Source organism: Sorex araneus, chromosome 5 (genome assembly GCF_027595985.1).
Source record: "Sorex araneus isolate mSorAra2 chromosome 5, mSorAra2.pri, whole genome shotgun sequence".
Taxonomy (NCBI): domain Eukaryota; kingdom Metazoa; phylum Chordata; class Mammalia; order Eulipotyphla; family Soricidae; genus Sorex; species Sorex araneus.
In genome coordinates, this window is record NC_073306.1 from 170,651,689 (window position 1) to 170,795,867 (window position 144,179).

At 48.5% G+C, this 144,179-nt stretch overlaps 2 protein-coding genes across 3 annotated transcripts; one reads left to right on the forward strand and one right to left on the reverse strand.

Moving 5' to 3' along the window:
• Positions 1 to 1,262: 1,262 nt before the first annotated feature.
• Positions 1,263 to 4,839, forward strand: C5H4orf19 (chromosome 5 C4orf19 homolog). Its single transcript, XM_004608070.2, has 2 exons — positions 1,263 to 1,320; positions 3,059 to 4,839. The coding sequence occupies exons 1-2, from the start codon at positions 1,289 to 1,291 to the stop codon at positions 3,819 to 3,821; spliced, it is 795 nt and encodes a 264-aa protein (XP_004608127.2). The 5' UTR covers positions 1,263 to 1,288; the 3' UTR covers positions 3,822 to 4,839.
• A 6,341-nt stretch (positions 4,840 to 11,180) lies between these two features.
• On the reverse strand, positions 11,181 to 75,819 carry RELL1 (RELT like 1). 2 transcript variants are annotated; one of them, XM_055138700.1, is made up of 7 exons: positions 75,610 to 75,819; positions 43,706 to 43,924; positions 39,979 to 40,050; positions 32,502 to 32,559; positions 29,142 to 29,378; positions 24,805 to 24,943; positions 11,181 to 13,308 (listed from the first exon to the last, which is right to left on the reverse strand). In XM_055138700.1, the coding sequence occupies exons 1-6, from the start codon at positions 75,695 to 75,697 to the stop codon at positions 24,808 to 24,810; spliced, it is 810 nt and encodes a 269-aa protein (XP_054994675.1). In that variant the 5' UTR covers positions 75,698 to 75,819; the 3' UTR covers positions 11,181 to 13,308; positions 24,805 to 24,807. The 2 variants fall into 2 exon arrangements, with proteins under 2 accessions (XP_054994675.1, XP_054994676.1); XM_055138701.1 differs by lacking the exon at positions 11,181 to 13,308 and adding an exon at positions 14,094 to 14,425.
• Between the last annotated feature and the right edge of the window lie 68,360 nt (positions 75,820 to 144,179).

A 144,179-nucleotide genomic window follows, 5' to 3' on the forward strand; every position in this document is an offset into this window, starting at 1 on the left:
TTTGATTCCAATGGCAGTTAGCAAGAAAAAAATGCAACCTAAGAAAGGATGGTCAATGCATAGGTGGGAAATGAGAGGGCAAGACACCCCCCACCCCCCCGTCCCCTCTGCCTGGCCACCGTCAACCTCTGGGAAGCCAGAAAACAGAAAAGGCACATCCTTGAATTTCAAAAGGGTGGAGTCCATGCTTGGTGGCCAGAGGACTTAGGGTAGAAAACAGGCAGTTTTAGTTCTGCTCAATCTTTTTTTTTTTTCAATTATTTTTTTAGAGTGTATTTTTTTTATTGAATCGCCATGAGATACATTTACAAAGCTTTCATGTTTGAGCTTCAGCCATACAATGATCGAACACCCATCCCTCCACCAGTGTATATTTTCCACCATTAATGTACCCAGTATCCCCTCCCATCCCAGTCCTCACCCTGCCTCTATGCAGACAATTTCCCCAATACAGTCTCTCTATTTGGGGGCATTATAGCTTGCTTGAGTTTTCCCACCAGCATTCAAGCCTGCCTGTCAGGGGCAGACGCTAGATCATTTATTTTCTATTGCTCACTTTGAATATGAGAGGTCACATAGCCACGTTTGTGGCTGCACGCTTCTCGAATTCTAAGATTGTAAATGGTTGGGGTGCAGAGACATCTCTGTAGGGCACTAATCCATTTTGAGATTCAATTGGGAATCCCTGGACCAGGGCCTGGACCAAGTCCTTGCTTGTGGAAGCTCATGGTCTCAGGGGCTTGATCTGGAGCCAGTGAAATTGGCTCAGCACGGGGCCCGGAGAGACCTCTGGTGATGTGGTGTCTCCCGGGACTCGCTGCTGTGTCTCTGGACCAGAGGTGTTGGTGCACTGAGGTGGTTCTGCTCAATCTTGTGTGACTCTGGCTGTAACCAACTTGGGTCTGGACCGAGGGATGCAATTTTTCACCAGTCCGTTCCCTGTTGTCCTTTAATTCTGGAGGCGATGAGGACTTCTCTAGGTTAACTCAGATGGACACTGCCTGGTGGCGATCCTTACCTGTGGGTGGCCCCGGGGAACAGAATCCAGCAGCTGCCTGAAAAACAAGGGGCTTTCCTCCAGCATGGGGGGGGGGATGGGTGTGGCAGCAGTGCGTCTTGTTTGAGAGCTGGGAATGGGTGGTTTCACAGATAGGACGGTGCTGCCACACCTACAGTTACCCTGTTCCTCAATACCACCGGGTGTCCAGGAAAGAGCCAGCAGGCGAGTCCGAGCATGGCGCTCACTCGGTGCTCCTTCTCTTCCAGATGCTAACACAAGATAAGCCAGATGGGGTGCAGGTGCTGTAAGATGATACAAAGGTAAGTCAATCTGGCAACGAAACCCACCTGAATTGGGAATGGGACGGGGTGCCAGTGACGAGGGGCTGGCAGGTTCAAAGTCCCTGTGTCCATCCGTATGGTTCTCTAGAACCTGAGGAGCATGTCCAAGAAACTCCGAGCCTGGAACGACTTTCACGAATCTTTTTTTTTTTTTTTTGCTCTTTGGGTCACACCCCGAGATGCACAGGGGTTACTCCTGGCTCTGCACTCAGGAATCACTCCTGGCGGTGCTCAGGGGACCACATGGGATGCTGGGAATCGAACCCAGGTCGGCCGCGTGCAGGGCAAACGCCCTCCCCACTGTGCTATTGCTCCAGCTCCTCAGGTATCTTTGAAGGCCACATCTGGCCGCCTACTCTCTCTCGAGCTTTTCTTTCTTCCGTTTTGCCCGCTCCCCAGAGCCTGTGGGAGAATGCTGTCTTTCGCCCAGAGTCTGCCTGGAGTTGGATGTTAAGCTTCTTTCTACAGAGAGCTTCAGAGAGGCAGGGGCTCGGCTGATGCCTGTGATGACGTCACAGAGACTAAATTGCCCCGTCATATCTGTGTCCTTTAAATTTTTTCCACATTTTATTTGATGACAATATTAAGACTCAGGAACAAAATTCAACATAAAATAGCCAGGGATGGGGTGGGGAGAGATTGCTCTAGTAAGATATCGCCCCCTTCCCAAATGCAGCTCAGCTGGGCTGGGCACAGGCGTTGCTGTGGGAGCTGAGGGTTGGCCCCCAGGAGAGCCTGATCCCCTGAGCGTCCCCTGGGAGGGGCCCTGGGCCAGGCGCAGCCCCCAAACAGCAGCAATTCAGCTCTGTTACTCTGGTTCCTTCCACAGAAGAGGAGTTTGATTCTGCCGTAATTCCACTGCCACCTGTTTAGGACGCATTGGTGGGAAGCATCTGTCACATTATTCCAGACTTCATAGCACTTTTTTTTTTTTTGCTTTTGGGTCACACCCAGCGATGCACAGGGGTTACTCCTGGCTCTGCACTCAGGAATAACTCCTGGGGATGCTCCGGGGACCATGTGGGATTCTGGGAATCAAACCCGGGTCGGCCGCATGCAAGGCAAACGCCCTACCCGCTGTGCTATCACTCCAGCCTCTTCATGGCACTTTAATGACGAGAGCAGTCCATGGAGGGGATGCACCATCCGTACTCAATCACTTATTTCTCTGCTTACGAAGCATTTCTTTTCCTTATTATTTTTTTTAAGTTCCATGAGACCACTTCCTCCACCCCACATGGTGCGGGGGGATCAAACCCAGGGCCCCCAGCACGCAAGGGAAGAGCTCTACTCCTGTGCCACCTCCCTAGTCCCTCGGTGAACCCCTTTTTTTTTTTTTTTTGCTTTTTTTGGGTCACACCCGGCGATGCACAGGGGTTACTCCTGGATCATGCACTCAGGAATTACTCCTGGCGGTGCTCAGGGGACCATATGGGATGCTGGGAATCGAACCCGGGTCGGCCGCGTGCAAGGCAAACGCCCTACCCGCTGTGCTATTGCTCCAGCCCCGGTGAACCGCTTTTTAAGAAAAACTATGCGTTCTTCTCTGCCCCCTTTTGCGGTTCTGTTGAAGCTCCTGTGGCAGAATGCCTTATACCCACCGTCTCTGTTTGTCAGAGACACCCAGAAAGTTATGTGACAGGGAGAGTAGATGGGAACAGAGCCGCAGCGAGCCCTGATGATAGGGGGGTCTGAATCTTCCGTCTTGCCCCCGCAGCTATCTCTTTGATCCGGTCCAAGTGCCCTCCCCTGGCTACGTCAACGAGGTCAACAGCTGCAAGTTAGAGGAAGACGAGAATGTCAAGTTCAAAGGCAGGACGAGCAGCCAAGCCTTGGTGCCGAAAACCGAGCATCCGAGTGAGGGCTTGAAGCGGACGGCCAGCAGAGGGGCCGCTGCGCCCGCTCGGGGGGACCCGGGCGAGGGACACGGCGGCGCAGACAAGACCTGGGGCTCCTCCAACGGTGTGGGCCCCACCCCGGCGCTGCCGCCCGCGGGGGACGTGGGGGGCCCCCAGGATGATCGGGGCTCCTGTGCCAGTGCGGAGAACGGGGTGCACCCGTCCCAACCCTTCCTCGAAGGACAGGATGTCGGGGGGCAGGACGCGGGCCCCGAGGCCTGGGAGGCGAGCCCCGACACCCTGAACGGAGACTGCCCCGCGCTGCCCGCCCCGGACTACCCCGCGGCCGGAGAGAAGGACCGTCTCTGCCCGGGCGAGGAGCCCGGGGGACACCCGGCCGAGGCCCCGCGGGCACGCCGGGACTCCTCCCCCGAGGCCTTGAGCACTGCCGGCCTGAGTCTCTGCTGGAAGGACGGGGACCCCGCCCCTCCCGCGGCGCCCCTGGTGGACTTGGGGGGCGCGTGGGCACAGGCGCGCGGGGACCCGAGCGCGCCCGAGGCCGACGAGGACGCGGCCGTGGCCGAAGCGCTGGCGGCCCTGGAAGCGGCCACGGCGGGGGAAGAGGTGGACGAGGCCGAGTAGGGGCGGAGGGTGCGCGCGCGCAGAGACTCTGGGGGTCCCGCTGCCCACCCCTGGGGTTGGGGAGGACGCATCCGCGCACAGACACTCTGGGGTCGCGTTGCCCACCCCGGGGGGTAGGAAGGACGCGAGCGCACAGTGACTCTGGATGTCCCGCTGCCCACCCCTTGGGGTGGGGGGGACGCGTCCGCGCAGACTCTGGGGGTCCCGCTGTCGCCCTGGGGCGGCTTCCGCACAGAGAGATCCTGGGGCTCCAGCTGCCAGCCCTGGTGGTGTAGGGGGTCGCGTGTGCGCGCAGAGACTCTGGGGGTCCTTGCTGCCGCCCCGGGGTGGGGGACGCGTGCGCGCGTGCTGGACACAGAACCCAGCGGGCTAACTTTGCAGGCTGGGTGACCTCTTCCTTGGGTGCCTGGACCGGATGGCATCCGAGAGCATCCCTGAGCAGGGGGCCGGGGGTCGGAAGAGCTGTGGTTCACAATTCTGGAACCGGAGGGGGACTTCCCGCAGCCCGCGTGCCAGCCCCCACCTCCCGCAAAAGGTCTGAGGCGGGTCTTCTAGAACCTGCTCCTAGATCCCAGGGCTGGGTCCCCAAGGGTTCTGACTCTTCCCTCCAGCTGTCCATCCTATCTCTTGCACCTGAGACCAAATGCTGTATCCAGGGCAGAAGGTGACACCATCCATTTGAAGTGCCTAATGCGCCCCTCAGGTCCCCACCCGCACCAAAACATGGCTTCACCTTCAGGGACAAACCACCCAGGAAACTAATAAGACGTGACCACTTGTCTGGCCTCCAGTGGCCAGCAGAGTAGCCGGCCAGCAGTGGTCAGCCACTGTACTGTGATATTAAGACACCTTGACCTTAACTTTTCTTTTCTTTTTTTTTTTTTTACATTCTTACTTTTTCAACTCCTTTTGGGATCGGAGAGGTTGGTTCAAATAATTCTTCAAATCGATTGCATCGACTTTGGGATTTCAAGCTGCCGAGATTCAGAACGGCACACTAGCTATCCGTGGGTGTTCATTAAACGCTGGACTGTGATTCACCCTTCACGGCCGTGTCTGTCTTCACTCCAGGGGGGGTGTCCTCTCCCCAGGCTGGCGTTTCCTGCCATGAAAGGGTTCATGGTCAGCGCCAACAGAGGGCAGTGCGTGGCCTCTGGGCTCTTTCCAGGAGGGGCAGGCCCAGCAGGGCCCCGGGCGGCTGAGGGACGGCAGGCGGGGGGACCCTCTGGGGAAGCGGCGGTGGTGCCTGATGCAGGCTCGAAATCTGACCAGTCGGGGTCTGGTTTCCAGCTTTACCGTGTGACCTTGGGTGAGTCGTTCATTCTTCTCTTTTCACATCTCTTCGGAGAGAATTGTGATGGCGCAGGCACAGCAGGTCACCGAGGGTCCATGTAAGAGTTGCACGTGCCCCGGGACACAGAGGGGAGGACGTCTGCACCACGCCTTCCTGTCTTTGTCCCCTCCCTCTGAAAACTGGAGTACGGTGAAGCCATCAAGCGCATGTTGTGATGATTTCATATGAATAAGGGTTTCTGTTCTTTATTTTTCTTTTTGGGTCACACCCGGCGATGCACAGGGGTCACCCCTGGCTCTGCACTCAAAAATTACCCCTGCCAGTGCTCTGGGGACCATATGGGATGCTGGGAATAGAACCTGGGTCAGCCACATGCAAGGCAAACACCCTACCCGCTGTGCTATCACTCCAGCCCTGGCTTCTGTTCTTTTTTAAGGGCCAGCACACCCCGTAGTGCTCAGAGGTTACTCCTGCTCTGAACTCAGGCAGGACCATTGAATTCGGAGGACAGTGCAGTGCTGGGGACAGAAGCAGGGTCAGCTGCCTGCAAGGCCGCACCTTGCATACTATCTCCCTGACCCTAAAACATGATTTCCCCCTCCCCCACCCTTACATCTGTCAGATGTACTCTTTCTTGGGCCAGAGAGAGAGAGTACAATAGGTAAAAAAAAAAAAAAAAAAAAAACCGCTTACCTTGCACGTGGCAGACTCGGGTTCAAACCCAGACCCCACATGTGGTTCCCCAAGCATTATCAACAGTGATCCCTGAGCACAGAACCAGGAGTAAGCCCAGAGCACTGCCAGGTGTAGTCTAAATACCAAAAAAGAATGGAGGGACCAGAGCGATAATATAGCGGACAGGGCTCTTGCCTTGCACAGGGCCAACATGTGTTCGATCCCCATCATCCCATATGGTCCCCGGAACATTGCCGATGTGGCCCAAAAACTTTTTAAAAGATGAATGAAAGAAGTGGCACTCTTCCTTACAGCGCCGAGGCCAGGCAGCGTCATATCCTCGGGCCCTTTCACTGGACCACTGGCCCAGTTGCCCGAGAATGGCCAGTAGGACCTGTGGATGTACTGAGCACCACCACCTGGGAGCACCACCACCACTGAGAAAAGAAATTACACCGAGGGACTAGGGAGGTGGCTTAAGTGGCAGAGCACCTGCTTTGCATGCTTGAGCCCCTGGGTCTCAGACACTGGTTGGACATAGCTGGGTGGCCTCCAAGTACCAACCACCCCGAGCCCAGCTGGGCATGGCGACAAGCAAGAGAACAATGAAAGGGCCAGGAAGACAGTGTGTGGGGCTAGAACCTGCTTGGAGTGTGGGCTCTGAGTTCGATGCCTGGGTGGCGTCTGGAAGGCCTGAACTTTCAGGCCTGCAACTCGGGTCAAAGGTCGAGGGAGGACCTGGGCCCAGCCCCTGAACTGTCTCCCCAGCCCCAGATGTGAAGACCAGATGCCCCATGTCACACACGGCTATTTATGACTAATGGTAGCATTTCATGGTAACCGCATCTTGCTCACTAAGATGTTCAGGCACCCTCGATCACTTCTAACAATCTCAAATGGTTTGCAAACAAAAGAATTCCTTTCCTTTCATTAGCAACCTCCAGGCAAGAACGCAGCCCTAGGGCACTTCACATTTAGTTTGTTTTCCTTCTCATTATTAGCATCGTGGATTCACCTCATCCCTCCTTCTCATAGTGCTGCCACTCCTAGGACAGGATTGGGGGGGGGGGGGGGGACTTTCTCCATCTTTCCAACAACTTTCAAACTAGCAAACTGTGGGCATAAGCGCCCAGGTAAGAATCTGGGAGTTTCTTATGAGAAAGACACCAACCTGGAATCTTTGTTTCCTTATCAAATTTGATCCTATCATTGTTATTACTTTGGTTTATGGGGGTCACACCAAGAGATGCTGTGTCAGGACTGGAGCGATAGCACAGCGGATAGGGTTTGCCTTGCACGCGGCCAACCGGGGTTCAATCCTCCTCATCCTATATGGTCGCCCGAGCACCGCCAGAAGTAGTTCCTGAGTGCACAAGCCAGGAGTAACCCCTGTGCAACGCCAGGTGTGACCCCCCAAAAAAAGCAAAAAAAAATAGATGTTGTGTGGGGAAGGGGTACACTCCAAGTGTATGCAAGTATATTTTTGCTTGATTGATTCATAAGAGCTTTCTGCTTGCGGAGTTTGGAAAGGTTCATTTCGGTCCCGTGACTGAGAAGCCGCGTCCTCTGCAGTTTACCCTTTGGGCCAGCAGAGGGGGCTGCTGTCCCGCTCCGCCCAAGGACACCAGCTAAACCCGGCGGACAGCGACCCCTGCTGGGATAACACAGTGCTGGCGCCAAGGAGAGCTCCGTGTTTTTCTGGTGGTCGGAGTTTTACAGGTCCAGAGCTGGCGGTGATTGGGGAGGAACGGTACTGGGGAGGATCAGAGACGCCAAGAACTAGCAGGCCCCACAAGTGCTAAACCCCCTCTGGCCACGGCCAGGCCCGTACTGACGGCCTTGACTTGCGGGGCCTCGCTGTCCGGCCCAGGCGGTCTGTGCTTCCCTCGCGGAGGCCTGGAGATGAGGGTGGGTGGGCTGCAGGAGGAAGGGCATGCCCCCACCCCCACGTCCCCTGGTCCCGGCCTGTGCAGGGGGCAGCTGAGCTCCGCCGCCGCTCTCGTGCCAGGCTGCAGAGTCGTCTCCACTGAGCGCGTTCCATGCCCCGTTGCTCATAGCTGGGTGCTCACCCTGCAGCAGCAGGACCGGCCTTACCCCTTCCGCAGGATGCCTGAGCCATGGGCAGCACCTGCCCACCACCCGGGTCTACCAGGAGGTGGGGGGTTGGGGGTATTGTCACCTCCCTGGTCTTTTGGTTTTCTTGAGCCGAAAATGACCAACTCAAGGTCTTCCCTACATTAGCATCCCCCCCATCCTGGTTTTGTTTTGTTTTGTTTTGTTTTTCTTTTTGGGTCACACCCGGCCATGCACAGGGGTTACTCCTGGCTCTGCACTCAGGAATTACTCCTGGCGGTGCTCGGGGACCATATGGGATGCTGGGAATCGAACCCAGGTCGACTGCTAGCAAGGTAAGTCCGTACCCGCTGTGCTATCCCTCCTGCCCCCCCCCACCCGCCATCCTGTTTTAAGGCAACAACAGATCAGGAGTTGTAGAGAAGGCAACAAGGGCTGGAGCTTTGCATATAGGAGCCCTGGGTTTAACCCTGGTACCACATGGTCCTCTGAGTGCTGCCAGATGTCCACCCCAACACCACACACACACACACACACACACACACACACACACACACACACACACCCCAAACAGAGCCCCACAAAAATCCAAATTCTAGTGAAGCACCACCGCAAAGCAAAGGTGGCTGCATATGCACTGTAAACACTGCAACCAGGACTGGAAGGAAACCCGGAATGCCGAGGGTGCCAAACGGTCCTGGAGAAAGGAGACTCCCTCGAGTCTTTGGCAAACAGCCTTCCCTGGAGCCTGAAGGCATCGTGGCAAACTGGCTTCTCGTGGGGGTGCGGCATCTGTAACAGTCAGGGCTTCTCGCCCCAGGAGACACCCGTCACAGTAAGGTAGGCGGGACATTTGGAAGAAGCCGATGGAGCGGGGCTGCAGGCAGGGGCTTCTGCTTTTGGATACACACATGGAAATGAACACGTGTCCACATATGTGAAGGGACGAGGGGCTGGGACACCCCAGGTCACTCCTAGGAGCCCTTGTTTGTATTATTATTTTGGTTCTGGGGGCCATACTCGGACAAGTGTGCTCGGGGGCTACTCCTGGCTCTGTGCTCAGGAGTGACCCCTGGTGGTGCCCGGGTGCAAGGTCCTTGTCTTTCCTCCTGGGGCTCTCTCCCCACGTGCCCAAATCCCGCTCTCCCATAGGGAGACTCCCAGGGAAACAAAGATGTGGGTTGAGCAGCTTGGGGGTCCACAAGAGGGAAAAGTGAAAGTGGGGGAGGGAAGATGGGAGAAAGGAGAGAGGAAGGGAGAGGCAGGGGGAGGTCAGAGGGGCGTGGCTATGGATGAGCCCCTAGCAAAACCTGCACCCCTCCCCCCCAAGCAGCTACTTAACAGTGAGGTGAGGTGAGGTGCCACCGGGATCTGTGTGTGTGGGGGGGACAGGCAGCAGGAAGTGGGGGCGTTTGGGCATTTAGACGAGGTTCCCCAAAATGTGCAGTTGAGTTCAGGCTTGGGGATGAACCCGATAACATACGTTCAAGCTAAGACAACCTCTTGCTGGACAGATCGGGGTGGGGTGGGGGTGGGGTGCAGAAACCCAGACACAGGTGTCCTTGCAAGAAGAGGAATGGACAGGAGCACACTCGGGGGCAGGGGAAAGCAGGCAGGGTGCAGACAAGCACAGGTGTGTGTGTGTGTGTGTGTGTGTGTGTGTGTGTGTGTGTGTGTGTGTGTCTGTCTGATGGGCAGGGTGGAGGGGAGGAGGGAACCCAGGCTCCCCAGCCCCCAGAGCTCGGGGAGTGCCACGGGGCCTGGTTGCACCAGCTGGGCGGTCACTCACTCCATCTCAGGCTCCCGCCTTCTGAACAGCACGAGACTCAATTCCTGTTTGTGGAGGGACCCCTAAGAAATGAAACTACTAGACGAGGGTTGGAGCAGAATTGGGTATATATCGAACGTCGGTTTCTCGCTGGAGGGGCTGGAGAGATAGTACGGCGGGCAGGGTGCTTGCCTTGCACACAGCTAACCAGGGGTCCATCCCCAGCATCCCATGTGGCTCCCCGAGTTAGTCGGAAGTGATTCCTGAGCACAGAGCCAAGAGTGAGCCCTGAGCACCACCAGGTGTGGTCCAAAACAAACAAAAAAAGTAAAAACCTTTCTCTTCTGAAATGCTTCTAGTAATGATTTTTTTTAAAAAGCAGAGGCTTTGGGGGTAGGGCGTTTGCCTTGCACACGGCCAACCTGGGCTCAATTCCCAGCATCCCATGTGGGGTCCCCTGAGCACCGCCAGGAGTAATTCCTGAGTGCATGAGCCAGGAGTAACACCTGTGCAATGCCGAGTGTGACCCAAAAAGAAAAAGAAAAAAAAGCAGAGGCTTTACTGGAGGGAGCCTTGAGGGCCACCGTTGGGAGCTGGACATCACTAGCTGTATCCATGGGTCCCACATTAACCTTCCTCCCACCCACTCTGCCACCCCACCCAGAAGACCCTGGGAAGGAGCAGACCATCTGCATGGACCCCCGCCGGGGGACCAGGGGAGACGGCCAGGCCCTCCCCAGGCCGAGCCCTTTCTAAAGGAAGAGGGGGATTTGGAGCCGGCGGCACGCAGGAATCATCTGACAAAGCTGCAAGTCCTGCAGCCGGGGTCCCCTCGGGGAGGACTCTGGTGTCACTGGCGTGCTGGTGGCCTGGCGCGCAGCCCGCGGTGAGAAGACAGATCAACGCTTCTATGACGGGGGAGGTAACGGCTGGCTCTGGTGCGTGGGGTTGCTCCCTGCAGTGCTCAGTGCTCACGGGGCCAAACCTGGGCCCTCCCACACTCAAGGAGATTGGGAATTCTTAAATCTTTCCGGTGATTCAAGTACGCACAAACCTGGGCTATAAAGTAACCGGCCGGTGTCTGATGAAGAGGGGGGGATGAGAGCGATGCGGGGAGGGGCCCAGCCCCGCCGGAGGACACCTAGGAGATGCCAGGACTGAGAAAAGGACATGCAAGGAGGACAGTCAGCAGACCCTCTGGGTTAGGGGGATTTGCCCATGCCGACTCGCTACCGGTCATCACTGTCTGCTGCTACGGACAGTCTGTGAAGGGAGATGGGGTGAAGGTATCCAGCATATTTGAGCATAATTACCAGGACTTGGTAGGTAATGCTACTCAAGGGGAGGCCAGGGCAAACCCAAGACAGCACATCAGTCTAATGATCTCAACAAGAAGGCAGACACAGAAATTAAATGAGGTTCTAATAAGATAATATCTTCCAAGAAGGTCTTATTACGGCCGGCCGGCTAGAGCATTCCAGTATGGATGCTCTCACCAGGATACCAGCCACTGCATCAATAATTTAAAAAAAAAAAAAAAAAAAGGTCAGACCATACTGAAACATTTTTATTTTTAACTCTGCTTTGGTAGTACAAAAGTCGGAAAAGTACAAACCAGACAGTTAAAAATACATTTGACACTGAAAAAATGCTGAAAAGGTTTCCTTTACAAATTTTTACATCGAGGTGGTAGCCAACTCATGTCTGCGTGTCCCGGGCCGGGGGGCGGTGGTTAGTGTCTTGCGTCGGGGTGAGCGTGTGTGGGCCCCACCAGCCCGGAGCATGTAAACATCAGCCGCCTTGGGAACACTTAAGGATTCTTAGTAGAGTATAAACCAGTACAAAGCTTATGTGTTGAAAATATTCGATGCTTAGCTTTTGGCATGTCGGAAGCCAGCCAGACAGAAACTACTCAAGTATTAGAAAATATTTAAAACGCACTCTCGGTATAAATACAATTTTAAATATCTTTGCGTATTCTTTTGCTTGTTGTATTGCTATTGAAACAAAGTGCTCTAACCTGAATAAAGTTCAAAAATAATTAAAGCTGTACAATAGCTTACAGTCCACCCCTCACCGTTTTGAGGGTGTATTTTCTAAGTCCCTACATCCCACCCCAGGCCAAAATGATGCTTTTTTTGTTTTCTCTTTTTACTAAAACTACCGGCTAGACTGCATATGTTATTTACACTAGTACACACTCCAAAAAATCTCTATATTGATACTTTTGGGACCTCAATCAAATTTATTTCCCCACTGATTTCCTCTAGTCTCCTATGTATGTGATGTACCCGTGTACACACACACACACACACACACACACACACCATACACGCACACGCACACACCCACGTCTTTCAATTCACTGTAAGAATTCACATGAGACCACACCTACCGCTTGTTTTAAAAGTTAGACATTTTTAACTGGACGGCAGACAGAATGGAATGAGTATATTTACCGTAAATACTCTGAAGGACATGTTTGTGAAAACTGTCTTTTGGAAGTCACATGAGAAAAGGTGCTTTTTGTCTGTGAGACAGAAATGCCCCGGGTCCAACACTGCTGCATCCTCATCTGGACCTCACTGGACCTCACTGGACTATTTCCTGGGGCTGGACCCCTTATGGACCCTGTGGCTTGGACCTACCATAAATGCATTACCATCTTGGCGTCCGAGTCTTTTTAGGTGTGTAAACTATGAAGCTTTAAAAAAAAAAAAAAAAAGCAACAAGTATTTTTTTTCTGGGCCCCCAGGAAAGAGACCGCCAAGGGTGGCAGGTGATGAGCGTTACTTCAGGAAAAGGAAAAGTAGCCCGCAGCTTCCCAGGAGAAATGTGGCAGAGACCACGCTGGCCGTGTTGCCCCAGCAGTGGACATGTGGGGTTCTGTTCTGGCCCGGGGTTGTGGAAACGTTTTACAAGTGGTTTTCACAATGAAAGCGTTCTCCACCCTTCTGATACCTGCCCGCAGCACTTGCCCCGCTGGCCTGCGGGCCGACACAACCAAGACAGCAGAAGGAAGCAGGGTGGAGAAGGAGGCTTGAAGCCACATCCCCCTTTACTCAAAGACTAAGCCGCTTAGCCTGAGCGTCGTAAGAATGACAACAGCATCCGGGTGGCCGGAGAACAGCGTGGCCGCAGCAGGCCTGGGAACCCAGAGTCTGGCGCCCGAGGCTTTCACCACCCGAGTCTAGTTTGTCCGTAACTGTGAAACTGTAACAGGATCCCTTAACTCAGGAGCAAAGTGGAATGTGAATATTGCACGCGCGAACACACACACACACACACACACACACACTCAGACTGTACACAAATCGCCCCGCTGTACAGAGTGAGAGTACTGGAAAGATTGCAGCGTGTAGCCAAGCCCCAGGAAGATGGGGGGGGGGGGGGGGCCAGGGAGGGACTGAGAAGGGCCGTGGCCGGGGGGTGATTGAGAAGATCAAAAAGGAGCTTTTCAGTCCCTGGAAAAATAACCCATTTTTCCTAGCAACTTCGCAAAAAACTGCTTCCGAGCGATTTTACACACAGCTTAGCCACGACATTCTCTTTCGTGTCGTCCACACGCCTGCCGCCTCTGAGAGAAACTGTACAAAAGGTAGCAAAAAAGTATTCCCTAGGCAACTTCCTCTCTCTCAAGTTTTCAGAGGCTGGGGAGTCTTCAGGTAAAACCACTCCTGCAAGAAAAAACAGAAGCAGGTAAGTGCGGGCCGGGTCCCACCCGACAATCCCCCTGAGGACTAAACACAGGAGTCAAGACGTCTTGGTGCCACCCGCCCACAGCTGTCCTTACCAAGGCTTTGCAAACCAAGGAGGAATCAAACCTGAGCACCAAGTGAACCTCGAGGGCTGGTTTGCTTTAACCCTGGTGATGTCAAAACAGGAAAATGGGAGAGCGTGCTTTGGTGCCTTCCCTGAGGCAGGCTCCCCCCAGCCACGCCGGAGAGGGTCAGTTCTGCATTTTCAGTCGGGGCTGGCATTTCCCTGGGCAAGTGAGAAGAGTGGAAAAACAGTCCCACTGAGCCCGTCCCCGGGCCCGCAGGGCTGAGTTTTGAGTCATTCCCTACAGCCCGCTCTCGCCCAAGGCTCCGTCTCCAAGACCCTTGTGTCGTGATGAGCCTGACCATTCCAGAGGTTTTGTTGCTTGGCAGTGGTCTCGATGACAGAGATGTGAATGCCTGAGTGCCTTTTTCTGTCCTATTTGGGAGACCGGGCGACCCCAGGAGAGAACTGGCTTTCTAGGGCTGTCCGGACAGGTCAGAGCAGGGAAACCAAAGAGGACAGCGCACTCGGGAACAAGACCCAGCCACGGCTCGCTCTCAAGCCTGTGTTCTGCCAACATGCATCCTCTTCCTTCTCTCCCCTCAATTTTAAGAAAATTTCATTCAGGGGCTGGAGCGATAGCACAGCGGGCAGGGCGTTTGCCTTGCACACGGCCGACCCTGATTCGATTCCCCGCATCCCATATGGTCCCCTGAGCCTGCCAGGAGTAATTCCTGAGTGCAGAGCCAGGATTAACCCCTGTGCATCACCGGGTGTGACCCAAAAGAAAAAAAAAATTTTTTTTTTGATCAATAAAAAATGATGTCGCCTCACTAAACAAACAAAAACCAGTTGTGTTGACTAGAATGGAGCTTGCTTCTACATGCCAACAGGACAGAAAGGAAACAGACTCGCAAGGACAGCAGGAGTCAAAACATAGTCAATGAACAGGTGGCAATTTGTTACTTGACCTTGATACACAGCTCAGACTTCAGGATGACAGTCTACAGGTACTCTCCAGCAAACCCTTCCCTGTTCGTTGTGGTTGAGAGAGAGAGAGAGAGAGAGAGAGAGAGAGAGAGAGAGAGAGAGAGGGCGAATACACCAAGTCAAAGGCCAGCATAAGGAACTTTATTCTCTTAGGCAAAAAAAGGAAATAAAACAGTGTACTAAAAAGGGAAATAGAGGGGCTGGAGCAATAGCACAATGGGTAGAGCATTTGCCTTGCACACACCCGACCCGGGTTCGATTCCCAGCATCCCATATGGTCCCCTGAGCACCGCCAGGAGTAATTCCTGAGTGCAGACCCAGGAGTAATCCCTGTGCATCGTCAGGTGTGACCCAAAAAGGAAAAAAAAAGGGGGGGGGGAATAGAAGAAAGCAGCAAGAGCCCAAGGCCTGGCCATATAGGGGATGATTCCCTGCTCAGCACGGCCAGAACCCGCGGGGCTTGAACGTGCACCTGCCTGTGCGGTGCTGCAAGGTGGAGCCAGAAAGACACGTGTGTGGGGAGTCGGGGCTCGACACACTCGCGGGCGCAGGAGGGAAGGCGGCGGCGATGCGGAGGGGCCCTGCGAGAGAAGAAGGCGCCAAGAGAAGCATCTCTCCCGGGAAGCCCTCCAGCACGGCCACGGGGAAAGCAGGCGCCCAGCTACTTTTCAGGTCTCCCTGCCTGTTGGCTGCCTTGATCCCAGAGAGTTCGGCAGCCGGGAAACAGGAAGGTCGGGGCGGGGAGCCTGAGCCTGAGCAGGCCGGGGGGGCCCCCCGCGGGAGGAGCTTGCATCTGACACGGCAGAGACGGCCCATTCAGAGCTGCCCAAGGGCCGCGGCCTGCCAGGCCTGTTCTCGGCCCCTGCCCGTCTCAAGCACTCTGCACCTAGGTGGGGCCCCGCTGTTGGCGCATTTCCACACTCGGCTTCCTGGTCACGGCTTACCCTGGGACTTCCCCCTACACGCTATCTGGATCCAAACCAGCACCACAGCTGCCCTCTGCACCTCACCGAGAGCGGTCCCGAGACACCGGGGAGGAAGTGAGACCCGAACCACACGGGTGTGCCAGGAAAGCCAGACACTGGGCACCGAAAGGGGAAAGCTTCCCGGCACTGCCCTGCTGTCCCCGCAGAGCCCCCTCCCCACACTCACACACACTCACACACACACACACACACACACTCATACACACAAACACACTCACACACACACACAAACACTCATACACACAAACACACTCACACACACTCGAACACACTCAAACACACTAACACACTCAGACACATACACACACTCTCAGACATATTCACACTCATACACATACATACTCACACATTCTAAAACATTCACATACACAATCACACCCACACACACACCCCTACACACACTCACACACATACTCACACACTCTCACAGACATTCACACACTCATACACATACACATACACACTTTCTCACACACTAAAACACTCCCATATGCAGTCTGTCTGTCTGTCTGTCTGTCTGTCTGTCTGTCTCTCTCTCTCTCACACACACACACACACACACACACACACACACACACTCACGTCAAGGTGGCGCTCATCCTGCACAGCTGCTCTCAATTTCACGACAATCACAGGGACAAAAAGAAGACACCCCACATGCCCTGACTGGTGAACTTCCAATGGGGACCTTCTTTCTGTCACCTCAACCCAGGGCGTTTCACCTGGATGAGTTTCCTCTCTGCTCTTTTTCTGGTCTCCAGTAGATTCATTTCAGAAAACAGGCCTTTAAAACATGGTTGTCCTTTTTCCTTCTGTTCTTGAGACAACACGTCTGAGGTGCTCAGGGGTTACTCTCGGCAGACGCAAAGAGGCTCATGCAGTCCCAGGGACTGAACCCGGGGTGCTCACATACGAAACAAGAGCCCCAGCCGGCTGAGCCGTCTCCCTGCTCAGGGTCAGCCCTGCCCGTGAGGCTACGGGGTCCCCACCAGCGGTGAGAAGCCACAGGGGGGCCGGCATGAAGACTGGAACAAAGGGCCAGGGCGCCAGTACTGCAACAAGGGTGCTTGCCCTGCACACGGCAGACCCAGGTTCGACCCCTGGCATCCCACATGGTCCCTCGAGTGAGCCCCACCAGGAGTGATCGCAAGCACAGAGCCACAAGCAAAATCCTAACGACTACAGAGTGTACCCCCAGCCTCCTCCCCACCAAAAAAAAATATAATAAAATAAAATAATAAAAAAGGATGTGGCTCCTTTAAGCAGCCAGACACACGCAGACCTCAAAGGGCAAACACGTTAGGGAAGGAAGCGGCTGGTGAGTAACAGGAGCTGACATTTATAGGGCACTGCCCGCCGAGCACTGCAGACGCAGAACACCCTCGTGCCAATGACTCGTGGCCCGACGAGACAGAAGCTGCCAGGATGGACAGAGCCGCACGGTCAGAGCGCCACCCGCCCCCGTCAGGCGCGCGCCGACGCTGCTCTCTCCCTCCTGGTCACCGCCCGCTTCCAGGACCCGGCGGGAGCCTTGAACCCCAGCACGCGAGCCGCCCTCAGCTGAGTCCTTGGCAGGGCGCAACGGATGCGCTGGAAGCCCGAGTCCCGGCTCTGGAACCAATCGCTGGCTGACCTGGAGCAACCTCAAGAACGTTCCAGGGGAACCAGACCCCTAAACAGGGACCCTGCTCCCTGCGGGGCAGGGACAGGGGCCTCCACGGGCTCTCGGCGGAGAGCTGGGCCTCCCTCCAACGTGCCCCCCACGTGCCCTCCCGGCGCTCGGGGGTCTCCAAGGCTCTGAAGACCCTCACCTGCGCCCACACAGGAGGGTCACACACCAGCTCCACAGCGCGGCCCATCAGCATCCCCTGGGGGACGAGGTGGGGGCCGGGGGCTGCCGGGCCAGACTCTGGCACCCGCCAGACCATCGCTGCTGATGGCCCGGCCCGTCCCAAGCAGGGAGCTCTGCCCTTGTCTGAGAAGCAGAGACGCCAACTCGACAGCTCTAAGGGGACCGTGAGGGCGGGCCAGAGCCCTGGCGCCCGGCGGGAGTAAGATCAAGTGCGGAAAGCAGCCCGGCTGCGGCACCTCCTCGCCCCACATCAGGATTCGGAGAGCTGGGGTCAGCAAACAGCTTCCCGAATGCCCGGCCCACCTCCAGCTGGAGCCAATGACAACGTCTAAAGCACGGGAGACCCGGGTTTCCGCCCCCGACACCTCATGACCCCCTGAGCCTGCCAGGAGTGATCCCAGAGCACAGAACCAGGAGTAAGCCCTGAGCACTATCAGGAATGGCCCCAAACAATCACAGGACAAAGAGAATCCCTAGAGGGTGGTGAGGTGGTACAGCAGGTAGGGCGCTTGCTTCACACCTCACCCCACCCGACCCCCGCCCGAGCCCTGCCAGGTGTGGTTCCTGAGCACGCAGCCAAGGGTAAGCCCTGAACACCCCTGGGTATGACCCCAAAGCCAAAAACAGTAAGAACAGTTTCAAAGGGCCAGGAAGATGGCTCAGTGGTCAGGGGGATACGTGCTGCGTGGGCAAGGACTGCACTGCTGAGCAGTTGTGGTGGCTCCTGAGCACCACTATGGTGGCCACGTGGTTGCCAGCACCCCGGGGCCTGAGTGACACTGCCCTCCTCAGCCAGCATTGAACTGCAGACTCGCTTGGCCAGGAACCCCCAGATGCTTCATCTGAGCACCCCCTGGGGGTCCTCACCTGCGCCACCACGTGACTGACCTCATTCATAAAAGAATTTAAGAATAAAATGATGCTACCACCAGTGTCCCCAGAAGGAAATGGACAGTGGTGAAGGGACAGGAGTTGGAAGACTCTGTGACTGAAACCCACTCATAAACAACCTGGTAACTGTGTGTCTCGCTGTGAACCCATTAAAAAATTTAATTGACTCTTTAAAAAGTGGAGAAAATAGATTGAATACATAATTTAATGAACACCCCCTCAAAAAAAAAAAAAAAGCATGCTCGGGCAGTAACACTGTTCGGCAGAATACCAGACCAGTGTTTTCCACACCACACTCTTTTTTTTTTTGAAGGAATTTTTTAAAAGCTCCAGAAACACGTGCCGTGAATGCCTGCTACGGAACCATTTCTGGAAACCCAAAGAGCAGTGATGGTGAAGACAAGGTGGCGGCATTCGGAGGCCAGCAGCAATGTGATTTGTTTAACTTTGAAGAACAAAAGCTTATTCTTCGAAGAAGAAATAAAAACACATTCCCTGTGAAAAGAAAAAAAAATAAAGAAGCCATTTTCATAGCACTGCCAAAATAAATCAGGCAGAAGGCAACAGACCTGACCGCCAAAAAGCACTCGAGCCAGGGAAGAAGGATGAAAAGACACGGGAAAGAAGACAGAAGCAATCAACAGGTTTTCCACTTCTGAAGGCCACACCCAGGGTTGTGTCCAGCCGGAGGGGCCCGTGTTCCCATTCAGGGTGTCTGTCACCTGACCACATCCCTGGTCCCTGGACGTTTTATTTGTGAGAGAGTGAGAAATTCTTCCACAGTCTTAATAACTTTCTATTTCAAAAACTTGAGTCCATGGGGCCGGAGCGATAGTACAGCGGGTAGGGCGTTCGCCTTGCAAGTGGCCGACCCGGGTTCGATCCCCGGCATCCCATACGGTCCCCCAAGCACTGCCAGGAATAATTCTTGAGTGCAGAGCCAGGAGTAACTCCTGAGCATCGCTGGGTGTGGCCCAAAAAGCAAAAAAATAAAAATAAAAAAACTTGAGTCCACGGGGCCGGAGCACGGTACAGAGAGCACTTGCCTTGCAAGAGGCCAGCCCAGGGTTGATCCCCATATGGTCCTCCAGGGCCACCAGCAGTGATCCCTGAGTGCAGAGCCATGAGTAAGCCCTGAGCACCGCTAAGTGTGTGGCCCCCAAAACAAAACAAAACTTAAGTCTACTTCCCAGTACCAACCGTCTAATTCAAAAAACAAAAAAAAACAACAAAAAAAGAGGAGATATACATTTGCTTTTGTATATTTGAATCTATTCAAGTAAGTAAAATAGGTCAAGTAAGAGCAAGCCCTGAGGGCTGGAGCGATAGGGCAGCGGGGAGGGCACTGCATGCATCTGACCCAGGTTCGAGTGCCAGCATCTCATATGGTCCCTCTCCAGCACTGCCAGGAGTAATTCCTGAGTGTAAAGCCAGGAGTAACTCCTGTGCATTGCTGGGTATGACCCAAAATGGAAAAAAAAAAAAAAAAAGCAAGCACTGAGTAACAATCCAAATTTAAAACAAAACACCTGTCGGGGAAGCAGGTGGGGACAACACGATGCTAAGGGAGAGCAGGAGACCAGGGAGTCTGACAGACTTCCTGCCTCCCCAGCTTCCCGCTAGGACAAATCCCCACATCAGTCCAGAACCAGAGGCCTGGGCCCCAGCTGGGGAAGGGCGGGGGGGGGGAAATCACAGGATTTCTTGAGTTGGAAACTCACATCTCAACCCTCATTCTCTTTTTGAGGACGAGCAGCACATGAAACGACCACACCAACCATCAGTACTCGGAAGAACGCTTCCAACGCCTGCAAAGGCCAGGGGTTTTCAGAGTCTGCTGCTTGTCAGGAGACGCGCACATCAGGGCCCGCCTGGTCCCCACCACAGACCCGCTTTCCTGCCTCCTTTCCAGGACAGACAGACCCACCGGGCTCCTGCTGGGAACCCAGTTGCTTCGATTCTCTGGGCCCGAGGCTCTGTTCTACACAGCGGGGTATCCGGGTTGATGGCTGTCACTCCAGAGTTAAAGACGAGGACATCGTCACCCCCCTCTCCCCCGTCACCTCCCCTCTCCCCCGCAGAGAAAAAAGTATATGTTGAAGTTCACACAGCAGGAAACAGGAACTGCTTCTTGAACCCGGGTCTCTAACAGCAAAGCCATCCAGCCCTTCCTCAGGCGCTCTGGGCAGGGAAACCAGCACCCAAGGAATGGGAACCGCCACGCCTAAGACCAAGAACCTCATGGTCAGACATGGCGGGCAGCAGCCAACCGTGGTTAATAACTGCAGATCGTCCAGACTCAAAGTCTACTCCTGACACTGCACTGGGCCCAGCGAGTGTGTTTGTAGCCCTAGAGAGCCGGCGGCTGCCACACTGGAGGGCACAGACGCAGGACACTTGCATCCTGGCAGAAATCCTCCAGCAGAGTAAAGGAAGGAATCCTGAGTGGGTTGGGGAACTCGGAGAGGCATTCGGCGACGCGAGTCTGGCGCTAAGGAAGGCCTGGGCCAGTCTGGCCGCAAAGCCAGCATGGGCGAGAGAAGCAGAGCTGATGGACCAGCAAAACACTTCGATGTATTCATTCATTTATTCTGAGTTTGGGAGCCACGTCCAGCTGTGCGCAGGGCTCTACTCCTGGCTCTGCACTCAGGGATCACTCCTAGGGACTCAGGCATCACAGGGGGATGGAACCCGGGTTGGCCACATGCAAGGTAAACACCCTACCCACTGTACCGGGCAGCCAAAGACCTCCGGAGCCTAGCCACAGCCATGCTTCAAGGCCCCTCTCCACACGTTCGGACGAGCCTCACGCATGAAGGTACCAGCAGAGGAACCCAGGTGTGTGGGACCCGGGGCTGAGACCTCCAAGGCTGCTCGGATCGGAACTGGGCCTCCTCCGCCCAGATTTCCCATTTTCCAGTAGCAAGGCAGTCACACCCAGGGACTGTCCCCCAGCGCTGTGTAATCCCATCCATGGCCAGCGTCCAGAGACTTAAAAGCAAGCTCCCGGAAGCATGAGGCCGAGATATCTTATAGCCTACTTCTCCCTCCAGAGACCCGGGCAAAGTACCGGGAGTTTCCTGCCCACATGGGAGAGCCTCTCAAGGTCCCCACGGTGCATTCTTATGCCAAAACCAAGCTGGGTCTCATTCCCCTGGCCCTGAAAGAGCCTCCAATGCGGCATTGTTGGGAAGGACGAGTAAGGAGAGGCTTCTAAAATCTCAGGGTTAGAACAAATGGAGACTCGAGAAATTCGATGATCAAAGGGATGATGATGATGATGATGGAAGGGAAGGGGGTTGGCAGACGAGTGTGACAGTGTAATGAGGTGAGAAAGCAGCATCTGGCGAGAGGCTGTTCGGGATCCTGACGCTGTGTCTGCAGAGGCCAAACCACACGCTTGAGCTTTACGTGATGTCCCAGACCAAGGATGCCACCAGGTAAACTGTACTACAGATTTAAAAAGGCGAGCACAGGCTGCTAGTCACAGGAGCCTGGCAGGGCGGGGGCACCAGTTCTGTGAGAATGGCGGAGGCCGTGGCCTTTGTCAGGAAGGGCGCTCGACTGGAGAGTGGCTGGCCGAGGCCGGACCCTGGCACCACAGAACATCCTGTGAGCATGGCCCAGACAGAGCCCTGAACACCGCAGGGTGTGGCTCAAATAAAAAAAAGAAAAGCAAAACAAATAAAAAAGAGGGTCAAAGGTCCTGTGTAGCAGGTAAGGCCTTGCTTGCACGGGGCAGCCCCTGGTGCCTTCCCTGGCACTGCATGTGGTCTGCTGGGAGAGACCACCGGGCCGAGTCGGAAGCACTGCTGGGTATGGCCCCAAACAAAAGCAAGTGCAGCCCACACGGCTTCCCACGGGCTGAGCATGCGCGCTGTGTGTGGGAGGTCCAGGTTCAATCCCTGGTACCCCAGCGGAGCCAAGAGCAAGCCCTGAGCACAGAGCTGGGACTGAGCACCATGGGGGCAGGGGGGAGGGAGGGGCAGAGAGGCCCCAAACCAAACAACCGAACAGACAAAAGCCTCACATCCCCCCCGCCCCCACTCAGCCAGAGACGGAGAATGAATCCACGTACAGTGACGAGTGTTTCTCACGCTCCAGCACCGGGCCCCAGAGCCGTTGAGGAAATGCCATTTGCCACGCAGGGAGCCAGGCATGGCAGAAACCCTTGCCAGGGCCCAGGGTGAGTGGGCGCGGGTACCACTCGCCGACGCCACCCTGCCCCGTTCCCCCCCAGTCCCGTGCCCTGCAGGCTCTGAGGCTGCACTGCAGCTCCCGGAGCCTGAGCACACCTGTGCCCCCCCAACCACAAGAGAGGGTGGGAGGAAGGGGGGAGATGCAGCTGAGCCAACAGCACGTGACTGTCGTGGCTCTGGGGGTCTTTTGTCCAAGAGCTACCTTCAAAATTAAAACTGCCCAGCATCCACTCCTGCTTTCACTCTTCTAATTTCTTTTTTTTTTTTTGCTTTTTGGGTCACACCTGGCAATGCTCAGGGGTGACTCCTGGCTCATGCACTCAGGAATTACTCCCAGCGGTGCTCAGGGGACCATATGGGATGCTGGGAATCGAACCCGGGTCGGCTGCGTGCAAGGCAAATGCCCTACCCGCTGTGCTATCACTCCAGCCCTGTTGTTGCTTTTTTTTTTGTATATAAAATTTTTTTTGTATATAAAATTCTATTATAAATGTTTTTAGACGATTTTTAAGTTGAATTAACTGTGATACACAGTTCCAAAGCTTTCATGACTGACTGTGTTTCAGTCATACAGTGTTTCAACACCCATCCTCCACTGTAGAATAACATAGCCTCAGGTAGTTTAGGTTTATTGGGTTTACTCCCATTATAGTGCTCCCATTCCTCTTTGTTTATTTGTAACTTCTTTTTTAGTGTTCTGTTGACTTGTAAACATTATTTTTCTCTTCTCCTTTAGTCCTTTGCATAGTTTATTCAGAGCAATGTCCTTTTTGTATGGGCACAGGAAGACTTAGCAAATGCTATGCTTTTGTAACCTTATGTCATTTGACTCTACATGATATTTTCTTCCTGGGCATCTGTTTTCTCAACCTAAGCCTCAGCTGCCCTTACTTCCTAGCACTCCCAAAAGCAGGGTCCCGACGAGGGACGAGAAGGACCCAGGGCAAGCGGTGAGTTGTGTGCTACCCTGGCATTGAGATGGGCCTGGCCAAGGTGCCTAATGCTTAACTATAAGTTAAGAGCTTGATCATGGACAAATGTTGTCATGATCCAAACAGTGATAGCTAGATTTGGACCCTGCTAGGGTGAGGAATGATTAATCTGGCCTGAGTGCTGTGGTCTGAGCCGGTGGCAAGATGTTGCCAGGAGAGCTGCCTCGCAAGCCTCAATGTATCTCTTGCTATGTTCATACAAAAATAACTAGTATTAAGATGTTAATAAGTGTTTGGACTAAGGAAAAGAAAAAAAGCCTTAAGAGTCAGGAAGGGCTTTGGAATGCCCTGCCCTCAGGAAGGGCTTTCTTATGTTGATTTTGCTACCTGGCTGGGTGTAGCCTAGAGGGCAAGGTGGGAGAGAGAAGTAGGAGGAGAAACGGAGAAACCAGGGAAGAGAGAGAGGCCAGATCCAGAGATCCAGAGTCCGGAGAGAAGCAGAGCGAGAGAATGAAATAAACTGATCGAGCAACCAGTTTGGCCTTCTTTCTTCCGTCGCCTGCCCTTGATCGACAGCACACACAGCGGTTCCAGAGCACCGAACGTGGGCGGTGAGACAGAGCCGCCCGGAGAGCCCGCGAGTGCACACGCCCCTCGGCGTGTGCTTTAGTTTTTTACACTCCACCAGTGTACCTTTCCCACCACCAATGTCCCCAGTTTCCCTCCTGCCACCCCCTCATCCCCCTACCCTACCCCGTACCCCCTGCCTGCCTCCATGGTGGCACGTTCCTTCTTACTCTCTCTACTTTGGGGCATTCTGGCTTGCAATACAGATACTGAGAGGCCATCGTGCCTGGTCCTTTGCCCACTTGCAGCACACATCCAGAGTGAGCCCTCCCACCATCACTGTCACTCACTCTCACTTTCAAATTGCTTTAAAATAGCTGTTGGAACCAGTATGCTTCCTCCATGGAAGAGGCTGATCTCAGAACCCTGGCACATAAAGGAAAAAAAAAAAAAGCAGACTTACGTGCATGAGAAACTCACAGTATCATAAAATCACAGAACCTCATTCTTTCTAAAAACAAACTGGCTTCCAGCTCAGTGGAGGAGAAAGCACTGGCCGTTGCTCCAGCCCTGGATAAGTCACCACAACAAGACAGCAGGGTCCAGAAATGCCCCAAGGTGACCTCGGGTGGGTCGGCACGACTGTCTGAAGGAAACCCACCAGCTGCCAACAATGCAAGGCTGGCGGTGCTCCGGCCTCGGGGCGTCCACGTCTGCCCGGGCTGCCAACAGCACAGCAGCACTGCTCGGCCCCCACCCGCCCTGGAGCAAGCCCACAGGTGTTTGACTCACTCCCCACCCTCCCACCCTCCCACCCGGCCCCAAAGTCATCCTGCCTCCCCGCTACCTGCAGCCTCAGCCTCCCGACAGACAGGGCACCCTGCCCAGTCCCCGGGTCCCGAGCTCAGGACAGCCTTCCACGTCCTTGGCCCGCGCCGCCCAGAGAGGCTGGAGGACCTCCGCGCCCGTGCCCGCGCCCCAGGGCGCCCCTCACCTGCTACTCGGTGCCACTGCGCTCTCTCTTCACGGGCGTCACGGGCACCTCCCCATTGATGCTCTCCACTCCGGCCACGGACATCAGACTTCTCCGCTCCTTCTGGCTGGCCTTGGGCTCCACCTTGGTGACACGGAACCTGGGGGGCGGGGGGAGAGAGGCCCTGAAGGTCACGCCGTGCCAGGACACGAGAACTCTAAGCGAATACGACACCCACCGTGCACCTAGGGGTTGCCAGAGAAACTCAGTCCCCAACTCAGCGGGCGAAGGGCTAGAGAAATAGTACAGCACTCGCCGTGCATGCGGCCGGGTTCAATCCCTGACACCCTGTATATCCCCCAAGCCCGCCAGGAGTGATCCCTGAGCGCAAAGAAAGGGGGAGCAAGCCTTAGAAGAGCCAGCTGCGGCCCCCAAACCAAAACCCAAAACCGAAACGTTCAGTGGGCATGAAAAACCACCCTCTCCGGCAGAGGGACAGGCCGCCCAGCCGCTGTCCTCTCCCGCGCCGTTCCCGGTCAAGCCCGCCCATCACAGGCTCTGCTGATGTCAGAGCATGAGAAAGGCCTTGGGGAGATGGGACACAGGAACTGACCAGCCTCAGACCTGTGGTTTGCAATAATGGGCTTGAACTTCGGTGGTTTGGACCACAGACGGCTGCTGACCACAGGCCCCGCACGGCCCGCACAGCCAGGGTAACCGCCACACATGGGGCAGCAGCAGTGAGCGACTGGGCTTTGCTGTTGTTTCAGGACCAGCGGGGCTCAGAGGCTGCACCCCGCTCCACACTCCGCCAGGGCGCGGGGGAGGGGAGGAGCATCTCCTGGCAACACCTGGGCTTGAACCCGGGGCTGCCGGCAAGCAAAGCATGGGTTTCAGAGCTGGAGACCGCCCAGGGCTTCGGGCACTTGCCTTCAATGCAGCAGATCCCCACACAGCCTACGACCCCCAGCGCGCCCCCACAGGACAGACCCCTGACCCCAGAGCAGGACTAAGCCCTGAGCACCACTCGGGGTGCAGCGTGCCCCCTTACCCCCCGCCCCGTAACAAAACAAGCAAACAAACCAACCCTCCAGTCTAGAGTTTTTGTATCTAGTTTCTAATCTGTCTCTGTTTCCTTTCCAAGCAAATTTAGGCGTTCGAGCAAAGATTTAAGGAAGTCAGAAAATATTTCCATTCACAGTTACCCAAGGGGAGTGCAGGGGCTGCTGCGGCCTGCCTTGCACGCATGTGGGCCTGAGTTCAAATCCCCAGGGACCCACGTGTGCTTAATGTGATCACGCAGCTCAACTGGCTGCCCAAACTGGTCTCAAACGCCCAGCACACGCGGCAACTAAGAGGCAGGAGGGTGTCCGTTCCAGGAAGCGTGAGCCCTGGTGTGCGCGCACAGGTGAAGCATCACACTGAAGGAGTGTGGCCCTCGGCAAGCTCCGCGGCCAGGGCTCCCGGGGAGGGTGAAGGGCGAGAAGGAGGCGAGGGGCCGAGTCACTGTTAAAGGTCAGGAGAGAAGTCACGGGCGCTCGGTTCATCCCCAGAACCCCAGGTGGTCCCCTGAGCCTGCCAGGACTGAATCCTGAGTGGAGGCAGGAGAAAGCCCTGAGCATCGCTGGGTGTGGCCCCCAAGACAAAACAAAAGATCAGGAGAGAAGTTAAAGACTTCTCTGTCTTCCCGCACACCTCAGGAGGTCCTGGATTCCGTCCTGGGATCAACTCTCCAGTTCTACTCTATAATTTCAACCTTTAAACTCTTAAATGCAAATTCACCCTCTTGGTCTCCACAAACAAGCCAACCCCAAGCTGAGATCTAAGGGCGCGCTAAGGGCGTGAGGGAAGGATGGGCAGAAGCTGAGGGCTCATCTGTCTCTCTTCGAAGGCTCTGGTACGTGACCAGACCCCCGCGGTCACACACCACGGAAGGCAGCCGCGTGGGGCCACGGGAGACCCGGGCTGGGCCTGAGTCGGGCATTTCAGCAATTTTTTTGAAGCGAACAAAACACCCTTTGTGCGAACAAGCGAGGGCTTCTCCTTGCATTCTGCATTCACAAATCCCCGTGACTCCGTTCTTAATAAGAAACAGCGTGGCCACGGCCGGGCCCTGCTCTGCCTGCATGGCCAGCACGGAGAGGCAGGCGGATGAAACTGCCCACGCTGCTTCTCGTCCTCCTTTGTTTGTTTGTTCTTTGTTTCGCAGTTCAGAGGATCCAACCCAGGGCCTCACACCTCCAAGGCACACGCCCTCCTGCGAGCTGCCCCGGGCCCCAGCCCACCAGGGGCCCCACCGTTCTGGAGTGGGGTCCGTGCCCCCAAACTGACCCACGCCCTTCGTGGAAGTTGCTCTCGGGAGGGTCTCCAGAGCAATAGAAGGTGAGAAAGTGCCTGTCCGCCCTGTTTCTAGAGGGGGAAGCAGGAACTGTGGCTTGTAAGCGCCAGTGGCGGGACACCTGCGAGGCCGGTGCCTCAGGTCTTCCGGAGTGGACAGGACAGTCCAGGGACAAGGCGAGGGGAAACATCCACTCTGAATGCTGGCTCTAGCACGCACGTGCTGACCCTTTACTCTCACCACCAGAAACCGGCCCGGACGTGAGTGTGGTGAGAGCACTGCCTACGTGAGTCAGAGGGAGTGGATGCTCAAGGCCATGTGGCGTTGGAGCCCAAGATTCAGCAGAGGGCGGGTCCACGGCAGGGGCTGGCCAGTGGGGTCCGGCCAGCGGCTGGATGGCATTACCAGCTCCCTAGCAGGCCCCCAGGGCAGCGGGGAGGCCAAATGATTGAGTCTGTTTGCAGCTTGGCCCCTTCTCCTTCCCCCTGAAGACTTAGAAGGACTCTCGGGGTTGGGAGAAGCTGAAGCAGACCGGCCCAGGGCTGGCGGTGTGAGTGTGACAACCTGTCCCCAGGAGAAGCCGCCTCCTGCATCTATTGGCTCTGATGGGGACAACTCGGACCCTTGAGAACAACTTCTGCTCTGAGGAGTCCAGGCCCGGCTGGACAGGGAAGGCCTCGGACACCGCGCAGGACAGCCCGTCTTGATCCAGCTTCCGCTCTCCTGACCAGATAAACACACACTCCCGGAGACATGTTTCCCCATGTTCTGTACATGGGTTATATGTTCAGTGTATGTTCCTCAACTGTGCACACACCTGTCTCCCGCATGAAAACATATGAGGTTCCTAGAAAACAACTAGATTATGTACATGGTGTCACTTATACCGAATCTAGTTGTATACCTCTCTCTACTGGGCTGGAGCGACAGCACAGCAGGTAGGGTATTTGCCTTGCACGCAGAACGGGCTCGATTCCTCCACCCCTCTCGGAGAGCCCCGCAAGCTACCGAGAGTATCTCGCCCGCACAGAAGAGCCTGGCAATTTGCCCATGGCGTATTCAATATGCCAAAAACAGTAACAATAAGTCTCACAATGAATGGAGACGTTACTGGTGCCCACTCGAGCAAATTGATGAGCAACGGGATGACAGTGACAGTGATACCTCACTCCCTCCTGGAAAACAAGTAAATTATGTATAAGGTGTCACTTACACATAATCTAGTTGTATTTTAATATTCAACTAGGCTCTCTCTCTCCCCCCCTCTCTCTTTTCCTTTTCCTCTCCCTCTCCCTCTCCCTCCCCACCTCTGCTGGGCATGAGCCCAGAGCCCCCTCACCCCCCACTGACTCCCTTTCTTCGAAGCTGCTGGACATCCTTCCCAACTGAAGTTGTTCCCATCTCCGGTTGTCCTCATGCCAGTCAAGCCCTCTTTTCTGCCCAGCCATTCCTGTGCTTTTTCTTTTTCCCCCTATTCTGGGGGGAACAGGGGATTAGGGCCGCACCGGCGATGCTCAGAGTTTTCTCCTGGCACTATGCTTAGGGATCACTCCCGGTGGTGCTCAGGGATCAAACCAGGGCTGGGCTGCAGGCAAGGCCTGAGCCTTAACCCCTGCAGCCCTTCTCCCTCTGTGACCCCAGGCGGTCCCCTCGCCTACGTGAGTACACCCACCGTCCAACCCTGCAACTGCGCCCCAGGACTCTCCTCCGAGGTGGGGCGTGGGGGGGTGGGCAAGGCAGGAGTCCGAGCGGGCGAGGAAGCCCAGTGGGACAGAGGCCGTGCTTCCCAGGGGCCCGGCTTCCACTCCCGGCACCGTCCGGCCCGGTTCCCTGAAGCTCCACCAGGAGCGACCTCGAGCAGGGAGCCAGGAACAGCCCCAGTGTAACCCCAAACCCAAGTCAAAGCTCAAGCATAAAGCCCAGAGAGCTACCCTGACCCTCGGTTTAGGGGGTCACGGCCTCTCTTTAACCGGGTGTGACTGCCCCCCGCCCTCCTCCCAGAGCCGAGCCCCGCACTCACCTGCCCACCGAGAGCACGGTGACCTCGCCCTGCCGCCGCGGGCGCGCCTCTCTGGACCTGGCCGCGGGCCTGATGAAGTGCCAGCGCTTGTGCCGACACCGGTTGCACACGTCCCTCTCCACCACGCCGCCCACCGTGTGCAGGTGGTGGCCGCAGACGTGCTTCCCCGGCGTGGCCCCCGGCGACAGGGGCCCGGGGCTCACGGGCGGGCTCCCGGGAGTGCTGGGCGTCACGGGGCTGCGGGAGAGGAGAAGAGGCAGGTGTGGTGACGTGGTGTGGTGACGTGGCGGTTGCCCGGGCACCCGCGCAGGGTCCCCGCAGCAGCACCGGCGGCACTGCACACGCACGCCCCCTGCAGGCGAGGCTGCCAGCCCTGCAAAGGTGCACCGTGCGCGCGGGAACTGAGCGGCGGGAAATACACCCGCTTCGACGGCGCCGTCTAAAGCAGGATGATTCTTTTCTTGTTTTAATTTTCCTGTTCTGGTTTCTGGGACACACCCGGCAGTGCTCTGAGCTCAGAGATGACTCCCGGCGGGTTTGGGAGACCACGTGGAGTGCTGGGGACCGAACCGGGCTGGAGGTGTGCGAGGCAAATGCCATCGAAATGACTGTTCTCCCTCCTCATGCGGGCAGGCGCTTCCCTCCCCCGCTGCTGAGTGCCCGCCTGGACCTCTAAGCAGAGAAATGCTGCATGAAAGCAGAGGAAACCTGAAACCCTGAGCAAGTGTCAGATGGCCTGGGCCTGGCTACTTAGGGCTGGGGGGGTCACCCAATGGACTGGGGTGCATGCTGTGCATAGCCACAGTGCTCTTCTCTCTGAGCACTGCGGATAGGGGTCCCCCAAACCAAAAACAAAAACTGCACCTACAAAGACGTCAATTCAGGGGCCAGGGGCTGTAGTTCACCGGCAAAGCACCTGCCTTGCAAACGTGGGGAACTAAACTCCATCCGAGGCCCCCACCGTACATGGGCCACGTGTCCTGGGCCATGTAAGTTACTTCCAGTAACCAAACGTGCAAGCCAGTTATCACAGCAGCAGATGTGCCAGTGACAGCCATCAAGGAAGTTTGTGTGTGGGGTGGGGGGAAGGTGGGGGAAGAGACTAAGCACACAACCTGGTAATGATCAGAGCAAATGAAGAAAGCTTTTAAGTCACGATATCAAAAGTGACATTCCCGGCTGGAGCAATAGCGCAATAGCGCAATAGCACAATAGCACAGCGGGGAGGGTGTTTGCCTTGCACACAGCCAACCCGGGTTTGATTCCCAGCATCCTATACAGTCCCCTGAGCACCGCCGGGAGTAATTCCTGAGTGCAGAGCCAGGACTAACCCCTATGCATCGCCAGGTGTGACTCAAAAAGCAAAAACAAACAACAAAAAAAGTGACATTCCAGAGAAATGCTTATGCTGATAAGGGTAGTCACAGGAGCAGCAAACAGCCTTCTAAGCCCCGCTTTCCCCTATCCATCCGCTTTCCCCTATCCATCCGTTGTCCGCACCTGGCGGTTACAAAGCCTCACAGCAGGGTATCCACTTCCTCCTACTGGGGCTCAGACAGTTTGGTCACTTGCCTGAGGTTACACAGCTAAGGGCACATGGATCAGCAATCTGGAAAGTTCTGAGGTCACTTTGATCACCGGAAAGGAAACAGTCCGGCGATCCAGGCTATAAAAAGCACAAATGAGTAGGGCCGGGCGGGCTATTCCAGACGCGCCGGAGAAGGCCCTGGTCCCCGGGAAAAGGACAAGGAGAAAAAGCATAGCTGGCCGGGCAGTGGCCCATTACGGACTGGAGACGGACTCCAAGTGACGGAGGGCCTGTCCCAGCCACACCAGCAGCCTCAAGGCACAGCGTCCTGAGGCCACAGCTGGTGAGGAGTGGCACAGCCGGTCCTCTGGTGCCCTTTAGGGATGCCCTTTAGAGGGCCGGAAACGCCCCGCAGAGGCCTTTGGAGGTAGAGGGGACCCCACGTCCAGCCGATGCGCCCTCTGGGGCTGAGTCAGTCAGCCACGGCCATTCATCACTCGGCAGAGACGGGCGTGACGGCCAGAGCCAGTGGCAGCATGGGGACTGGGCCACTATGGGGACAGAGGCCAAGTCACTCTGCTCCTGTGCCTGGGGATGGGGGACAGACAACAGCCCCCAGCAGGTCCCGGCGGACCCTCCAGTTTATCCGATGTGTGCTCAGGCCGAAGTGTTCGGGGTGTCCTTGCCAAGGCACTTGGTCTTTGGGGGCCTCATGGCCCTCCTTGGTCCTGTCCACACACAGGGCGCTCCAGGCCATGCCGGACCTTCCCAGCCATGCCCCACCTGTCCTACGAGCATCTCTGTCCCTGCTCTGCTGGCTGGCCACTGCCTGGCTCGGGGCACTGGGTCTGCAAAACTGGCCCTGACCCCTGGTGGAGGGACACAGACTCTGGCGGTGGGACTGGTGCTGGAATGCCTAAAAGTCAACTGTGGAGAACTTAGTGAGTCAAGATGTCTTCATGTAAAAAAGAGCATATGAAAAAATTATACATAAATACTGCAGGATGACCACAGAAAGCAAAGAAACCGGCCCTTTCCCTACAGCGCCTCCTGCTGGCCATCATGAGGCCTCCTGGGCAGTGTGGTCCAGCAGACTGACAGACCGAGGCCCTCCTCCCGATTCCAGCCCAGTTCCCAGTGGACACTCTCCTTGCCTTAGAAGTGAGAGCCTGCAGAGAAAGGAAGCTCTCTGAGACGAAGGAGGGGCAACTGGGAGCTACAAGTGGTCACAACACAACAGCTGAGCACTGGGGTTGTCATCCCAGCAATCAAACACACGCTTCACCTTGCAATAAAAATTTAAAAAATAAAGAAATAAAAACAGAACTTAGCAGGTGCCCCCAGAGCAGCCTGCCGGGCTCTGTGTGTGTGTGTGTGTGTGTGTGTGTGTGTGTGTGTGTGTGTGTGGGGTGTGTGCGCGCACACGCATACCTATCAGGGATCGTGGAAGGTGCATTACATCCTCACAATAACCCAAGGGGCGGGTGTTACGGGGATCTCCTCCCATAGCCATGGGGGCTGTGCTCAGAACGGCCCACTAGCTCACACCCGGAGAGGCGGCTGGGGGGAGAAGGCCATAGCGGCCCAGTCCCCACGCTGCCACTGGCTCTACCACTGTCCCTTACAGCAGGGACTGGGCTCTGCTGCCTCCTGGGGCCACTGAGCACGCATGGGGGTTCCGTGGGCTGCGGCACCGAGGCAGGAAAGCTGGGGACCATCCCACGGTGCCTGGGCCGCTTCCGCGGCGAAGGGCGCTCCAGCCCAAATGCCACTCGTGCCAAAGCTGGGAAACCAGGTCCAGGAAAGAATGGGGGCGTGGGGGAAGTACCCACCTTTCAGGGTCGCACACGCTGTTATCTGCCACCATGGCCTTTAAGACATCCGCGTTGGCTAAAGAAAAAATGAAAAGGAATTAAGCAGCGTTAGTAAGACAGGTGACCTAGAGTCAGCACCGATGAAGTCCTGGGCTCGGGAGCAGGGAAGGGTCTTCCCGGGCAACCCACAACGTGGCACCCGTGACTCTCCCCAGGCAGGGATTCGGCGTGAGGAGCAGGCTTGGGCACAGAACGAGATGCGCTACAGAGCTCTGCTCCGAAACATCGGCCCCACACACCATCCAGACGTCTCTTCCCTTACACACAGGGACACAGCCATGCCATCGCTCTACTGCCTCTGACCTTGCTGAATATGGACTGAAGACCGCATGTCCCAAGAGACCTATGCCTCAATCACTTGTTTATCCCCAAATACCCAGCCCTAAGCTCTGCTCACCCGTGAAGTACTCAGTTTACACCGCATTTCATCAGGGCTGTGGAGGGCGGACTCCCCAGGAGGGCCCGTCAGCCCAGCTCTGCAGCAGGACCGCACGAGGCCTGAACTCCGGCCTGAGGTCTTAAATTTCTTCACACGGAAGTTAAGCAATATGCACACACAAAACACAATATATGTTGAGTTAGACTTTTAATGTGTATTAAAAGTTCTATTGTGTAGATGGAAGGAGGGGGATGTCAGGCTATCAACAAGAGCAAACTGAGTCCAAATTTCTGAATCCCTATCACAGAGAGAGAGAGAGAGACAGACAGACAGACAGACAGACAGACGCATGGACACACAAAAATACGCACAGAAATCTGCATGCAACAGATACACATAGATGCATGAATGCACACACAAGCATGCACACAGATACTCATGCATGTATACAGGGAAATATATGTACAACAGAAATACACACACATGCATGTACACAAAGAAACAAAGGCAGGCCTACATGTACAGATACATGCATGCACGCACTCACAGATATACATATACATGAATGCACACACAGATACACACATCACTGAGATCATGCATGCACAGATACACATTCATGCATACACATCCAGATCCATACGTTTCCATATGCACACATGCACATACACACACATGTAAGAGTGCTTCGACCACCTGTAGGGTGCTCAGGCTCTGAGGAAGAGAGTGAAATGACTGCTGCTGTTACACAGTTAACGGGCAAAGCCAAATGCTACCCCTGACTCCTAACTTCCCGTTGACTTTCAAAGCGCAGTTCTCAAGACTAGCTACAGTGAATGCTCAAGAGATGCAAGAATTTTAAAAAGTCACTATTTACCGTGTGAACCAACACAAACATTTCGCCTTTACCACCTCACATGATCTGCCTGGAGATGAACATTAACTCGTTTCGACACCCATGCTGTAAGTATGGTCAGTTAAGTGTGACAAGTTAACTGCTAACACCAATCGATAAGTGCAATTAGTTTGTTAGTTTTTCTCAATCTTTCGAAATTAAATTTAGGATCTGAGAGATAATGCAGGGATTGCATGCAGCCAACCTCAGTTTAATCCCTGATACAACATCACCCCAAGCATCACGAGGTATGGTCCTGGAGACAGCCCCTCACCTCTGACCTCTGACCTCTGACCAGAGTCTCACCTCTGACACTGCGGGGTAGGCTGGGGACAAGCTGAGTCACGAGCAACACTCTCCCGCCTCAAACGAGCCTGAGCACCTCGGAAAGAACACCCCCTCCCCAACCACCCCACCTGCCTCTATCTGAAGTCTTCCCCACAGTAAAGTTTTTTTTGCCCTTCCAGACCATGAATGCCCCAGTGCACTTCTAAACACAGTGTTTTTCCCGAGCAAGACTCCGGGAGCCCACCGGAAGCCCCCCGCCCACGCAGCAGCCATGCACCCGTCCGCCAGAGGAGTCTAGGCCCAGTGCTCCCGTCCCCCCACCACAAGATGATGACAGTCATAACACGGCCAAATGACAGCATTCAGAAGAGCCCTTCTCCCTGCGAGAAAGACTTCAGTGAACACACAATCATCTCCAGCTGCCGTCGCACTAGGCCGTCATTTACCAGACGTCCACACTGTCAACAGGGCAGAGGGGAAACGGTCACCGGGAAAGGCACCCAGACAGAGTCACGGCCTGGTTCGAAGAGCAGCTGTTCACGAACAGAAGCTCGAACAGCTGCCAGGGGAAAGGTATGCCCACCACGGCCTCCTTCGGAGCGTAACTGGTCCCAGGAAGATTACTGACACCCCGGGCATCATCCCTGAAGCCTAGCTTTGGTTTTCACTGATTTGTGTTGCCTGCTGTGCACCAACAATCCTAACCCAGCCACGGACTATCGCTCCCATTTCACAGATGCAGAGACTGAGGGGCCGGAGAGAGATGGGGGTGGGCTGAGGAGAGATGGGCACAAGGCCCGTGTCTTTTTCCACCCACCTCTCCCGCACTGTCCAAGTCTCCAGCCCAGATGAACGGCTTCATTGTTCATCACCGTGTTTGCCCAATCATTAGGCAAGTTTTAGAAACCTACTCAGTGATGATAGCAGCTCATAAAGGAATCCTTTATGTCAGAAGATGAATCGGGCCCCAAGATAAGAATGCCACACGGCCACCATGCGTACTCCAGGGCTCCGGGGAGGCGATCAGAGTCCTCCTGACCGCTCCTCCCCCGGACGGTGTGAGGACCTGGCAGAGGAGCCTGGTGGTGGAATCACGGCGGACCCTCGAGCTCCCACACAGGGTAAGGACGCCCCAAGGACCACCCACCACGCGCTCTCCACCTCAGCGCTGCTCGGACCGATGAGTGGGAGGCAGCGGCCTAGAGACCAGCAAGGAAGCCAGGCGGGTGCAGATCTGCTGAGACGGGCCCCCTTGGAGAGACGCACAACTACAGGAGCCTAATTTGCCGCCCCCAGGACCCACACAGAAGCCATAAGCCACAAACCGTTGGAACAGATGAAAAAGGATCCCGTCCGCCCAAGCAAAGAGGCAAAGCTACATGTGAGGACTATGTCCCTGACCGTGGTTTTTTGGGAATTATATTTTTGCTGGGGGGCCACTCCCAGTAGTGCTCAGGGTTGACTCCCTGGCTCTGAGCTCAGAGATCATTTCTGGCGGTGACCTGGGGACCGTATGGGGTGCTGGGGATTGAACCCAGATTGGCCACGTGCCAGGCAAGTGCCCCGCCTGCTTTGGTCCCTCCTGAAGGAGGACTAAAACAAATACACGTATGTTTTAGTACACGTTAACTACACCCAAAGGAAACCTAAATAAACATGGGGAAAAGAGAACAGACCGATTGGACTTCATGTTCTTCCTTTAAGTTTTTTTCATACTCGATCGCAATCATTTAATGCATAAATTTAAAAAATTATATCATGGCATACTCAGGACTTGTTTTCTTTTGGTTAAATTACCCTCAACCATGTCTAATGAACCGGCTGCAATTTGCTAACGTCTGATTTTTTGGGGTGCTAGTGGCGAGGCGGTAATGGGGTCACACCCAACAAGGCTAGGGGTGGGGGATGGGCACTCCCGAAGGTGCCATTCAGCGCAGGGGAAGCTGGTGAGGCTTCCGGTGGAAGGTGTCTGGGCAGATCAGAGAAGCCAGGGAGGCCACTGAGCACCGGTGAGACCACAGGGAGCTGGAGGACGACCCCGAGGGAGGGAGCCGGTGTCGGAGGGTTCACCTGAACAGCCTCAGGTCATCGGCCTCGTGGGCGTGAAATGACACCTTTCCCACGGAGAAGGCCGCCATTCAGAGAGAAAAGAACATGGGGCAGGCAGGGTGCTGGCCTCGAGCATAGCCGGCCCGGGGTCAATCCCCAGAGCCCCATGTGGTCCCCCCCGAGTACTGTCAGGAGTGATCCATCACCCAAAGCGGCAGGTGGGGGGCAGGGGGAGGAGGGGGAGGAGGAGGAGGAGGAGAAGGAGGAGGAGGAAGAACAATGCCTGCTCTCCTTCTGTGCAGAGGTGAGAAAGTTAGCAAGTGTCGCCCACACGCTTCTCTGTGGGGAGAGAGGGGGCCGGGCTGGCATCTGACTACCACACCCCACACGGACTCTGGACCCTGGGGGCTTCTTCCTCACCGGGCTGTTTCCTCATCTGCAAACAGGGCGCCATGGGGCGGGGCGGGGCGGGGCGCATCAGGCAGCTGGGAGACTGGCGGAGGGTCACTTACGGTGCTCTCCGAGGGTGCCCGGCTGTCTGCCCACTCCCCAGGGAAAGTATTCTCTCTCTCTCTCTCTCTCTCTCTCTCTCTCTCTCTCTCTCTCTCTCTCTCTCTCTCTCTCTCTCTCCCTCTCCTCTCTCTCTCTCTCCCCTCTCCTCCCCCTCTCCTCTCTCTTCCCTCCTCCCTCCCCCCTCTCTTTCTCCCTCTCCTTTCTCTCTCCCTCTCTCCTCTCTCTTCTCTCTCTCCTCCCTCTCTCTGTCTCTCCTCTCTCCTCCCTCTCTCTCTCTCCTCTATCTCTCTCCCACCCTCTCTCTCCTCTCTCTTCCCCCCTCCCTCTTTCCCCTCCCCCCTCCCTCCCTGCACACAGGTGGCTGCAGACTCTGACCCTGAGGGGTGAGGTGGGCAAGTCGCTTCTGTTTCTCGGCAGCAAGATGCAAAGGCAGCAGCGCCTGCAGCCGCGAGTCCTGGAAAGTCTGACATGGGCCTCGGCCCACAGGGAGCGAACTGCGCCTTGGCCGCGGGTCAAGTTCGCACAGCCGACTTGCTTCCAGGGCTCAGCTGTCAGCCGCCAGCCTCGTGAAGCACGCACGCACGGGGCAGCTGCTCCGGCTCTCCCGGCTCTCCGACACGGTCCCCAAAGCCTCCTGCTCCCCGAACGCCACGGCCCGGAGTGGGGCGGGGCCCACGGGCACCAGGCACCAGGCGCTGCAGAAACAATGGAGGGTGGTCAGCCCCACAGCTGACACTGCTGCCGGCCAAGACTCTCTGCGCGTATTTCGGGCGTGAGTGACGAGTCACCTACTTATGCCGAAGAAACACACAGGGCCAGCATCTGAGCATGGCCTCGCCCACGTCAACCCCGCGGGCCGGCCTCTGAAAATCAGGCACCCAAACCCAAGGACCCGGGTCCCATGCTGTTGTTCTTCCTCCTTCTGTTTAACCTGCTTAGTGGTTTGACAGCCTGTGGGCACGGAAAGCTGCGGACTTAGAGGAGCAGCAGCAGAGCAGCCTGGCTGAAAGAGACCAAGGTCGGGCTGCTCGCAAACACTGCCAACAGGCCCCGTGGCGCCTTCATTGCCCCATCTGTAAAGTGGGTATGACCAGAGCACACTCAGAGGCATGTTTCGAGGATGAAGTGAGCTCACACACCTATAGCTCCAAGATTCAACTCCACCTGGGGCTGGAGCGATAGGACAGTGGGGAGAGCACTTGCCCTGCATGCAGTCGACCTGGGTTCGATCCCTGGCATCCCAAATGGTCTCCCAAGCACTGCCAGAACTAATTCCTGCATGCAAAGCCAGGAGTAACCTCTGAGCATTACCAGGGGTGGCCTCCAGAACACACACAACCCCAACCACCACCAAAAATAAACCTAGATCAAGGAACCCTTCATTCGAAAACATGGGGTTTAAATCCATCGCAGAGGGAGACATCCTTAAACCCCCGACAGTGAAAGGTGCGGGCAGAACAAACCACAGGCCATCAGCTGAATCCCTGCACCTGCTCACATGAGAGGGGGGGCCCTGACAGCTCAACCAAGGGGTGATTTGGGCCTACACCAGGCGCGTGTGAGCCCCCGACCAAAGGGAGGCCCCCGGGAGCACTTCAGTCTGGAGTGCCAGCCAGGGTGAGCACAGGAAGCCACGGCTAAGGCAGTGCGACCTCCGGAATGTGCTTGAGCCACTGACTGTACGTTTGAAGCCGTCACTCACGCTGGAGTGGATGCGAGGGGGCCCAGGGAAATTAGATAATTAACTGGTCATTTAGCTCTGGCCTGCCAGAAAGGTCAGAAAGGTCACCTACAGTAGAAACGAGGGCCAGGAGGACTGGCCCATGGTTGGAGGCTTGCCACAGTTATGTGTGTGTGGGTGGGGGGGGGGGGGCGTGGAGGGCAGTTAGGCCAGAGAAGGGGCCATTATGACAATGACAGTTGAATGATATTCTGAACAAGAACTGAGTGCGGAAAGGAGGTAAAGTGCTGAAAGGGGGGGGAGAAAGAGAGAGAGAGAGAGATGGGGGGGAAGGAAAATTGTCAGCCATAGAGGAAGACTGGGTGTGGGGTGTGGGGTGTGGGATGTGGGGTGTGGGGTGTGGGGTAGGGGTGGGGGGTGGGGGGATGCGGTGTGGGTGGGGGTGTGGGGTGTGGGTTGGGGGCGAGCTGGGGACCCTGGTGGTGGGAAATGCGCCCGAGCGGAGGGCTGGGTGTTGGAACGCTGTGTGACTGAAACCCAACCATGAATAACTTAGTAACAGTGTCTCTGACGGTGACTCATAAAAAGGGTCTGGGGTGGAGATAAATAATTCCAGTTTCAAAAAAATAAATGGAACATAGTGTTGTGAGCTGACATTACCTCACTGATAAAATTCCATTTAAATTTTTTTCAAGAAACAAAGAGCAAAACAAAAGCGCAGGTCACCTAGTCCCAATAGCTAAGGAGATCAAAGGAAGCCCCGGCCAAGGTGCTCCCTCCCCCTCACCTGTGTCCACACGGACAGCAGGACAGCAGGAAGTCTCACCTACATGCAAAGCAAGCCGCGGGGACAGGCAGCTGTGGACACAGCTACAGAGGCCCCGAGCAGTGGCCCTAGCACAGGGACACGGGGCACCGGGTCCCAGCTGCAGGGCCCAGACCAAGAGCACACACAGCGGACGGAGAACAGCACAAGGACAAGGCCCCCGTATGAGGGAGCTGGGCAGACAGCACAGGGACAGGACCAGGACGACTTCACCTGGACCGGGCATCGAGGGACAGGACAAATGACACCAGACAATGGTGAGATGAGCGGCCTGGACATGGGGCCGGAACCCGGACCCACCTACTTAACCTGTACAGTCAGCCGGGAAGACTGAAGCGTCCGGGATTCCTGTGCGAATCCTCCATGCAGGACTCGGGGACCCCTCAAGCCCAGGGAGAAGCCCACCGTGGTGGATTTGTCTACGTGGGTTTCATCCACAGCATTCCTGGGGGCCCAGGAAGGGGGGCTCCCGCCTGAGGAGGACCACAGCCCGCAGCAGGGGTCTGCAGTGCCGGGAGGGACCACGGCCCTTGCGGTGCCGGAATGCGGGGAAGAACAAGACCTGGAGACAAACCAACCTCCTTCCCAGGCACAGCTGGGCCCTCCTGGCCACCGTGCGGCCCTAGCGCCAGGGGCCGCACTGGAAAAACTCCTCTGGGCTCCCGTGGACAAAGCTGCCAATCAAGGTCAGAGAGAACCGAGGGGACCCCGCAGACCGACCCCGACACAGATGCCCGGAGCGGGTTTTTGTCAGGCCAGGTGGGAACACGACGGTCCGGTCCCCGGAGAGGCCGTCATCCGTACCTTCGTTTTTCATGATGTAGTGGACGATCTGCCCCACGGTGTCGCTGTTCTCGTTGACACTGTCGTTGAGTTCTGGAAGAGAAGGGAGGAGAGGATGGGTCCCCGCCTGAGACCATCCGGCAGCGACCGACCGGCCCACAAGCCCGGGCCTCCTGCCTTTGGGCGCTAACTGCCCAAGACCCCGCATGAGGGGTCAGCAGGGTCCCATCTTTCCACCCCGGACAGCGACCTCACTCCTTAAGGCCTGGGGAGGAAGGCAAAAGCAAGAATGGAAGGAGGGGCTGGAGCAATAGCACAGCGGGTAGGGTGTTTGCCTTGCACGCGGCCAACCCAGGTTCAATTCCCAGCATCCCATATGGTCCCCTGAGCACCGCCTGCCAGGAGTAATTCCTGAATGCAGAGCCAGGAGTAACCCCTGTGCATTGCCAGGTGTGACCCTGTCACTGTCATCCAGTTGCTCATTGATTTGCTCGCGCGGGCACCAGTAACGTCTCCATTGTAAGACTTGTTACTGTTTTTGGCATATCCAATACACCACAGGTAGCTTGCCAGGCTCTGCCGTGCTGACGAGATACTCTCAGTAGCTTGTCGGGCTCCCTGGGAGGGGCGAAGGAATCAAACCCAGTCAGCTGCGTGCAAGGCAAACGCCCTACCCGCTGTGCTATTGCTCCAGCCCAGGGTGTGACCCAAAAAGAGTGGAAGGAGACACAACACCGCCTCCACTTCTCTTTCCCCTGGAGTAATATAATATAATATAATATAATATAATATAATATAATATAATTAATACAATGTAATTATAATATAAAGTCAGGCCAGGGTGGTAGTACAGGGCATAGGGTGCCTTGCATGTGCCGACCCAGGTTCAATCCCCAACATCCCACCTGATCCCCTGAGCCCTCAAGGAGTGATCTCCGAGCTTAAGCCCTGAGCACTGCCAGGTATGGCCCCCAAACAAAACAAAAGGATATTATTAAATACTTTTCCCCCACAGCTTGAGTTTCTGCCCATGTTTCCAAGGTGTTCCCATCATTTCAATATGCTTCCGAATGACGGGAACACTCACCGTGCCTATCTGCCTATTTGCCCATAGACTCTACGCCTTGAGAGACTCTATAGGGCATCAGTCCTTGAAAAGCTTCAATAGCCCGAGAGATAGTACGGGTTAAGTTGCTTGCTTCGCACACAGCCGACGCTGGTTCAAAAATGCATAGGGTTCCCTGAGCATGGACAACAATGAGCCCGGAGCACAGAGCCAGGAGTAAGCCCTGAGCACTGCCATGGAGCCTCTCGCTAAAAAAGCAAACTAACAAATAGAATAACTCAAACCTCCACGGAGGAACCAAGCTGCGCATTTTGATGGAATAAAAAAATAAATAATAAATAAAAATAAAAAAGGAAGACTGTTGGCTCTGCAGTTTATATCTATCCACATAGCACATGTGGGATGTGCCTACACCACAACCCCACGCCACCCACGAGCCGGCAACAACACTGTCCGCAGGAGGTCCAAGCCACAGCACCCAAACTCCAAAGTGTGTCTGCCAAGGGGCACTGAGGGACACTGGTGGAGGAAGTGGACAGGAGTGGTGGGATTGGGGTTGGAACGTTCTACCCCTGAAACTCGAACCATGGATAACCATGTAAATCACAGTGCCTTAATATTTCATAATTTTTTAAAAAAACCTTTAAAAGGGCTGGAGGGATAGCACAGTGGGTAGGGTGTTTGCCTTGCACTCAGCCGACCCGAGTTCGATTCCCAGCACCGCCAGGGGTAATTCCTGAGTGCAGAGCCAGGAGTAACCCCTGTGCATCGCCGGGTATGACCCAAAAAGAAAAAAAAAAAAAAAACTTGAAAGAAAGAAAAGAAGGAGGAAGGGTTCAGACACCCCCCCGGCCCCCCGCTTCTCAGAGAAGACTTGGAGGTGTGTGACATCTGTGATGCCCACGGGTGGTGTGACGTGGGCCTCCCCTCCCAGGGGGCTTCTCCTGAGGTGCCTGACGGGGTGCGGGAGGAGGCGCTGCTCTCCGTTCGTCTGTCCCTCGGCAAGGACATGACTCATCCTGCACCCGGGCTCGAGCCCTGCCTCAAAGGTCAGCAGGGCCGGGAGAAGCGATGGCCAGCGAGCCGGCCGGGAATGAGGAAGCTCGCTCACCTCAGCGGCCACCTCCCAGCAATGTCACTTCTCGAACAAAAGCTGCCCTCTGACCCCCGGCCTCTTGCCAAGGTCAGCGCAGGAACTGCCCCTCTGAGAGGACGGGGAAGGCCCTGGGTGGAGAGAACTGATGTCTCTCAGCGCTTCCTCGTGAGAACGCGCGCGGCCCTGTGACGCAGCCCGGGGCCCCCAGTCCTCTCGGGCTGGTCCCGCTGGGTCAGGATGAGCCCGTCCATCAACCCCAGGCTCACAGATACACACCCCCAGCTAAAGTAAAACCACAGAGCACGGTCTAGCCCCGTCTCACTTTTCCTTCCCCCTTCTCAGAATGTCACTCCAGGGGCCGGCACGAGGCGGGGCTGCAGAGGGTCCCCTCCGCTGTGGGGGTCCGGGCTCCCACCCCCGGCGCCTCACGCGCGCATTCAGCCAGACCTGCTCCGATTGCCAGGATGAAGACTCAGCAGCTGGCGCCCGAGCTGCAGGGTGTAATTCTCGCCATCGGGGCTTCGTGGAGGAAGTGGCACTTTCCTCCCATGAGTGCGAACTGAAATTTTGCCAGCTATCAGCAGTTAAGTCAATTAATTTCCAATGCTGTGGCGGCTGCTTCCTTTGTTTCTATTTACTAAAGCCAAGTCGAGGAGCCACTGTCGCTGTGTCACGGGACCATCTGTCGGCCGCGCAGTCCCGGTGTGAGGAGGGCTCAAGGCTCGGGCACCTGCCTGACAGGCACCGAGGCCATCAGGGCCATCCCCCACACTCACTGCCCCAGGAGCCAAGTGACCCCAGAGGCTCTTGGAACCCCACAAGCTCCCTGCATGGGCGAAACCCCGTGCACCCTGGGGAGCTACAACGAAAAAACAACAAGGGAAGGAAAGAAGGGTTTATCGTTAAAAATCAGAGGAAGGATTGATATTTACTGAGTGGTCCCGCAGGCCAAGCACCAAATCCATTTCACGAGGGGACAGGTATGGGAGCTGGACCACAGTCGGCAATGCTCGGGGATTACTCCCAGCTCTGTGCTCGGGGATCACTCTGGCAGTGCTCAGAGGGTCATCCACAGTGCCGCGGATTCTAACTGGTCTCAGGCACGTGCAAGGCAGGTAAGTGCCTCCCCCTGCGCTTTCTCTCCAGCCCCTCACCAAAGGCAGCTTACTTTCACAATTATCCTACCAGCTGGAGATTACTCTCATGTATGTATTCATCGGGCCGGAGTTAGAGAATCATTCTCCAGGGCTTGAGAAACAGGACAGGGGATAAAGCGCTTGCCGGGCACGGGAGCCGAGCCTGGCTAGGTCCCTGGCACTGCATACGGTGCTCCAGGCACTGACCTGAGCCAGAAGGAGCCCCCCGATACATTCCCTGCACTTCCACCTCAAAACCAGGCATATAAGACTTGCCCGGGTGACAAGCAGCGGTAAATGCCCTTTGGCTGGGAGTGAGGAAGGGGCAGCCTGGTTCAGCGTGTCCCGCGTGATGTTGTTTTGCCTCTTTGAGATAGAAACTGTCCCCGTTGACTCCTCCTGTCCCGGGGCCCCTCCCCGCCCCTGACGCCATCCATCCCGGCCACGTACCGATCTTCTCGACCTTCTCCTCCTCCATCTCCTGCTCCGCCTCCGTGGTGCACCGGTAGCCTTTCTTCTTGAGCAGGTGGCAGATGAGAACCCCAAAGAGACCCATGAGGAAGAAGACGGGCACCAGCGCGTAGGCGATGTACTCGGGATGGCCCCCGTTGTTCGTGGGGGACGGCGTGGTCTCCGTCCTGGAGTGCAGCGTGTGGCCGCCCCCATTGTCTGCGGAAGAACCAGGCAGGGCTGGGTTAGAGCCGGGGCTGGGACGCCCGGCAGCCAAGGGGGATGGATGCTCGTCCGCACGTCCCATCAGCCGACTCCGGAGGCTGCGCCCCGGGGGGAGCCGCCCCACAGCAGAAAGGCCCCGTCTCTGTCCTGTCTCTGTTTCTCACCCACCCCAGAGCAATGCATTTCCAGTTCTGTGATTTGTTGTTTTTGTTTGTTTTTTTTTTTTTTTTGCTTTTTGGGTCACACCTGGCAATGTGTGTGTTACTCCTGGCTCATGCACTCAAGAATTACTCGGGGGACCTGATGGGATGCAGGGAATCGAACTTGGGTTGGCCGCGTGCAAGGCAAATGCTCTACCCGCTGTGCTATCGCTCCAGCCCCTGGCGGTGGTGTTGAAAGACTGGTGTTGGGGAGCAGACCCAGAGCCTCACGTGTGCAAGGCAAGTGCGCCATCTCTGAACTATATCCCTGGCCCATTGTTTGTTTCTCACTTCTCCAAGGCAGCCTCTGCTTCTTCATTTCAGAGTCTCTACACAGAGTGGCAAGGCTGCAGAGAGCTTTGGGGAAAGGTCCAACACAGAGCACACAGAAGCATTAAGAGGTTATTACGGGGGGGCTGGAGAGATAGTGGGTGAGATTCTCGCCTTGCATGGGGCCCACCTGGATGGATCTCTGGCATCTCATGTGGTCCCCGAGCACTGTCATGAGTGATTCCTGAGTGTAGAGCCAGGAGGAACCCCTGAGCATCGCTGTGTGTGTGACAAAAAAAAAAAAAGGAGGAGGAGATGGAGGAGGAGGAAGAAGAAGGAGAAGGAGGAGGAGGAGGAGGAGGAGGAGGAGGAGGAGGAGGAGGAGGAGGAGGAGGAGGAGGAGGAGGAGGAGGAGGAGGAAATGATGATGATGATGATGATGATGATGATAGGGGCTACTTAGTAGTCAAGAGAATGAACTCAGAAGATTAGGGCTTAAGTGCAGGCTCTGCCAATGGATGATGATGTCCCATCTCCATGCCTAACTTTCTGGTGAAACAAATGCAAGTGGAATTATTAGGAAAATGAAATAAATTGAGTATGTGTGGAATATTCAAGACTATGTCTGCAGCGGCAGGAGAGACAGTATATGGGGTAACAAGCTAGCAAGCTAGCCTTGTATGCAGCCAACTCAGGTTCATCTCTGCCATTACCTATGGTCCCCTGAGCACCCCCAGGGTCACCCCTGAGCACTGAGCCAGGGATAGCCCTTAACCCCCCCTCAAAAATAAGACACTTCTGCAATACAGTAAATGCTCGCCTACTTGCCAGGCAGCATGGCAGGGGCCCTTGTGATCTATCACTCGGCAAGGCAAGACAAGACAAACATGTTTGTCTCCTTGGAGCGTGTGGAATTTAGTAAACTGACTAATCTGGAGTACAAAAAAGAGAAAATGTAAGAGTGGCATCAAGATATTTGACTCAGGATCATACACATTAAAATGCGGGCATGTGCATTTACTCGTTTGCTCATGGATGCAAATAAACTCTTCCTGCAAGAAGGGCTCTGTGCACAACCGAGACAGCATTTGGTCAGCGCCTGCTGGAGCAACATGAAACCGTCAAGAAAACAAGTCCACACAGGGGCACATCTCTCGAGACTGGAAGAAATGACGTGGCAGAGAGACATGGGGGATGGCGGGGAGTGACAGTGAGGATGTACTTCACAGCAGCCAGGAAGGGGCGTCTTTGAGAGAAAGCGGAATTCAAGTCAGTCAAAGAACCAGGGGACAGACGTCAGATGGCGCCGGGCGGCGTATCTTCGGAGGTGCCACGGAGAGAGGGAGCTCTCAGGAAGAGTCACCCCCAGGCAGCTGTGGGGCAGAGAAAGACAGGGAGCCTAGAGCAGGAGAGCCAACGGTCAAAGAACACAAGAACGTGCCAGAGACGGGCAGGATCCGCCCCTCGCTGGGCCACAGGCACAGAATGAGGTGGAAACTGTCAGCAGAGGGAGGGCGCCAGGGCGGCAGAGGGGACAGCAAGGGAATCTCAGGCTACAAATTCGCAGTGATAAAACGAGGTTTCCCACACTGAGATCCAGACAGCAGGCTCAGGAAACCCAGAATGCGATGCCTCATCACAAACTCTCCCAGGAGGCTCCAGGTGAATCAAGAGCGCGTGTAGGAAGGAGGGTATGAGAAACAAAGCCAGGTGTTCCACCACTTCTAGCAAATGTGCAAACCACAGGGACATATCTGTGATCTCGGGCGAGAGAGAGCTCAAAGCACTGAGACCACGGGAGCACCCAACTGGGAGTAGTACACAGCACCTCCAAGTTTGCCGCTCCCAAAGAAATACCTATTATCTTTCAACATGAGAGAAACTGCCAGTCTGTCTGTACAAAGCTGCCTTCATATTTTATGTTTTCTATGTACAATCTTTTTTTTGCTTTTTGGGTCACACCCAGCAATGCACAGGGGTTACTCCTGGCTCATGCACTCAGGAATTACTCCTGGCGGTGCTCAGGGGACCATATGGGATGCTGGAAATCAAATCCGGGCCGGCCACGTGCAAGGCAAATGCCCTACCTGCTGTGCTATCGCTCCAGCCCCTCTATGTACAATCTTTATACATTCTATACATTTTTCTGATTTCTAAAATTAAGAATCTAGATATATGCACACAAAATGTAGACATATAACCTGACTGTTTAGAGTTATAAAAGGAACTATAAAAAGTTTTTTCTTTCTCTTTTTTTAGTAAAGCAAAATAATTTTTACCAAAAGACATTTACTTAGAGAAATATGAGAGGAGAGAAAAATACACGTGTTCAAGAGAGAACACAGGCTCACAAAGAAAAGCCAAGGCAAAGTTTTCGATTAAAGTAATGCTTGAATTTGGGGTCGGGGAGATAGCACACCGGGTAAGGCACCTGCCTAGCAGCGGCCAACCCAGGTTGGGTTCCTGACACCCGATACAGTGCCCCAAGCCCTGCCAGGAGGGATCCCTGAGAGCAGAGCCCGAAGTAAGCCCCGCACACTGCCGAGTGCGGCCAAAGGCGTGCCGTCAAACCTGAAATGAAAATACATAATGCCTATGGACATCTGTGTGCGATTGTGTGAATACACCCTCAAGTGTACTAGACAATATACTAGACACCAGTCACAAGTGCTATTTAAAGTTTATGCCAATTATAATAAAATTGAATTAAAATTTTACTCTTCAGTTGCACTGAACACATTAAAGTGTTTCTGAGCCCCCACGTGACAAACGCCTGCCAGATGGACCAAAGCAGCGGGAGGTGCAGGCACCCAGAGAAACGTACAGAGCAGAAGCTGCTGGTCTCTGAGGAGCCACAGGCCCCTTGTTGGACACTCCGGTTCCATCTCTACAACACTGAGATAGTACAGGGGCCTTACGGGGCTTGCTCTGCATGTGGCTGACACCAGTCAGACCCCTGGCACTGCACACGGTTCCCCAACACCGCCAGGAGTGAGCCCTGAGTGCTGAGTTCGGAGTAAGGCCTGAGCGCTGCCAGGTATGGCCCCAACGCCCACCACTCCGCCCATCCCCCAAAAAGCAAAATCTTGGTTTATGGCCATATTTCACAGCTTAGACTCAAGGCTCTCCAATGCTGAGTGCCAATAATTTCACTATTAACGCAGCAGTGAGATGCCACTAAGAGCAGTGAAAAGCAGAACATGGCTGAGAACGGTGTGCCCTCCAGCAGGCGTCAAAACAGTTCCCCACTGGCTGTCCGTGCAACCCAAGCACAACCTCACCTCCCACCACCCTCCCCACCCCCAAACCCCGGGCCACTTCAAGCAGGAGGTGGCCTGGGGCCCCCCCGAAAGACAAGACCTTCGCCTCTTCTCAAGTACCTCCAGCACGTGACAAGGGCCCTGGGTCCGGGCGTTCTCCCTTCCGCACTGAGAAAGAGGGTCCCTGAGGAAACCAGGGGGTAAGCCCGGGGGCAGAGCCGGACATGGGCCAAAACACAAAAAATACAGAGAAAGGGGGCAAAAAGAGAAAAAGATCAAAGACAGCAAGGACAGGAGGACGGGGAAGCAGGAGCCCTGAGACACAGCCATTCCCCACGCTCCATCTTCTCCTCATTTCCCCAAAGTTCCTCAGTTTCCGCGGCGCCTGGGTGGAGGAGCGGAGGGAATGGCAGGGGCACAGCTCTCCTTACGCCCCCCAGGAGCGGCTAACATCAGGGGGCAGACAACAGTCAGAACCTAGTGACCTTTCCCAAGCACTCATGCACCGTACTTCATAGCGGTACTGACAGCGAGTCCTCTTTCGTCAGGAAACAGTGTACGAGACCAGCAGCGGCTCTGCCCGGAGAGGGAACAGCCACTGCGAGGGGGAAAGGCCAGGGCTGGTATGTCACCCATACCCACTGGGGTAGGGAAATCTCTCTCTCTCTCTCTCTCTCTCTCTCTCTCTCTCTCTCTCTCTCTCACACACACACACACACACACACACACACACAGAGCAAATGTGTGCACGTGCGCACACGCGCGCACACACACACACACACACACTTTTTTCTTTTTAATAAGCAAACACTGACTAGAATAACCTAGAGCAGTCTAGCTGGGGTCTCAGTTACTTAAGATCACTAGATATGGCTTTTTTTTTTTAGTTATGATTTTTTTTTTTAATTTTTTATTAGAGAATCACTGTGAGGTACAGTTACAAACTTAGGAACTTTTGTGTTTGCATTTCACTCATACAGTGATCGTTTACCCATCCCTTCACCAGTGCCCTTTCACCTCCACCAATGATCCAATATCCCTCTCACCACCCCCACCCCATCCCCCACCACCCCACCCTGTCTCTGTGGCAGGGCATTCCCTTCTGTTCTCTCTCCTTTTGGGTGTTGTAGTTTGCAATAGAGGTATTGAGTGGCCATCATGTTCAGTCTGTAGTCTACTTTCAGTTTGCATCTTCCAATCCGAATGGGTCCTCCCAACATCCTCTACTTGGTGTTCCCTTCTCTATCTCAGCTGCCTTTTCCCCCAGCATGTGAGGCCAGTTTCCAAGCTGTGGGGCAGGCCTCCTGGTCCTTATCTCTACTACTCTTGGGTGTCAGTCTCCCACTCTGTTATTTTATATTCCACAGAGTGCAATCTTTCTATAGACACGGCTTTTTCAAAAGGTTTTTCCTTCGTCCGGCTTGGCTACTCACTACCCTTGTGATCTAACCAAGTCATTCCACCTCTCTGCCTCAGCTGGCTCAGCTCAGAAACGACAAGCGGAACCTTGTGGTTCTCAGCATCCCATGTCCCCAGCCTTGTCGCCAGCCCCATACACTGAAGCTCCTGGAGACAGAAACCTGAGCCTGTCCTCCCGTGCTCTCGGGACAAAACTCTAAAGGCTCCTAAGACAACTTTACAGTGCACTTCGCTGTGAAACCTGTGAAACCTAATCTGACAAACTCATCAGCAGTAACACACGCCCAGATCTGATAGGCTGCCATAAGCATTCATAGGTGACTGCACCCAAAGGCTACAGACTCCAAGAGAAAGTTCCAGAGCACACAACACTGAACTGAGGACTATCATTAAGAGCAGAGAGTTGGCTGGGGCCGGAGCGATAGCACAGCGGGTAAGGCGTTTGCCTTGCACTCGACCGACCAGGGTTCGATCCCCGGCATCCCATATGGTCCCCCAAGCACCGCCAGGAGTAATTCCTGAGTGCAAAAGCCAGGAGTAACCCCTGAGCATCGCTGGGTGTGACCCAAAAAAGCAAAAAAAAAAAAAAAAAAAAAAGAGGAGAGAGTTGGGGCAAGTGACATAAAGTCCCCCAGCCTCCTAAGAATCTGTCACTCACCCAAAGTCACACAACTAGCACACACAAAGTCACAACTAGCCCACGCAACTAGCACGCACACGTCACACAACCAGGAAGCGCACGGCTGGAACCCGAGGCCAGCCTATTCCACAACGGCACTTTGAAGTAGTGCACAAAGCGCGTGGCGCCCCTCCTCGGGTGGAGCCGATTAACTAGCTCCTACAAAAACAACTTCCTGCCTTCATGGTTTTAGACACCAATTCCCTAAGCCAATAAAAGGGAGGAAGCAAAGCACATTCTAGAAAACAAGATCTCTTCCAATGATTTCCACTTCCCGTGCAGGCCAGAGGAGGTAGCACCCAGGCACATCCCCAGCGTGGAATCACCCCCAGCTGCTGGCCAGAGCTAGACGGGGCTTTCCAGCCCGGCCCGGCCCTGTCCGTTACGGAGACCCGTGTTTGCCCAGAGACACCTGAAAGGCTTCCAGGGCAGGGAGTGAGCAGATGCATGGACAGGGAAGTGAATCTACAAAGAGCTCGACTTCCTGCGGACAATCCGGGCAGTCATACCCTCCCTGCAGCTGAGACTGAACCAGGAGGGGCACCCAGGCAGAACCAGCCCGCCCCGAGTCCAGCCACCCTGGAGAAACCCCGGCCACCCACGAGGCCCAGTCATTCTGTGACCTTTCTTTGTCAAAGTCTTTCAATGGCCACCAAGACACAGGAGCGCGGACACACACACACACACACACAAGTGGCTATGAATGCTGATTACAGGAATAAGTGGCCAAGAGAATTCCTGGGGAAAAAAAGGAAAAGAGAAAAGAGAAAAAGAGAGAGAGTCTGCTATAGAAGTAGTCTGGGGGTGGGGGTGGGGGCGGGGACAGGGTCGTAGTAAGGAAACTGCAGACATTGCCGATGGGAAATGTAGACTGTTGAAGAGATGGGTGTTAGAATATGGTATTACTGAAACTCAATCTTGAACAATTTTGTAATTGTGTATCTCATTTTGATTCAAGTAAAAAAAAAAAAAGAAAAAGAAAAAAGTGGGAAGGATTCCATTATAGTCTCTGAGGAAAACTGACATAAAATCTAATTTATGGTTTGGGGACAAGCACGGCTTACATACTTATCAGTGAATAAATGTCATATGAAAATATGTGGTTAAGTTAAAAAAAAAAAAGGGAGATTCCTGGGTGGGGGGGAAATGCAGCTTTTCTTTCTTTTTTTTTTTTTGCCATTTTTTTCTGAGCCGCCAATTCACACCTCACTGAGACTGGCCCCACCTTGAGGGGTGTCAGAGAGCAGAAGCACCAGGGCCTGGAGGCAGTGTTCAGGGAAGTGGGGGGCAAGAAAAAGTCATCCAGCACTGCAGGTGTCACAAACGCTCCTTCCCCGCTCTGCACAGGGTTCCACACGGCTTTAGCCAGGCGGTCCAGCTTTCGTTAGAATGAACCCCACCAGATGCGGTACACACACTTCTGGGTCTGGTTCAAAATAATAATAAAGGGAAAAAAATGGTTCAAAATCACAATAATGAAAAACCGGTTCAAAATCATAATAATGAAAAACTGGCTTGAAATCATAATAATGAAAAACCATCAACCCGTAATAAAGGATATTTTGAGAACAATTGAGGAAACTAGGTAAGTCAACACTGGAGACTATTTGTTTTCTTAGGTAGATAATGGCACTGTGGTTATGTCAGAAGGAAGTCCTTAATCCTGCAGGTTTACGTCAGAGGTATTTTGGGGTGAGATGTAACAATGTCTGCAATTTGATTTTAAATCACTCAGGAAATAAAAGTAGGCAGATGAAACAGGGCAGAGGGGGGAAGATGACCAAATGATGACTGACTGAGCGAGTAGCATCCGGCAGTCCGTTTTATTATTATTATTAGATCGATTTCTCTATTTTAAAAAAACAACAATTCTTGAAGTTTCATTTTATCATGGGTCTAAATACCCTTTGTGGGAGTCAAATTATTTTCAATAGAAAAATGTTTCCAACTCAGCTACTCAAAAGGCAAGTGCCAGGAGCACGGCTGTCCCCTAGCAGGTGCTGGGGCCCGCCCCGAGCAGAGAAGCTGAGAAGTGAGTCACGGGACCAGGAAGAAAGGAGGCTTCAAACTGGGTGCCAAGTAAAAGAGCTGGATTCGACTGGGCAAAAGGGGGACATTCTTGACAGGCAAATGGTTGAGGAACGGACTGAAATCCCTCTAGAAGCCCAAGCTACCACCAGAACAAAGGACCGAGACTCGAGTGACCTCAACATAAACAAAGGTAATTACAAAGAAAAATAGAAATCCTACATACATGCCATCGCGGGCTCCAGTAGAGGGTTCGAGAAAGTCCCCAGCATCCTCTCTAACGGGGTCCCTTTTCCAATCCGAAGCTCTTACAAGGCCAAGAAACTCCCTCAGCAAACACCAGCTTCCCCAGGGTACCAAAAGTCCAAACAAAGACAATATTCACAGCTGTCCCCAGGAGGGGACACACTTTAGGATCCCTGTGTTTGGAGAAGCCTAAGATCTCGGCTTCTAGACTCTTCCTGAGTCTTCCAGAGCGCCTGCCACAATGGGCTGTATTCAGGTGTCTAAGGCTCAGGGGACCTGGCCTCTCCCCACACCTGGCCTGCTCCAAGTTCAGCCCTGGGAGTGGCCTGAAAAGGCACGGCCAGAACACAGAACACAGAAGGGGCCCCAAGAATGAGGCCCAGGAGGGGTTTCTCGGGGCAGGGTGTAAGCGAGGGAGACGGATGTCATCCGACACAGCCGTTCAGAGCACAGGCCGATCTCCCCCTCCTCCTGTTTCTCCTCCGCCGTGGCAGCATGTCAGGTCACCTGACCCAACACGGTGATGCCTGGGGCCTTGGGAGGTGCACCCTGTGATGCTTAGGGGATCACATGACACTATCTTTTTTAATTTTTTTTTTAATTAAAAGTCATTAAGAGTGTTGAAAGTCATGAAGAGTGTTGAAAGTCATGAAGAGTGTTGAGGTTTTTACAGCAAACAATTTTTTTTTCTGTTTTAGCTCATGATAAAGAGCATGATTATATTGACCTCTAGAGGTCAAACATACAGAATATACAGATTAAACAACAATATTATGTTTCCTTGGTTCTTTTACTTCCATGAGAATAACCTTGATTAGCTAATTAAGTTCAAAGTTTTCTAAGAGTACTTAATTTTGTAGGACTGGAGCGATAGCACAGCGGGTAGGGCGTTTGCCTTGCACACAGCCAACCCGGGTTCGATATTCCCTATCCCTCTTGGAGAGCCAGCAAGCTACCGAGAGCATCCCACCCGCACGGCAGAGCCTGGCAAGCTGCCCATGGTGTATTCGATATGCCAAAAACAGTAACAAGTCTCACGATGGAGACGTTACTGGTGCCTGCTCGAGCAAATCGATGAGCAACGAGAAGACAGTGCTACAGTACAATTTTTTTTAATTGAATCACAGTGAGATACACAGTTACAAAGTGGTTCGTGACTGGGCTTCAGTTATACAGTGCTCCAACACCCGTCCCTTCACCAGTGTATGTTTCCCTTCACCAACGTCCCAGTTTCCCTCCCTCTACCCCCACCCAGAGCCACCTTATCTCCACCCCGAGCTTGGGGGTTTTAAGTCTGGTCTGTCGCCAGGGGAGAAAAGAAACTCTGCAATCCTACTCACTGGCTAGAGACATGACAAGATGTAAAAGTTTTTATCAAAGTGACTTTCACGTTATTACCTATATTTTAATGCATGACTGTCTCAGATTTTACATCAATTTTTTTAAATATAAAAATTGAAGTGCGACCATTCTGTGACTTTTTTAAAAAAGAGAGAAAGAAAAGAAAATTCTGCCAGTATTATTTGAAAAAGGGGTATCGCTGTATCACTGTAATCCTGTTGTTCATCGATTTGCTGGAGCGGGCACCAGTAACATCTCCATTGTGAGACTTGCTGTTACTGTTTCTGGCATATCGAATTTGCCACGGGTAGCTTGCCAGGCTCTGCCGTGCGGGTGAGATACTCTCAGTAGCTTGCCGGGCTCTCCGAGAGGGACGGAGGAATCGAACCTGGGTCAGCCACATGCAAGGCAAACGCCCTCCCCACTGTGCGAAAACGGGGTACTATATAAAATGCTCTCCGGTGAATCATGGTGTTTTACCTGCCACCTCTAGTCCCAGTGAGGTGGCTGCGCAGGTGCCACATGTTTACTGTGCCAGTGAATCGTGGTGTAAGGAGAGCGCAGAGAGAGCCGGGGGCAGAAGGAGCCTCTGGGTCTCGCACTAGCACTCGACACTGGCCACGCCGGCCACACCCAGAGCTTGCAGGACACAAAACTTGCAGAAACGCACCTGCTCCCCAGTACAGAGAAAGGCGGTCTGCCGTGGCCCTCTCGTCCCGACCACCGCCCTGACCTCAGTGGGAGCCCCTAAAACACCTGCTGCCGGGCATGGGAGGCTGGCGGGGTGGTGGGGGGGGTGTCTCCAGAAGGGCTCAGGGTAGCTAGTCGGGTGTCCACTTTCCCCGTAACTTGAGCAGTTTGGCTGAGAAGCTACTCGGTGGGACAGAATGTCCCATGCGCTTACTCACACCCTCCTCCTCTGCCAAATTCCAAGGGGTTTTACAAACATAAATAGATTCCTTCCTGAGGTAGACAAGCCATGTATCCAGACAGATGGTATCAGTCAGGGGGACACGTTCCAAGCCCCCACAGCAGACGGCTGAAATTGTGGGGGATGGGGCAACCAACGGAAGACAGAACATGCAGAACATGCTTTTCCCCAAACTTACACACCCACTTTACCAGTAAGTAAATTAAGTAAACCAAGTACATAAATAATAATAAAGTATAAATAAATAATAATAAAGTATAGAATGATGATAATGACGGGCTGGAGCGATAGCGCAGCGGGTAGGGCATTTGCCTTGCACATGGCCAACCGGGTTCGGTTCCCAGCATCCCATATGGGCCCCCGAGCACCAACAGGAGTAATTCCTGAGCGCAGAGCCAGGAGTAACCCCTGAGCATCGCCTGGTGTGACCCAAAAAGCAAAAAAAAAAAAAAGATTATATGTAAAGTCTCCGGACTGCGGGTGAGTACCGCTAAACCCAAAGCAGCAGAGCCAAGTCTCAAGTAAGCAGGGGGCACTGGGGCCCGGCGACTGCCCGGCACGGTCCGGCTATGACCATCATGAGCCACAGGAAGTTCCATTGAACGGAGATTCCACAGAGGCCACACGAGCACCAAGGCCAACTCTGGACACTGGACTTCCGGGACCCAACACATTCCAAACTGAGCAGAGGAGGGGGTCGGGGCTGCCTGCCCCATCTGGCACACTGCCCGCCCTCCCACCCGGGCCGGGGCGAGAAGAAATATCATTTGAACTCTGGGAGGCAGCTGAGAGGCAAAAGGCAGACCCTAAGCAGCCCCATGGAGAGAGGACGGGCCACATGGCCTGCGGCCAGCAGAACCAGCCAGAGCGGCGGTGTGTGTGTGTGGGGGGGGGGGGGGGGGGCGGCTCAGGAACAGGGACCATTTGGAGCTTCCAGGGATGGAGGGTGCGGAAGGCCAGGCCTGGGCACCATCTGCCCAGCAGTTCCCACTACTGTGCAGAAAACAGCATCAAGGTGCCACGGCCACGAACAAGGGGCCTCGGAGCCCCCAGGAGACAAGCTCGGGTGGCTCAGAAAGGAAGCAGGGCCCAGACAGGAGGCGCCGAGCCTCCCAGAGTGAGGTGGGTGGGGGCGTCACCAAAACCACCTTCCCACTTTCTGGGAGGGTCAGCCTCTCTCCCTCCAGCTGCTCACAGCTGCAAACTTCGGCTGAGTGCTTCTGGGGGTTTGCTTGCTCTCTTGCTCTGTTTATCTGTCTCTGTCTCTGTCTCTGTCTCTCTCTCCTCTCTCTGTGTCTCTCACCTCTTGCTCTTGTTCTGGCTCTCTCTCTCTCTCTCTCTCTCTCTCTCTCTCTCTCTCTCTCTCTCTCTCTCTCTCTCTCTCTCTCTCTCTCTCTCTCTCTCTCTCTCTCTTTCTGTCTCCTTCTCTCCCCTCCCCTCATTGTAACAACTTTGAGAAACTGTTTTTACTGAACCCACCTTAGAAATGGACACTTTAAAGAACAAAGTGTGAGTCAAGGTCATCTGGGAGTGACCAGCATCTGACTTGGGCGGGGGCGGGGGTCACACCAGGCAATGCTCGGGAGCTATGCAGTGGCCGGGATCAAACCCAAGGATCAGCTGCGTGCAAGCCAAGTCCATTATCATTCCCTGTACTACCAGTCCTGTGATCTGCGGCTCCAAGCATCAACCCCAGCGCAGTTGCTGCCCGGGGAAAATAGAAGCCAGAGGCAGATTTTCCTCGGCCTGACTATATTCATGCAATGCCCTTCCCTGCTCTGAGACCTCAGGAAAGCCCATTTATTTCCCTGTGCTTTGCCTTCCTCATCTACGAAAGAAAGAGAACAGTGTCCAAATTATTGCTACAGGCATGAAAGGATCCCCCAGTGCCGGGTACACGTGCTCTGTGGAGGCCAGTGAAGGTCAGTGATCTCTGAGAGAACAGGTATGACCATCATCAGCGACACTGTCCCACATGAAGGAGAGAAAGAGAGTGTCTGCAGTGAACCCTACGACAAAAATACCTGGAGCAATAGCACAGTGGGTAGGGCGTTTGCCTTGCACAAGGCCAACCTGGGTTCAATTCCTCCGTCCCCCTCAGAGATTCTAGCAAGCTACTGGAGTATCCAGCCCCCACAGCAGAGCCTGGCAAGCTACCCGTGGCGTATTCAATATGCCAAAAACAGTAACAACAAGTGTCACCATGGAGACGTTACTGGTGCCCACTGGAGCAAATTGATGAACAACAGGACGACAGTGTACAGTGCTACATTCTGCTCAGTGTTGCATATTGATATATAAGGAAAGGCTCCTGATTGTGAGTCAGTGAGAGCGCTCTCTCTCTCTCTCTCTCTCTCTCTCTCTGTCTAATTTGGTCTTTGTCTTAAAACACTTACCCTTTCCTGACTGGAGTGTCTTCTGTTACTTACAATGTCCCTTTAAGACCTCACCTGTTCATGCTGATGAGCTGCCTCGGCCGGCCTTAGCTCCTGTGAGGAGGGACCAGCCACTTGCAGAGAGCACTGCCCCAACGTCTCCAGGTTCAGTCTCAGGAAAGAGAGAGGACTGGGAGGCTGTGGCCAATGTGTGTTGGTCATCAAGAACTCTGAGATAAGGAGGGCGCTCCTGAAAGTCTGAAACAAACAGGGAGCTCCTGAACGGGCAAGCCCTGGCACGGCTGGGAGGCGGCCCCCTGGGAGAGAACATGGAGCTGGATAGCTCCTCCTCTATTTACACTCTCCTAGACGCATCACTGCCGCTTGGTAAAGCTGTAAGCGTAGGCAAGGCATTTTCCTGAATCCTGTGAGCTGCAGCAAACAGACAAGGTGGGGAAACCATGAAATTAGAGTTGGTTAACCTGGGGACAACCCTTTGCAGCCGGAACCTGAAGCCTGGGCAATCTGGGGGGAAGGGGGTGAGTCCTTAGTTCTGTGGGTCTGTACTGACTTCACATAGTTGATGTCAGAATTGAACCTGAGGTTACCCCACTGGTGATGGAGAACTGGGTGTTAAAAAAGGTCTTTCCTACTGCAAAAACCCAACTCATATCACACACTGTGCCCCAAATGTTCTGTGAATGTATGACCGTGTACCACGGGGTACTGATGTGCACTATATATAGCACTCTGCATGTGAATAGGGTACACTGTGTGTAACAGTCTGCATGTATATGGGGTGCACTGTGTATAGAACTCTGCAAGTGTATGAAGTGCACTATGGTATACTGACATGCGCTGTGTACAGCACTCTGTGTGTGTATGGTGTGTACTGATGTGTATTGTGTACAGCACTGTGTGTATGGTGTGTACTGATATGCACTGTGTACAGCACTCTGTGTGTATGGTGTGTACTGATGTGCACTGTATACAGTACTCCGTGTGTGTACAGTGTGTACTGATATGCGCTGTGTAACAGCACTATGTGTGCATGGTGTGTACTGATGTGCACTGTGTATAGCACTCTGTGTATATGGTGTGTACTGATGTGCGCTGTGTATAGCACTCTGTGGGTATGGTATGTGTTCATGTGTACTGCGTATAGTACTCTGTGTGTATGGTGTGTACTGATATGCACTGTGTACAGCACTCTGTGTGCATGGTGTGTACTCGTGTGCACTGTGTATAGTACTCTATGTATATGGTGTGTACTGACTTGCACTGTGTACAGCACCCTGTGTGTGTATGGTGTGTACTGACATACACTGTGTACAGCGCTCTGTGTGTATGGTGTGTACTGATGTGCACTGTGTATAGCACTCTGTGTGTATGGTGTATATTCATGTGCACTGCATATAGTACTCTATGTGGCTGGGGTGCACCATGGTATATGTACATACAGTGAATTTATGATGGTATCTGATAATATAATAAGGACTCAAGAGACATTTTAAAAATATATGTTGGGAAGGAAATGATCAGTCCTGGAGCTAGTTGCCTACATACTCATTCGCACCGTGTGCTGTGCTGTAACGAGGCAGAAACCAAGCCACTGCAGTGAGCGTCAGCCCCTCTCCTAGGGTGTGGCCAAGGCTGTCTGAGCATTGTCTCTGCACTCAGCTAGTGGATATATCTAAGGCGGAAACAGTATGGGCTGCAGTGAGACGGGATTTTCTTAGTAAGGATTTTTCAGTGCTCTGGTTGAGATACAGCATTAGTATTATAAAATTAGCAATATTCAGCATTCTTTAATGTCTGTAAGTATCCAATGGCTCAAACTAACAGGGACGTTCTTAGTGACTTTCTTTTTTTTTTTTTTGCCACACCCAGCAGTACTCAAGAATTACTCCTGGCTCTGTGCCCAGGGATCACTCCTAGGGGTCCTTGGGGAATGATATGGGGTGCTAGAGATAGAACCCATGTTGGCCACATGGAAGGGAAGTGCCCAACCCTCTGTACTACCACTCCAGCCCCTTTACTGACTTTTTATCTGTAGTAAAAAAAAGAAACTAGAGATTACCATCAGGACCTTTTATGAAGTACAATATGCAGAAAACTGAAAAAGTATTTCCTCAAGTTTCACCAACAAACCACTAAAAAGAAAGTAAAAATAATTATACTTTTATTACTCAGAGATAACTAGTATGAAAGTTTTGGTGTCTCCTGGAGGGGAAAATTTGGCTCAAAATATTGCTATTTATTCACTAAATATTTTCATTAACAATTAAGGTCATTTTGAACAGAGGGATGTGGCAACCTGATACCTACATACAGAACTTTCTATTGCTTCAAAAATGGAAGGGAAGTTTAGGATTTAAAGGGAACTTTAGGGTTTCTGAGAAGGAACCAACGGCTTCAACGAGTGGAAGTCAGGGTAAGTGTGTGATTTGCTACTAATAACTGGCAGCCCAATTAAGCAGAGATAATGACTTGATGGCTAAGATACAGATACAGGAGAGGATGTAATTTAAGTGTACCTTTCCATCCCAAGGGTGGACTAAGGGGGAAATGCAAATACATTTTATTTCTAAGTAATGGTGACAGCTGTCTATTCAGCCGTCTAACTCCACCAGAAATGAGCAATGGGGACGGGAGTGACAAACACTCGAATCAGAAGGGGTTCTGGAGGCAGACGGGGCAGACTCACCTCCCTACAGGCAGCGGGGCTGATGGAAGTGACTTGCTCTAGTTTTCATGTCTATGACACAGACAGGTAAGATCTGACTCCACGAAAAGGCGTCCCTGTGAGGGTACTCCTCATCATCTTTTCTTCGTGTCTAACCCTTGCCACTGGATCTCTGAATTTCCTGATAACCTCTGCCTTCATTTCTCCCCCTTCAAATCAGCTGCACAGAGTCCAGCATTTTTCTTAGTTTTGCTGCTTCATCTCCCTTCAGTGGTCTTTCTGTGGCCCAATCTTTATTTGCACCACCACACACACACACACACACACACACATATACACACACACACCTATTCCCTCTTACACACACACCCCTATTCCCTCTTACACACACACACCTATTCCCTCTTACACACACCCCTATTTCCTCTTATACACACACACACCCCTATTTCCTCTTACACACACACACACACACACCCCTATTTCCTCTTACACACACACACACACACACACACACACACACACACACACACACACACACACACACACACACACACACACCCCTATTCCCTCTTCCTCACAGCTTCAGCCCCCGGTGTCCCCTTTGACTCAGCTTTGCTTTCCGGTTCCTTTGGCCCCAGAGGACGCCAGGCGGGCGCCTACCTTTGCAGGAACTCTGCCCGCCTTACCCAGACTGGCGGGGAAAGCACTGGAAATTCGACATTTCCCTCGGGTGGCATCCTGTTGAATGATGTGACTTGACGGCTCCTGTTCCTGGAAGGAGAGGCGGTGCCACCGCCCACAGCTGGCCCCAGGCTGCCCCGGCCTCCAGGCCTCAGGCACTGAATCTGCCCCCCTCACATAAGCTACAGGTCTGGGCATCCTTCCCTGCTTCTCCACTTCCCGTTGCCCCTGAGCGTCCTGGCCCACCCCACCCAGGGACTGAGAAACACCAAGGCTACTCACGACTCCCCCTACTAACAAAGGAGGCTGCCTCAGTTTCCCCAGTGAGAGAGGAAGCCACAGTTTTCTCTTGCCAGATGTTTCCTCTCTCCCCCATGGACCTAACACAGACTTCATCCTCAAGGCCCTGTCCATTCCAGGAATTCCCCAGCACCATAACATTCTGCCCCGAGCTTAAGCTCACAGGGAACCCACAATGCCTAAGGCAAATGGCTAGGAAGACAAACCAGTAACTTCCTTACATCCTCCTTAACATCTGCGACTGATAAGAGATCCCAGTTTCACACAGAAGGATCTACAGGAAGAGCCTTAGCTCGGGAAGCTCCCAAGTGGGGAGCTTTTCACTTCTTTGCTCTTCTACTTTGCAAGTCTGAGCAGCTTTATGACTCGATATTTTCATTCTTGAAAATAATGAAGAACCCAGGAACCGCAAACAGACCCGCCCCGGCCACTTCCACCTTATCTGCATCACCGTCTAAATCCCTGATGCACACTAAATTATCCTCCAGCGGGGCTTCCCTCTCCCCAAATCTATCTGCTCACGTGGTAAGAAACAGCAGGACGAAAATCGGCCAGAGACGGAGACGGAGCCGTCAGCTAAGCTAGGCCTCAGACGTCACCGTGGGGCCGACCGGCGTGTTTTATCTAAAGGCAATGTCGAAGCATGGCGGGCCGAGCCTGCCCTCTTGGCCTGGAGCGAGGAGAGAACTGATGCGCACAGGACAGGCCCCTGCACACAGGGGGACGCACGAGTCTTCTGGAAGGAAATGGTCGACAATGACAGGGCGCTGGGGCTTCAGAGGCGGAAGTCAGGACTACAACACTCTGAAATGCTGAGACATTGTAAACTCACGAAGGGATTATACGTTATAACTCATGAAGCTTCACAAAATATTGTGAATCAATGGGGGGGGGGGAATTTTCATTCAGAAATCAAACGGTTCGTATAGTTCCTCTAAGACAAATCCATCCCCAGCTAGCACCTACCATTAATGGACACTCAGACTTCAAACTATCAAGACTGTCTCTCTTTTTTCTTTTCTTTTTTATTGTTTTTTTTTTGGGGGGGAGGGTGCATCTCTTTGGTGCTCAGGAGTTCCTCCTGGCTCTGCACTCAGGAATCACTCCTGGCAGACTTGGGGGATCACATGGGATGTCAGGGATCGAACCCAGGTTGACAGCATGCAAGGCTTGCTCAAGCGGGCACCAGTAACATCTCCATTGTGAGACTTGTTACTGTTTTTGACATATTGAATATACCATGGGTAGCTTGCCAGGCTCTTCCGTGTGAGCAAGATACTCTCGGTAGCTTGCCGGGCTCTCTGAGAGGGACAGAGGAATCGAACCCGGGTCATCCGCGTGCAAGGCAAACGCCCTATCTGCTGGGCTATTGCTCCAGCCCCGGTTTCTGTGTCTACATCATGTTATTACATCAAATCTATATATATATTTATAGGTATATGTGTGTATATAGATATATATTTATTTAATAAGTACAAATATATAAACTATTTGTACCCCCTACAAAAGTCAGATTCAATACTCCCAAATCTACAACCATGGAGTCATCAAAATAGTTCTATCCCTTCCTCTCTGCCTTCTCCTAGCCCCAGTGGGAGGCCCAACAGCTGTGCCCCCAACTCAGGTCTTCCTGGGCTCAGTCTGGGGAGCTGCCACCACAGCAGAATGCTTCATGGTGCCAGTCTGGTGCCCTGTGTCCCACTCCAGCCCATCCTCCCTGCCCCGTGCAATAAAGAGGATTCAGGAGCCCCAATGAGCTGCTCTGTCATCTTGTCTCAGGCAGATTCACGTTTCACTAAACCCCGCGGTCCACATCGGGCCACAGTCCCACCTACCTCTGCTTTCACAGCAGCATCCAAGGACGCATGGCATCCTTCAAAGCCCACACCACAGGCCTAGCTTTCAGCTATTCAGGCCTAGTCCAGGCCTCTTATCAGAAGGAAGTCTCTCTCCATAGCTCTCCGATGACAGCAAACTTAGTCTCCATTATTCTACAACCACTGGGCATTCATAAGCTTATCTCCCCCTTCTCAATCACAAGTTGGAAGAGAACAGGAAGCAGTGTGTGGTTCATTTTACATCCCTATACAACATGGACAAAGCCCTGAATAATAAGGCAGACCTGCTGTTCTATAGAGAGAGCAGTGTGTAAGGTATACTCCCATTGTGTGGAGTGTATACCCCCCAGGTTTTCCCTGCAAGGACGCTTAAAAAAAAAAAAAAGAGAGAGAAAAGAGGAGGCAATCAGACCTGGAAAATACACTGTATTTTTAAAACCCAGCTCCCAGATTCTTCGCTCTCAGCACAGTCTACACCTCTTTCTTTTTACCCCTAGGGGTGATTGTTTTCCGTGCCACCTTTAATAGCAATGGGGGTGGGGGGTGGAAAGATGGAGGAAGCAGTAAAAGCATTCAGGCCATACAAGTATAGAGTACAAACAGGCAAAGAAAGATGAAGCAATGCCTGTTCCTAGCCATCTGCAGCTTCCCGCATGCCAGGAAATTCCGGGCTGCCCTTTCTCGTGATGTGGATAATTCACACGATTGTGTTAGGGGCTTGCAGCTATGAAGAGTTGCTAGAGCATTTGAAAATTCATGTTCCCAACTTAAACTGTGAGACCAAAAAATAAAAGCCCAGTGCATTCTTCAAATTTCCCCTCTGTGCAGGAATCTCAGAAACTGCATTATGTTTATATTAGATGCACGGGGGAGGGGAGCTGGGCATGGTACTATATTGAAAAGAAGTTTTTGTTTGTTTTTAGCCCTAACCGCGTGACACCATGTATTGGTTCTTTGTAAATTTTCTACCACTCAGTTAAAATAATCAAGCCAATAAAGAAGGGAAAGAGCATAATTAATGCAGTACTGCTTGAGCATTTCAGGAAAATGAAATCAATTTTCCCTGTAGATCTCACAGAATCACTATCAAGTCAAAATTTAATTAAAACTTGTTCATAAACCTAATGAGAGGTACAATGAATTATTTCCTTTAAATATTTACTTGAAAAGCACACGAACATGTCCTAAAAAATTCCTTCGCAGGGAGAGGGGTAGGGCTGGGGGAGGGGAGGGATACTGGGGACATTGGTGGTGGAGAATGTGCACTAGTGGAGGGATGGGTGTTCCATCATTGTATGACTGAAACTTAAACATGAATGCTTTGTAGTGCTGCTCATGGGGATTCAATTAAAAATAATAAGTGAATAAAAAGAAAAACAGTGATCTTAGGGAGTATATGATCTTAGGGAGTATCTTTGAAATAGAGGGTATCAACACTGTGGTCATTCAACATGAGTCCCAAAAATTAATGTCTATGTAAATTTTCCCAAAAAATTATAAAAAAAAAAAATTCCTTCGGCAGTAACCCAATTTTTCCACCAAAAACAAAATCTGCAGTGAATTTACAAAATGTTCTGGTTTTCTCTTTAAGTGGGTGGGCCAACAATTTTTAAAATGTAAAAAAAAAAAAAAATTTATTTTTTTAAATATAAAATGTTCCTTATACCCATGATACCTTTTACATACACACAGATACATGAAAAGCCATTTGAGAACAATAAATATAAATCTGCCTAGTTTTGGCTTCCCCTCATCTATGACATGAATAAAAGCCTTTTCACTCTTCTTTATGGCTAATCCTCATCTCTGTAAATTTGCTACAAAAAAGAAAAAAAAGAACATGGCAATCTACTCATAAAGGCTACAAGAATTAAAATCTGACCATAAAATTATGTTACATATATGTTTATATGCACCTCAAGGAGCTCCAGTTAAATATTACAAGCAGAGTAGAAACTGTATATAACAACATGTTAAATAACATGAAACAGGCATGTGTACTTACAGGTGATAAAACCAGTAAAGATGCGTAGGAAAGGTTGAGGGAAGTGCTATCTTTGACCTCCACTTAAAGAACAGAGAACAGGCAGGGGTGGGCTAGGGCTGTGGTTTTAAACCATTGGTCTTAGGACCTACAGATCAGCAGTTAAAGGAAGGCCGAAAACCACTGGGTCAAGCCAACCGTACGTGGGAATCACCTAAACAGACTTAAAATCCTGCTGCTTCGGTCCCACACTCAGACGATTCTGACATCATTGTCAGAGTTGGGGTCTGGCCCTCAATCACGTTATGAGAAACAATATAAAGGAGACGTTAGGAGTCGGCCAGAGAGATGGGACGGCAAGCCAGGCATCTGCCTTGCACACAGTCAACCTAGGTTCGATCCACTGGTACCCTAGATGGTTCCCTGAGGCCATCAGGAGTAATTTCTGAGCACAGAGCCAGGAATAAGCACCAAGCACCACTGGGTATGACCCAAAACCAAAAAAAAACAAAACAAAACAAAACAAACACCCAATTTTGGTTTTGTTTTGGGGACAGACCTGAAGGAGCTTAGGGGCTCTTCCTGGCTCCGTGCATGAGTGACCTTGCAGTGCCCCTGGGTCAGATGCAGTGCCCAGGGGTCAGCAAACCCAAACCGGGGTCAGCAGCAAGGTAACCGTCTTAATCCCCGTACTGTCTCCCAGCCCAAACTATTAAGAATGTTTAAAGTGCTCCAGGGACTCCAAAGAAGAAAGTAGTATGAATTTCCAATTTAGAAGAAGGGCAGGACTTCCAGGCAGAGAGAATTACAGCTCACCTACTTCTCTCCTCCCTCTCTCACCCCTGTGCACGGGAGATACCGAGGGGCAGAGACAGGGACTGCACCAGCCCCTTCCCAGACAGAGCCGGCCCCACCCGCTGGCTCATTCACCCTCAGGCGCCCTCACATCTGGGAACTGCTGTAGCTTCGCTTCTTTCTCAGCTCTTCATAGAGCCAACAATGCCATTCCCCTCCCCCCCAAGTGTTCATCGCTGTCTGTAGAAAGTCTCGCTCAGCTCGGCCCGAAGGGGCAGTGCCACCCTCAGCCTCCAGTTACGTGCTGGGGCCCTGTGCCCCTCTTTCCTTGCTGAGAGACCCGGGACACCCAGCCAAGACTGCTCCCACTCCTCTTCCCCCCAGAACCGCCTGGCTCTGCCAAGGCACAGACAGAGTCAAAATTGTTCCCATCGCTTTGTCCCCAGCGCCATGCTCCTAACAAGACACTTTGCTAGTACTGGCAGAATAAATAGATAACTCATTCATTTGCGAAACAAAGCTACACAGGAGAGAGTCCTAGGGAATTAGGAATATGACTTATATGGAATCGTTCAAAGTGGGGCTTGTAAAAACAACTGGATGGAATTCATTTTTGAAAAGAAGCTCATGAAAGGGTTGGGATGGGTTTTGGATTTTTGAGAGGGGGTGGGGGGGCTGTCAGGCCCAGGAGTGTTGGGAGACCAGGTGGTGGTCAGGGACGGAACCCAGAATTTCCACCTGCAAAGCACATCTTCCAACTGCCCTCTGAGCCACCTCCCCAGCCCCTGGATTGGGTACTGAAACCTTCTGCCATGAAAACTTGTAACACTTTCAAATGTATCGATGCTGCAACATAGTCTTCTGGATAATGTGGCACTTGGGGACTTTATTTTGTCATTCCTTTTTTCTCCATGACAACATTTTTCCACCTTAGGTTTCTGGAGCAGTGTGACCCATAGTAACTGGCAGAAAACAACACTACAACAACAAAATACTGCCTCTTAACCAATCTGGGAGTTAGGGGAAAGAAGACAGCTAACATTTGGAAGTAACGGAAAGCTTAAATCTTTGCTTCATTTTATTTTAATTCACTAAAGAGGCGGTTGGGAGACTGGAGAGATGATAGTACAGTGGGTAGAGCGTTTACTTTGCAGGCAGCCAACCAGGTTCAATCCTGGACACGCTATGTTGTTCCCTGAGTACTGACAGGAAAAATCCCTGAGCTCAGAACACCGCGAGGGATGGCCCCAAACCAAAATATATAATAAATAAATAAATAAATAAATAAATAAATAAAGGGGTGAAGCCACCCCCAGTGGCAATCAGAGGCTGCTTCTGGCTCTGTGCTCAGGAGACTACATGCAATGCTTAGGATTACAGTGGGGTCTGCTGCATGCCAGGTAAGCACCTGACCCCGAGGACTATGTCTCCAGCCCTCTGCTTTATGCTAAACACAAAGCCCAGGGCCGCAGAGACAGTATAAAGGGTGGGGCATCTGCTTGCACACTGGTGACCCATAGTCAGTCCCCAGCACCCCATGGTCTCCCAAGGCCCATCAGGAGTGATCCCTGAGAGCAGTGCCAGGAGTAAGCCCTGAACACTGCCAGGTGTGGCCCCAAATAAAAAGACATGCAAAAAAAGTTGGTACATCTTGATTCTGGCTTTCTTCCATCAAATATTTGAGATGTTATTCTAGTTCCTGTTTTTGGATATATGCCTTGGGCACTGACCACACACACACATACACACACACACAAACACATACACAAACACTCTCTCTCTCTCTCTCTCACACACACACACACACAATGTCCTCCCTTATCAAATCTACTAGTCCTGCTCATCTGCCAGTTCCAGTTCTTCCTGACTCCTGTTGGTCACAGAACCTCTCAGAACTGTTTCCCTATCTGCAAAGAGTGGGAGTTAATTGCAAGAGGACCCCCAAAGTTCCCTCTGACTCTAAAATTACACAACCGAGAACCCATGATTAGTCTCCTAAGTCAGTAGACCAAAGCCAGGTTTCTTAGGTCCTGCTTACCAATATCCAGAGAGTTGGACCCAGAACCCAGGAGCAAAAGGACCAGGTAGATATGTAGAGCAAGGAAGCGGGACAGAAGCAGCCAAGCTATGGCCACTCCAACGTGAAAGGGCAAACAATACTCTGGAGACCAACCTACCTCAAAGTGAGACAAAGAGCCCCTATTTAAAAAGTGGGGCTTAGGCTGGAGTCATAGTACAGTGGGAAGGGGGTTTGCCTTGCATGCTGCCAACCAGGTTCAATCCCCAGCATCCCATATGGTCCCCCAAACACCACCAGAATTCTGGAACTTCTGTTCCAGATAGAGAAAACAAATCCATTTAGTCCGGCCTTGCCAACTGTTACCTCATCTGCCAAACGAGCAGCTCTTGAGAGAACGGCAAGAACTGATCCTACTGGCCTCAGTTTCCTCCTTCCATTACAGTTCTTTGTCTGGGTTTGCTGTGTCTCTCCCCCCCCCCCCATACGCCCTGAAGAAGTCAATTCTCACCCCATCTACCTGGTGTAGACAGGCTCACATCCCAGGAGTAAAAGAGCTCAAATCTATGAAATGGCCAAACACGAGCTCAGTTTGCCACAGTGTTTCTACGCAAGCCCCTGTTCAGATGCCACTGGACAACAGAAAACATTCTGGAGTTCTTTGGATAACTGAAACAGCCCGCAGGGTCTTGCTTGAGGGTCTGCCCCGGGCACCACCAGGTGCCCATGCAAGTTCTGACGTGTCCTCAGCATCCATCTCTGAGGGCAGCTGAAAGCCAAGCAGCCCCATAGACCCCAGATCGAAACTGGCCAATCACTCCTTGGTATCCACCCATAGGTACTTGCTCTCCACCAATCTGAACCGAGAGACTGCAGCCCTTATTTGCATAGGGCAGACCTGTGAGGACTCGCCCACCTGTTCGTACACACATACAAGCATTGCACAGTTCCAGAGCTTCATGCACTTCCCTGGGCCTATGCCTGCAAGAAAAAAAAAAATATTTTTTTTCCTTCCCATGAATCGACCATGCTTCAGTTTCTCCGCATACTCATTTGTGAGAGCAACTCACCAACTTCAGCTAAGCATTTTATCAACTAGATTACGATTTGTTATAAGTGGCTTAAAAGTCTGGAAAACAGGTGAAAAGCAAAGGCAGGGGCCCTCTTGGGCACCAGCCACCCTAATATTATCTTATTAATATATGCTCAAAAAGGAGTCCTTATGAATGACAAGCTATGGCTGTCATTTGAGGAATTCTAAGAATTTGCAGGGTTTTACGCCCGGAACCAAGGACAAAGCTTAACAAAGACTAAATATTTCTACCTTTGGTTCTTTCTTTTACTTTTTTTTTTTTTTTTTGGCGGTTCCAGGGATAGAACCCAGGTCTCATGCATGCAAGGCATGTGCTTTGCTGATGGATTACATCCACAGCTCTAAAGTATATATTCCTCATTATACACTCTCATCATAAGATCCTGGTTTTCATCATAAACGTTAATAAAAGCTTAGCACTGAGTAATGAGATGAACCGTGACCATTCCAACCTTGGATAGTCAGTCCAACCTTGGTGGAAAATCACCAAGCCTGTCAAAGTGATAATGACATCGAGTGCAGGGAGGAAACTCACAATTCTGCAGTGATACTTGTAGATCCAGAGGTTACCGGAGGTAAACCAATCAGTGAGGCCCTTGTAAAGGTTAATTGTTCGGTTCCTTTCCTCTTCTTTCCCTTTTAAAGGCACTTTGATTTTTGTCTCTCTTTCCTCACAAAAGGTTGGCTAATGGCTCTGTATATCCCCAACCTCCCCAGAGAACTCCCAGCCCAGCCTAGCAGGGGTTTTGCTTGGTCCCTGCCCGACATCCCATCCCCAAAGCCCCCTGCCCATTTTTCCAGAAGCATCAGCACCCCAGGACCAAGACCTGGGACATGATGGGGGATTCTTCCAGCAATGGCAGTTGACCCAATAAGGCACATTCTGGAGCCGCTATGCATTTTGACCCACTGACAGCTTGTGACAGGCTGGTATTAGGCTAAGGACAAATGGCAAACTTTCCAGCACTCTCTGTGAAGCCAGCGCTGTACCACGCATTCTCCCATTCTGTCTCTGGCAATCGTCAGAGCAAACCCATGAATGCAGTCAGGTTTGCTCTATCTCTGCTCCATCTTCTCCATAACAGAGAAGCGGTTCCAAGATTGTTTCTCTCTGCGTAACAAGCACTTCATTCACAGTTGGAATGTAGGTGTACACAGGAGTGTGCAAACAAGTGGGCGAGGACCCGAGTCACCTGGCAGCTCTTTGGGATCTCTGGATGAGCAAAGATAAGAAGGCAGAGGCCCGGAGCGTGTTGTGAAGGAGAATAGGAGACCAGTTCCACGAATATGAGTGCCACAAATAGGGCAAAATGATCCTCCGAGGGAGGGACTGGGCTGAGGGAGTTTGCTAGGATACCTGTCTCTCTCCCTCCCACGCCCCTCAGCCCCACAAATCCTGAGGTGGATTGATTGCATTTCTGTTCTCCTTCACAAAAAGAGCTGTGTCAATAGCCAGCAGTCAAAAGCGGGGCAGAAATGGATGGGTCATCCATTAAGTGTCCCTTATCATGGGCACCTTCCCCCAAGCCACAAAAAAAAAAAAACCTCCACCTTTCCAAATCGTGTTATTTGACTAGACTTCATGCAAAATCCTCAAAGGAATATTTTCTTTTTCTGAAGGGCCACTCGTTGGGGAATGATCCCCTCTGCACTGGATGGCTTACTGGTTTGAGCAGTTTCACCTTTGGCTGCCAACATCCACAGAAAGTATGTTGAGTCACAAAAGTACAAATACAGGCCTCAAATCACTCATCTGAAAACCTGAAGGTCAGACGGGCTTCTGAGGTCACACGAGTGGACTCCAGGAGGGCTGTGCAAGGCACTGAGCTCACAGCCTATGACCCGGGCAATCAAATCCACCAAAACAACTGCTTTTCAAACAAAGCAAGAGAAATGAAAACTCCTCTTGGGTCAGGTTAGAAATTAACCCCCTATGGGTCATGGCCAAAGTCTCAAAAAAATAACTTTCACATTCAGAACTTTTAAGATTCCAGAAATTGTCCATTAACAATCACAGATATGTACAAATCACTCAAATATTAGAGACAAACGGTCAACCTAACAGTTGGGTCAACCTAACAGTAATCAACGGCATACAAGTGAAAACACAGAGGTGACTTTTTTTTTTTAGGTACTAATCTTTGTCTTACAAAGTAGCAATTAGGCTTTTTCCTAAAGGAGAAAGTGCCCATAAGGTGTACAGTAAGTTCTTCCACCACAGTTGGGTGGATCTAAGCTGGGACTCCCTGCAGAGCATCTACAATGGCCTCAAGAATGTACATATCTTGGACCCAAAATTACCTTCCCAGGTACCTGTTCTCCATAGAAGACACAGAAATATAGGCAAGGCTTTTACACATACATGTTCACTGAAGCAATGAGTCTATCTTTCATATAAAAATAAATTGCATCACCTGAACTCTCCTAAAAAGCAGGCACCAGAAGAAAAAATATACAGCTAAATGCATGTAATAGAATACTACACTTTTCAAGTGTAGAGGAAATATACACTTTCCAAGTGAATAGGAAAACAGAAATCTTGTATATACCATTAAACGAAAAGGCAGGACACAAAATTCTATTCATAGATGATCCTAGCCAAGTGAAAAAAATATATAAAGAAAACCACAACGAAATATGCAAAATAGTAGCAAATGCATTGGAATAAGGAAATCAAAGGTGACTCACTTCATTTCAAACTTGAATTCTTTGGGGAAATTTTCCCCCAAATACCAAGAGTACTGTATCAGAGCTCTGGGACGCAGGAAAAGAAGGCCTGGCTCGTGGGTGCCCAGGAAGAGCAGCAAACCCAAAAATCTAAGGTGTCACTCCGAGTTTTTGTAAATGTATAGCAAGCCTATCATTGCAAGGCCATCAGCACCTGCAAAATGAAGACCTGAGAGCATGTGTAGTCTTTATTTATAAGTTTGTTCATACTGTGGGTCAAGATTACTGGGGGCAGCGAGATGGAAGAAATACAGAAACTAAAAAGATACACAGGATAGAAGATAAATGCCACTTTGCCATTTACCAAGACCTTTCAGGGACACAGTTCATTTGATCTCACTGGCAGCAACAGGCAAATCAAGCCAGGAGCTGGCACGGCCCACCTTCCAGGTGAAGAGCGGGATTCAGAGACTCACTCTCCACAGAGTGGCGGGGGCTCATCTTGACTTTGAACTTTAAGACCAGGGATCTGTTTAAAGCCTGGAGCTCTTTCTACCCTATCATACACTATTACGTTGTGATTGTGTTTTGCTGGCTTTTGTTTGAGGGCCAAGGCTGTGTGGGCTTATTCCTGGCTCTGCTCTCAGGGGTCACTCCAGGCCGAGCTCAAGAGATGGACAATATGGGGTGCAGGGGATCAAATCACAGTTGGCCTTGCATGTCTTACCCGCTGTACTAGCTATGTGGCCCCCTGCATTGTGATCTTCTAAAATATCTTAGACTGAAAAGAAACCTCTTACTTGAGAGGGGGGAAAAAAAAAACCAAAGATTTAGAAACTATTAAGAAACTTCAAAATTGAACGGACCTGACTCAAGGTCAAAATCTGACCTAAAATTTGGATGATTTGTTCCAAGTGACTTCTCAGACATTCACTCCCTCACCTATAAGCACAGGAATAAAATGATAAAACTGACTGATGTTAAAAATTAAATAAGATTAATATCTCAGCCAGAGTCTGCCACACAGCAGGTCTCAAAAGCACATTCATTCTTCCCTCCAAAAAGGTGAACTGCCCACCAGATATCGGGCACTTAATGGAAACACAGAAATCCAAATCCCAGTTTCGGTACTTGGTAGCCACCTAAATCTCATTATTCTACTTCCCACAGCCCACCAACTCTTGACCAATAACTTGAATAACTGTCCTAAAATCATCAGAAACATCATAATTTTACCCAGGGCCAAGGATGTGACTCAGTGGTAGAGGTAAGGAGGACCTGAGTTCAATCCTCGACACAATTTTTTTTTTTTTTTTTTGCTTTTTGGGTCACACCTAGCGATGCACAGGGGTTACTCCTGGCTCTGCACTCAGGAATTACCCCTGGCCATGCTCAGGGGACCATATGGGATGCTGGGATTTGAACCCGGGTCGGCCGCGTGCAAGGCAAACGCCCTACCCGCTGTGCTATCTCTCCAGCCCCTCGACACAATATTAATAACAACAATAATTTTACCCGATACAACTTAAAGCATGTTTGGTAGTTTTAAATTAAACTCTCTTTTATCCCAATATGTAACTAAATATCACCATCAGAGCTAATTTTTTTTTTTTGAGGGGGTCACCCAATGCTGTTCAGAATCTATTCCTAACTCTTCACTCGGGAATGATACCTGGCCATGCTCAGGGAACCACATGTGGTGCTGGGGATTCAAACAGTCAGAGCAAGGTAAATGCCTTATCCTTGTACTATGTCTCTGGGCAAAATAATTCTTTAAAAAAAAAAAAAAAACACAGCAATGTTATTTTTTTAAATCACCTGGGGCTGGACTTCTCTTAAATTTGATTTTAAATTCAACAAGTGACACTCTTAAATTATTGTAATTATTTGTGGGGATCTGGGGGCGAGATGGGGGAAACAGAAAAGAAAGAAGCTTGGGGCCGGAGCGATAGCACAGCAGGTAGGGCGTTTGCCTTGCATGCGGCCGACCCGGGTTCGATCCCCGACATCCCATATGGTCCCCCAAGCACTGCCAGGAGTAATTCCTGAGTGCAAAGCCAGGAGTAACCCCTGAGCATCGCTGGGTGTGACCCAAAAAGGCAAAAAAAAAAAAAGAAAAGAAACAAGCTCTTTTCAAGTTCTCCATTTCTTCCTTAAAGCTGGGGGTGGCGGTTCCAAACTCCCAGTGGGCTCTCTGGACACTGTGTCCAGAGGCTGCATTATGGGGATGTACTAATCACTAGCCAAAGGAGAACCCAGGATTTAATAAAGCTTATCCTGTGCATCTAACTGAGGAGTCAGAAAGCTGGCCGGAAGCCACAGAGACCAAGCAGAATGAATGCCCGCGCCACCAGCCCCTGGACCTTTCACCCGCTCCTTACTCAACAGCCACCATCTAGGAGGGAAACCAACAAACCCAAACGTCAAGTAAACAGAACGTAAGGGCGTAAGTTAGCCAAGATGTGGAGAGTCGTCCGTCTGCTGCTTGTACTGCAGCATTTCGAAGGGTGCTGCGAAGAGCCAGGAGGTTACTGAGCTCCTTCTACTAGGTAGCAAGAGATGGACACTCGCCAGGACTCACAGAGCAGCTTTATCTGCCCTTCTCTCTCCTTCCCAGCTCCTGATAAGCACATGCTTGGTGTTTTGTGAAGTCCTAAACTCCTAATCTGAGGATCTCTGAGACTGCAGAGGTTGATTTCTGTTCCAGTTTCTCTCCCAGAACAGCAGGAGACCAGGAAGGAGAATGAACTTTGGAGTCAAGCAGACTGGGTTATCAAAGGCCAAGATAGAAAGATAAGAGGACACACATAGGCACACACATACATACACACACATACACACACACACACACATACACACACACACACACACACAGAGCCCTTCTCTGAATACTGACTGATGCCCTATTGAAGTCAGACCAGCTATATGTCAATGCCTCTAAAACAAAATGTTCTTATAAGATGATGATGGGAAGTTAGTGTCCAACTTAAAGCTCAGCACATAGTAGGGTTCAACACAACTCCCCCTCTCTTTTGACTTCCTGGGCAAACCTAAACACAGCCCACAGGGCTGGTGGTTGGCTGTCCGAACAGGCCTCTGGTCACTCTGGCACATTGATACTCGGTCCCCTTTCTTTTTTAAATACCTCACTGCACCTTTACCCAAAGGTTACTGTGCAATGCAGGACCTTTATGTGTTGTTTTTGTTTGGGGGCCACACCCATCAACGCTCAGGGTTATTCCTGGTTCTGCACTCAGGGGACCATATGGGATGCCAGGGATCAACTCTCCCTCCAGTCCCACTCCAGCCCAGAGAGCAGGGTGTTGCCGGAGCTGTAAGCAAACACACACTTGCTCCAGATGGGTTTCTCCTGCAGGAGGCTGACAGCACATCATGCGCTCCCTATCTCCCAATTCCACTTCTCCAAACCCTGGAGCAAGGAACCCTGTTCCACTGTGTAGAACGAAACCCTAGACCAGACTTGTCAGTACAGTCTTAGGCCTCTGGCTGCAAACTCAAACAAATCCCTAAAGAAACAGCTGCTGCTCCCCCAGGAACTGACGGAAATGCGGGTCTGCTAATAAAGACCTAGGAGACCTGGGGCCCATCCCACATCTTTCTCACAGCATCTGGTTTCTATGAAAATAAGGAAGAAAAAAAAAAGCCCCCCACCCCCATTGAGTCATTGCCTTAAAGGCTGCAAACAAGGGGTTGGAGAGATACTACAGGGCTAAGGTACTTGCCTTAAACACAGCCCACCCGGGTTTGATCCCCAGCACCCCACGCCTCACCAGGAGTGATCCCTGAGCAGAGCCAAGAATAAACCCTGAGCATCGCCGGGTGTGGCCCCATGCTCAAAAGGAAAAAAAAAAGCTGCAAGCAAAGGGCGGGCGGGAGGGCAGAGCTGGAGCCTGTGTCTCTATAAAGGAGACAGCGGCGTTGGAAGGTTTCCAGGAGCTTATTATCTACATGGGAAGAGTTGCGAGCAAGAAGCGCTTGCTGACGTAAGATTCCAGGCGGTGGTAACCCCAATTGGCCAAGAAGGTATAGGGGTTGTGTGTGTGTGTGTGTGTGTGTGTGTGTGTGTGTGTTCTAACTATTGCAATAAAGTGGCAATTAATAAGGGACCCGGGATGCTAAGGAATCTCTGGTACCTCTATTACTCTTAGAAAACAAACCCGAGACGAGAACTTCCTTTAAAAGTTACACCTCCACTACCGTTTCAATCAAGAGCATTCCTGCGCCGAGTCCATCACTTGGGGACAACATCGTCTCAAAGAGTAGCTTCCTGCTCTGACCACAGAAGGTTCCTTTTGCGGTGACAAGCATCGGCCCCAAAGGAGGGCGGGGTGGAGGGGAAGGTGTAAGTTTGCAAAGGGCGCCTTTCCCCTTCCAAGCTGGGCACTTATGCCCAGGAGGTGCGTGCGGGGCGCAATCTGAAACCCCCAACTCCCGTCCGCGGAAACTCGGAAAGAGCTGGAAATCCCCGCGGTTTCAGGAGCCGCGTTCTAAAAGCGGGCGGCGGGTGGGGAGGCGGCCACAGCGCGCTCGGCCCCCCCCCCCGCCCCCGGGGATCTCGATCTTCGGCTGGCGGGGCTTTGGGGAGAACCTGGGCGGCAGGAAAGGGGTCTGCGGGCTGGGGCCGGGGGCTCTCAAGGAGCCCGGGCGGAAGCGCGCCCGTCTAAGAAAGGGACGACCTGCACGCGGGACAGCGCCGAGGCGGGGCGGGAAGCCCCCGGGCAATCGCAGGAGCCGGCGGGAGCCCCGCGGGCGGGAAGGGAGGGCGGGGAGCCCGCGGCGGTGCCCAGACCCGGGCGGCGGGGGGGCGCCGCGAGGCAGCCACCCCAGCGCATCGCGTCCACTCACCCGACGCCACCAACGGCGAAGCCACGGCGCCTCCCAGGAAGACAGCAGCGGCGAGGGCGGCGGAGCCCCGCAGTGCCCGCGGAGCCATCGCCTCGCGCCTTCGCCCTCCTCCCCGCGCCGGGGCGCGGAGTCCCGGCCTCCGCCTGGCCGTGCAGCTCCCGGGCCGGCGGGCGCGCAGAGTGCCCCGGCTCGGCTCCGGCGCGCGCCCAACCCGCCCCGCCTCGCCAGGCCCCACCCACCCGGGCCCGCCCGCCAGCCCCGCCCACTCGGCCGCTCACTCAGCCCGCGGTCCCGCTCGGCCCCGCCCACCGCGGCCCGGCCCCGCCTCCCTCGCCGCTCCCACTTCCTTTCCAAGTCCCGCCACTAGTTTCAACAGCCGGGAACGGACCGAAGCCCCGCCCTGTGACACGCCCACCATTGGCCACGCCCTCAAGGAGCCCCGCCCCAGCCGCCTCTTTTTCCCCTGCCCGCTTCCTTGACCCGCACCGCTGCGCTAGGGCGGCTTGCAGAGGGCGGGAGCCCGGGGCGCGGCACCGTCACCCGGGCCTGCAGGCATGGGAAGAGGGCGTGCGCGGGAAGAAACTCCAGAAGGGTCCGCTACACACTCTTTGGCGAGGGCATCTTTTCTCCCTATTAACATCTCTTTATTTTATTTTATTTGGGGGCTTACTCCTGGCTCTGGACTGGAGAGATAGCACAGCGGGTACAGCGTTTGCCTTGCACGCGGCCGCCCCGGGTTCGATTCCTCCGTCCCTCTTGGAGAGCCCGGCAAGCTACCAAGAGTATCCCACCTGCACGGCAGAGCCTGGCAAGCTACCCGTGGCATATTCGATTTGCCAAAAACAGTAACAAGTCTCACGATGGAGACGTTACTGGTGCCCGCTCGAGCAAATTGATGAACAACGGGATGACAATGCAGTGCTACAGTGCTACTCCTGGCTCTACGCTCAGGGGACCAGATGGGTGCGGGAAATCAGACCCGGGTTGGCCTGGTGCAAGGCATGCGCCCTAACCGCTATTGAAATCCAGCCCCTCTGCTGACCTCTCTAAGCAGCTGGCATTTCACCTCGGTGTAGCTAGACATAGTCACACACACACACACACACACACACACACACACACACACAAGAAAAAGATGCACATCATTTATATTCCTTCTATCCCTGCTACATTTTAAGATGCACTTGAGGAGGGGGGTAATATGTTCCTGCCACCGTCGGGGAACAAATGCTCTACCCCTGATCTACATCCCCAGTTCCTAATTTATTTTTCTCTTGTCTCAAGTGCTCGTATACTTTCACAAAGTAGCTTTTCAGACCTCCACTCACACCTTATATCCTCACACCAACTCAGGAAGGCAAGAGTATCTCCAGTTCACAGAGTCAGGAGCAAAACTAGGTGAAGAATTAGAATCCGCCCTGACAGCAAAGATGAAGCAGAAGTGGGGTTTGGCATTGAATTATTATCCCAAGTACTGACCAGAGCATTTATCTGGGCTATCTCCTGGGACCAGGTGCTCAAGCTCAGAGCAAACGCTAAGAACAACAGCAGGAGGGACCTGATGCTTTGGCCTGATATTTTTCAAAAGAGGACTTGCTGACATTTAATAACCTTTAATACTTTTTTTTCAGAAACAAATGAAATGTATTAGTTAATAAATGTATCTATTTACAGCAAGTCTAGTGCTGGATTCTTTAGAGCATTTGCACTGTGTTGGAAATTCCCAGGGCCAATGCTGGCCCCCTGGAAGTGGCAGAGCTGGAAACGGGTTCTGCCCTTGGACAGCAAAGGCAGGGCCCTATTCAGTGCACAGTCCAGGCACTTTTCTGGGTGGACAAACAGCTATATCCCAAAATAAAACAGAATATTTTCCTCAGAGGATACAGTCTACCATGGTTCATAACTAAGAGAAGGAAAGTACAAGCGCTAAATATTAAACCATAATTGTAAGTAGAGCAAGAGGGTCACATAATTTGCAGGGTAAAGTAAAAACTTTTGATACTTTTTGTTAAGAAAAAAAGAGAAAGAGAGGAATATTTTGGACTGAGTAGAGAATACAGTAGGTATTTGGTAGGTATTTGCCTTGCCTTGCATGTGGCCAACCCCGATTCAATTCCCTGCATCCAGTGTGGTACCCTGAGTATCACCAGGAGAGATCCTTGAGTACAGAGCCAGGAGTAAGCCCTGAGTACACAGTCAAGTGTGTCCCCCCTCCACCCCCCAAAAAAATAAAACAAAAATGGAAAAATGTTTCACTCTCACAGTTTGAATTTACTGTTAAAAGACAGACCATATCTAACAGCATCCCTGAACTGGGAGTGGGCCTCTGGCAGGAAGGAGGAACTGCAGAAAGGGAATCAGTAATCATCTACTAAAACCCTTATTTTACAGTTGACAAGTGACTGCCAAATAACTTATAATTTAGTACCAAGCATGGGTTGGAATCTAAAGTTCTGAAATTTACCTGCTCAGACTTTTCTGTAACATCTAGCCATTACCGATCTGTACCCACTAAAGCTATCTGACAGCCCTGTTTCTCGCATTTGCACACACTGTTAAAAGAAGGAAGGAAGGGAAGAAGCTGGAAGAGAGGAAGGAAGGAAGAGGGAAAATGAAGTGTAGCGTCAATTATTTTCCAAGCACTTCCCCCTACAGATTTTCCACACAGTTTTTGAAAGCCTTGAAACATTATCTACAAGTATATGTCATACTGTGGCATATCTAAAAATCATTGCTTATTATTGTATTTTATTTTAAAGGGTCTCCCAAGCACTGTTCAGAAGGTCCAAGGACCCTCTAAGCAATTCTCAGGCCAGTAGTTCAATGCAAGGAACCAAGGTTATTATGGTGGTACTCAGGCCCTGCATTTAAGGTAAGCCAATGCCTCACCAAAGTTGTTCAAGGGCTTTGGGGCCCCATCCCATAGGTTTCAGAAACCACATGGTATCAGACATGGAATCAGGGCCTGCTGCATGCAAGGCAAGCACCTTAAAGCCTGCCCCATTATTTTAAAGGTGAAGACTCCAGTACGGTGAAAGATCCCTTCATGGCTGTGAAGCGGATATCATGTTTCCTCTGAAGCAATAAAATTGACTTCTTAAGACTAAATGATCTTCCCTCTGTTTTTCAGAGATAAAAAAACTTAAACTGAAAGGATAGTTGTAATAATCGTGCACGTGTATTCAACTCTTAGATTTAGTCCAATGGCTAACGTTTCTCCTATGTTTCTTCATCAAATATAGGCTCATAGTTCTGTGGTTTTGACAAGTAATGATTTCTGATCCATACTTCAAAGCAAGAGAATGATAATGCATTGACTCAAGTTCCCCAGCTGTTCTGTGGTGCTGCCAGGACTCAAATCCAAAATCAGCTTGTTCCAGCCCTGAACTTGAACTTCTGCTTCTGAAATACAGAATACTATCCAATCAGCATTCTTCTTCCAGTATAAAGTCTTCTATCACTGGGTGTGTCACCTAGCATTTTTTGGACCTCTATAGCAACGATTGCTTACAAGTTTTATTTCTTCAAGGAGAAAAATTTACTTATGGGAATGGACTCAAAAAAATATTCATAGAAACCAAACAGAAAAATACACAGTCCTTTCTGAGTTTTGCAGGGCTTTTTGTTTGTTTTTCAGTTTCTCCATAAGAATTCAGTTAATCATTCCCCTCAGTAGAAACCTTCCTGTTTTCCCTCTGCTGCTACAGTGGTAATTTTCACCATCATCATTTAAATGAGTAAGACACAGTTGGCTAGTGCTTAATTAATGTTGAAAAGGCTTCCACAGAAGGTCTCTGTAGAATTTTTTCCTTTCTGTGATTTCAATGTAGTCATCTGTTCTTTTGAGAGACCACGCCCAGGAGAAGAACTTGTAGTTATTTAAAAAACAACAATAACAACAACAACAACATCAGAGACCAGAGAAATAGTATAGAGGTAAGGCACTTGCTTTATGTCCCAACAACCATGGTCTGAATCCCTGATATCACATATGGTCCTCTGAGCATAGCAAGGAGCACTCCTGAGCATAGAGCCAGGAATAGCCCCTGAGCACCACCAGGTGCTCCCAGCCCATAAATAAATAGTTATTCAGGAGAATAAAGAATTTGACAAGATCTAGAGTTATTGTGTTATGACACAGAATATATATACCTAGTTCTGACTGAGGGATGGAGTTGGAAAGAATAATCACCTCACAATTAATAAAATATTTAATCTTAATCTTTCTTTTAGAAACATGTGTTTTGTTGTAATGTGTCATGAGGCCTAAACTTTACCACTGAGCCACATCCCCAGCCCTAGAATCTTACTAACCTCCCTGGGAGAAAGGCAGACAACAGCATAGTGAAAAGGACATGGTCAAAGACTCAGAACGCAGAAGACAAATTCCTGCCAGCAACCCCCCCAGTCTGTGATTTTATGCACAGACTTGGAGCAATTTCTCTTGGGTTGATGTTCTTACCCCTAAAAGTCAGTGGGGGTAGAAGAGGAGCAATGGAATGACTTTTTAAGGTTCTCATCTCATCCTAAGAGGACACACTATAAAGGGCAATCAAACGACAGGGTGTGTTATTCCAAAGTCAGCAGAGACTGTGGGCTTTCTAGAGTCATCGATACCGGGCCCCGATCAATTTCTCTTTGGTGACTGTCTTTAACATTGTTATATGTTGAACCATATGCTTGGACTCTGCCAACTAAATGCCAGCAGTAAACACTCTACCACACCATCAAGTGGTACCAAACTGTAGGATTACATTGGTTTGTCCCTCCTCCCTTGCCACGAGGAGTTTAGGTTTAAGTGCTCTAGAGACACTCCCATTCCTTTGTTTATCTGAAAACTCTTCTCTGCATCCTCCTTCCCAACCAGTTAATCACCTTTTCCTAATCAGATTCTGTAAGATTAGATTCTTCTAAGGATCCTGAACTTGTATTGTAAGTTAGTGCCTTTTGCATAGTTTACCTTAAAGCAATGGCCTTTCTGTATGGACACAAGAAGACAATATTATGCTTTTGTAACTTGGGATTTAATGGGCTTCGAATATTAATCATTCCCGGGCATCTGCTTTCTTAACTCAGTTGCCCTCAGTTCCTTGCACCCCAAAAGCAGGGTCCTGACGAGGGACAGGACACGGATCCAGGGCAAGTGGTGAGTTATGTGCTACCCTGGCATCGAGATAGGCCAGGCCAAAGTGCCACAATACTCAACTATAAGTTGAGGGCATGATCATGGAAAATGCTGTCATGATCCAAAAGTAATGACGAGACTAGGACCCTGCTGGGGTTAGGAAGACTAACTTGCCCTGGGGTCTGTGGTCTGGAATGTATAGCGAGATGTTCTCAGGAAGAATCAAACTTTATCTCTTACTGTGCTCATACAGAATGACATTGCTAGAAATATTAGAAGTACATTTACTATAACTATTTAAGCAGATTACTAGCTCACACCCTGACACACCATTATTTGGAATCACACCCTTGAGCGGATCTCCTTAGATGAGATTTCCTTAGATGAGATTTTGTTAATCTCCTCAAGAAATGGTCTTACCCTTCTTTGTTGATTTGTTGGTGTTAAACCCACCTCTGTGCTACTCCCCTTTGTAATTTGCTATATAAGCTAAGACTGTGGGGCAGAGAGGGGGCCACAAGAAGAAGATAGGAGAGAGAGAAGAAGATCCAGAGAGAGATCCAGAACCAGGAGAGAAAAGGAGAGAGAGAACGAAATAAACTGATCGAGCAACCAATTTGGCCTTATTCCTTCCTGTCGCCTGCCCTTGACCGACAGCACACACAGCGGTTCCAGAGCACCGAACGTGGACGGTGAGACAGAGTCGCAAGCCGCTCGCAGAGAACACAGTGCACAAAACCAACCCCTCAGCGTGTCTTAGTTTTTTACACCAAACCAAAACTATCTTCAGATATTACCAGTATCCTCTGAGGGACAAAATTACTCCACCCTACCCTTGAAAACCTCTAGAGGCACGCCAAGAAAACCAAAATGTCAACTTGAAGCTCTGAGCAAGATCCATGGTAAAGGTGTAGTTTGAATGGAGCCTGGATGGAAGTGCAAGAATTCATACAAGGGTGACAACAATGTCTGAGCAGATGGACAATGACAGAATGTCTGGTGCAGGTCACACAGGGATAAGAATGCTCGTGGGAAGGTGGGAGTGGAGAATTCGGGCAGCAACAACTGTGGGTCCCAGGTGAGTGTACAGAGAACTTCAAATGTCCGGGCATTGTCATAAATTATAAGCAGTGGGGCTGGAGCGATAGCACAGCGGATAGGGCGTTTGCCTTGCACGCGGCCGACCCAGGTTTGATCCCCGGCATCCCATATGGTCCCCCAAGCACCGCCAAGAGTAATTCCTGAGTGCAGAGCCAGGAGTAACCCCTGAGCATTGCTGGGTGTGACCCAAAAAGCAAAAAAAAAAAAAAAAGATAAATTATAAGCAGTGACACTATCACTAACATAGATTTTTATTTATGATCACTGCTTTTGTTCAGTTGTAGATGTTTTTTTAATCATAAGTCAGGAAACTGCAAGAGATTTGTGTTCATTTTGCCAGTGTGTCCTTTGAAGTCTCCTGAGGATTACAAGTCTGTGACTCTGATCACTGCCACGAGGTCCTCAAAATCCAGGTATGTTTACATTGACCTGACAGTTCTCAGTCAGGCACAAGAAAGAATAATAGTGGGGAACCTCACTGTTCAGACCTGATAAAACTCAAAAATGAACATTTCATGAGTCAGAAAGAGAGAGACAGACATAGAAAGACTGCACTCATCTATGGTATATAGAATAACAGAGTGGGAGACTAACACCCAAGAACTGTAGAAATAAGTACCAGGAGGTTGACTCCATGGCTTCGAGGCCGGCCTCACGTTCCGGGGAAAGGTCAACTCAGAGAAGCGATCACCAACTACATTGTAGTCGAAGGCCATGTGGGGGAAGGGAGTTGCGGGCTGAATGAGGGCTAGAGACTGAGCACAGCGGCCACTCAACACCTTTATTGCAAACCACAATAGCTAATTAGAGGGAGAGAACAGAAGGGAATGCCTTGCCACAGTGGCAGGGTGGGGTGGGGGGGAGATGGGATTGGGGAGGGTGGGAGGGACACTGGGTTTACGGGTGGTGGAGAATGGGCACTGGTGAAGGGATGGGTTCCCAAACTTTGTATGAGGGAAGTATAAGCACAAAAGTGTATAAATCTGTAACTGTACCCTCACGGTGATTCTCTAATTAAAAATAAATAAATTTAAAAAAATAAATAAAAAAAAAATAAAATAAGGAAACATCAAAAAAAAAATGAACATTTCAGAGAACAGATTTTATTAATAGACATGAGGTATCTATTTTAGACAACCTTTCTTTTGATTACAATCAACAAAGTCTTAAATATAAGTTTCAATAAACTGGTTTTTGTTATAAATAAATAAAAATGTATTACAAGAGTTAAGTTCTCTCACAGGTTTTTAAAAAGTGGTGGGGGAGTATAGTCAAGTGGCAGGCTACAAAATCAACATGTAAAAATCCATGGTTTTTTCTTTCTTTTTAAAAATTTTTTTTTCTTTTTGGGGGGGTCACACCAGCAATACTCAGGGGTTACTTCTGGCTCTTCACTCAGGAATTACTCCTCGTGGGGTACTTGGGGAACCATAGGGATGCTGGGGATCAAACCCGGGTAGGCCACATGCGAGGCAAATGCCCTACCCACTGAACTGTCACTTCAGCCCCATCCATAGTTTTTCTATATGCAAATAATGAAATAAAAGAGAGAGAATTTTTTTAAAAAATAAATAAAATAGTCCCAGATCCCAGTCACATGTGTGCCCTGGAAAATCAAATACCTAGGAATTGGCTTAACAAAAGATATAAAAGACCTATGCCAAGAAGACTACAAAATTTTACTGAAATAAATAAAAGAGGACATGAGGAAATGAAAACATATCACCTGCTCATAAATTGTAACAAATATTGTGAAAATGGCAATACTCCCCAAAGAAGTCTACAGATTTGATGCTGTCTCTATAAGGATATCCATGAAATTTTTCAAAGAAGTAGATCAAAATTCCTGAAATAGTATGAAACAATATTTCCTTCCCCTGAAAGGCTAACTCGATCCTTGGGGATCATTTTTAGTCAATTATTCATAACAACCAATACAAAATAAATTATTTATTATCCGCCTTTGGGGCAGGCTCAGGTGGTGATGAAAAAATTCAAAATAATGATGGTGGGAATGTGTAATGGTGGTGGGATTGATATTGAAATATTGAATGTAATAAATTATTGTGAACAAAAAAAAGAAACTATGGTACATATACACATGGAATACTACTCGGTCGTAAGATGAAGTCATTCAATTTGCTGCAATACAGATTATTTGGAAAATATTATGTTGAGTGAAGTTAGCTGAAGTGAGAAGGACAGACCTAGAATAATCTCTCTCATTATTCTAGGGAATATAAAGAAGCAGAGCAGGAGAATAACACGCTCAAAGGCAATAGGCGGGGAAGGTAAACTATGATACTGGTGGGGAAATACGTCACTCCGGAGGTGAATGTGGTGCTGAGAGGAGGAGGAGGAGGTGTAAAATGCCTGCCATAGAGGCAGGCTGTGGGAGGGAAGGTCACTGGGGACTCTGTTGGAGGGAAGTGGACACCAGTGAAAGGATTAATGTTGAACATCATACTCCTGAAACTCAAGAATTACTCAAGAATTACTTGGTAACTTTATAACTCATGGTGATTCAATAATATATTTTTTAAAAAGATGTGTGGGGAGGACTATGTCTCAAACTCTTAAGCAAATCAGAAGCAAGAACAGTAAGTGTAAGGAAATGAAGCTTCTCTCCATCTCTCTGGGCTGCCATATTGTTCTCATATCTGCCTCTTAGCAAATCTATTCTCCCTGTGTGTATCTGTCTCTGTCTCTGTCTCTTGTTCTTATCTCCCTCTCCTTTCCTCTCCCCCTCTCTCTCTCTTTTTCCCTCTTACTCTCTGTCTCTATCTCTGTCTCTGTCTGTCTGTCCTGTATGTTTCTCACACACAGACACAGACACACACACACACACACACACCCCTTATTCTCATTATTACCCATTTATCTTGATCAAGATCATAACCTTCACAGGTTGATTTCCTGTCTTAGGACAATACAGTCTTGCCCAGTCAGGGATTCTGCATGTAACTGGAGCCTCCTAAGACAGAGCCATTGTCCATGGTCTTCGCATTGACTTGTGGTTTCTGATATGGAAGTATCATAAAAGCCAATAGAGGGGCTGGAGAGATAGCACAGCGGGTAGGGCGTTTGCCTTGCACGCGGCCGACCCGGGTTCAAATCCCAGCATCCCATATGGTCCCCTGAGCACGGCCAGGGGTGATTCCTGAGTGCAGAGCCAGGAGTAACCCCTGTGCATCGCCAGGTGTGACCCAAAAAAGCCAAAAAAAAAAAAAAAAAAAGAAAAAGCCAATAGAAGCAAGAGCTTCCTGAAGAAAGAAGTGGTCATTGGCGTCAAATACACAGATTAATTTTAATAGGAACTGAAAAGCTATCTGGCAAGTCAGGAGAAACAAAGGATGTTACTGAGGACTCTCATGAACATATATTAAAGGGGAGGAAGAAAGTGGAGTGATAGTAGAGGAATGAAATAAAACTAGCAGTAGTTTTCTTTCCAAAAGCATGAATAAGATCAAAGAGAGAAAGAGGAAGAGGAGGAAGTGTGGGAGGAGGATGACCTTGGGAATCAAGAAGTTTTATGGAATGCAAGTGATTTTATGAGACAAGTGAAAAAATAATACAGAAGAGAAAATGTGAAAACAAGGTTCAGACAGAATTGAGAGCTGTTGGCCTGAGACAAAGGGCCATTTCATGCGCTGAAATTGAAGGGGAAAGGAAAATGCATGGCGCTGATGTGACTATATTTGCAGGTAGGGAAATAGAGTGTTGAGGAGTTCACATTAGGGGAGGCAAAGGTGTCCTCTGACCATGGAAGGGATGGGGGTGATTAGAGGTATTTAGGAGACCAAGATATAAGCAAGACCCATAGGCAGAAATGTATTATACCGGACAGAACTATATCATATTCTAAGAATGTACCCTACAGAACCGGTGTGCATCATACACTTAGTAGGATACACATTGCATTTTGTATCATACATTTTTATGTGTAAATTGCTCATGTGGAAGTGACCTTTTGCAGCAGCAACAAGAAACCAATCCAGCTGAATATTTGGACCTCCACGAAATGACTCTTAGAGAGTTAGTGGAGGCACCAGGCGAGGACGCTCTTAAACTCAGCTCTCTGGGTCTTCCTTTGGATTGGATGTCTGGGTGTGTAGGCGGGAGTTAAGAGACATGGAGAGTATCATGCTAAGTGAAATGAGTCAGAAAAGAGGGACAGACATAGGAGGACTGCACCCATCTGTGGAGTATAGAATAATATCACATGAGGCTGACACCCAAGGACAGTAGATACAAGGGCCAAGAGGATTGCCCCATGCTGAAAGCCTGCTTCATGAGTGGAGGGGAGAAGGTAGATGGAATAGAGAAGGGATCACTAAGAAAATGATGGCTGGAGGAATCAGTCGAGATGGGACATGTGTGCTGAAAGTAGATAATGGACCAAACATGATGACCTCTCAGTGTCTGTGCTGCAAGCCATAATGCCCAAAAGTAGAGAGAGAGTATGGGGAATATTGTCTGCCATGGAGACAGGGGGAGAGTGGGAAAAGGGGGGTTACCAGAGATATTGGTGTTGGGGAATGTGCACTGATGGAGGGATGGGTGTTTGATCATTGTGTGGTTGTAACCCAAACATGAAAGCTTGTAACTATCTCACAGTGATTCAATAAAAATTTTTTTAAAAAATTATATTTGGATGAGTATTGGAACATTGCATGAAAAACTCAATCATGAACAACTTTGTAACTGTGCATCTGACAGTGATTGAATAAAAAATAAATTTTTAATTACATTTTTTTTAAAAAAAGAGCTATAACCATTGGACAACAGTAATGTGGTGCTACAATTTAAGACCAGCAAGGGACCCTGGGAACATATCTACAACTTTCAGAGTCCCATCACCATCAGTACTGACATAGGAACCAAAATGTACAGGAGAGTTGATCTGTTCATTCTCTACCAGGAGATTAGGAGTAGAACAGTTCCCATCCGGTGTCCCTCAGTGTTTATGTTGAAAAATAACAGACATTTACAATCATTGAAGCTGATTATAGCTATCATTGTAGCTGGGTATTGAAATAAGGTGCCATTTACTTATTATGCACTCAATAAAGATGTTAACATGATAACTTAGACTGTCTTGTGATGTAAATAAATGCAGCAGTTCCATGAGAAGTCATGTGAATTTAAATGACAATCTGAGCTAAGATCATTATGCCAAATTCTAGGAAAATATAGAACAGGCAAATGATGCCTTTTTCTCTAATGAGCTATATTATATTTAATGAGCTATATTTCTCTAATTAGCTATATTATAACTCTAAATGTAGAAGAATTTTTGCAAGATTCCTGATATCTGCATTTTGTTGAATTAAAGTGTTTTTATTCAAAATTGACATTTGCAAACATTGTTATTCTTATAATATTTATATAAGAATATTCTTATGCATTTTTTTTTTTTTTTTTGCTTTTTGGGTCACACCTGGCAATGCACAGGGGTTACTCCTGGTTCTACACTCAGGAATTACTCCTGGTGGTGCTCAGGGGACCATATGGAATGTTGGGATTCGAACCCGGGTCGGCTGCGTGCAAGGCAAACGCCCTATCTACTGTGCTATCGCTCCAGCCCCAAGAATATTCTTATACATTTTGTATTCTCTCTCTCTCTCTCTCTCTCTCTCTCTCTTCCCCTCTCTCCCTCTCTCTTGCAGTTGAGGACTGTCAAAAGTGTTAAGCAGGGGCCAGAGTGAAAGTGCAGTGAGTAAGGCTTGTATCTGACCAAGGTTTGATCCCTGTGCTACATATGGTCCCCTAAGCATTATCAGGAAGGATCCCTGAGCACAGAGCCAAGAGTAAGCCCTGAGCATGTGGTTCAAAAATAAAAAGGATAAGCAGCCTTTGTGCCTGTGAAGAAGCAAAACAGAAGATGAAAATGTCACTGGAGAAATAAGTTCGTGGGGCCAGAGAGATAGTGAAGGGGTTAAGATGCCCGCCTTTCACACGGCCGACCCAGGATTAAATGCTGGCACCACATATTGTCATGGTCAGTCCCCTAGGTCCTTCCAAGAGTGATCCCTGAGCTCAAAACCAAGAGTAAGGAGTTAAATTTTAAAAGTCAAATTTCTGTCAAAAAAATTAATATATTTTTAAATAATCAAAATTTAATAAAGAGACATATTCTTTTCTTTTTGGGTCACACCCAGCGATGCACAGGGGATACTCCTGGCTCTGCACTCAGGAATTACTCCTGGCGGTGCTCAGGGGACCATATGGGATGCTGAGAATCGAACCCGGTCAGCCGCGTGCAAGGCAAACGCCCTACCTGCTGTGCTATCACTCCAGCCCCCAAAGAGGCATATTTTTTAATGAATGGATTTTTTTTTGACTGGAGAAAGGTGACATTTTGAATGAACTTGCTTTTTATGCTGAGAAATTTTGATTTCTTGTGTTTGAAATTGTTTCCTTATTGCGGTCTACAGATGGTCTGGTATGTCACTCTTGGCTTTTAGATCTTCTTCCTCGACAACTCCAGCCAGAAACCTATCTTCTAAATCACACTGATTCCTAATGGGTAGCAAGAATGGATGCAGACTAAAATCAGAGGCTAGACCTGGAGATTGCTATCAAAATGCTTTTAGCTAGCAACCTTTCAATTATACTCTGAAACAGAGAAGGAGCCCATTGATGACTCACTCTGCGCTTTGCATTTATCTGCCTCCAAACTCCAGCACTTGTATTTTTAAAAATGTACCTTTTTCTCTAGAAACCAGATAGTTTTTACACATAATGTGCTTCTCCTACATGCTCCCAACCCATGTTCAATCCCTGGCACCATACAGGGTCCCCTCAGCTCAACTAGGAGTGATCACTGAGCACAGCTGGGTATGTTCCAAAAACTAAACCACACCAAACAAAAATACTATAGATAGACTAATTGCTGAGAAACCACCATGTTGAGTTTTCATTGGTATCTGTAGCGCTGTCGTCCGGTCGTTCATCGATTTGCTTGAGCGGTCACCAGTAACGTCTCCACTGTGAGACTTGTTGTTACTGTTTTTGGCACATCGAATACCCCACAGGGAGCTTACCAGGCTCTGCCATGCCGGCAGGATACTCTCGGTAGCTTGCTGGGCTCTCTGAGAGGGCCAGAGGAATTGAACCTGAGTCAGCCTAGTGCAAGCCAAACACCCTACCTGCTGTGCTATCATTCCAGTCCTTTAAAAAAAAACACACCTTTTTATTTAATTAAAAAAAAACATGATTTACCAAGTTATCGATAGTTTGGGTTTTAGGCATATCATGTTCGAGCACCAATCCGACCGTGTCTGCTTCTCTCACCAGATCATTGGTATCGTCTCGTATTAATAAGGTAGTATTAAAAAAAAACTAGCATTAGTAATTTTCTCAAGTCTTTAGTTTCTAAAAATAGTGTCTTGGGTCAAAGAGATAGTATAATGGGTAAGGCACTTGCTTGCACCCCTGCACATGGCTGACCCAGGTTCAGTCCCCACACCACACACAGTCCCCCTGCACAACCAGGAGTGATTCCAACACCTCGGGTGTGGTTCAAAAACAAAACCAAAAATAAACGAGAAAAAATTTTCCCTTTGTAACTGTAAAGCATTAACTATTCCTTTAATGTGAACATTTTTTCCCCATAACAAATGCCACGAAAAGCAATTTTATTCATTAGCCATTTGTTGAATAGCTACATTTTAAAGAATGTATTTATGGAAGTTAAGTTTAATGATTATTCATATTCTCCTAGACAGAGGGAAGGAAAGGAAAACCCACTTCATCCAGTTTGTGAAAGAATGATTTCCAGTTCTTTTTCTCTGACTAGAACTTCAAAGGCAGTATTGACCCCAGAGAACTTTTGGTGATGGTAAAAAAGCATTTCATATTTGTACTACTAGATACTCACTAAGGCTTTGTGGCTCTTAAACACTCAAAATATGACTAATCTAGTTTAAATAGCAACATGCAGCTGGTGGGAACCAGATTAGATAGGATGATGGGGGGGGGGGAAGCCAAATTAATTGACTGAACCTGGAAATTCACTGTCACTGTCCTTCCACTGTTCATTGATTTGCTCAAGCGGGAAACCTGGAAATTACCAAGTAATATTTTAAAATGTTTGCTTTAAATTTAAAAAAGCCATATTTTCTCTACTGACCTTTGAAATCCACATTTTAAAGCTATTGTACTTCTCTTCTACCTCGTACTTAATTTAATAATGGTTTTTGATAAATGAAAATGAACAAATGAAAAACTCACAGCTTTACAGAAACTGGAAATTTTGATGATCACAAAGGATCTAAGGACTCTTAAGAAATTAAGTGTGACAAAAATTTTGTTATTCAGACTTTTAGAAGTAGCTAGAGATATAGTTAAAAATGACATGATTCAAAAGAAAAAAAATGACATGATTCATAACACCATGGAGATTTGAAAGATAAATTATTCACATTCTCAAAGAGGAAGAGCAAAAATCAGCCCAATTTGTGGTTTTGGTTTTGATGAACAACAGTTAAAGGAATATAGTGTAGTCCTCGGCTGGAAGATAGCTCAGTGGCTTAACTGCCTGCCTTGAAGGCATCAGACCTCCAGTTCAATTTCTGGGGCTACTACTTATGCTGAGGCTGAGAACATGCTGGAAACTCTGCTGTTTGGGATTCCCAGTGCTGCAAGCTTTGGGGTGAAACTTCTAAGGCAGCCAAGTATGAGATTTAGCATCACTAAACTAACACTCCCAGAAATATTAAGGAACTTTCATAAAAGTGGGAGAAACCTCCTCTGAAATAGCAAGATACTCAAAATAAAATATACTCAAAATAAAAAAATAAAAAGAACAATTATGAGTCAAGTGAAAAGTAAGGATAGCTTAAAACAAAGAAGCAAAGAAGCAAAAAAAATTAATAAGTAGCCTATTCTAAGGCAGAGAAAATAATGGGCACTTTAGAAAATGACAACCCTCTGGGTCTGATGCCCAGTGTCTTTACATTCCTCCTTCCAGGTAATTAATAACCATCTGCTTTTCCACATCAGTGCGAGTACAGGAAGCAGCTTGTAGCTCATGTGCTCAGAAATGTCATATGGAATCACAATGAAAGGGCATGTGCTTAAAATAACAAAATGAAATAGTTTGGAAGTTGTGAATTTTTTTTTAAATGGCAGGAAACAGAACATATACCTGTCATCTGTTCCTGCGGTGATGGCGATCTAAAGGTACGTTAGGAGATGCCCTGGGCTCCTGATGTGGGCATTGTCCTAGAGACAGGCATACCATACATGCTCTCTTTACATTTCCAAAAGCACTGGCTTTGAATCTTGACTGGTAGATTCTTTGCATGCTATGTAGTATTTAAAATACAATAATAAACTAATATATGTGTACTTGCCAATCCAGTTTAAGAAACAAAATACAGTTGGCCTTTGAACAATGGTAGGGAGAGGCTTTGATTCCCAGGTTGTTGAAAAATCCCATGTAATTTTTAACTCCCTGACAAAGTTAATTAGTATTAGCCCTTGGTATCTGATAGGTTTGGTTTCAGGATCTCTGCGGATATCAAAATCTCTAAGCGTCTGGGTCCTTTGAGGCCTCTGCATCCCATGATCTTGGATCCATAGACTCAACCAACTAATATCCACAGTTATTGAGTTAGTTAATGTGGGAACACTGGATGGGAAAAAAAATTTTAGGCCAGTGAGATAGTACAGTGGGTAGGGTGTTTAACTTGTACTTGCCTTGTACATGATAGACCTGGAGTCAATCCCCAGCACTACAATGGTCCCCCAAGGAACATCAGAAGTGATGTCTGAGTATAGAACCAGAAGTAAGCCCTGAACACAGCAATGCATGGCCCCAACCTCCCCAACACACACACACACACACACACACACACACACACACACACACGTAAATAAATGGACCCACAACAGGTCAAACTCCTATTGTTCAATGATCAGCTGCATTAAGAAATCTATTGTCTCTAATGTCTTTTATTAAATTTTTTAATAATACATTTTTCATTAACTATATGTATGTACTTCTAAAGAACAATGTTTGTTTGTTTGTTTGTTTGTTTGTTTGTTTGTTTGTTTTAGGGTCACACCCATGGAGCTTAGTTGCTATTTCTGGCTCTGTGCTCAGGAGTGGTGCCCAGTCACTGCTCAGGGAGTGAGATGTGGTGCAAGGATCAAAAGGGAGCTGTAGCAGCAGCTGCAAGCAGTGCAAGTGCTTTGCCCCTTTACTATCTCTGTAGCCCCTTTATCATTTCATTGTTTTTCCATAATTTTTTACTCTATATCAATAGTGGCAATAGTGTCCCTCTTGGAGAGCCCGGCAAGCTACTGAGAGTATCCCGCCCACATGGCAGAGCCTGGCAAGCTCCCCATGGTGTATCCAATATGCCAAAAACAATAACAACGACTGTCACAGTGGAGATATTACTGGTGCCCGCTCGAGCAAATGGATGAACAACGGGATGACAGTGCTACAGTGCTATCAATAGTATCCGTTTCTTGTATTTTTCTCTACTTGTATTTTACTACTAAAGAGTATGCTTGTAAAATTAATCTTTACTGAGACACTTTCTTTCATTTTTTTCACCTTCACTACTCCATTCTATAGAGGCACTTGTAGTTACTTATGTTATTAGACTATCAGTCTTTCAATCAGATACTTGGATTGTTTGCATTTTTTTTCTATGACAGACAATACTGTGATCATTCTGGTGCTTATCTCTGCAATTTTTCTAAGGTTCCCTGGGCAGATGTATACATATCTAAGAACAGAACAATTAGACCATGGGGTTTTTTTCATCTCTATAAAATAATGGCACATTATCTTCCAGGATATCATATTGGTGTGTTAATGAAATTTGTCAATTTTTACAGTCTGATGATTCTACCAGTTCCTGTACCAGTCATTGCTACCGACTACCCCCAACACATGAAACAATATCCCCCAATATCCTGAAACAATCATTGAATATTTTCATGAGTCAAGGACAAGTGAGTTGGTGGTGTTGACCTTGGTCTGTCAGGGCTGGGGTGACTTTATTGGCATAATCAAAGACCACAGACACCTGTCTGGAAAGCAGAGGGTCGGCTGGTCTCATGTGTCCTCACGATTCCCCCTTGGTTCCATGGGTGTCTTCATGAAGACTGTCCAAACTGGTCCTCGTGGCTGAGACAAAGGAACGAGAGAGAGAGCGGAAAGACACAAGTGCCTGTTCCGGCTCTGTGCAGCGGGTTTGCTAGTGTGACACTGCGAAGGGTCAGTTCATGTTCAGTGATGACTGGTGTGTCCTATTGTGTGAGCACAGGAGGCTTGGAAACCTGAGACCTTCGGTGCTTTCAATCCACAGAGGTAACTAATTTCGGTTTCCTTGATTGGTCCTCAGAGGAAATACCTTTTCACACACTTATTGGTCATTTGCAGGTCCTCTTCTGAGAAGTCTCTTCATGTTTTTCATTCCCTTTTATTCCAAGATGTTTCTTTTAATGCATACAGAAAAGATGTCAGTGGTTAATTGAAATGCTAGTCCTTTGGCAGGTAGATACATGTTTCTATTTCTTCTTCCAATTTTTATCCTTCTTATTTATTAGTTTCTCCTTTTTTGGGGGGATATAGGCATATGCTTTTTTAAAAATATTGATTTCACAGCATCTCTTATACCCTCAATCATAAGGATACTCATATTTTCTTAATATTTTTAAACTGCTTTTTACACTTGGGACTTTAATATGTCAGGAGTTGATTTCTGCATCTGATATGAAATAGGTAGTTAACTTTCCCTCTTCCCTTCTGGAAAATCACCACATCCGGACACTTTTGTGGAATGTAGTCCCCATCCTCTGCCCACGAATCCCAATTGCTGTGACTGTCACGTGTCGAGTTTTCATCTTTGTTCTCTGCTTGGGCTTTCTGTTATGTTCCACTAACCTCTTTGTCAACCCATACGTCAATACCACACTCTCACTGTGGCTTTTGAAAAAGATATATTTAGCAAATATATACACTTTGTTCTTCTTTATAACTGTTCTTGGCAATCAGTATTCTTTTTCATTCAAGTTTTAGGATCAGGCTGCCAAGAACTAAGAGAAACCTACTGGGCTTTGGCTATGAACTGTAGTGTCCTATAGATCAAATCAGAGAAAATCTGACATCTTTTCTATGCTGCATCTTCTTTGCCATCAACATGATATAACTACATAACTAGGCTGACTTTTCTATTTTTTCTATAACTAGGCTATAACTAGGTTATAACTTTTCTATAACTAGGCTGACTTTTCTATTTTTCAACAATATTTAATAATTTTCTTACTTGGTTAGATTTATTCGTAGTTGTCTTCATTTTATTTCTGTGGCTATTGCAAATATTACTTTTGTTTGCTTCGGGACCACACATTGAGAGCCACACATTGGGAGTTACTCCCAACTGAGCACCCGAGGGACCAAGCAGAGTCAAGGATTGAACACAAGGATGCCACATGCAAAGCATGTCGCTCAGCCTATTGAGCTATTGTACCAGCCCAAGGCATGCTCTTAAACTCTTGCCCATCTATAGAAATAAACTAATATTTATAGAGTTCTTTGTGATATATTTTGTGTTGTATATGCATGCGAATACTCATATAATCTACCAATTATTAGGTTTATGTTTCTAGTCTTCAAAGCTTATTTATTGTATTGCCTTGGCCACTCCTCTAGTATGATATTGAATAGACCAAAAGTAGTGCACATGGTATCTTTATTTTAATCCTGATTTAAAAGGAAATGATTACTTTTCTTCTAAATTTCTTCTTTCTTTCTGAATTAATAGTGTATCTGATAACTAAAGACAATTTTGATTCAATAAAATATGGAATTTAAGCAATTAAAGATGACATCGGGTGGGCTGAGAAATCGGGGGTAGTTTGCCCAAAACATACAGTGAGCAAATGGCATGAAGTTAAATCTATCTCATAGCAAAACCTGTGCTGTCTAGCGAAAGGATACACAGATCATACAGCAATTAGCATATGATCGTTTATTCTTAGCTCCAAGAATAGTGATTGCCAATGACTTTGCATATCTATTGTCTAATATATTGCTTTTATAGCCATGCAATTTTAATAAGGAGCTGCTAATAATATATATCCAATGAGGAATAAATGCAGTATTTAAAAGTTACTTTCTCTTTTTTTAAAAAAATCATTCAGGGACAAGAGACAGAGTACTGAGGATAATATGCTTACCTTGTATGCAGCTGACCTGGGTTCAAACTCCAGTCCTCCATATGACCTACGCCCCCAGATTCCTGATTACTGTTTTTGGATGTTACCCAAAAGCAAAAAAAAAAAAAAAAATCAACGATATGTATTCTATATTTCCTATGCACTGAATATTTTTCTTGGAACTGTGTATCTGAACGTCAGAAGCAAGGTAAAGAAGTTTCTATAACTGTGAAAAGATCCTGGCAATACTTTTCACAAATTGGAAAAGTTAGCCAAGAGTTATGAAACCCTTAGTCAGGTGCAGAACTTGAAGCATCCCAGAGAGAATTCCCCATACTCAGAAGATACGTGTTTACCAGTTGACTTGCCTGTGCCTGAGCACATAATTTATGAGACATTTTTTAGGTCCTTACTAAGCTCTTAGCTAGCAAGAGCAGTACCCGAGCTACTTAAGTATGATTAAGACATACTGTGGAATACGAATCACAGAGTTCACTTAATCTAAACATAAGTGTATGCCAACATAATATTCCCCCAGACACAGACTTCAGAACAATCGGCTTAAGTAGGGGCTTATCCCAGAAACAGCTAGGAAATGGCATGAACCCAAGACTGTCTTTGCCTGGAACCTTCGCTGTCTTTCACAAGCCTGCACAGAATGGGAACTGGGCAGTTGAGACTGAGGCTCCCTGATCGTGCTTCCAAATCAATCTCTACTGCATGTAGCTGGGGACCCTGGGAGACCGAGCAGCTCATCCGAGTCTCTGCTGAGTGATCACAGAGCAGGACTCTTCCCCCCACCCCCCACCCCCCACCCTATTTCCCATTCACACTGGTCAAGCAGACTGAGCCGTGTGTCAGGACTGATGGAGGAGTGTCGTGGATTCCCCAGTGTCCTTGGATGCTCAGGAAGGCCCTGGGGACTTAGATAAGCAGTTGCAAATTCTATACTGTTGGAAAATATTTTATTTTAACATACTTTTATTTCAGAAAAAGAGAAGAAATTAAGACAAAAAAATGTTCTTTCTAATTTTATTAAATTTTATTATTTTTAATTGAATCACCATGAGACAGAGCATTACAAGTAGTTCATGATTGGGTTTCAGTCATACAATGTTCCAACACCCATCTCTTCACCAGTGTAATTTCCCAGCACCAATGTCTCCAGTTTCCCTCACACCCCACCCCCATATTGCCACCCCTCAGCCTGCCTCAAAAAAAAAAAATGTTCTTTTAAATCAAGATTAATCCAGTGCAATCTGGTGGTGCCTATCCCCCATAACTAACCTGCTGCCTGGTTCTGATCTTCGTCCCACGCTTTCCCCGCAGAGCAATGGAAGAAACCTTATATTGGATGTGGGCAAGTTTCTTCCTTCCCCTTTGAGCAGGTCTTTGTCACTGAGGAAGCTGCTTGCTTGGGAGTGGTGAGCACTGTCTTGGCGCTTGTCATGCTGCTGTGGAATTTCTCTTCACCTGCCTGTTTCTCGGCGTCCTCATTGACGAATGACTGAGGTGGGATGTTCTTGGATAAACATGCTTTGTGGAAAGCTTGTACAGTGGCTATTTTGTCTGCATTTTTCTTTTTCTCCAGCCACGCTTGTCATGGTATTAAGTGCTTAGTTAAGAGTCAGGAGTTCAGAGAGTAATTCAGGGGTTGAGGCACTTGCCTTGCACATGTCGTCCTACTCGGCTTAGATCCCAGCACTGCAAATGGTTCACAACAAACCCACAAAGAGTTATCCCTGAGCACAGAGACAGGAGTTGGCCCTGAGCACAAGCACTGTGGCCCCCAAAGTCCCCCCAAAGAAGAGAAAGCTGCAACAGAAAATATATTCCCCTACAAATCATGAAAAATTTTGTTATTGTTGGGCATCACCCAGCAGTGCTCAAGGCTTACTCCTGGTTCTGTGGCCAGGGATCACAACTGGCAGGGCTCGGGGAACCATATGGGGCTCCAGGTATCGACCCCAGATTGGCCATGTGCAGCACAAGTGCCCTACCTGCTGTAGAATCTCTCTGGCCCTCATACATTTTGATGGGGGGGGGGCACACCCAGCAGTGCTCAGGGATTACTCCTGGCTCTAAATTCAGGAATCACTCCTGGCGTGCTCAGGGGACCATATATAGGATGCCAGGGATCAAACTGTTCAGCTGCATGCAAGACAACCCTACCCGCCATAGTATCGCTCTGGTCCCAAGAGATAATAAGCTCCTGAACCTTTCTAGGAATGCACACTAACCCCATCCTGCTGAATGGCCGGAGACTTTTTGCCTGATTTATGGTTGCAGGCTCTCCATCATGAGTATTCTGTCTCAAGACTCTCGCCTTTTCATTTTGTTTTGGGTTTATGCCTGGTGGTACTCAGGGATTCCTCTCAGTTGTGCTCAGGGGACCAGGCAGTGCCAAGGACGGACCCTGAGACTTCCACTTGGAAATTACGTGCTCTAGCACTCTGAGCTGTCTCCCCACCTTCAGTCAGTGGTTTTGTTTTGTCTATGTGTTTTTGTTTGGGGGTCACACTTGGCAGTGTTCAGGGGCCACACCTGGTTCTGTGCTCAGGGCCACGCCAGTCCTGACGTAGAACATATGTAGTGCCAGGATGGATTCAAACGCTTACCAAATGCTGTAGCTGCCTGCAAAGCAAGTGCCTTAAGCCCTACTGTCTTTCCAACCCACAATACAGTTTTTAACATGTAACCCTCAGTTGCCCTGTCACATGCCATATGTAACTCAGGTCTGTGAATTGACAAATGCCATACGTAACTCAGGTCTGTGACTTGACAAAGACTGATGATCTTACAAGACACCATGCTATGTTTTAACTCTTAGTCACCAGAGAACCCTCTGGGTGATTATTTCCTTTCTCTTCCTTTTCTTTTCTTTCTTTCTTTTTTGTGGGATGGGGTGTGTGTTGGGGCACCATGCAGTGCCAAGAACTGAACCCCGGTTTCCAGGATGCAAAGCATGTGCTCCAGCCCTTTGACCCATCTTCCCAGTCCTAGCCCATTAACTAAATGCATTAGCTCAGGTCTGAGGTGCCCCTTCTCTTTTCTGGTGATTCACTTACATTACCTAACAGTTCATGTGAGGAAAGGAAGAACTGGAAAGAGGTGGCAGACTTCCAAAGACCTGGTAACACAGTTGAGATAAAAATATAGGGTTTTATGTGTGATGATAAGTTTGAGTTTTTCTCCAATACAGTCTGAAGAGCAAATGGCTCTGTTCTCCGCTCTGTCTGGTGCCTTGCTTGCTTCTTGGCAGGGCTTCCCATCTTTTAATATAAGAAAAGGAGTATTGCTGTCCTTGCTCTTAGAATTAGTTCCTGTTATCCTCACAACAATCTGGCAAACCCTATAGAACAGGTAGCTTTGTCCATGTTTTATATCTTACAAACCTAGTCATGGTTAGGCTTAAGATTGGGAAGCTACTTATTTTCCATCGTGAAAATAGAGCTGACTCCTAGGGTCATTTGGGGTAGAATCATGCCATTCTCTTTCACTTAACCCTATTTTTCAGCTGAGAGATTCAAGAAAATAAAAGAATAGCAACAGTAAAAGTACAAAGTAAAACAAAAATCCCTTGAGTTTAAACCTAGATATATCAATGACCTGCCATGCCTATTGTGACTTCTGGCCAGATAATCCAGAGGGCCTGAGAGATACTACAAAGGCTAAGGTAGCTGATCTAGCATGTGGTTGTAACTGCAGCAACCCTAGTATCATCCCCAGCACTGCATATGGTCCCCCCAGGCACCCCTAGGAGTGATCCCGAAGCACAGAGCTGGGTATAGCCCCTGAGCACTGCTGGGAGTGGTCCGCAAACAAACAAACAAAACAACAACAACAAACAAAAGAAACCTAAGATCCTTGCACTTTGGGACCAGAGAGATCCTACAGTTGGCAAGGCGCTTCTCTTGCAGTAGCCTGCCTGTCCATCCCGGGCACTGCCTATGATGGCCTGAGCATCACAAAGAGTAGTCCCTGAGCAGAGAATCAGGACTAAGCCCTGAACACAGTCCAAAAACTAAAAGAAAAAGAGAGAGAGAAATAAAGCTCACTGAGAAACTTGGCAAAGTTTGCTTCTCAGAGACTTTGCTTCTCTTGCTGCTCCGTAGGATTAGCAAGAGAGAAAGGGGGAAAGAAGAGTTCCTGAGGAAGAATCGGCTGAGATGGTGCTCAGGGATGTGGGCTGATGGGGACAGGCAGCAGGAATAATTGTATTTGCTAAGGTGTCGAGAGGCTGTGTGAAAGAAGAGAAAAACAACAGACCTGGAGAATGAATTCTACTTCTCTGAGATCATTTCATTTCTTCTATAAAAGGAGACACCAGCAGGGCCGGAGAGATAATACACATGCCTGGCATGGGATCCCAGCACCACATGGTCCCTCAAGCACTGCCAGGAGCGGTCCTGAGCACGGAGCTGGAAATAGCTCCCAAGCACTGCCAGGTGTGTGGCTAAAAATGCTTTTTAATTTTTTTTAATTAAAAAAGGAGATGGTGGGGGGAGGGATGAAGCAATAGCACAGCAGGTAGGGCTTCTGCTTTGCATGCACTTGACCGGGTTTGATCCCCGGCATCCCATATGGTCCCCTGAGTACTGCAAGAAGTAGTTCCTGAGTGCAGAACCAGGAGTGGCCACTGAGCATCATCAGGTGTAGCTAAAAAAAAAAAAAAAAAAAAAAAAAGGCCACAAAAAAGGGGCGGGGGGAATCAAACAGATAATAGAACAGGTAAGGCGCTTGCCTTGCATGTGGCCAAACTGGGTTTGATCTCTGATACTGCATCAGGCCCACTAGGAATAATCCCTGAGTGCAGAGATAGGAGTAAGCCTTGAACACTAACATGTGTGGACCAAAAGAGACTGGGCCAAAAAAAAAAAAATGGCAGGAAGTGGGGAGGATACCACATAGCTACCTAGTAGGGTAATGAGGAGGCTGAGTGCAGTAATGTCACTTGAAAATTGGGTTAGCACATGCAAGGACTTAGTCAGAGGCTGGGACTGTGGCTCAAGAGAGACAGCCTGCATGGTCAGGTGAGGACCTAAGTTAAATCTCTGGCCCCATGGAAAAAAATCATACAGGGTTAATAAATTGAATTCTATGCAAGAACTTTTGTTTTTATTAGTGAATCACCGTGAGGTACAGTTACATGCTTACAAATTTTCGTGCTTGCATTTCAGTCATACAATGCTTGAGTACCCATCCCTCCACCAGTGCCCATTTTCCACCACCAATGATCCCAGCATCCTTCCCACCTCCACCCCACCCCCACCCTGCCTCTGTGGCAGGGCATTCCCTTTTGTTCTCTCTCTCCTATTGGGTGTTGCCTACAGTCCTTATGCACACTTGAGTTATACACTTGGTTGTACACTTGGTTGTGATGCACCAGAGACCTCACATGCACTGGGGGTGTAGCTCAGCAATAAGGGGTGAAGCTGGAGCTCAAACTTATAACCTTGGGGATGGAGAGACAGTACATGAGCTAGGGTCCTTGCCTGCACACAGCTGGCACCTCCTAGACTCCCCATGCTGCATATGGTACCCTGAGCACCACCAGGAGTAGTCCCTGGGAACAGATCCTGGAGAAATCCCTGAGCATCTCCAGGTGTGACCCCCAAACAAAAACTTGCAGCCTCCAGCCTACAAGGCATGCATCTTAGCTCTGAGTGCTCCCCAGACTCCCATTAAAACCTCCCATTTTTTTTACCGTTAGTACTGACCTTTACGGTTTGTACTAAAACAGGCCAAGATTGCACTTAATGAAAAGAGGTTTGGAAGCACTAAAGCAGCTATAAACAAAAAGCTTTGAGAAAATGATTCCGTTGAAAACATGGCTGCATTTATTACAAGAGGGAGCAGAGGTGGCCAAAGTTACTTGGCTTACTTTGACCCCTTTACAGGAAAAGGAAATCACTCAGCACCACCTTGGAAATCTTGCCTTCTTTAAGCAAACAAATTTGGCACTTCTCAATTGCACCAACGTTACAACCACCCCTCTGGATGGTTCCAGCTGAGCATTCCAGTTACACTCCTGGGGGTCATGTCACCCACTTTGAGAAACACTGACGAACCAAGTGTCCAGAGCCTGGAATAGAAATTATTTTCTAGCCACAGGAAAACATTCAGATGAGGAAAGATCAAGGCCAGCACAAGTGCAACTGGACAAGCTGCGTTTCAGGCCAGTGGCATCTGCAATGCCTCCCTCGTCCCCACTTTGCACAAAACCTATTGCAACTCAACCATGATGGCTCTATTGTTGGATGTTAGGAACATGTAGGCAGATAATTTTAGTTTTCTGGTTTTCCTATGAGGTGATGGGCTGGAGCGATAGCACAGCGGTTGGGTGTTCGCCTTTCACGCAGCCTACCCAAGTTCGATTCCTCCACCCCTGACGGAGAGCCTGGCAAGCTACCGAGAGTATGGAGCCCTCGCGACAGAGCCTGGCAAGCTACCCATGTGTATAGGATATTCGAAAAACAGTAACAATAAGTCTCTCAATGAGAGACGTTACTGGTGCCCGCTCAAACAAATCGATGAGCAACGGGATGACAGTGATATGAGGTGAATTGGGGAATATTTGAAAAAAGTATAGTTTGCAAATGAGAGGGCTGTGAATTGTAGCCAGAGGGCATGCAGGGTAGATTTATCTCCCCCAAATTTTCCCCACAACACTGTGAGCTCCACATGAACTTCAAAATAATTTTCATATTCTCAGTAAGAGGTAGAAAGCAGACTTTTGTAGAAGATCAAGATGTAGTGTGTACCAATGTTTATAAATAACCACAACAAAAAATTCTTTGAAAACTAGGTGGAGCCTAAGTTTTCTAGTTTTAGAATAGGCGTGTCTTTGCAACTGTCTCCAGTTGATGTCGGTGGGCCCCACGGGTGACTTTCGTGAAGCGGGGAGGAGAAAGACGGTCACTTTCTCTCCAACCGCCTCAAACACCCGGGACCCACGGTAACTGGGTTCTTGTCTCGCTCGCGGAAAAGAATTTCAGGAGTAGACAAGCAGTGAAGTAAATAGATTTTATTCAGAGGTTTCTGAGGGAGGGAGGAAGGGATAAGTGGAAAAGAAAAACCAGTAGGAGTAACGCGCTCAAGAGAGAACGCGGGCTTCTCCAAGGGTGGAGGAAGCCCTACACACATCCTAGCACTGGACATGAAAGCATGAAAGTACACATCTCAAGGGGGGAGATGCGGGTGACACATGTGCTCGGCCACATGGCACAAGCAGCACATGGGCTCAGGCAGCATATGTGCGCACTTCCTTTGTTCAAGGTGGCCTTTATAGGGTTTCTCCAACCTGCCCCCACGTGGGGGCTTCTTTCCAGGTAAAAGTCCGTTGCTAAGGTTACCAGGGAGGCTGGGTCTTCCTTAGGCTGGATCACATTTTAATCAGATTAAGGGAGAGGTTGACAGAATTGAGGAACTTCATGGGGAGGGGTCCAACCTCCTCAGGGTCTGCTGAAGGTCTTATCAGGTCTGTTTTCTGTATCCACAAGGTGGGTCAGTCTCAGGATTCTCCTTCCTAGAAACTTTGTTAATCTGTTTCATTGCCAAGGGCCTTTCCCTATCTACCTGCCTACATCATATTGATATTGAATAATATCACTGAGGCAACTCCTGTGACTAGATTATAAAAGGTGACTCCACTGGTAGCTGGAAAAAACTAGAAAACTTTTCTCTTGGGACATGTGTCTTTTGGAGCCCTAGGCCTCCATGCAAAAATCTAGTTACCCTGAAGTCCTACACGAACGAGAGAGAGAGAGAGAGAGAGAGAGAGAGAGAGAGAGAGAGAGAGAGAGAGCATCTAAAGAATTCTGAAGGAACCCCCCTCAGTTCTAGTCGCCAACTACTAGAGCCCAGGCATGTGGACATATGAAGGTTTAAGATTTCAGATGAGGGGGCCAGAGCAATAGTATAGTACAGCGGGTAGGGCATTTGCCTTGCATGCAGCCAACCCAGGTTCATCCATCCCCAGCATCCCATATGGTCCCCCAAGCACTATCAGGAATAATTCCTGAGTGCAGGAGTAATCCCTGAGCATAGCCAGGTGTGACACAAAAAGCCAAATAAAAAGTAAATAAATAAGATTTCAGATGAGTCCAGTTGGGGTCACCATCTAAGTGCAACCTTACCAAAAACAAACAAAAACCAGAGTCTAACTGCCTATCAGAGTTCAGTACATTTTCAGAACCAGGATAGAAAATATATAAATGGTTGTTGTTTTGAGTCAATAAGTTTGATGATGGCATATGTATTAGAGAGTAATTAATGCATCAATCTAGAATTTCAACAAATTAGTCATAAAAAAGAAAAATTTAAGAAATGGGCAAAAGACACCTCACTAAAATAGGAATCCCAAATAGTCAATGCATGTGGAATAACATTAGTTTGTCCTTTCTCCCTTGCCACAGGGAGCTTAGGTTTAAGTGCTCTGGAGACACTCTTGTTCCTCTGTTTATCTGTAAACTCTTCTCTGTGTTCTCCTCCCCAACCAGTTAACCACCTTTTTCCTTAATCAGATTCTGTTAACTTGTAAGATCAGATCCTTCTAAGGACATTGAACTTGTATTGTAGTTTAAATATTGCTTTTCTCTCTTTTACATAGTTTACCTTAAAGCAGTGTCCTTCCTGTATGTACACAGGAAGAGTTAATATTATGCTTTGTAACTTGGGAGTTGATTGACTCCAATAATATTTACTCCTGGGCATCTGCTTTCTCGACTCTGTTGCTTTTATTTCCTAGCACTCCAAAAGCAGGGTCCCGACGAGGGACGAGGGACGGGACGAAATGGACCAAGGGCAAGCTGTGAGCTACCCTGGCATCGAAATGGGCCAGACCACAGTACCACAATACTCAACTATAAGTTGAGGGCATGACCATGGACAAATGCTGTCATGATCCAAAGTTAACAACGAGATTAGGACCCTGCTGGGGTTAGGAAGATTAACCTGGCCTGAGGACTGTGGTCTGGAATGTATAGTGAGATGTCCCCAGGAAAAACCAAATTTTAAGTTTTTACCTCTTACTATGCTCATACAGAATGGCATTGCTAGAAATATTAGAAGTAGATTTACTACAACTATTTAAGTGGATTACTAGCTGAGGAGAGAGGAAAGCGACACACCCTTGTTTGGATCCCACCCTTGAGCAGATCTCCTAGTAATCTGGAGATTATCCTTAGATGAGATTTTTGTCCTTGACAGTGGTCTTACCTCTCTTTATTGATGTGTTAATGTTCCAATCCACTTTTGTGTTACCACCCTATGTGACTGCTATATAAACTAAGACTGTAGGAGAAGTAGGGGAGAACACACAGAACCAGAGCACAAGGCAAAAGAAGTGAGAGTGAGAAGGGTGAAGAGACAGAAGCAGAAGGGGAATGGAGATTGGAATAAACTGCAATTGATAACGACCATCCCGGCACTCATCCCGGCACTCGTTCCTTCCTTCGCCTGCCCATCGCCATCAGCCTCCTCTGGGTGGGGGAAGCAACGTGAGACTACCGAATACGGGCAGCGGAGAGATAGAGAGCACCCTGCCCTCTTTTGTGAACACACAAATGCATATATTTTAAAGGGTTTAACATAACTAGTCATTTGGGAAATGCAAACTAATGCTAGTAGGTAACACCTTGTAGGCCACAGAATGGCTGGAATTAAGCATTAACTATAACCACTACTGATGATGTGGAGCAGATTTATTAGCTATCAACTATCAACGTATAAACCGACATAATTATTTTGGAAAAAATGTCTTGGAACATTTTTTCTTCTTCTTTTTTTTTTTTGTTTTGTTTTTGGTTCACACCCGGTGGTGCACAGGGGTTACTCCTGGTTCATGCACTCAGGAATTACTCCTGGCAGTGCTCGAGGGACCATATGGATGCTAGGAATCAAACCAGGGTCGGCCACATGCAAGGCAAATGCCCTACACACTGTGCTATTGCTCCAGCCCCTGGCTTGGAAATATTTACTAACATATGCATGCCTTTTCTATGATCCAGTTCTTCGGCTTTTAAGTATAGATTTAAAAAATGTCCATCAACAAAGATATATGATGGTGGTGAAAACACTACCAATAATAACCTGAAATGAAAAATAACTCAGCTATCTATCAATAGGTCTATGGGCAATTAAATCTGGACATGGTTACACAATGAGAAACTGTAAAGAAATAAAAACAAATTGCTCCCTGAACTACACAGGTTACTTTCATATACAAAGTGTGTTTTCATTTACACAAAGATCAAATATAGACAAAACTCTGCTATGGGCAAGTATTGTCTGTTCTCAGGTGTTGTCTGGGAAGTGAGGGTGAAGGCGTCTTATTGGGTGTTGGATGCATGCTGTCTCGTGACCTGGGTGGTGGACACACATGAGATAAAGTCATAAAAATTAATTGAGAGTTATACTGTGCAACAAAGCTGTATACACTTTTATTGCATGTTATACCTCAGACAAATTGCTTAATTATAGACCATGTTGCCTACGTAGAGCAAATATTTAGTCATTGTTCACAACCCAGATGTTCCTTGTCCCTCTCAATTGGCACAAGGTTTAAGGACTTAGACCCTCTCGTGCTTTCCAGTGGGACCCTGTGAATTCCCTGAGAGTTCTGGAAGTTCTCTGAGTTGTTGAATGTCACCATGAGGAGGAGATGGGAAAAACATGCTAATTTGTCTTCGCAGCTCTAGACTTGGTAAAGCTCCCAGGCCAATCTGTCCTTATGCCAAGTGAGAGTCAATAGCAGAGGTCCCCAAAACAGTAAACCTCAAATCAAACTCTGTTTGAACAATGCCAGAGCTGGGCCTGAGGGATTTAAAAGACCAAAATAAATGTAATATCTGTCAATGCAGTGTCTGTTCCCTTACTCACTAAACAAACAAAAGCACTTGAGTGGAAGCTGCATTTGATAAGGAGTGTGACCAGTTCATTGCCCCCTGAGACAACTACAGGGTCTCAGGGACCTGTGAATCTGCCTGAGTAAGAGCTTCTTTGTCATCGATCTTAAGGAAGCCATGAGGACCATCAACAACAGAAGGGAGTTTATGGCCTCACCGTCAAGAGGAAACTGATTAGTCTGGAACGAAGATGGGCTCTGGGTCCTTGGCAAAGCGCATCATTTACCTGGCATGTTTGGTCTCCCAAAGAGTCAACCTCAATGTGATGATCAACGATATTGACTGTTTACTAAATTCTAACACACTCAGTTTCTGGAGTTTTCAGGATGGGAGCAATCAAAAACTCATACTGTCAAAGGAACTTGTAAGAGCAACATGAAATATTAATGGAGCTGACTTTGATCTCTCTAAATAATCCCTCTCTCTTCATCCTTGAGACCTCCATTTGCCCTTTTCTCATATTAGACTGAGCTCCGAAGATATCCAATGGTCCCCTTCTTCATGCCTTATATATCCTCATAAAATTGACTCTAGCCTGTCCTACTCCCCAGCCACCAACTACATGCAGTCAACCTTGTCTGCAATTTTTCTTGTCGTGGAACCTTCACTCACGCAGTTGCCATCATCTAGGATATTCTTTACCATTCTCTTCACCTTGTCAAACTTCATCCTTTTTTCAGGTTTTACCTCAATGATTCTATTTTTTTCTTTTTGGGTCACAGCCAGAAATGCTCAGGGGTTACTCCTAGGTCTGCTCTCAAGAATTTCTTCTGGCGGTGCTCAGGGGACCATATGGGATGCTGGAAATCAAACCTGGGTCGGCCGTGTGCAAGGCAAATGCCCTCCCTGATGCGCTATCGACCCAGCCCTCAATGGTTCTTTATAAAGGAAACTACCCTAACCTCTGAAAACCTACTATTTTTCTATCTGATTATTTAATTAATGATCAGTCAAATAGAAAAGACTGCAAGCTTCTTTAGGAACTCTGTTGATAATGCTTTTTGGTTCATTATTGTATCACCTAACTGGCACATGAAGGTTCTCAATAAATATTTGTTGAATTGATAAATGCATATTCAATAGTGATACAGAGTTGTCTTTTGAGCTTCTGTGATGCTGTATTGGAGATCCAGTTGCCTCAAAGAAATAAGGAGACATGATTCATGAGTCAAAAATCAATGACTCTGCCCACATTGTGAAAAGCCTTCATTCATGACAGAGCTATTTGTTCAGTAAAGGAGAACCACATGGGAAAGGAGACTGTAGCAGAATGCAAAGTGTCACTTGGTAAAAGCAAGACCACTAATGGCATCTTGGGCCACTCTCCATTCTCACCAGAGAGAAGTTCATTCATTCTGAGTAGAGATAAGGCCAGTCTTCACTTTCTTAATCTGGCTTTGTTTCTCTAATCTGTTTTTTCCCTAATCAGATTTTTTTCTAATTTTATTTCTTTTTTCTGTTATTATGTTTTATTTTATTTTATTTTTAATTAATTTATTTTTCAATTAGTGAGTCACCATGAGGGTACAGTTACAGATTTACACATTTTCGTGCTTGTGTTTCCCTCATACAGTGTTAATGAGCCCATCCCTCCACCAGTGTCCATTCTCCACCACCAATGAACCCAGTATCCCTCCCACCCCCCAACCCCATCCCCCCACCCTACCCTGCCTCTGTGGCAGGGCACTCCAATTTGTTCTCTCTCCTTTTGGGTGTTGTGGTTTGCAATAGGGGTATTGAGTGGCCATCATGTTCAGTCTCTAGTCTACTTTCAGCATGCATCTCCCTTCCTGCAGGGGATCCCATAATTTTATTTCTTAGAATGGTTACAGCTTCAAAATATTCACTATTACATACCCAAGAGGCAGTTTCTAGTAGTTAAATTATAGGAGAGTCAACTGAAGGAAAATCAAAGCCAAGAATGCATGTCAGAGGTGATAATATCTAGAGAGAGAATGGAAAACAATCTAGATTAAAAAGTTGGAGAAAACAGTAATTACTATATAAAGGAAGAATATTTTTCCACAGAGCCCTTACACTACAAATCCAAGAGGAAAAGAAAGGAAGGTGTTTTTTAAGTTTACTAGAATAGATGATTAAGATCAGGGTACACAGTATACTCTGCTATCAAAAGATTAACCTTTGCTTCAAGTTTCAGCTTAATCCTGAGATAAAAGATGCTTTGTTTTGAAATGCTTCTGAACCAGGGTGATAGATTGGAGAAAAAGACAACACAAATAACTTCTGATAGTGAACATCTCTCTGGTTTCTAAGCTAAATTGGCCTTGCCATTTCATCCTTTCAATGCTAGAGTGTTAGAAGTTACTGTACTTCACTGGACATGGATTTTATATCATGAAGAAGGCCTCATAGGCCTTTACTCAACTAGTAAAGAGTCTAGTTCAGGTCAGAGATATATAATGTAGGTTATATTCATTCATACATGAGATTCAGCTCTAAGTCATTGACTTATTACCTACCAACCTAAGCAGCAATAAAATTCTATGAGAATCATGGTCTGGGGAATAGGACTCAAATATTTGAAGGCTCCATTGTGTTGTGGAGGACATATAAACACATATTCCATGTTGAAATGCAAAGCTGAACATCTGGGTCAATCAAAGGAATAAGAAGGGAAGGCACAGGTGATGTCCAGCTCATCTTGCCCATTTTTGTGAGAGAACATCATCAGGTCATTATTCAGCACTGTGATGCTTACATCAGGCCTGATTAACTGCTATATCTATGGATTTGTGAAAATCACTCTAGGGCAGATAAGCTCAATGCCTGCATTATATCTCAACATTATTTTCTCTAAGTCTTCAGTCTTCAGGCTCTCTCAAAATCTTGTACTCAAAATATCACCCAGGAGACCTCTGACTCAGGGTCCTCAAGTAGATGATAAAGCTGGTAGAACAGGATCATCCCCACATCTTTCGTTACTCCCCACCCCACTTCCTCTTTGTGGCTTATTCATGAGCAAGGCCCTGTGAATAGACTGCAATCAACTATGAAAGAAAAACGCTAAGCTCCTGGATAAATTCTGCTTGAATCAGAAAATACAGATAGTATAGAATGATGCTTGGCAGGTGTCTGAAGATCTGGTTGTGAGTACTTCTCGGGGCTATTAATAAGAAAATATTTTGGAGGAGTAGGGATGGCCACTCCCAGAAGTACTTGCTGCTACTCATAGATCTGTGATTGCTCCCAGGGTGCCAGGAACTGAATACAAGACCTCCACATGCAAACCACATGCAAAGTCCAATAATATCCTTATATGCCCCCAAATGCATTATTAAAGACACAAAGTGTGTCTCCTCAAAAATCTGTATACATTACGGTCCTACCATGCATTTCATTTCATAGAAATGCAGCCGTTCACTGTAAGGTTGATAGACTTAAAAAAAAAAATACTTCTGTGGTGAAGAGGAAATCTGTACAGAATCAGCTGGGTCAATGTTTGAATATTATGTTCTCAAATAATAAGGTGGAGATCTTTCTTACTTATATTCTAGTTTTCCATCTTAATATAAGATAAGGAGCCTGGCAAGCTACCCATGGCATATTCAATATGCCAAAAACAGTAACAATAATGAGCCTCATTCCCCTGACCCTGAATGCGACAGGGACAAATGGAGACTTTACTGGTGCCCACTCAAGCAAATCAATGAGCAATGGTATGACAGTGATACAGTGAACATAAGATAAGATATATTGATATCTTAATATAAGCACTGTCATCCCATTTTTCATCAATTTGCTCAAGTGGGCACCAGTAACGTCTCCATTGTGAGACTTGTTGTTACTGTTTTTGGCATATCAAATACACCACAGGTAACTTGCCAGGCTCTGTCATGTGGGTGGGATACTCTCGGTAGCTCTCCGAGAGGGACGAAGATATAGATAAAATAAAATAAAGGCTTCCCAACGAACACAAATAAAAACAAATAAAATGATCATCAAGTAAAAAGCACTACTGTCAAGGATTTGAATGGATAATTCTGTTTCCTTGCTTAATGGAAATCAGCTTGAATCTACTTTGTTTGTGGACCACACCCAATGGTTCTCAGGGGCTACTCCCACCTGAGCTGGGGTCAGGGTTGGGTGTCTCTCTCTGTAGTGCTCAGGGAACCACCCAGTGCTGATGATTAAACCTGAGCCTTTGGCCTGCCAGGTATGTGCTCTAGCCCTTTGCATTACCACCTTGGCCCCTTGGAGATATATATATATATATATTGCTTTCTGGGTCACACCCAGCGATGCATGCTCAGGGGTTATTCCTAGCTCTGCATTCAGGAATTACTCCTGGCGGTGCTTGGGGGACCACATGGGATGCTGGGAATCGAACAAAGTTTGGCCGTGTGCAAGGCAAATGCCCTACCCATTGTGCTATCACTCCAGCCAGCCTTGGATCTATTTTAAACGCTAAGACAGCAAGGATTTTTTCAAGACCCCAATCTGTTAGAGAAAGAGATTATTTCCTAAACTATGTTAGCCTACATACATTGCAAATCTTTGGCTGCCCTGTGCCACCACAAATAGTTTGGTGGGTTCTCCAACAAATGTAATCCTATCTCAAGAGACCTACATTTTTTTTTTCTGTTTTGGTTTTTGGGTCATACCCAGCAGTGCTCAAGGGTTACTTCTGGCTCTGTACTCCGGAATTACTACTGGTGGTGCTTTGGGGACCACATAGGATCCTGGGGATCAAGCCTGGGTTGGCTGCATGCAAGGCAAATGCCATACCCACTGTACTGTTGCTCCAGGTCCCCCTACCCTCCACCACACATCCACACATCAAATTTTTTTAATTATTATTTTTTTTAATTTTATTGAATCACCATGCGATAGTTGCAAGCTTTCATGTTTGGGTTACAATCACACAATGATCAAACACCCATCCCTCCATCAGTGCACATTCCCCACCACCAATATCCTGGGTATATGCCCCCTTTCCCACCCTACCCCTGCCTCCATGGCAGACAATATTCCCCATACTCTCTCTCTACTTTTGGACATTATGGCTTGCAACACAGACACTGAGAGGTCATCATGTTTGGTCCATTATCTACTTTCATGTGTGTTTTTTTTTTCTTTTTGGGTCACACCCGGTGATGCACAGGGGTTACTCCTTGCTCATGCACTCAGGAATTACTCCTGGCAGTGTTCAGGGGACCATATGGGATGCTAGGAATCGAACCCGGGTCGGCCTCGTTGAAGTCAAAGGCCCTACTCGATGTGTTATTGCTCCAGCCCCCATTATCTACCTTCGGCACGCATCTCCCATCCCAACTGATTCCTCCAGCCATCATTTTCTTATCATGCTAAGTGAAATGAGTCAGAAAGAGAGGGACAGACATAGGACTGCACTCCTTTGTGGAGTATAGAATAATATAGCATGAGGCTGACACCCAAGGACAGTAGATACAAGGGTCAGGAGGATTGCCCCATGGCTGGAAGCCTGCTTCATGAGCAGAGGGGAGAAGGCAGATGGAATAGAGAAGGGATCACTAAGAAAATGACACCAAATGTTTTTGAGCAGCTCTATTTAGCTTCACTTTTCGAACTCCCACCACTTCCCCATGAAAGGTCTCACACTTCATTGTGAAGGTGTCAGTCTGTTGGTCCCAGTAGCCACTTCACACTGGTGTGCTCGCAGACACTGTCCAAGCAACTGCTTATTCAGCTGGAACCTGGGGATCCTTGGGCCTCCTCCCAGCTTGCAGACTCTGTTTAGCCCCGAGGCATCCCCAGAACCATACATTTTCATCTATCGAACAGGATGAAACCCTGCAAGCCTTTCCATCTCTGTCCTTTAGAGCTATTAGAGCTGGACAAAAAATATTACCTCCAGGATTCTTCCATCTAAACAGATAATACTGAAGCTCCTCAAACCAAAGACTGTGTTAATAAATGCAAGCCAATAGCCCTGGGAAAGACTTGCTGACAAGGACCATACATGACCTTCTCCGTGAAGGTGGACTTTTCAGTATAGAATCTTCTGATTCTAAGAATGAAACATCTGGAGGGTGGGAGGGACGCTGGGTTTACTGGTGGTGGAGAATGGGCACTGGTGAAGGGATGGGTTCTCGAACTTTGTATGGGGGAAACATGAGCACAAAAATGTATAAATCTGTAACTGTACCCTCACGGTGATTCACTAATTAAAGATAAAAAAATAAAATAAAATAATAATAATAATAATAAAAAGAATGAAACATCTGGACCTTGGACAAGACAAATGCCCTACCTGCTGTACTATTATTCCAGGTACCCCTACCCCCGCCCTCATCAAAAGTTTTTGAGCCGCTCTTTCTAGTTTTATTTTATAAAGAAAGATGATAAAAAATAACATACCTATACTAACTGCAAAAAGATAACTGGAAATGAAGCAGCAGTGTAAGATTGGCTGTCCTTTGCCCTCTGTGAGTGTGACATTCATAGGGAAGAACGCCAAGCTGCTGAATCATCCCAGGTGGACCAGTCTCTGGGCTGAGAACTTCGGGGCCTTCTCCAGATAGGGGCAGGCAGATTGCCCCCCTGCTGGAAAGCCAGCAGCACCAGCCCAGGCCCACCACCCTCTGGCATATGAAAGGCCCAGCTCCACAACTGAGCCTTATCAAGCTGCCAAGCCACCAAATTGTTCCAGCTCCACAGCTCCTCCAAATTTCACATAACTGGCAGCCCAGCAGGGGCACAGCAAATTTGATCAGAAAGTTGTGTAAGAACCCACCCAGCTCAGTGAGGGAACAGGGTAAAAGATAAGGCTCAAACTAGCACCGACCAGTTAAGTAGACCCTCAGACAATGACTTTAGTAACACCATTATGAGATATAACAACGAACACAAATAGATTTTTATTGATTTTTTTTTTTATAATTCCATTTGCTATTTTTTTTGGTAACAAGAAATATGTTGTGCCTGCTAAGGGGGCAGGCTTGGGAGATGGGTGGAAAACTGGGGACGTTGGTGGAGGGAAGGTCACAGCAGTGGTGGGATTGGTGTTGAAATATTGAATGCCTGAAACAACTGTATTATGAAATATTTTGTAAATCATGGTGCTAGAACAAAAAAGAAATTTAACAAAAAAACAGAATAACATTCAAAATAATACACTAGATGTTAAACAAACATAATGATCAATGTAAATACATCACATTGTTTTCTGGTAGAAATGCCAGCATTAAAAAGCTTCATTCGCATGATACATGAAACACCCTTGTACTAAAGAGGCCATGGCAAGGTCCTGTGACTCTCCGACTTCCCCAGACACTGCAACTGCCTGTGACGATTCACTTAATCTCCCTAGACTCTCTTTGACAATCTGTAACTGGAAAGTTTTCATTAGTACTGAATTATATAAGGACTATAAAGTACTTATCCTGATACAGAATAATTACATAGTAACAGTAATAATAATTTAAAGCCTGCTACATATAAGGCATGCATGACTGTGTTCTAAAGGTTTCATGTGGCTAAATTAATTTAGTTATTCAATGTTGTGACGAAGTCCTATTTTATCCCTAGTTTACAGGTAAGGAAATGAAAGTGCAGAGAACTGGCAAAGATTGATCAGGTGGCAAAGATTGTCACTGCTGCTGTGTAGCAGAGCCAGGCTCCCAATCCTGCCCTTTACCTCTGCGCTCTGCCACGGTGAGAACAATTGCACATCATCCATGGATTTGTTCCCTGAGCAATTAAAGAAAGGCCCTGCTCTTGGTGGGTGGGCCTGTGTCTGATTCATAGTGATACCACCAGCCAGTTTTAAGGCTTACGGTCCGAAGAACAAAGGAATGAACGAACTAAGAACTCATAATCCAGTCCCATCTGGGCGAAACTTAAGGGAGATCAGACAATTTCCTGCAAGGACTTGTAATTGCAGATGATTCAAACTGAAAGGTGGGACCGGAAGATGGCTCAGTGGCTTAAGGAACCTGCCAGGCAAGCGTGAGGCCATGAGTTCAAATGCTGGTGCCATTCGTATGCCTCAAATGGGAGTCTGACTGCCCCCAGCATATGACCTCTGGAGAGAGAGCAAAAAACTATAAGGTGGGGGTGCCACAGCACTCTGAGAGCTCAGTCTTTAAAAAAGCAAAACAAAGGATCAGGGACATAACTCAGGCCTGGGTTCAATTCCTAGCACCACAGAAAAATAAAATAAAATATTTTTTTTAGGGGTCGGAATGATAGTATAGTGGGTAAGGCACTAGCCTTGCAAATGGCTAACCCGGGTTTGATCCCAGGCATTCCATATGGTTCCCCAAGTACCACCAGGAGTGATTCCTGAGTGCAGAGCCATGAGGAACCCCTGAACACAGCCAGGTGTGACCCCAAAACAGCAACAAAAAATTTTTTAAATCATAACAAGGAACAGGAGAGATAGTACAGGAGTTAAGGCACTTACCTTGTACACAATCGATCCTGGTTCGATCTCTGGTACCACATGAGGTCCCAGGAGCTCTGTGCTCAGGAGTCACTCCTGGTGGTGCTCAGGGAACCATAGGTGATGCCAAGGACTAAACCTGAGTCTGCTGTGTGCAAGGAAAGTGCCTTAAGTCTAGTACTCTCTTTCTGGCCCCCCAAAATTTTTAACTCATTTAGGATCATTAAAATTATTAACTAGGGCCTGGAGCAATAGCACAGAGAGTAGGGTGTTTGCCTTGCACGCAGCCGACCCGGGTTCAATTCCCAGCATCCCATATGGTCCCCTGAGCACCGCCAGGAGTAATTCCTGAGAACAGAGCCAGGAGTAACCCTTGTGCATCACCAGGTGTGACCCAAAAAGCAAAAAATAAAAAATAATAAAATAAAATAATTAACTGGATCTCGGCGGGATGAGACAGCTTCATGGCAGGTACTGGCAGAGAAGCTCAACTAAGAAACTCGAATTGTGAGCAGTCGGTTAAAGGAAAGGTGAAAGACACGGTCAAAGTAAGATTTGTTCTCTAGATGAAAATTTTACAATTCCAAGTTATAGTTGTTACCCCACTACACATGTCTATTGCAAAAGAAAAAATTAGTAATAGCCTGTTCTCACTGCTAGTATGAAATTATAAAGATAAGCAAGGGAGGTGACTAGAATCACCTAGTGACAACGGAGTCAGATATTGGTTTGTTGATATAGAGCCTGATATAGGCATAGGAGTTACATAGAGAATAGTTATAGATGATATTCTTTATTATATATACATACATATATGTGTTTGCCTTGCACACAGCTGACCCAGATTCCTCCACCCCTCTCGGAGAGCCCGGCAAGCTACCAAGAGTATCCTGCCCACACAGCAGAGCCTGGCAAGCTACCCATGGCGTATTCGATATGCCAAAAACAGTAACAACAAGTCTCACAATGGAGATGTTACTGGGTGCCCACTCAAGCAAATCTATGAGCAATGGGATGACAGTAATGACATACATATACATGTAAAGGTACACACTTTTACCATCTTCCTCTGACAGTTGAAATAGCCTAGAAACAATAATACCTCATAGCATACCTAACAAGCGGAACTCGTTGCTAACACCATCCCCCGCCCCCATAAGAACCAGGGCTCCTAGAGGGGCTTTAGGGGCAGGAAATAAATATACAAGTCGAGACTGGAGCATCTTCTTATGCCAGAAAGGAAGAAAATGCAAACCACAATTGAAGGATACAACAAATGGACACAGGAGCCAACAAGTAAAGCTCCCAAGAAACAACATTGGAATAAACTCAGGCAACAAAATGAACAAATACTGAATTATCACACACAGTCTACAATAAATACAACCTGGGTATATACATACTGGGTGAATACATACTGATGAAAGTATTTGTTGACTATATAGTTAAATAGGACCAGAGACGAGTCTATAGTTAAACAGGACCCAAGTCGTCAATGTGAATACTCATCCCTCAAGGAGGTGAACCCTAAGTCCCCATCCGTAAGTGTGGGAGTACACAGCCACTTCCTCTCAAAAAAGACTGTGTGTAAGGGGGTAATGATGACTTTGCAGTGGGAAAAACTGACAAATCAGTAGCCAAGTTCAACTTAAAGTCACATGGTTAATGAGATGATGAGATGTCACATCTTTGCAAAACTGAGTCTTATCATAACAACAACAAAAATCAGACAAATTCCACTTGAGAGACATTCTCCAAAATTTCCAGCTGGCATAGCTCAAAACTACAAAGGTCAACCAAACCAAGGAAGGCCTGAGAAGCAGTCCCAACCCTGAGGACTTCAGGATCCATGATGACCAACTAGGATGAAGAGTCCCGGAGTGGACAGGACATAGAACAGAAAAAAGGGACAGTGGGTAAAAGTGCAAGGAAATCTATATACGTGATATTGTGTTTTGTTTAAATGCACTTAGTGCAAGGTGAATTACAAAGGGACTGATGTGGAGGCTATGAGAGAACTCTCTACAAACTTTTTTCTAAATCTAAAATTCAATGAAATGGAAAAGGTTACTTTGTCTTAAAAAAAATTGTTAAGTAGATGTCAGAGTTTTATGGGGTGACTAAGGCAAGGTTGCATCATCCAGCTAAGCATAACTAACTTCTCCATTAACTCTCTGTTCTCCCTCCACTCTTCCATCTCCTCCTAACCAGATCTGTATTTTCTATTTTCACTATTCATCAATTCTCCCTTCCCATTCCTATACATATATAATATATATATGCATCTTCTAAAAAATAAAAATCTCCAAGCAGTTCAGCTTCTGTCCTCAGTCTGCAGAATGCACTCAGCAGAATCAATCCCTATATTTAGCCAAGGGGCCCATCAAGTCTTGTGCCTTTAGCATGCCCTTGGCTGGATTGGCAATGCTACCGTATTTAATTTAGGGAGATGTTCTAAAATGGCTTGATTCTGACTCAATGTGTGGTTTCCAGAGAAATTCCAAAACAACTCCCAAAGTCAAGGAAGCTCCGAAGGCTCACCTCAAACAAAGTCAGTATCCAAAAGCCTACGGGGTTTGGAGGAGAGTTTTATGACGCTCAATTATAATTGTCATTAAAAACGATGAAGTAGCTAGAGGACTCAAAGAGCAAGAGCTTAACAAGCTGAGAGCTAAAAATCATGGCATGCCAAGAGAACACCCCAAAACAGCCAAGCAGAGGGTTAGCTTAAGAAGCTGAGGTTCCCATAGAACCTGAGGCTCCCCATTACCCAATTAGTCTCCTGATGATAGATGCTGATTACACAGAGGCTGAGTTCATCCTCAGATGTGGTGATGGTTTGCAGAGATTCACCCACTCAAGTCTCTTGATCCTCCTGGGCAAACTATAGAAAGTCATCTGACCCAGAGCTGGGCAGAGGCAGGAGAGCCCAATGGAAGCAGCAGGTCAAATGTCCATGACCTTAGCCACCATCTCCTTGACACGTACTGAGTTCAATAAAAGAAATGTCTTAATGCTGTGGAGCTCCAGATCTTTTAATAAACTATTCATAAATCCATACATATTTTTAAGAGACTAAGTACATAATAGCATATAGATCTGGCATATGCTATTGATGTGGGCCAGAAAAAATGTTGGTGGAGGTAATGACATTCTTCTTTAAAGAACCTATCTGCATAAACATAGGTGAGTGTGCAGGTATGTAACGAGTGTCTTACTTTTAACTTCCCTGGAATTCTCAAGCTATTTTTGCTTTAAGAATAAACCCAGGAGCTGGAGCGATAGCATAGCAGGTAGGGCGTTTACCTTGCACGAGGCCGATCTGGGTTCAATTCCCAGCATCCCATATAGTCTCCTGAGCACCGCCAGGAGTAATTCCTGAGTGCAAAGCCAGGAGTAACCCCTGTGCATAGCCAGGTTACCAAAAAGCAAAACAAAACAACAAAAAAAAATCACACAGAGATAATCTCCTCATCCCTCATCGGCCACCATCCAGATCACATATCCTTCTCTCCCAGAAGGGAGCATAACATGATGCTCACCATAACCATGCCGCCGGACCCCGTGCCAGGCTGCTTCACTCAGAGCGCCCTGAAGGGGGGTAGGTGAGGCCCCTCCCGCCCCCAGGGACCCAGCCCTGGCAGCCAAAAACCTCCAGGATTCAACCACCACCAAGCTCATGGCCGCTCTGTACTCACTCGGCCTGAGCCTCTCCTATGAATGCACTTATTCCTGAACACTTCATACCACACATCTACCCCATATTCCAAGAGTGCCACACCACATTTGATGGGTTCAAAGTAGGAGGCAACCAATCTTAGAGGAAAATATTTTTTTACAGTTATATATATGTATATGCACACAAAGCTCAAACTTTAACAACATGTTAGTGATCTCTTGTATAAGGGCTTATTGGTTCCTGGGTGAAATACAACAATCTTCACACTCTGGGGCAGGAGTGATAGTACAGCGGGTAGGGCATTTGCCTTGCACGTGACCAACCTGGGTTCGATTCCCAGCATCCCGTATGGTCCCCTGAGCACCACAGAGGTAATTCCTGAGTGCAGAGCTGGGAATGACCACTGTGCATGACCAGGTGTGACCCAAAAAGAAAAAAAAGAAAATCTTCACACTCTTTCCTCTAAGAATACTTTTTCTGTAGCATTTTCAGTGGTTTTTCATAGCGAACAATACAAAATATATTATTTTGCTTCTGCTTTGGGACAGGGATTGGGGTTCTGAATGGAAACATCGAAATATGGTGATGGGAAGGTATAATGGTGGTGGGACTGGTGTTTGAATATTAAATGTAATCAAATATCATGAACTACTTTATTAAAAAAATGTTTAAAAAAGAGAAAAAACACAAAATTTTACCTTAAATGCTGTTAAGGTTGTCAGCCTTTATACTTTGCATCCACACATGGATCTCTCTCAATACCTATGTTTTCTGGCTTCCTGTTACTGTGAATCAGAAGGACACATAGGCCAGACTTATAGCAGAGAAGGAGCTAGAACAATCACCAAGACAGTTTGACAATGAGAAGGCCAGATGCAAGAGGACAACGATCTTGCCAAGGGCCATCTCATCCAGAACAAGGACAGAGTGCCCTGGGAGACAGGAGCAAGGGGACAGGAAGAGGCAGGGAAAAAGCTGGAACAAACTTCCCAGGAGTAGCTGTGAGGCAAGATTCATTAGGGACTCAGACCAAAATTCTTTAAATTACACATTCACACGTTGTTTGTTTCCAAAACTTCTGACAATTTGTTCTATTATTCCTTCTTGAATTCTGGCTTTGGGTGGGAAGTTCGAGTCTTCACACACTGCTTTCTTCAATGATTCAACAGAAATGTTTTGCAGACATATCAATTTATTGAAGACATATCAAGAGTTGGGGGCAGGGGGAGGAGTTTGGGCCACACCTGGTGATACTTACTTAGGAGTTACTCATGGCTCTGCTTCCCAAGAATTACTCCTGGTAGTGCTTGGGGGATCATATGAGATGTTGGGGATTGAACCCGGATTGGCTGTGTGCAAGTCAAGGGCCCAAACCATTCCACTATTCTCTCCAGCCCCAGACATGTTAAGAATTTGAGTTAGGGGCTGGAGCGATAGCACAGCGGGGAGGACGTTTGCCTTGCACTCGGCCGACCCGGGTTCAAATCCCAGCATCCCATATGGTCCCCTGAGCACCGGCAGGGGTGATTCCTGAGTGCATGAGCCAGGAGTGACCCCTGTGCATTGCTGGGTGTGACCCCCCCCCCAAAAAAAAGAATTTGAGTTAACAAGGAGGTTTTAAATAGAAGTTTGACCACCTTGAACCTGTTGTACTCTAAAGAACGTCTGCATGGTGAGAAGGACTGTGGGTAAGTAAGCGCCAGTCCCCAGTGGGTTCATTCTTTGTTTTGTGTTTATTATTTAGGTGTAACATAATCCATGTAATACATTATATCACTGTATCACTGTCATCCCGTTGCTCATCGATTTGCTTAAGCAGGCACCAGTAGCATCTCCATTGTGAGGCTTGTTGTTACTTTCTTGGCACATTGAATATGCCACAGGTAGCTTGCCAGGCTCTGCTGCACAGGAGAGATACTCTCGGTAGCTTGCCAGGCTCTTCGAGAGGAACGGAGGAATCGAACCTGGGTCGGCCGTGTGCAAGGCAAAACCCTACCACTGTGCTATCACTCCTTCCATGTGAACGTGATGTTCTGCCCTATTAGTGACAGCAGTACTCAGTCTTGAACAATTGCACAAATATAAGCATAGTATGACGTCAAATGGATAAGAAAATAGCACGTGCTTTCTGAAAAATCTAGAGGGACTTTACTTTAAAACAGGCCACTTGCAGATAAATTATATATTTATCTATTTTGGGGTTTGGGGTCCACACTTACCAGCACTTGGAAACATGAGGTGCCAGGACTCAGATGGGCCCAGCCACATGCAAGGCAAGTGCCTTAACCCCTGTACTAGCTAAAAACTGAGAACTGGGCTTTGTGTTTAAATCCCAGTTCTGGGGCTGGAGTGATAGCACAGTGGATAGGGCGTTTGCCTTGCACGCAGCCGGCTCGGGTTCGATTCCCAGCATCCCATATGGTCCTCTGGGCACCACCAGGAGTAATTTCTGAGTGCATGAGCCAGGAGTAACCCCTGTGCATCGCCAGGTGTGACCCAAAAAGCAAAATAAATAAATAAATAAATAAATAAATCCCAGTTCTGTACTTTATTGTTGTTGTCTCTAAAATGAGGAATTGTAAATATATTATATATCTATAAATATTATGTTACTATATATTATACACAATGCTGTTAAAATTGATGTCTCAGAGATACAATGTTGCTACAGTACACCTACCAGCAGGGTATCAGTATCTCTCCATCAATATCTCTAGGACTCCTCTCATCCCCTACGTCCCCCCACCCCCAACAACTGGCGAATTCAGTTCAAAAGCAGACTCTGGGGTCTGTTATTATTGGCTGTTGTTTGTGCCTGCATTTTGTTTCTTTCGACTGCACGTGAGCGAGATCTAAAGTGTTTGTCCTTGGTCCTCTTACTCACTTGGCTCAGCATGGCTCCCTCCAGTTCCATCCAAGTCATAATGAAAGGCAAGATTGCATCTTCTAGTTGAATATGTTCCATTGTGTATATACCACAGTGTCTTTATCCATTCATCTGTTATCGGGCACTTAGTCTGTTTCCAGATCTTGGTCATTGTGAATAGCTCTGCAATGAACATAGACGTGCAACTATTTTTTTTCAAACTTATGTTTTTGTGCTCTTGAGGTAGATGATGCAAAAAAGTAGAATTACTAGGTTATGTAGAAGCTCTATTTCACATTTTGGAGAAGCCACCATACTGTGTTCTATACATGCTGAATTAGAAGACGTTCTCGCCTGAGCTGAATGAGGGTTCCTTTCCCCCCCAAAACCCATCTGCACTGGCTGTTTCCAGTCTTTGTGATATATGCAATTCTCATAGATGTGAGGTGATAGCTCTCTCAGAGTCTTTTAATTTTTATTTTCCTGGTGATCAGTGATGCTAAACACATGTCCATATGCTTGTTGACCATCTGTATCATCTGTATGTTTTTAAAAAGGTGTATCTTCATCTTCTCTCCCATTTTTTTTGTTGGGGCTGTACTTTGCTGTTAAACCTGGTGAGTGCTTTATATATCTTAAATATTAGCCCTCTGTAACACATGTAAGTGTGAATATTTTCCCCTGTTCAAGAAGTATCTTTTTATTTTAGCTCTTTTTCACAGTGCAGAAACTTTTAATCTGATATAATCTTTACATTTGCTTCCGTTTTCTTAACCAGTGACATCAGATTATTGAAGGTGCCTCTAAAGTCATCTCATGGATGGGGCCGGAGCGATAGCACAGCGGGTAGGGCGTTTGCCTTGCACTCGGCTGACCCGGGTTCGATCCCCGGCATCCCATATGGTCCCCCAAGCATCGCCAGGAGTAATTCCTGAGTGCAAAGCCAGGGGTAACCCCTGAGCATCTCTGGGTGTGACCCAAAATGCAAAAAAAAAAAAAAATAAAGTCATCTCATGGAGAATTCTACCTATGTTTTCCTTGACTTTTTATGGATTCATGTCCGCTATCGAGGTCTTTAATCCATTTTGAATTAACCTTTGTGTATGCTATGAGACAGAGATTCAGGTTCTTTTAATTTCAACGTGCCTAATGGGTTTTCCCAACACCATTTGTTGAAAAGGTCTTCCTTGAATTCCTTATGCGTCTAGTTTCTTGGTTTAAGATAAATTATTTATATATCTGAGAGTTTCTCTTTGAGCTCTTTAATTCTATTCTATTGGTCTGTGAGTTTGTCTTAATTCCAGTACCACTGTTTTGATCACTATCACTTGATAGTAAAATTTCAAGTAAAGAAAATAAAAACCACAATCCCATCTTATTTTTTCTCAGAATGCTTTGACTATTCAGAGGGTTTTTATTATTTTATGTAATTTTTTAGCAGTTTTTGTTCCCTGTTCCTTAAAAATGCCATGGAAATTTTGATGGGCACTGCACTGAATCTTAATAGCACCATCATTTTAACCATGTCAATCTTTCAACTCTATGAAAGAGATGATATTTCTCTTTCCTTGTGTCTTTTATTTCTTTTAATAATGGTTTATAGTTTGTACATGGCTTTCACCATATTCACTAAATTCTTTACTGGTCCAGCCCAGAAAACAGATGCAGGAGTTGGTCTTGAAAAATGTTCTCTCAGCCCCAAAAAACCCAGTCCCCGGCCATTGAATCTACCTGCTGACAGTCAACTCACTCCAACTCAATCAATCCCAGACAATGTGGAGAAGAGCTGTTCTTTAAGTTTCTGGTTCACATCATTTATTAACCTGACAACAATCACTGTATCACTGTCATCCCATTGTTCATCAATTTGCTTGAGTGGGAGCTAGTAACGTCTCCATTCGTCCCTGTTGCATGCAAATGTAGCTCGGTGTATTGGGGGCTCTTTTGGGGTCAAAGGAATGAGGACCGTTGTTGTTACTGTTTTTGGCATATCAAGTATGTCACGGTAGCTTGCCACACTCTGCCGTGCGGGCGAGATACCCTCAGTAGCTTGCCAGGCTCTCTGAGGCTTTGGGGGCGCCTTTACAGGTGTTCCCAGTCTACCAAATGTAAGCTTTTGGTTAACTGGCATGTTGTAGCAATCTGCACACTGACAAACACGCACCTGCTTGCATCTCTGGGAAGCACCTGGGACATCTGCGGCCGCAGGTTGATCTCCTTGATAAAACAACAACAACAACAACAACAACAACAAACAGTGGTTTTACTAAACTGGGGTGTGGTTTGCTGCTTGGGGACAGACGGCTGAGCCAGCCCGTGTTTCCTAACACGCTGCCTTTACCAGTCCTCCGGGTGGGTTTACTAAGCCTCACATTTCTACCGGGTGGACAGAATTACATAGATAACAGACTTGGGGGGCCCAGGTTGACTGTCAGATCATGTGACAAGCAGTGCGGGGGGGGGGGGGGGGGGAAGGGGGGGAGCAGAGCGAATACTCATAGTCATGCAAATCTGAAGTCTAATGTCTTCTTTCTCACTCTAAGGAAGGGAGGGGGGTCTGGACTGGAAGGGAGAGCGAGGCCGAGGCCGAGGGGAGAGGTGACCCCCTTCCTCCCAGCATGAACTTTAGAGCTTAGTTCTCTTGGACACCTCTCTACCTCACCTTAACTCTTGCCAAGATTGAGAGCTCTTGCCCACTAAGAAATGCGTCCATGTCCCTCACTAGCTGCTGACTCTCAGTGTCCCTCCCAGCCTGATCTCCCAGCTGAGTGACAATTGGTTGCTAGGTCACAGCTCGGGGCTGTACCACAGGTAAAGCTGTCTGGCACGTCTCCAAAAGTCCTGTTCTGTACCACTGAGGTCTGAAGCACAGTAAAGGAAGTTTCACGTCGACAAACTATTTTTAATGGGTTCTTCATCTTTCTTTTGAAATTTACTTTTATTGATGTGACATTGCAGTACGGCATATGTAAATATCAAGAGTGCGTCACTGACAATCAACATGTGTATCTACTACATTAAATTCATCAGGAAAAGTCCAAGGCCACACTTCTGCATGTTATTTGAATGATTGCTTCCTCTCCCTGCAGTTAATTCAACCTGAGGTGTCCGTTGGGAACTGAATTTGGCTGAGGGTGCCACACCGGAAATTTGCTAAATTATGCCCAGCCTAGGAACGTTTTATCATGTTGAAGCTATTGATAAGGTTAGGTAATCTAGTTAGTACATAATTAACAACACCATACTCTAAAATACAGTGCTCCTGTCTCTAAAGCGATGATATATTTCTTTTTCAAAGCTTTATTGAATCACCATGAGATACAGAGTTACAAAGCTGTTTATGGTTGGGTTTCAGTCATACAGTGTTCCAACACCACCCCTCCACCAGTGTACATTTCCCACTACCAATGTCCCCAGTTTCCCTCCTCCACTCTCTCCCCAGCCTGTCTCTATGACAGGCAGTTTCACACACACACACACACACACACACACACACACACACACACACACACACACCCCTGTTTTGGGCATTAAGAACTGTGTGCTGTAGATAAAGGAACAGACATGATCTCTCCGTATCTGTATTGCAAACCATAAAGCAATGATATATTTCTTACAACAGGAAGATATATATCATATTCCCCAGTGAATTTGTTTCTGGTTATCAGTCATTGCACGTCTATATGAGACTATGCTTTGAAATGTCATCTGAAGACGAATATCAAATATGGTTGGCAGGGCCTCCTTCCTCATTTCCTTTATTCGGGCAGTTTGAGCCACAGGGTCCCTCCCTACTTGCAGAGTTTCTCAGGCTGACTCCCGCCAGGTCTCTGTGTTCCTTTTATCTGGAGCTCTCTGGCCTGCAGTTCTACAAGAGGCTTTTCCTGGACCAGAGAGTTAGTGGAGATAGCTTAGAACTGCTGAGAGCAGTCCCCAAACACCCCTGGGTGGAGTCCGAAAGCAAACAAACAGAAGATGTTGTTTCCTTTTGATCCTCCTGACTCCATTCAAGGGTCCTTCCTGAAGACTCCACTCGATATGCAGAACTAAACACTCCTCCCTTCACATTTCCGTCTCAAGTCTCCTTACAGTGTTTCTCACTGATTTTTGTGTCTGTCTCCAGGCACTAGAAAGGAGTTCTATTTGGAGCAGAGTGAAGCCGGCAGGCAGGCAGCGAGATGGGAAAAGGGACCCTTCCAAGTGAGTTACTGGGAATGCCGACTGGTTCAGCCCTTCTGGAAAACAATTTGGACGACTCTCAAAAAATTAGATATTGAATTCCCATTTGACCCAGCAATACCACTGCTGGGAATATATCCCAGAGAGGCAAAAAAGTACAATCGAAACAACATCTGCACATGTATGTTCATCGCAGCACTGTTTACAATAGCCAGAATCTGGAAAAAACCCGAATGCCCCAGAACGGATGACTGGTTGAGGAAACTTTGGTACATCTATACAATGGAATACTATGCAGCTGTTAGAAAAAAGGAGGTCAAGAATTTTGTAGTCAAGTGGATGGGCATGAAAAGTTTCATGCTGAGTGAAATGAGTCAGAAAGAGAGAGACAGACATAGAAAGATTGCACTCATCTATGGTATATAGAATAACAGAGTGGGAGACTAACACCCAAGAACTGTAGAAATAAGTACCAGGAGGTTGACTCCATGGCTTCGAGGCTGGCCTCACGTTCCGGGGAAAGGTCAACTCAGAGAAGCGATCACCAACTACATTGTAGTCGAAGGCCATGTGGGGGAAAGGAGTTGCGGGCTGAATGAGGGCTAGAGACTGAGCACAGCGGCCACTCAACACCTTTATTGCAAACCACAACAGCTAATTAGAGAGAGAAAACAGAAGGGAATGCCTTGCCACAGTGGCAGGGTGGGGTGGGGGGGAGATGGGATTGGGGAGGGTGGGAGGGACACTGGGTTTACGGGTGGTGGAGAATGGGCACTGGTGAAGGGATGGGTTCCCAAACTTTGTATGAGGGAAGTATAAGCACAAGAGTGTATAAATCTGTAACTGTACCCTCACGGTGATTCTCTAATTAAAAATAAATAAATTTAAAAAAAATAAATAAAAAAAAAAAAAAAAACAGCTCTGGGGCTGGAGTGATAGCACAGCGGGTAGGGCGTTTTCCTTGCACGCGGCCGACCCGGGTTCGATTCCCAGCATCCCATATGTTCCCCTGAGCAGCGCCAGGGGTAATTCCTGAGCGCAGAGCCAGGAGTAACCCCTGTGCATTGCTGGGTGTGACCCAAAAAGCAAAAATAAACAAACAAACAAACAAAAAACAGCTCCAAGGCTGCCAGGGCCCATCTTATGCACACAGGAACTAAGACTTGATAAAACCTTTTCCTGGCACGACTGCAGGCCCCATCTGAGAGAAGAAGCTCCTGCAGGAACAAAGGCCAGGAAAAGATTGTTAAAGACCATTGACTGTCCCCAACTCTTACTTCACTGCTCATCTCTTTGTTTTCTCCAGCGGAAAGGCGAGGACCCGAAAGGGCTAAGTAAGGTCCAGAACTGACTTTTCTTTCCTGAAAAGAGCCAGGCGTACAGCAGGCTCTTCTGAGTCCTAGGTTTCCCCAGCCCTTCCCAGGGGTGGCAGAGAGAGCGGTAGGTTTCCTTCTCTTCTCCCCACTTCATGTACGTCGTCCTGGACCCCCTCGACATCAGTGCTGTGTCTTTCTTGCCTACTGCACTACCCGCCACGCCGAGGTCAGGACCTGCTGGAAGTGAGTGCTTCACTGTTATTTATTGAGTGACCGAGAAGTAAATGAAGGCCACTCAGTTATGTGCTCACACACTGGGTCGCAGTGCTCACTGGGGTCATAATCTAGGTTTCCTCGGCCAGACATGCTTTGCTCTAAGTGAGTATGAATCTTGTTTTTGCTATCCCTCCCTTCATATCCCTTAACTGGACCACTCTATTTCCCCACTTGTCACTATCTTATCTGCCATATGATTTACTGATTTCTATTTTTAGTATCGATTTCAGTCACCATTAATCTCACAATAGCAGGGGTGTTGTGTGTAGCCATCTTTCATTCATAATTCTAGCCCCGGTGCAGCTTCGTAGTCATGCACTGATGCTTGCGGGAGGTCACGTGCGTTGAGCTGGGGTGTTCCGGAACTCTCAGTTTGCTGAGCTCACTGTGTGTCACAGTGATGGCCACACTGTGCTTGCTGGGGGTTCATGCTCAGGGTCACAGTGCTCATACAGCTTTAGGGGTGATGCGCACACACATATGGCTGCGGAGACTCAGAGATCACATACTCGGCCGTGGTACTGGTGGCCCAGACAGCAGAGTCACCAGGATCATGCTCGCTGCATACAGGTGGCACCAGGCATCAAACTCAAGGGCCCAAGCGTGCAACGCAAGGGCCTTTATTTATTTATTTATTTAATTATTTGTTTTATTATTATCATTTTAGTTTCACGCCATGCTGCTCGGGATCTACTCCGAGAGCTCAGGGTCGCTCCTCATGGAGCTCAGAAGACCACACGGTACCGGGGAGTGAGTCCCAGTCTCCATGTGTGCCAGTCCTTGAGGCTTGTTTCTCCAGTCCCGGGCATCAGAGATCTCCAGACAGGATCTTCAGCTGGCAACGGGGTTACCTTTTCAGGATTTATCTAGTTTCTTCAAACACTCTTTGGTTGCTTTATGGTCCTTTTCTCTTCGAACATCTCTTCCTTGTTCCATGGGCTTTTGTCTCTCCCTAAAATGTATTACAGAAGATTCTCCTATCTGACTGCCTACCTCCATTTTTTAAGAAAAAATCATTTGAAAGCTGTGAAAAGCTGGTTTAAAGCCAAGATTTTCTCATCCAGAAGCTTCAGAACTTCAAGGCCATCAGAACATCTAAACTGTTTCCTTGGTGTCTCAAGCATTTCCATGAGATAAATATGCATTTTATGTGCATCCCTAACGTGCCGCCACCACCACAAAACAAACCACTGCTTTTCTATGCTACCAATCTCTAGGACCACATTGAGTGATTCTTCTTCTGTCCTTGATCTTGGGTAGAAATGAGATCTAGAAACTGGCAGGATACAAGTCAGCCTCTCAGTTCCTGTCAACACAAATTTGCCGAAGTCTTACTCAGTTCCAGGTCTGGTGTTAGATACTGACGTCAAGAAAAAGAAGAAGGAGGAGGAGGAGGAGGAGGAGGAGGAGGAGAGAAGAGAGGGCAGGAGGGAGTGAGAGAGAGAGAGAGAGAGTGAGAGAGAGAGAGAGTGAGAGAGAGAGAGAGAGAGAGAGAGAGAGAGAGAGAGAGAGAGAGAGAGACCTCCCAAACCCACCAAAATGACCAGATACAGTTCCTAGAGTTCAGGATGGAAAATCCTGTGCATGTTGGGGGACGGAAGCGGGTTTAGGCAGAAAGCCAAGCATCTGTCTCTAGGTCAGAGTCCTGGGAATGGCAGATTTTTGAGATTTACATGTGGAAAATTGTGCTGGGTTGACAGTGCTGGTATGGGGGTTACCTTGGCACTGGCTTATGGTGCACTCATCATTTCCAACTCAGATTTCACAACAAAGATTCTTATTAATGGGCTTCAAACATGTAAACCTTGAGAATAGGTATCTAATTTCAGAGACAGTGTTTAGATTGGGGGTTTTCAAACTTTTATTATAGAAGCCTTTTTGATAGATGTCTGCTGGGCTGGCAAAGACTCACTACAGGAAGTCCCGGGCAGATGCAATCAGAGCTCTGAGGCGCACATAATTCTATTCCCTATGGCATATGGTGTGGCGTTCATGAAAGCGTTTGAAGGACCTGAATAAATTACCCAGAAGTCACAAAAGAATTACATCTCTGTGTATGTGAGTGTGTGTGTGTGTGTGTGTGTGTGTGTGTGTGTGTGTGTGAGAGAGAGAGAGAGAGAGAGAGAGAGAGAGAGAGAGAGAGAGAGAGAGAGAGAGAGAGAGTTTCACTATTACGTGGGATTCCATTTCAAATCAGCACAGTAGGCCACAAAAGAACAGAGGGGTTAGCATGCAAAGTTAAAGCAAAACTAATGCAAATCAAGCAATCAAAAGCAGAACAGGAAGCCCCAGCAGACCAGTGGAGCCAGCACCTAGTGACGATGACTAAGTGTGAGAGATGCTGTGATTTTTTGCAGGAGCAAAGCTGGGATTTTCATCTGGGAGCAACTTTCTCACTTAGAGATGAGCACAGCACAGCTCTTAGGGGGAGAAGGGCCTGCTCCATTGTTGGAAAGCCTGCAAAGCCAGCAAGGGATTCTATGTTTTTTTAAGAGCTGGGACAAAAATCAACAAGAATCATAAAAATGATATCATTCAAAGTCCTGTGGAAACTCCAATAGATTTGTGCTGTCCCCAAAACACAGACAACTGGGAAGGAAAGAGGGGCTTCACTGGCATGAGATCAACTTAGGCTGGGAAACATGTCCAATAGCACAGGCTGGAAAACAGCTTCAAAGACAGAGTTGGGCGGGGGGGTGGTTCTGGTTTCATGCCCAGAAGAGTTAGGGTGATGTAACAGTCTATACATATTCTAGTGGTTTTTCAGGAAAACATGAATATTCATGAGGGAGAATACTGAGTATGCACAGCTGATAAACAAACCAAGGACAGACATGATATGTTCCAAGAATGCAGAGAAACACCACTGAGGTGTCCTTTTTAGTGCAAGTAGCAAGGAGGTAAGTGGAGGAGGTGGAGGGCTCCCACTGGGCTGCCCCCTCTGTTGGTGTCCATCGGGGGGACAGGGGTCTTGTGTGAGTACAAATGAGTTCTCAGGTTCTATTTTGGTCCAACCAGGGCCAAAAAAGCTCAACTTCACAATGAAAAAAGAAAGAAAGAAAGAAAGAAAGAAAGAAAGAAAGAAAGAAAGAAAGAAAGAAAGAAAGAAGAAAGAAAGAAGGAAGGAAGGAAGGAAGGAAGGAAGGAAGGAAGGAAGGAAGGAAGGAAGGAAGGAAGGAAGGAAGGAAGGGAGAGAGAGAGAAAGAAAGAAAGAAAGAAAGAAAGAAAGAAAGAAAGAAAGAAAGAAAGAAAGAAAGAAAGAAAGAAAGAAAGAAAGAAAGAAAGAAAGAAAGAAAGAAAGAGAGAGAGAGAGAAGGAAGGAAGGAAGGAAGGAAGGAAGGAAGGAAGGAAGGAAGGAAGGAAGGAAGGAAGGAAGGAAGGAAGGAAGGAAGGAAAGAAAGAGAGAGAGAGAGGAAGGAAGGAAGGAAGGAAGGAAGGAAGGAAGGAAGGAAGGAAGGAAGGAAGGAAGGAAGGAAGGAAGGAAAGGAAGGAAGGAAGGAAGGAAGGAAGGAAGGAAGGAAGGAAGGAAGGAAGGAAGGAAGGAAGGAAGGAAGGAAGGAAGGAAGGAAGGAAGGAAGGAAGAAGGAAACTGGACTCTCAATGACGGGGCTTGGCTCAAACAGCATCAGCACCAAGAATTATGTACTCAGTAAAAATGAACTCTCTTCACTTAGTTGGTTTATCCCTTGTCTAATTGTCCCTTCTTCAGATTGAAACCAGTCCCAGCAGGGGGGTCTGCCACCGTGTCACTCTGGTATCTGTGCCCAGGTACCTGGAAGGTCATCTACATTTGTTACGTGATTTTCTTCTAAGTCTTTCTTCCTATAGTCAGTCTGATCTTCCCACTACTAAAAAATAGTTGTTTCCATAAAATGCAGGTTTCAGATTAATTTTTTTAGAAGTTGGCCATACTTTTTCACCCTGTAAAAAGCTGTAGGGTAAAAAGCAAGTCTCACTCCTGATCAATCCTCCCAGAGAAAAAAACTGCAGCTCACTTCCTAACTGTGTCTCCTTCCTCGGGAACTTCGTGCAGCCGACTAAACACATTTATACACACAGGTTTTGCTTAAGAGCCACAACTAGCAGTGCTGGGGGATCGCTCCTGGCAGGGCTGGGGAGACCATATGTGGTGCTGAGGAAATCCTGGGCCGGCCATGCACAGAGCAAGCACCTACTCACCCTGCTCTCTCACCAGCCCCTCAGTCCCTGGTATACCCAGTGTGAGTATATTGCACGTGCTGGCCTGAACCTTATCTCTTCACTCAGAGCACATTTTTGGAATGTGTTTTGTGCAAAAATTGAGTGACCATCAAGTCTAGAACATAAGGAACCTGATTTTTAAAAATATCCCAATGAGCAGATGCTTGCCAGGGCCAGGGTTCAATTCTCAGCACCTCAGGGTCCCCTTGAGCACCACTGGGAGCAACTCCTAAGTGCCATGGGGGTACGAAAAAAAAAGAGAGAGAGAAAGATGGTTTATTAATATATAATATATGATTAATATCTGTTTCTAGACCTTATAACCAGGCAGTGTGTGTATCTTGATAAAAATAAATTATTAGGGGGCTGGAGCGATAGCACAGAGGGTAGGGTGTTTGCCTTGCACGCGGCCAACCCGGGTTCGATTCCCAGCATCCCATATGGTCCCCTGAGCACGGCCAGGAGTAATTCCTGAGTGCATGAGCCAGGAGTAACCCCTGTGCATCGCTGGGTGTGACCCAAAAAGAAAAAAAAAATGAAATGAAAAAAACTTATTCGATATATTTTGGGCTGGAGCGATAGCACAGTGGGTAGGGCATTTGCCTTGCACATGGCTGACCTAAGTTCAATTCCTCCATCCCTCTTGGAGAGCCCGACAAGCTACCGAGAGTATCTCTCCCGCAGGCAGAGCCTGGCAAGCTACCCGTGGAGTGTTTGATATGCCAAAAACAGTAACAACAAGTCTCACCATGGAGACATTACTGGTTCCCGCTCGAGCAAATCTGTGAACAACGGGACAACAGTGCTATGGTGCTACAGTGCCAGATATCTTTTGAAATTCTCTCAAAAGCCTCCTTTCTCCCCTGGCCAGTGCTCCTCCTGTATCAGGTTTTCCCTCCACTCAGGGCCTGGATGAAATACCTAGTACAAAGCACAGGCTCTGGGATCCTTAAGCAGGGCGAATGGGCGGGCAGCGTGTGCCTCAACTAATTGGAAGCAAGAAGCAGTCCCCACTTCTTTCTCCTCCCAGCGCCTGTGTCGCCGAGAGGCTCCTACGGGGAGTGTTTCTGCCGAGTTTCACTGTCTCTCCAGACCGTCGAGCTCACCAACATGGTGCCGGATGGCATGGCCCCTTTTCTTGACTTGCTTCTCGGTCTGGGTTTCCATGTCCCCAGTAAATGCTTTGCTCTGCTTTGTTTTCTAGAGAACCTGATTAAAGACATTATAAATCTGCCTCATTCTCTTTTACCAGGTACTTTTCTTATCACTGTTCATTTCTATGTATAAATTATGTTTTGCCAATCCTCTCCCAGCAGACATTTAGGTCATCTCCAGTCTTCTATTGGCAAGGCGGTTTCAAATATTAATTGAAGAGGCTGGACAGATAGTACAGGGGTTTAGGCACTTGCCTTGCATGCAGCTACCTCTGATTTGAACCCCAGCAAATCCAGGGGTGGCCCCTGAACACAGAGCCAGAAATAAGCCCTGAGCACCACTGTGCATCCCAAAGATAAATAATTGAATGAAGATGACGTGGTATACATACACCATAAAATACTACTGAGTCATAAAAAGAGATGAATTCTTGCCCTCAACAATCGCCTGAGTGGACCTAGAGGACAGCATGCTAAAGTCACATGGAGAAAGACAAATATGACAGCGCATACGTAGCACACAGAGAAAACAAGCAAATGGGTGAGGTAAACAAAACCCATGGAAATTTTTAGACTATAAAATCCATGAGCAGTCGTGGGAAGAAAGGGGACAGGAAGGGGGGGGTTATAAATTAGGTCAAAGGGACACTTTCATGGTGACATAAAATGAGACTTTCAGTGGTGACATTAATGTATAGTGTTACATATCTGAGTCTTATAAGATGTTATAAAGCAATGTTACTATCTATATTTTTTCATTCTGAGTCTCTATGCTTTCATATTTGGTGACTCATCTCTTATTTCATAATATCAGATTGCTACATGATTATTATTATTATTATTATCTTTAAAAAAATAAAAGCTATAAACTTTCAGAAGGCTCTTGCTTTCCCCAAGAGACTCATCTTCTGCCTCTCCTGCCTTTAAATTCCATGAGCCATCAATACTGAGCAGCTTGCAATTCCCAGAGCTCTCTTAACCCTCCCTGCCTGCCACGGCCGCCCGCTCTGCCTGGAATGTCTTGCATAAACTTCTCCCTGCCAGACTCCTACTTTTCCCCAAATCAATGTTTTATGTCCAGGAGTCTTTCTCCAATTCTCCAAGGTCAAGATTTCTTTTCCCACAATGCCTATCTATTCTGAGTTGAATCAACCCATTGTGTCAATGACCTTGTTGAAGAGAAGTCTTTGATTGTGTCTCTGTTTCTCCACAGGAACAGAAATCTCTTCTCTGGAACAGAAATCACATCTTCTACTTTTGCAACTCTCAGGCAAGCGATAGTCAGTCGTGACCCATAAGCTATACTAGACTTGTTTCTCAACACAGCAAGAGTAATCCAATATAAGATGACTTTAAGAAAAAAATTTCTTGGGACTGGAGTGATAGCACAGCGGGTAGGGCATTTGCCTTGCACGCAGCTGACCCAGTTCGATTCCCATATGGTTCCCTGAGCACCGCCAGGAGTAATTCCTGAGTGCAGAGCCAGGAGTAACCCCTGTGCATCGCTGGGTGTGACCCAAAAAGAAAAAAAAAATAACCACAAACAAGGGGCTGGAGTGATAGCACAGAGGGTAGGGCATTTGCCTTGCATGCAGCCGAACCAGGTTCAATTCCCAACATCCCATATGGTCCCCCGAGCACCGCCAGGAGGAATTCCTGAGTGCATGAGCCAGGAGTGACCCCTGTGCATCGCTGGGTGTGACCCCCCCCAAAAATTTCTTGTAGTTGTTTTTAGCTATTAATTGAGGTATCCTATTTATATTATTGAGTTGCTTTACTGATGCAGAGCTGCTGCTACCAATCTTTCAAAATCCTTCCACCAACATCCCACTTCCCTCCCCTTCATCCCCATGGCACCAATTCTAAGGATCCTGTCTCCAGGCTTATTTGTCTTGGGGATTATCTAATCCTTTCCTTTGTCTTTTTACACTCCGAATATGCGCATTACCAGGTATCTATCCTTTACTTTCTGACTCACTCAGCTTGACATTGTACAATTTCATCCAAGCTGGTGGCTTTTTTTTTTTTATGAAGAGCTTAAACTTTATCCACATACAAGGATTTTGCCCTATGAGTCTGTCACCCAGAAAAGCATGTGTTCTTTTTTATTATTATTAAATCACCGTGAGACACACAGTTACAAAGCTGTTCATGCTCTGGTTTCAATCACATATTGTTCCAACACCCATCCCTCCACCAGTGTTCATTGCCCGTCACCAACATCTCGTTTCCCTCCACCTCCCACCCGCATGCCTCTATGGCAGGCACTTTTCTCTCTCTCTGTCTCTCTGTCTCTGTCTCTTTCTCTCTGTCTCTGTCTCTGTCTCTTTTTCTCTCTCTCTCTCTCCCCTCCCTTTTCCCATTTCAGGCATTACGGTTTATATTACAGATACTGAGAGGTTATCATGTTTGTTCCTCTACCTACTTTAAGCACTTGGTTCTTATCCAGAGTGATCATTTCCAACTATCATAGTGGTCCCTTCTCTATCCCACCTGCCACCTCCTCCAACACCTGAGACAGGTTTCCAACAGTGGACCAATCCTCCCGGCTCATGTTTCTATTGTTCTTGGATATTAGTCTCAGACTATGTATTTTTTATGTCCCACAAACAAGTGCAGTCATTCCATGTCTGTCCCTTTCCTTCTTCTGACTCATTTCACTAAGCATGACACCATCCATGTCTATCCATTTATAAGCGAATTTCATGACTTAGTTTTTCCTATCAGCTTCGTAGATGTACCATGGTTTCTTTATCCTATCTGTTCTGGAGCACTCAGGTTGCTCCATCTGGCTATTGTGAATAGCACTGCAAGTAACATAGAAGTGTGGATGATGTTTTTGCTCTATGTTTTTGTGCCCCCAGAGTATATTCCTACAAGTGGTATTGCTGGGTCATATAGAAGCTCAAGTTCTAGTTTTTTGAGGAATGCCCATAGTATTTTCCAAAAAGGCTGAACAAATTGGCGATAAATGGGAGTCCCTTTCTCCCCGCTTCCACACCAGCACTGGTTGTTCTTGTTCTTTTTGATGTGTGCCAGTCTCTGTGGTGTGAGATGATATCTCAATGTTGTTTTGATTTTCATCTCCCTGATGATTAGCTATTTAGAGCATTTTTTCATGTGCCTTTTGGCCATTTGTATTTCTTCTTTGAGAAGTTTATGTTCATTTCTTCTCCCTGTATTTTGATGGGTTTGGATTTTTTTTCTTGTAAAGCTCTATCAGTGCCTTATAAATCTTAAATATTAACCCCTTATCAGATGGATATTGGGTAAATAGTTTTTCCCATTCCATGGGCTGTCTTTGTATGTTGGTCACCATTTCTTTTGAGGTGCAGAAACTTTTTAGTTTAACATAGACAGGCCCACACACCAATGCAATAGAGTCAAATATCCTGACACATACCCTGAAATATATGGCCATTTAATCTTTTATAAAGGAGCAAGAAATGTGAAGTGGATCAAGGAAAGCATCTTTAACAAGTGGTGCTGGGAAAACAGGACAGCTACATACCAAAAAATAAACTCAGATCTCTAATGCCATGCACACAACTCAGATCAAAGTAGATTAAAGACTGCAATATCAGACCTGAATCCATCAGGTACATGCAGGGAAATGTTGGCAAAACCCTCTAAGACATTGGCGCTAAAGGCATCTTTATTGATGAAACACCACTGACAAAGCAAGTGGAAGCAAAGGTAAACAAATGGGGCTGCATTTTTAAAAAAATGCATGTGTTCTTAAGAAAAGGGAGGCTCAAGTGAGATATGCCTGAGTTAGCCTTATTTCTCGCTGACTTGCACAAATTCTTTTGCCCAAGTCACTTTAACTTTCTGAGATCCAATTTCCACTTTGGTCAAGCAACTGTGATTATACTTATCTATAATACTTGATTACACTTGACATGGGTTATAATAATGAAACATAATAACATATGCATACTTCTTTTCTTTGTACCTAGATAGAGGGAAATCTGTGTATCTCACTGTGATTCCATTTTTTAAAAAAGCAATAAAAATATTTTATTCTCCACCTATACCATCTTTCCACTGCTCTGTCATCAATATACCATCTTTATATTAACACACCATCTCTTGTCACCTCAATCACTCTAAACCAAGCTTTATCTACGATTTCATGGTTTACTTGCTTTATCTACGATTTCATGGTTGGAGTTGACCAGAACTATATTTTTGGAGGATTACTGCTGATGGGTCTGAATACACTCTTATAAAGCATGGAGACAGTGAACTCTTCTTAGGCTATCTTGGGTTCCAGTGGTGGCATACAAGACTTGAGAACTCCCATAAGAACTGTTGCTAGAGCAACATTTTAGGGCATTGAAATTTGGCAATCACCAAAAACAGTTGTTCTATGAAAAAGTAGCTATTGTTTTATATATACATATATTTCAATTATCCAAATCATTGGGCTGGAGCGATAGCAAGCAGGTTGGGCATTTTCCTTGCACATGGCCAACCCAGGTTCAATTCCTCCGCCCCTCTCGGAGAGCCCCGAAAGCTACCAAGAGTATCTCGCCCACACGGCAGAGCCTGGCAAGCTACCCATGACGTATTTGATATGCCCAAAATAGTAACAAGTCTCACAATAAAGACGTTACTGGTGCCCGCTCGAGCAAATCGATGAGCAACGGGATGACAGTGATACAGTGATCCAAATCATTAAAATGGGTAATTAGTCGTGAAGGAAACTGTGGTGATTTGGGGTTGAAGTTTGTGTTGAGTTTGAATTTCTTGGGGTAGCATTGAAAAGAGAAAGAGAAAGGCTCACATCTGTTTGTGCTCAGAAATTTTGGTATTGTGGCCAGAGAGATAGCACAGAACATAAGAAACTACCTTGCACGTGGCTGGCCCTGGTTCAATTCCTGTCACTGCATGGGTTGCCCGAACATCTGAGTCCCACCAAACAAAAATATCTGTGTGCAGCCCCCGCCCCCCCCCACAAAAGAATAAGAAGAATAGAAAAATGTGGTATTAACAGGCCTTTCTCATTGTCAGCAACAGTAATCTTCACATGAAAAAACAAACAACAAAAAAACCTGCTTGTGAGTCCCAGGTAAGGTTCCAATCCAGAGAATCTGAATGATTCCTTCAAGTTCCAGGAAAAATGAGTTTTGGGTGTGGGTCCAGCTGCCTGGGCCAGAGTTACTCTAATAGGCACCGCGGCCACTCCTTTCTCATAAAGAGTGAGACGTGGCACCTTCTGGCATTTTCTCTCTGTGGCTCCCCCTTCTTGGCTCGGGTCCATTGATGGCTCAGGGCAGTTTATTGGCTGCCTGACGCGGAGTCCCCCGCCTCATTTCTTCTCTAACAGCACCAATTAATCCACTTATTCCCGGGGAGGGGTCTCTGTTCCCATCACAGGAGGTTCCTTTCGTTTGGTTTCAACCACTGCTCCTCGGGCCAGTGCTGTCCATGCATACGCAAAGGTTGAAAGGCGCGGCTTGGAACCAGCCTGTTTCCCGGTGCCCCTTTGTGGGGTGAACTGGAGCTGGACGTGTGTTCTGGTCAGTTTCAGGGAGTGATGACTAGAAGATAACCCATCCCAGATTAAAGGGCGGAACTGGGGGGGGGGGGCTTCATGCCCCCAACACCCACCTTCATTGCAGCTTACAAAGTCAGTATGAGGACGAAAAACCAAAAGCCGCAAGAGGTCATTCTGTGACCATGAGGCTCATGAAACCAAGAAGCCTGTCTCTAGAGCACTTGTCCTGTCACTGGGCAGGACAGGGGACATCATGAGCCTCTGAAGAGACCTTCGAGTTACCTCAAGAGGTCTTGTTCTATATAATTGAATGTTCTTTGAATTTAGCTGCCATTAACCAGATTTTTAAAAAATTTATTTTTATTGAATCACTGTGAGATAGTCCCTTACAAAGCTGTTCATTGTTCATGATTAGGTTTCAATCATAGTGTTCCAACACCCATCCCCCCACCAATGTTCATCACTCAGCACCAGTGGCCTCAGTTTCCCTCCCTTATCAGCCCCGCATCCCCACAGTCTGCCAGTCTGCCTCTGTGGCAAACTCTCTCTCTCTCTCTCTCTCTCTCTCTCTCTCTCTCTCTCTCTCTCTCTCTCTCTCTCTCTCTCTCCTTTAGGGCATAGTGGTTTACAGTACAGATACTGAAAGCCATTAACCAGTTTTGCGGCCAATCTTAGCTCAAAATCCTTATAACTTGTTTTCACATTACTAAATTCAAGAGATTTACCACCTGGAATGCATCCACTGATCAACAGACCCAAAGAGTGGTTGAAAAGAAAGATTTATCACTTATAACTGGTAAGGAGGTAGGAAGATCATTCTCAAGGCACGACCTTTCCTAGCGGCCAACTCAAGGAGAATTTGATATTTTATCAAAATGTGAAAGTGGGGTCAGGGTGTCAGCATATGCTGGGTGTGGGGAGGCTTGACAATGTTCTCCATACATCACATATGCAGAAAACGGTATTCTTGGCTTGCTCAGTGGGGAGTTTCCAAGGGAGACACATTGCCAGGTCATCTGGGGACAGCTCAGAATCTCTGCAATCTGGAAGCCTTGGGTCTGGTTGAAACTACTTTTGTCTTAAAGGAGTTGGAGATCACAGCCCTGCTCAAGGTTTAGCTAACTGAGAAGGTAGACAAGAAAGAGTGTTCCGGGCCGGAGTGATAACACAGTGGGTAGGGTGTTTGCCTTGCACGCGACTGAACCGGGTTCGATCCCCGGCATCCCATATAGTCCATCAAGCACCACCAGGAGTAATTCCCGAGTGCAGAGCCAGGAGTAACCCCTGAGCATCGCTGGGTATGATGCGAAAGAAAGAAAGAAAAGAAAGAAAGAGTGTTTCAAAACATTTGCCTCACACCCCAGAGTAACCAACCTCACTAGTTAACACTTACCATGCCTATATAAATTTTTAATGTAACTTTGCAAACTGAAGATGGACAAGTTAGAATAATACAAAGTTAAGACCCCTTTTAGGTTTTTAAACTAATAATTGTGTGTGTCCTGGAATTACCATATTGCCAATTCCAAACCTAATTCTACAAGCTTGTTTTTATTCCAGAGAACAGCACCACCTGCTTCTCGCCTTAAGTTCTTTAGAAATAGTCTAATGAGATGCTGACATGCCACCTCATTGGGTCAGGTGGTCACCCACAGCCAATCAGTGATCAAGCAGGAGGATCATGGGAGATTTGGTGTAGCTGTCTAAGGAGGGATCTAGTAGTAGGACAGATCATGAAACAAGGCTTGAAATCAATCCCGTTCTGTCGGTGTCATGTTAATAATACAACTGGGGCTGGAGGACAGCAGGTAGGTCACTTGCTTTGCATGTGGCCAACCTGGGTTAGATTCCTGGTATTCTACATGGTCCCCCAGGTCCACTGGGAGTGATCCCTGAGAGCAGAACCAAGGGTAAGCCTAAGCACTGCCAGGCGTGGCCCCAAAATAAAAACAAACAGACAATCTTAGCAAGATCCTTACTTATTTGCAAGACACTAATGGACAGGAACTTACAGTTTCTGTAAGGACAGAAACAAAACACATTGCTTGTGTTTTGTGGGGAAAGGTATTGAGTAGACAAAGAAATCTGTCTCCATATAGACCGAACACGATGGCCACTCAATACCTCTAGTGCAAACCCACAACACCCAAAAGGAGAGAGAGAGCAAAAGGGAATGCCCTGCCACAGAGGCGGGGTGGGGGGGTAGATGGGGTGGGAGTGATGGGAGGGATACTGGGATCATTGGCGGTGGAGAATGGGCACTGGTGGAGGGATGGGTACTCGATCATTGTACAACTAAAATGCAAGCACGAAAATTTGTAAGTCTACAGCTGTACCACATAGTGTTTCACTGATAAAAAAATTTAAAAAAAAAATAGAAGTCTATGTCTCCAAAGCCCAGAATCTGGGAAAATGTTACCTTACCTGGCAAAGAATAGAAGAACAGTAGAAGATGGAGTTAAGACCCTTAACAGTGGGGCCAGAGCAATAGTACAGTGGGTACAGTGTCTACCTTGCACTGTTCGATCCCTGGTACCATATGGTCCCCCAAGCACCTTAGGGAGACACGAGATTGACTTGCCAGATATACACTATGAAATTCCTCCTGCATCTTTAAACTATTTCTATCCCTGGCTCCCATACTCAGACTGTACTGGATTGTTTTGTTTTGTTTCATTCATATCAAATGTAACCTCAGGAGTTTTAAAGTCTTCCCAGATGATCCTAACACAGAGTGGTTTGTTGCCCTTTGATCTGGAGGAAGGCACAAGGTGATCTAATGTCAAATGATAAATTAAGTCACTTGTTCTTCCCCACCCCGCCACACACCCTTGGTTTTGAGGCCATACCCATCAGTGTCAGGGCTTACTCCTGGTTCTACCCTTAGGAGTCACATAAGGTGATGCTTGGGGACCATATGGGATTCTGAGGATCAAACCTGGGTTGGCAGAGTGCAAAGCAAATGCCCTCCCCACTATACTATTGGTCCAGCTTCCTCTTGGCTTTTTTTTGAGGGGGGGTCACACCCAGTGATGCTTAGAGGTTACTCCTGGCTCTGTGCTCAGGAATTACTCCTGGTGGTGCTTGGGGGACCATATGGGATGCTGGAAATTGAACTGAGGTCAGCCACGTGCAAGGCTAATGCCCTACCCAGTGTACTATTGCTCCAGCCCCATGTTATGTTATGTTTTATTCTGTTTTGTTTTGAGGTAATTTCTTTCCATTATTTCCAATAGCCTCACCTGGTAAGCTTTCAGGGTAAACTTCATCTTGGCCTGCCCCTCACAGGTTCAGAGCCAGTGGTCTGGGTGCAAATTCATCTGGAATCAGGTTTGAAGTCCTGTCTAGAGAATACAGTGGCACCCTTACTTGCTAGCAGGGAGCCTGGCTTGTGACTCAGGTTGAAAGCCCTACAGAGAAGCTTTTTGTAGCAAAGTCAGCTCATCCCCTGGCCACTGGGACAGTCATCGGGTAAGTGTTTTCAGCTGTTCCTGACAGGAAATGTTTACACATCTTTGCAGAACTTCCACATCAGCATTGAGCAAGACCTGGCTGGTGTTTTGAAGAACCGCCAAATGGACACTGGTAACCTAGGATGCACAAGATGTAGCCAAATAAGCGTTTGTGGTCGGGGAGGGAGCTGGGCAGGCTGAGCACGTGCTCTGCGTGCAGGAAGCCAGATTCTATCGCCTGCATCACGTGAGCCCTGGGTCATCTCCCCATCCTGGTGCATCTCCCAAGTGCGTCTCACTCCTGAGCCCTGCTGAGCGTGGCTCCCAGACTGAAACAAACCAGCAACTAAGAGTTTGTGGGCGATCCTTGAGAAATAATGTCATAAAGCCATCAGAAGTTACTCTCCAATATGCAAGAGAGAGAAGGCTGGTATCTTATAGGACCAAATCGATCCGTGAAAGACTGTGCAGAAGGCTGCGGGGAGAAGCTTGAGTGAGTGGTAGAAGGCAAGTCTACCGTGGGTGTGACCCCAAGTGCTGTCCCTGCCATTGCAGGGCACACTCCTGCCCCGACCCCGCAGCACCACCGGATATGACCCGGGTACTGCCCAAGCAACACCAGGCCAAGACTCACAGGAAGTGCCCTTGACTTCCCATCCACCTCGCCTATTAAAAATAATAATAAGATTGTGCAAGACACAAAGAAAATGTCCATAGGGTCTGGGTGATGGCTGAAAGGGGTGAAGCACAGCCTTCCACGCATACGACCCCAAGTTAAAGCCCAGGCAGGTCAAGGCCCTCTGCTAAAAGAGTCCCCACGGTCCCAGTACTGGCTGGGAGCCATCTAAAAGGAACATGTATGTGCAGGATGCTCTTTTCTGCCCACTGGTTTCCAACTGTTAAAAGGGGGCACTGTGAGAGCGTTTCAACCCAGGGTCTATAGCTGCCAGGCTAAACGTCTGCGTGTTCGGTGTCTTAGCAGAAGCCACACAGCTTGCGCCTCCCCACAAGTGGCAGTGTGAAGGCCACGGAGTGTCCTAGGCACGACTCACACTGAGTATGTGCTGCCTGGACACCGTCTGACCTCTGAGCCTACCAGGGAATTCAAGGGTCCAGCAAAGGGGGTCAGTGGAACCCTGAGAAAACCAGCAGGTAAAGCCAGGCTGGAAGGAACGTTCTACAAGACAGTTCCCCAGTCTTTTCAAAGGGCAAAGCGACAGATTCTCTCCCCAGCCCCAGGGAGCAAAGAGTGACTCATCTGAGATGACTATCAATGTTGGGTTGTTTCCAGCATAAGATTCAGGGAGTTGAGCTCAGAATCTGCCTGGTAACATCGTTAAGAGATAAAAGAAAACGTAGCTGGAGCCGCAAGCCCAAAGCCTGCAGCTGAGGCACAGATAGAAGATGTTTCTCATTCCGGCTGTGATGGAACTCCCCGGCTCTGAGTCGTGTCTGTGCTGGCCACGATGCTTTCCTGAGGCGGATCGCTCCAGTAACAGTGCGCTCACTGCGGTTCGTGCTGCTGTAGGCAGTGCCGGCGGCCAACTAACACTTTTGAAATGCTCAGCAACGACGTTCGATTCCAGGCACCATAAATCAGTGACCCAGAAGAAGGGAAAGGCAGGACGGGTCTTGCTTAGTGATGGGGCAATCACTCCTGGGGAGGAGGGGCAGAGGGGGTTAGAGAGGAGCGTGGAGATTCGCTGTGTTAGCAGTCGTGTGCTTAATGGAGATTTCAAACCGAAGCACATCCAAGCCCCAACGTGCAGCTCAGTGGCAGAGGCTGCGCCTCTTGTGTGGGAAGCCCTGAATTCCATCCTTGGGAATAGATACAGGCACAAGTACTTCTGAAAGTTAACTAGACTTGAGGCTGAAGAGATTGTGTCCTGGATAGGGCATTTGCCTTGCATGTGGCCAAGCCAGGTTCGATCTGTAGGACCCCATACTGTCCCCTGATGTATCCCATCCCATACTCCATCCCGAGCACTGCCAGGAGTTATTGCTGAGTGCAGAGCCAGGAGCAATCTCTGAGCATCACTGGGTGTGGCCCAAAACAAAACTAAAGAAAAGACAAAAACAAAAGTTAACTCTATTTCTAGGAAAGGATGGGAGAAAAACGAGAAAAGACACCTCCATGTCCCACTAAAACTCCATATCATGGTTAGGATGATCTCATCGCTTTATTTCACCTGATAAAGTTTTAGTTGCCACATTTCCCAGCATCCCTTGCAGCTTGGTCTGACCTTCCCCACTAATCATTTCAGGGTGACCGTTCCCCCTTGTCAGAGTACCACTTCTTAACTGGGGGCCCTAGGGTGAGAGTTGTATAAGTGGGGGCCCGTGGCAGGAGATGAGGGTTAACTGCTAGGACAAAGTTGGTGGGCAGGCAGGCAGAGCACAGGAAGGAAACGAGATTAGGATGGGTCACAGTCAGGAAAAGGTTGAGAAATACGGGTTTTGAGCAAACCGCTGTCTGGGACTTCTTTGAAAAATTCATTATCAGGTACCATGATTTATAACATGATTAACTGTGGGGTTTTGTTCTTTTCCTTTTCCTGTAAGCTATACCTTCTTTGTCTCAGTTTCACTTTCCCTTCGTGGTAGATGAGATGTATGGGGGTCACACAGTATGGTCACCGTCCCTGCCTGAGCCCGCAGGCTTAGTTGTGTAAGTGAATAAGCCCGAGACTTCCTCTTGCTCCTCACCCAGACTCTTCTCACCTCTCCCCCCACCAGCTGGGTCTCTGCCCCTCCATCCTGGGAGATATTCTCATGCTCTGTGGATTGTTCCTGTCCTCGATGGAGCAGGGGGAGAGATACCACAGTGCCTCGGGAGCACACCCAGGGCTCCCCCTGCCCAAGGACTCCTCTCTCCCTGGCACAGAGTCCACACAGGCCAGGGAGGACTCTTCAAGGTCGCCTGCAGGCCCTGGAGAAGGCTGGTTTCTGACTGGTCAGGGAACAGAGGCCAGCCCCCAGGGACCCAGGGACCCCTGACACCGTCCTCCAGGGAGCCACAGACCACTGATGCCATCCCCCAGGGGCCCATGGAACACTGACACCATACCCCAGGGACACATGAATCACTGACACCATCCTCCAGGGATCCACGGACCACTGATGCCATTCCCAAGGGATCCACGGACCACCGACACCATCCCTCAGGGGTCTACAGAACACTGATGGATCCACAAACCATTGACGATATCCTCCAGGGACCCATGGACCACTGACATCATTTTCCGTG

What these genes read in the sequence shown, in the direction of transcription:
- C5H4orf19 (XM_004608070.2), top strand. Translation starts at nt 1,289, where the DNA reads ATGGGGTGCAGGTGCTGTAAGATGATACAAAG. An exon ending in TGCTGTAAGATGATACAAAG is followed by an intron (nt 1,321 to 3,058) that starts GTAAGTCAATCT and finishes TTGCCCCCGCAG; the next exon opens with CTATCTCTTTGATCCGGTCC.
- RELL1 (XM_055138700.1), bottom strand. Translation starts at nt 75,697, where the DNA reads ATGGCTCCGCGGGCACTGCGGGGCTCCGCCGCCCTCGCCGCTGCTGTC. An exon ending in CTACATCATGAAAAACGAAG is followed by an intron (nt 32,560 to 39,978) that starts GTACGGATGACG and finishes TTTTTTCTTTAG; the next exon opens with CCAACGCGGATGTCTTAAAG. An exon ending in AGCGTGTGCGACCCTGAAAG is followed by an intron (nt 29,379 to 32,501) that starts GTGGGTACTTCC and finishes CCTCTCCCGCAG; the next exon opens with CCCCGTGACGCCCAGCACTC.